At 36.7% G+C, this 123,638-nt stretch overlaps 7 protein-coding genes across 16 annotated transcripts; 4 read left to right on the forward strand and 3 right to left on the reverse strand.

The window, feature by feature from the left end:
- Positions 1-488: 488 nt before the first annotated feature.
- Positions 489-27,172, forward strand: larp1b (La ribonucleoprotein 1B). 4 transcript variants are annotated; one of them, XM_079633714.1, is made up of 19 exons: positions 499-1,251; positions 7,414-7,475; positions 8,631-8,690; positions 10,204-10,426; positions 13,362-13,484; positions 13,752-13,914; positions 17,852-17,996; positions 18,087-18,261; positions 18,408-18,646; positions 20,441-20,575; positions 20,671-21,033; positions 23,057-23,174; positions 23,485-23,645; positions 23,772-23,878; positions 23,978-24,141; positions 24,230-24,374; positions 24,558-24,667; positions 25,020-25,147; positions 25,328-27,172. In XM_079633714.1, exons 1-19 carry the CDS (start codon positions 894-896, stop codon positions 25,703-25,705), a joined length of 3,357 nt encoding a protein of 1,118 aa, XP_079489840.1. In that variant the 5' UTR covers positions 499-893; the 3' UTR covers positions 25,706-27,172. The 4 variants fall into 4 exon arrangements, with proteins under 4 accessions (XP_079489841.1, XP_079489842.1, XP_079489840.1 ...); XM_079633713.1 differs by having other exon boundaries at positions 528-1,251; positions 10,201-10,426; positions 25,328-27,171; XM_079633715.1 differs by lacking the exon at positions 20,441-20,575 and having other exon boundaries at positions 489-1,251; positions 10,201-10,426.
- Positions 27,173-27,870: 698 nt separating this feature from the next.
- Positions 27,871-36,663, forward strand: pgrmc2 (progesterone receptor membrane component 2). The gene is made up of 3 exons (XM_079632501.1): positions 27,871-28,372; positions 31,846-32,001; positions 34,224-36,663. The coding sequence occupies exons 1-3, from the start codon at positions 28,021-28,023 to the stop codon at positions 34,319-34,321; spliced, it is 606 nt and encodes a 201-aa protein (XP_079488627.1). The 5' UTR covers positions 27,871-28,020; the 3' UTR covers positions 34,322-36,663.
- A 447-nt stretch (positions 36,664-37,110) lies between these two features.
- On the forward strand, positions 37,111-44,495 carry asmt2 (acetylserotonin O-methyltransferase 2). Its single transcript, XM_079633916.1, has 9 exons — positions 37,111-37,597; positions 38,656-38,753; positions 40,857-41,031; positions 41,214-41,343; positions 41,566-41,634; positions 42,160-42,278; positions 42,426-42,563; positions 43,514-43,636; positions 43,722-44,495. Exons 2-9 carry the CDS (start codon positions 38,673-38,675, stop codon positions 43,931-43,933), a joined length of 1,047 nt encoding a protein of 348 aa, XP_079490042.1. The 5' UTR covers positions 37,111-37,597; positions 38,656-38,672; the 3' UTR covers positions 43,934-44,495.
- Positions 44,496-44,859: 364 nt separating this feature from the next.
- jade1 (jade family PHD finger 1) lies at positions 44,860-54,615 on the forward strand. 3 transcript variants are annotated; one of them, XM_079632055.1, is made up of 11 exons: positions 44,860-45,072; positions 46,946-47,029; positions 48,062-48,126; positions 48,254-48,411; positions 48,543-48,727; positions 48,832-49,043; positions 50,106-50,273; positions 50,379-50,495; positions 51,354-51,887; positions 52,169-52,286; positions 52,372-54,615. In XM_079632055.1, the coding sequence occupies exons 2-11, from the start codon at positions 46,981-46,983 to the stop codon at positions 53,271-53,273; spliced, it is 2,508 nt and encodes an 835-aa protein (XP_079488181.1). In that variant the 5' UTR covers positions 44,860-45,072; positions 46,946-46,980; the 3' UTR covers positions 53,274-54,615. The 3 variants fall into 3 exon arrangements, with proteins under 3 accessions (XP_079488181.1, XP_079488183.1, XP_079488182.1); XM_079632057.1 differs by having other exon boundaries at positions 44,957-45,076; XM_079632056.1 differs by lacking the exon at positions 44,860-45,072 and adding an exon at positions 45,138-45,624.
- On the reverse strand, positions 54,551-64,663 carry ncmap (non-compact myelin associated protein). The gene is made up of 4 exons (XM_079632058.1): positions 64,353-64,663; positions 59,775-59,881; positions 58,634-58,718; positions 54,551-55,993 (listed from the first exon to the last, which is right to left on the reverse strand). The coding sequence occupies exons 2-4, from the start codon at positions 59,866-59,868 to the stop codon at positions 55,723-55,725; spliced, it is 450 nt and encodes a 149-aa protein (XP_079488184.1). The 5' UTR covers positions 59,869-59,881; positions 64,353-64,663; the 3' UTR covers positions 54,551-55,722.
- A 6,373-nt stretch (positions 64,664-71,036) lies between these two features.
- Positions 71,037-101,113, reverse strand: rcan3 (regulator of calcineurin 3). Of its 5 annotated transcripts, none has more exons than XR_013799909.1 (6): positions 88,154-88,417; positions 79,337-79,510; positions 77,170-77,341; positions 74,694-74,732; positions 71,489-73,634; positions 71,037-71,235 (listed from the first exon to the last, which is right to left on the reverse strand). XR_013799909.1 is itself a non-coding variant. In XM_079632062.1 (6 exons), exons 3-6 carry the CDS (start codon positions 79,457-79,459, stop codon positions 73,480-73,482), a joined length of 489 nt encoding a protein of 162 aa, XP_079488188.1. In that variant the 5' UTR covers positions 79,460-79,510; positions 98,920-99,029; positions 100,965-101,113; the 3' UTR covers positions 71,037-73,479. The 5 variants fall into 5 exon arrangements, 3 of the variants coding, with proteins under 3 accessions (XP_079488188.1, XP_079488186.1, XP_079488187.1); XR_013799910.1 differs by having other exon boundaries at positions 71,037-71,239; XM_079632062.1 differs by lacking the exon at positions 88,154-88,417 and adding exons at positions 98,920-99,029; positions 100,965-101,113 and having other exon boundaries at positions 71,037-73,634.
- Positions 101,114-101,608: 495 nt separating this feature from the next.
- nipal3 (NIPA like domain containing 3) lies at positions 101,609-108,930 on the reverse strand. The gene is made up of 11 exons (XM_079632059.1): positions 108,647-108,930; positions 106,396-106,464; positions 106,009-106,180; positions 105,426-105,485; positions 105,077-105,222; positions 104,743-104,839; positions 104,430-104,565; positions 104,273-104,361; positions 104,114-104,177; positions 103,329-103,423; positions 101,609-103,149 (listed from the first exon to the last, which is right to left on the reverse strand). Exons 1-11 carry the CDS (start codon positions 108,698-108,700, stop codon positions 102,968-102,970), a joined length of 1,164 nt encoding a protein of 387 aa, XP_079488185.1. The 5' UTR covers positions 108,701-108,930; the 3' UTR covers positions 101,609-102,967.
- Positions 108,931-123,638: the final 14,708 nt, after the last annotated feature.

The following is a 123,638-nucleotide window of genomic DNA, read 5'->3' on the forward strand; positions in this document are numbered from 1 at the left end:
GCATCTTGTAGCTGTTATACACAACTGACCATCAAAGGAGACATCTCGATTTCTGAAAAAATGGTTTCCACCTATGGAAAAGCGAAAAAGTGTGCACACATAATTGGGGAACAGTTGGGATTAAGTGAAAGGGAAAACAAACTACAGGGATTTATAATAATAAATAGACAAATGATAACGACATAGGCCTACAGTCTTTTATAATCTCTTATTTTTTAAGAGATTTACAGTTCGTTCAGTTTGCATAGCCTAACATTGAAAATGCAACTTTTCACAAAACAGAAAACAGTCAAACAAACAGATATTTTTTACAGCTGATCTTAATGGCCAGTCATACTTGCCGAGTCCCAATATTCTGGAAATAGCAAACAAACAAACAAACGCAGCCGGCGACTTCCTCTATCGGCAAGCAATAAAACAAGACTTGTTAAAAAAAATTGGACATGGCAACACTGTCTCTAATTAACCACGTTCTACTGCCCTGCAGTACCGTCGTGTGACCACGAGGGGCGACAGAGAGGGGACACACACTCGTCCAATGACTCGTGGCCGTTCGTAGTATTTCCTTTTATTTAGGTGAGTTGCCGATCAGCCAAATCGTGAAGTGGGTTGAAAACATTTGCAAAGTTTTTATTTCCTTCTTTTGGCTTACTATAATCAGTTAGAGTGATCGAATAACATGGCTTCTTTAAGGGATCGAGCATTTTGACATTTAAAAACACGAAAAAGTCCGATGCAGCTTTCCTCCGTGTTTCAAGCTGCTGGCTGTCAACTTGTGCTCTAACGCTAGCTGCAACAGCTTTCACCGAGTCTTTCTCTTCATTTGCGCTGGAAAACAAATATTGCGGGATAGTGACAAAATAACAACGCGTGGGTGTTTGCGCTTTTGAACCATGACCACTGAAGTTGCGAGTGACTTGGACGTGACAGTCAGTTGTTTGGGCGAAGGGAACCAAAACAAGTCGGACGCGGATCGACCCAAGAAACCTGATCGAGCGAGCCACGAGGAGGGGCAGCAGGATCCTCCTCAGGTCGACTCTAAACATCAAAAACAGGGGGACATGGAAAGCAAAGCGGATGGGTTAAGCACGGACAGCACGAACGACAAAGAGAACGAGCAGAATGCATCAAGCCACAAAGCAGAAACTGCCAAGAAGAAAGTGATCGAGGCTCCTCCGCCGACAGTGAACCCATGGATGAAGAGGAACGCATGCCCTCCTAATAATCCCACCAACAGCTCGCTACAAACAGGTAGAGAGTTTATGCCCGCAACAGACATTTATGCCTCCAACAGCATTTATTCTCATGCACACATGTGCTCTGTTAGCTCGCATGTGCTACTGCAAACAGGAGCGGCCATTAAACTCCTTTCAGTTAACTTTTATAACCTTTTTTGCATTATCGTGCACCTGTGCTTTGAAACATATGATAACGTCGGCTATTCTTTCATTTAATTACAATTCATAAACTTTGTGCCCATATCCGTAAAGTGTGTTTTTCATACATGGTCAGAGAAACGAGCCAATCAGAGACGGGGGTGTGGCCTGTTAGCATTAGCACCAGTGATGGGACGTCCGAGTCTATTCAGCGATTCGGCTCTTTCGAACAATTAAGACTGATTCAGCCAGGCTTGTAAATTATGACGTCATTCCATGCAATTATCCCCTAAAATTTTTTTTAATTAAGACTTACGTGTGCACTTATTGCTGTCTAATGTACTTTTAATAATAACGGAGTTTATTGTACATTTCTTTATTATTATTTAACGCATTTGGAACTCAAAATGAGCATTTTCATTAATCAGTTTAATAATTCAGCTCTTGCTTATTATAATCTAATAAAACACTGTTTATTAAGACCAACTATTCTTCGTATGCTTGTTCATAAAACTGTCATGACTTCAGGTAAAGTTGTAAACACATTTCCAGTACGTTTTATTAACATTAACATTCCGAGTCGTAAACAAATCTTTCAGAGATCGCGTTGTTCTCTTCAACCGATGCATAGAAAAGATCCGACTCTATAGACCAATTCATTCACGAATCTGACTGACATCACTATTTAGCATTGCGCTAAACCAACAGCTCGTTTAATCCCATAAAGCGGTGTGAAGCAATGGAGATCAAAATGCTCTGCTTTATCCACACATTTAAAATGATCTTCACGTGGATGTGACGGTCACTAGGGTGTTTTATGCTTTTAGGTTTGGTTGGAACGTTTGTGGTATGGCTAACATGTGTCCTGGCTCGCCTGATTAAAAACACTGCTGTTGTTTAAGTTAGAGAATACATAAAACACACACCCTGACCATATTACTTTACTCATGTTTATTTATAAAGGTTATCCTAATAGATTTCGCTTCAGTTCAAATTGTTTTAGTTTGTTAAACGCACTGCGTGTTGCTGTCAGGAAGCCCGGAGCTTTTTTTTGCCATTTGTGATGTGACCAAATATGGTGGTAGTGGGAATAAACGCCCATCAAAATGCCCGTTCCCACATCATTCTGCCGTCAGACTCCTGTGTGCCTCTATCATTTGGGTGTATTTGGACAGACTTGCTGATGTGGGCAGATTCAACCCCCCTCGCCACCCCACCCCATCTCATCTGATCGAGTTGCACGGGAGCACGTGTAGTGCTGAGCAGTGCAACTCCAGCAGGAGCTCATGAGAGGCCTTTACACCCTCACTGCTGTACAATGGTTTCAACCCCACTCATACAGCTGCTAAACGCATTGTGTTTTGGTTCTTGGATCTTTATAGTGTTTGTGGTAGTGTGCAGCTCACCTGTTGAGTAGACATGACTATGAAAGTATAGTGTAGTTTTAAAGTAATATGTAATATTAGACCACTCCCTAAAACTGTATTCATTTTCAAGTAGATTTTGGCGACTACCTTTTTGAAAAAATAAATTCGAGTGCAGAAAAAGAATGCACTTTTCTTTTAAATAACATAGTTTAAATAACTAAAAGTCACTTACAAGAAAATCGCAAACCAGAAGAGCAGTTCACAAGCTTGTTGTTGAGGATCTCATTTCAGGGTCTGATCAAAACAACTTTCAGATTGTGCATCTCAGAAACAAGATTCTTTAGGTCATCAGTTTACAGCCAACGTTTACTTACCAAAAATAGCATAAATATACTGAGTTTTGAAGTCACTTTTGCAAAAAAGGTCATTTATCTGTTGTGAGTATAGTGTAGCGACGTATAAAGCACAGATCATGCTGAAGTGACTTTTTTCTCACCATCTCTCTGTTGGTCAGCCCTTCAAATTCACATGACCATCTTGAAAACTAGTGAAATCTGTGTAGGGAACTTTTTTACCTTCACACAAAACTCATGGTTTCGATTGAAATGACAAAATGTAGCCGAGTAACATTAGATGTGACCCCATTGTTCGCTGCCAGCTGGACTAGTATTAGTTTGGTTGGATGGGTTCCCATCTGATACCTAAAGTACCATGAAGTAGTAATGCATTTTTTATTTTATTTTTATTCAAAGAAACCAAAATTAAAATAAAGTTTCTGTAATTTAAGTAGGGTAAATGGATAACTGAACTTGCTATGCTATTTGGGGTGATGTGTTCTGAGGGAATAAATTAAACTAACCAGTCTAAGATGAGCCGCCTCTCGATATTTCATCCTTACAAATTCTACACATTGCTTCTTTGGCATAATTTTTGGTCACGGTGAAGTGTATCTTCACTGCTGACCCTTTTTTAGCCTTTTACATCATTAGAAAAACGCTAATTAAACGCCACTGTTTCGGTCAATGATTTTGGCCATCCAAAACTATTGGTTGAAACTGTATTGGGTGATTGGGCATCTTGTCAAATAGAGATTATGTTTTCAAGCCACTCAAGGGAAATCAATGTTGTGAATGGTGATTAAATTCCTCAATTTCAGTCTTTGAATGATGAAACCCCTCAGTTGAATACTGGGCATCTGAACTACATGATCAGTTTCCTGTTTTTCCTTATGAAAAAAACAGTTGTGTTCAGTTTGAATAGAGATGTCATAAATGAGCATTTCTCCTTTGTGGTTTGACCGAACCAGTACAGTCTGTTGTTGTGTAAGTTATGTCAATCTATATGCACTGCACAGCTGTTAGATCTCACTGACCAGGTTAAGCCAAAGGTCTCTGTGCTTTTTGCATTGTGGGATACATGTCATAATTTCAGGTATTTATGAATGGGACCGTGATATGAAATAAGCTCTCAGGTTGATTCTTAGGGATCCGTGTTGAAAATTTGGAATGAATGTGTGCATCAATGATCAGAATTCTGTCAGATGATGTATTGACAGTGTTTTAACAACCATGCCACTGCTCCTAGAGTATGTACACATGACTTCTTGGCTGACATTTGAGAATAGACTGCTCTCCTGTCAAACAACCATAGTGTTTATGTTGTGATTGCATCTTTGTTGTAGGCAGCATTGTCTACTTTGACAGCAGTGATACCTGTATTCAGTCATTTTTAAGGATAGAAATCTCTTTGGCTTAATGTGAATGTCACATTTTCAAACTCTTTCCACTTTTATGATATGCAATATTTATGTTATGTACACTACCTTTTTAAAAGTTAGGGGACATTAAGATGAAAGATGCCTCTTAACACTTTCCCCGCCATTGATAGAAAATTCCGTCATTTATGAGACAGCTCTTCCCCGTCATTGACGGAAATTTCCGTCTTTTTGTGTTTTCACTGTTATACGCTATGACACATCTTCTGAAAGAGTACAGAATCTCCTGACCAAAAGACATCTGAAGAAGAAGCAAAAAACAAGCGATAGCATATGTAAGCAGATGCATAGGCTATATAAAATAACGCGACCATCAGCATTAAACCAAAATATAAATCAAAACTGCCTAATATTACTTAATGAAATGTCGACCCAGGATGAGCTATAGGATTGTGAAGGCTTTGATGGATGCGACCTACTACATCTATGTTTTTTTAATCATCGTTCTGAATCCGATCTGCATATAATCTTTGACAAGCGCGTTTTTCTCAGCTTTTTGCTCAGTTTTTATTTTATTTTTATAAAATTTACCCTCATTGTTGATAAAAAATGCATTTAGCTAGAATAAAATGTTTTGATAAAATTTACAGTAATATTGTGAATCGTGTATATATATATATATATATATATATATATATATATATATATATATATTGTCTTGTCAAATATATATATATATATATTTGACAAGACCCCTGAGGTTTGAATGGTATGTATAGGAAACTGATTAATTTTCTTTCCAAATGTTGGATAAGTCAAGCCTTTGAGCTGTTAGGAAAACCTACATGAGCTAATGACACTATTTATTTTGTGCACTATCTATTAATTAAAAAAAAAAATCAGATACATTTTATATGACTGGTTCAGGTTGTTGAAGCACATACAAAAATACACCTTGAATGTGTTTTAAACTAGATTGAAAAGATGAAAATATGTCATTTTCTTTATCTTATTTTTATATTTTAAATGTCAATGAGCAATGACCCAAGTTACAGCTTAACCTTTGCTCAGCTTTTATTCAGTGGCAGCTTATGATTTGATTAGCAGTCTGACTGGCTTTTCTCTGTTTCTGGCGTGACATTTTAGTGATTTAAATGATCGTTTGCATCAAAATAAGTTATTCAGCCTCGGGCGGCACTAACTGAGAGAAAGGTGTCAACGGGACGGTATCAGTAAGTCAGTGTGTATGGTCACACCCCACACTGTCGGCAAGCGCCCAGTGCCTTATCATACAGGCCATCCTTTCAGTAATGATAAAGGACCCCGGACACTCCCAGAAATGGGCGTCCCTTTCTATTGCCTGTTAAATCCCAACAGCTCCAAAAAAGAAAGTAAAGAAAGAAATGTAAACCGGTTTTGTTGACAATTATAACATATAGTAGCGTTTGTTTCTCCCCAGGATAACAGCTTTGAATCTTGCTGTATTTCTAAAGGTTTTGGTTTGATGATCATTTAAGGCCAGAATGCTACTCTTAGATAGTTTATGGTTGTTCCTCCACAACTACAAAAAATTTGAAACTCCTGTGCAAATGTAAATCCCCTGATGTTGCAATGAATGGATAGACGTTCATTAAAATGCAAACAGACGGTTGTCACATACATTGTGCTAACCCACACCAAGATGAATGCTTTTAGCACTCATATTCCTTTTGTTATTTTAAAAAGCAGCAGTTTATCTGCTTGTGTGACTCTGTAGATCTGTTATTTTGGTGGGGTTGGCGGGGGCAGTTTGTCAGGAAAAGGCCAAACGCTTTGTTGGTTGTGTGAACAGAGGTACAAATACCCATATGGGGCCATGTCATTGTGTTGAGGGGATTTGAATACCACGGATGACTCCACTTTCACTGGCCCTCATAGAAATGTTGTTTGCTGCTCCGTCTCACAGAGGAAGTTAATGTTTTACGTGTGTGGATGTGTGACCTTGCTGTGCAGGTGCTGGCGTGTGGCTTTACAATCTAAGTGAAGCTGCTGCTGTTCCCAGATAATTGACCACAGCACTTAGTCCGCATTGACCTGCCACAGTGGACGCACAGAGAGAGACATTGGTAGATTTTTAGTGCAGATCTGCGATACCCAGAGGACCAAAATTCAGTGTTCTTTCATGAGTCACTTTAATAAAGAAATGCAGTATTTATGGTCATACTTTGAGCTATTAATTAACTCAAGTTATGACGCTTTTGTATCCTAGAGGTGTTTTATAGATAATCTAGACTCTGTGCTCATGTATTCAGCAGCTGTTTTGAAATAATGCAGTTTGTAAAATGCCTGGAAAGGAAAGTTATTTTACAAAGTAAGGCATTGCTGTGTCAGTGCGCAAGTCATTTTAACAGGTGTTTACTGTACAGATGCCTGCATAATATGTGTAGGAGTTGGTTTAATCTGTTAATGCTCAAAGATTCATTATAGAGGAAACTAGCTCCATATCGACCAAAAACCTAGAGTTCTTCTGCTGTAGAGATGTGTACAGTAAGGGTGATTGTCTTCAGTTATTGAATGAATGATCGATAAAGTCATTATATCAGAGTACAGTTGGAGAAAATGCTATAAATGGCTCAGGTGTTACTGCTCATTCAATGTCGGTTAAATTCAATGAAAGCGTCCTAACTGCCTTTGAAAGCTGAATTAAATATAGTCATTTGTAACAGTGTGGTTTGAGCATTTAAACATTTACGACAGACGCCATAGCCTCACTGTTGTTGACTGATGTGTTCTGCATTTATGTAGAGTTGTTATTAACTTTGCCGTTTTCTTACATGGCAATTATGGTAGTAGTAATAATAACCAAAATATTAATAACAGCAACAATTTGAAATAAAAGTTTATTTTAGTAAAAGTCCTCTAATGAACTACATCAAACAATCAATCACAATCTCCTGTTTTTGTCCTTTGTCCACAGAACCCCAGAGTCCTGCCAAAGTTGTCCGTGCCAGCAAACCTAGATCCAGGAAGACCAGTAAGGTAAGGCGCTCTCTTATGTAAGTGAATCGCCAACTGAGGCCATGTGACATGCGTTTATCAGTTTAATGAAGACAAATTAATAAACTTTAAAACCAGCTATCACATATAGATGGTACATTAATCTATTTGGATAGATCATGTCTTTTTTAGTCTGTCTATTTGTGTAAATCTGGATTTTTTTCCCCCTCCAGTCTATTTGTGTAAGAGTTTTGCTTCTGTATGTCCTGGATCAGGGGTCAGCAGCAGCCAGTCATAGAGCAGATCGGCTTGTGTTTGTATTGTGGATATTTGTTCGCTCTGTTCTGTGTTTTTTGTGGGCGATAGTCAATAGTTTTGAGCACATGAGTTTTTGACTTTTACCTCAGTGGGGCATTCCAGGGAGAGCACATACAGGGCTCAAATTCAGTCCTAACAGGGGCAGTAGAGTTGTCCCCATGGCTGACTCCAAGGCATGTTAGTTTGTCTCCACTTACAAACACATACAACACTTGACAGGTTCCCTTGCACGTTCATGACCCCTAGCATGTTATTTGGTGTTCCGTCATGCATTACAGTTTTTTGAGTGGAATGTGACACGTTTTGTTTATGCCTTGTTAGTTCACGTTGGTTACACCATTTAACTCCAAGGCACTCCCTCGCAAATTTAGTTTGTACCGTCTAGCTTTAGCATCTGGGACACCCAGGACCCATTTCAGGACGATAGTGGAATCCGATACGCCGCTTGGAATTCTGGGTTGCTTCGCGGCTTGAGGAATGATTGACGTTCCTCCGGTAATAGAAAGTGAAATGATCTCTGAAAAGAAACAGCCACACTTCCCCCACAGCGTCTGAATAATATCTTGTATGTTAAATGGTGAAAAAGTTGATGTGTAAGTTGGAAACTCAACTTAAAGAGTATTTGAGACATAGATTTCAGTGGAGTGGGGCAGCTGCTGTTCATAAATCATTCAAACTGGACGTTGACATAGCATGCATCTGCACTTCGCCTTTCTAATGAGAATCATTAGGGAATAATGTTGTTTTTATATTTGTTTAAATCAAGTTGTTTTTGTTTTGTGCATTTTGCGCTTATGTCATTCCACAGGAAGTGGATGGGATGTAACTTCAGATGTAACACTTTTTTTTTTAACCTCTTTCCTTCGTTCCTATTTGCAGTCAAGTGACTTCAGTGACATCACAAACTGGCCTACCCCAGGAGAACTCGCCAATAAGGAGGTGAGGAAGAATCACAACCTTTTGTATAGGTTTAGCTTGATAGATATTGAATTTTAGGACTGTATTTTTTAATTTACTTTTGAAAACAGTGACTCATTCTTTTGTTTCTTTGTGATATTTTTATGTGGTTTTAAAGGGGACATCATGATGTATGTTTTCTAGTCATAAAATTGTCTCTTATTATTGAAATTATGTCTGGAGGGTGTGTTGCATGTTAAAGTCGTGGTTCTCAATCAGAGGGCCGGGACCCACTAGGGGTCCTCATCACACTTCTAAGGGGATGTCAAAATAGCTTAAAATTATTTAAAATAAGACAAATCAAGCTTTTAAAAAAAATGGAAACATCTAAAAATCAAGACAGGAAAAAATTAAAAACCTTATCCCGTAATCACAAAAGACTGGAAACATCATGCAAAAACGTTGGTCACAAGTGTGAACCCTGAAATATATTGTTTTTAAAATGTCTGGAATTATGGAAATGTATTGATTTTTATTTTAGTTATAAATGTAATTAATGTAATTATTTTATTAGATTAAAAACTAAAATTTGCCACTCTTTGTTTCTGTAAATAAAAAAAGTTTTAAAACAAGCAGCTTTGTCATTACAGCAGAAATATCCTAAATCGAGTGCCATCATATTTGGTCTTGGACAGTGGAAGCCTTGGAGTCAAACAGGTTGAGAACAACTGTGTGTGTAAAAGAAATAGCTTCTAAAACAAATAAAAAATAGATTTATATACTTTATAAAATAAAATAAATCATGGCAACATTCAAACTAATGTTGTCCCATATCCTCTCTGTGTGTATCTGTGTGCTTTTTCTCTCTTCTGTGGAATGCAAAAGGTGATATTTAGCATAACATCTAAGCTGCTGTTTTCCATACAGCTTAAAAGTGGATGTCAAGCTCCAAGTTGTCAAGTTGACTTTTATGACTCGTGTACTATATTTCCAGTTACTTAGACATCATATGATGGTGTTTAAGGCATTGAAATTTAAGGCATAATTCAAGTCTTTCCTTCTGGCTATTCAAATCATGTATTTGCTTGTTTCTTATATTGCATTTCTTCAGAAGACTTAAAATGTAGCACACAAATAATATGGACGACTTTTTATAATCATATTTTTGACCCATCACATTTTTTGGTCATGACAGTATAGATCCTCATTCTCTTATATTTGTATGAAAAACAGCAGCCTGTTCATTCAGCTAAAAATCATTTGTGTTGTTCCACGGAAATATAAATAAAGCATACATCTTTGAAACATCATGTGGAAGAGTAAATGTAATATGCCTGTAAGAACTGCCTTATTCCTGTGTTTTTGCTTCTCTATATGTCAGTCTGTCAATGTTCAGATTTAGAATTATAATCCCATGAAATTAAGAAACTTTTATGCACTGTCATGATGAACCGTGTTCACTCCATATCATGTATGTGTCTTGGGTTTCACTGACTGGACTGCTGAGTTCAGATTTATTTAACTGAGATATTGATTTTGTTGCACTCCTCAGCAGCAGCAGAATGTGATAAACACACATGGGAGGAAAGGGACGTCCGGACGGAGGGAGAGGAAGAAGGATCATGGGGGAGAGAAGGGAGAGAAGGAGAGTGGAAGTGATGGGAGTGACAGTAAGGAGAACAGGGAAGCAGAGTCGGATCCGATAACTGGGCTTTCGAACGAGAAGGAGGCCGAGGATGGAGAGGAAACACACAGCAGTGCCCCCCGCAGGAGAGGAGGTGAGACAGACCGAAAGCACTAACTCGCGCTCAACTACATATCCATATTTGATTTCCATGGCTGTGTTCGTAATAGAATATAAGCTTACTACTTACTGCAAGATGTGCAGTGTGTTGCTAACAGATTTTTTTTATGTATTTTTTATTTTTTATAACATTTCAGAGAGTAGTGATGCATCTTAAACATATGACATCTTCATTTGTCATATGACCATCACATTGCATGGTTCACTTTCCAGTTATCTTTTTGGAAATAGACTAATATGCTGATTTGGTGCTCAAGAAACATTTCTTATTATTATCAATGCTGAAATCAGTTGTGCTGCTTAATATTTAAGTACAAACTGTGATGCATTTTTGCAAAATGTCCTATTCATAGTAGTATTTATTACTTGTACCATGATTAATTTATTCTGCAATAAACACATCTGATAAAAGGGGGGTTCAGCATTCGGGGACATGGCAGCAATGAGGGGTACCAGTACCACCCTTATGTGGAATAAAAAAGCTGAGACGGATATAATTATATTATTTGTCTCATATTAGTGATCATTACACACCCACTGTAGTGATCTCTTTTTCATCCCTTATCTGCATTAATTAATAGTTTTAAAAAAGGGAAGGGGAGGGGGGGTCATTAAACGAGATCATATTAATTCCCAAATTTGTTTGCAATGTTTTTTTGTTTTTTTTTAACTAAACACAATGGCATGTAAAGCAGACAGTCATATAGAATGATGGGTAAAGGTCAAAGGTAATTACCCATGGTCACTGGTTTGAGTGTAACATAAAACCATGAGTGGTTAAAAATGGCTTTTAAACATCTGTCTGCTATATTGAATGTCATGTTTCAAAGGATTATACAAACTTGTCAAAAGTACTACTCGTTTCATTAGATGGGAAGTGGGAAAAAATGACTTGGCACACATTAAAAACACTCAAACAAACTTTAAGAAGAAATGTGTTTACTTGAACATGATCACATGTACTTGCAGAAACCTCCAGCTAAAAAAGAGTGAGAAAAGACACACACTGAAAGGATTGAGAGCTTAGAAATTCTCATGATGCCTGGGCGGGTTTCAGACATGTAAATGCTTTAAATCGCACACGCATGTCTTAACACATGCACACGGCCACACACACATTCAGAAACTCAACATCCTTGAAGTATTACACTCGACAGATTACTTACCGTAATTAAATGGGTCCTTAATTACTTCATAAATCTCACATTATGTCTTTTTAGATTTAAGTGTGGGATCATTTGTTATGAATTATTATGAATTATTGTCTAAATGTTGTGGCAGGACATGTGCAGGAGGATAATACATTACTAAAAGACATCATACTGGTTTTGGAAAGTTTCTTACATAATCTGTGTGTTAAACCATATGCACTACCGGGTTTTCAGAACTGCCTTAATTCTTAATTCTGGCATAAATTCAACAAGGTGTCGGAAACATTTTCCTCAGAGATTTTGGTCAGTATTGACATGAAAGCATCACGCAGTTGCTGCAGATTTGTCGGCTGCACATCCATGATGTGAATCTCCCATTCCGCCACATCCTAAAGGTACTCGATTGGATTGAGATCTGGTTACTGTGGAGCGCATTTGAGTATAGTGAACTCATTGTCATGTTCAATAAACCAGTTTGAGAGGATTTGAGCTTCGTGACATGGTGCGTTATCCTTTTGAGAATAGCCATCAGAAGATGGGTAGACTGGCATTTAAACAATTCTCAATTGATCTCCAAATGTGTGCCAAGAAAAATCCTCCACACCATTACACCTCCAGCACCAGCATGAACCATTGATACAAGGCAGGATGGATCCATGTTTTTGAGTTACTGTTACCTTTTTATCAGCTCGAACCATTCTGCCACTCACTGGATATTTTCCTTTTTTTCCTGACCATTCACTGTAAACTCAAGAAACATCAGATGTTTGTGTATACAAATCACAAATACTCAGATCAGCCTGCCTGGCACCAACAACCAGTCACCTTTCTTCCCCATTCAGATGCTCAGTTTGAACTTCAGCAGATCATCTTGACCATGTCTACATGCCTAAATGCATTGAGTTGCTGCCATGTGATTGGCTGAATAAATATTTGCGTTAAAGGGCAGTTGAACAGGTGTACCTAACCGGTGCACTCACTGACCACTCTATATATATATATATATATATATATATATATAATTATTATAATTTTTTTTTTAAAGACAGCTTAAATACATTTTTAAAATTTATGTTTTTTTCTCTCTCTCTTTCTAGGTCACTAATCAAAAAAGTAAATGTCAATCATTTGTTCAGATGTTCTTGCTTTCTTTGAAACTCAAGTTTGTCAAATCATGCTGGAAAACATGATCATCAGGTTTTACACCAACTTGCTGTGTTCATGCAGCTCCAGGGTTGCTGCCATTAAAGCAATAGAGGGACCAAACCAAATACTGAGGCCTTGTCCTTGTTTGAAAACGCATCTTTTTCATTGTGTTTTGGCCTTCCGTCCACACCGAGACCGCATTTTTGAAAACACTCTTGAAAGTGGATAAATTTGAAAACGCCATTTTCACGTAGTAGTGTGGTCTATGAAAACAGAGGTACTCAAAAATGCATGTTTAGTCATGTGACGCACACTGCACCCATTGATATCTATGGTCATACCGGCATTGTTGTGCCTGCTATTTACTTAGTGTTGCTAAAGAGAAATGTTCCTTCTCCATATTACAATCATTAAAACGTTAGTGTGGACGGGGAGCGTTTTGAAACGAATACTCAGTTTTTTATTATTATTCCGGAATCTGAATTAATGTAAGTTTAATGCCTGAAACATAAGTGTTAATTTTTTAATTCAAGACCACTGGAAATATTTGACCTTGAATTGCACTGTTAATTTGAGTGCTTATCTTGTCCTTTTCTTTCATGTGTCCCTCAGGCTGGAGAAGAGAGAGAGATTTCTTTGATGACACAGCAAGCGTTCGCAGTGAGGGCAGCAATGTCCGTGGAGGCCTGAGGGGCCGGGGCAAAGGTCGCGGTCGGGGCAGAGGTCGTGGACGAGGTAACACAGTCAGACTGTCTATTAAATCAGTTGTATAGTTACAAATTATTGATGTCATGTAAAATTTAAGTGAAATTGGAATGGAATGTACATTTTAAGCAAATTGCGCGGGAATGCACACTCTAATCTAGTCGACTTAAAATCGTCTTTTCTGCCGTCTGTGCACAAAAATCTACACCTGACGCTGTTTCCCACAATCATGAGGCTTTTTGTCACATTTGCAGCATATATCATGTAATATTTTATATCTTACCTCTTTCTTTCCAGGTCGCTATGATTACTCCCACAGTTACCGGGACTCTTACCAGGATAAGTCCACGGTTCCAGCCGAGTTCGGCACTAACATGATCTATTACTACGATGACGGTAATCGCGTGCAGATGTATACGATTGAGGAGAATTTGCTTAAAGAATATATCAAACGCCAAATGTAAGTTCCATATCTCCTCTCTTTGCATTTAATCTAAATACAGCACACTATTTGCTTGTTCAGCTCTCCGGCTTTCAATGTGCCAGATAGTTTCTTTTTTTTTATTGGTCATATTTGGACACATTAGAGAATTTGTACATTTCAAGGTTTATCTTTAGTTTAGTAACATAAGCCAAACAGTGTGAGCATGGTTGTATTATAATATGGTGGTCACTGTTTAAAAAAGTGTTTAATGCATTACCACCAGCAGAGGGAGCAACTGCAGCATCGGGCGGCCTGGCACTGCCTTGTCTGTACGTGTCCTTAATTTAGCTCCTCTGCTTTATGGATGATGTGGAAGGGGTCAGATGATCTGGGTCAGAAAGATTAGGGCAGAGGACACTGGGTGCATTGTGTGTGTGGGTGCGTTTCTTAGTCAGAAATGACAAAAAAAGAAAAAAATTACTTTTGCATTTCATGTGGTAATGAAAATGTATATTGTATGCACACAGTTAAAGTCTGTGTTCATGTTTCCCCTCTACTACCCAGCATGTGCTTATTGTTTGTGTGTGTGCGTTCATGCCCATGTGATCTTATTCTCAGAATTCAGCCAAGCTTACTTCACTCAACACTGTGAGCGTAATGAGCTGAAAGTCCACAGGGAGCACACACACACACACACACACACAAACATATGTGGTTGATGACTGACTGTTTAACACTGATCTGAAACCTGTCTTTCAAAAACAGTGGTGTGTGTGTGTGTGTGTGTGTGTGTGTGTGTGTGTGTGTGTGTGTGTGTGTGTGTGTGTGTGTGTGTGTGTGTGTGTGTGTGTGTGTGTGTGTGTGTGTGTGTGTGTGTGTGTGTGTGTGTGTGTGTGTGTGTGTGTGTGTGTGTGTGTGTGTGTGTGTGTGTGTGTGTGTGTGTGTGTGTGAGAATCACATATGTTGGGCACGTGCTGTGAATGCAATGCCTCATCAGAGGTGCTAGTCAGAATCCTCTTAAAGGATTAGTTCACTTTCAAAAAATGTTGCTGATAATTTACTCACCCTGATGTCATCCAAGATATCTTTCTTTCTTCAGTCGAAAAGAAATTAAGGTTTTTGAGGAAAACATTCCAAGATTTTTCTACACAGAATGGACTTCAATGGCAACCATCTATCCCAATATCCAAAGAAGGTTCAAATGTCCGTCTTTACACAATCCCAGTAATATCCAAAGAAGGTTCAAATGTCCGTCTCTACACGATCCCAGTCGAGAAATAAGGGTCTTATCTAGCGAAACGATCTGTAATTTTTTTTTTTTTTTACATATATATACTTTTCAGCCACAGATACCTGTCTTGTACCATCTCTGAGATGCGCCATGTATTACGTCATCACGTTGGAAAGTTTTGTTTTTTTACATTTTAAACAAAGATGTCGGGCGATTTTGAAGTTGGAGGAGAAAATGAGATGGAGTTTTTGTACACAGACTAATAACTTGGATAGATGACGGATGCATTGAGACGGACATTTTAACCTTCTTTGAACTTTGGAATATTTGGTTGCCATTGAAGTCCATTAAATGGAGAAAAATCCTGCAATGTTTTCCTCAAAAACCTTAATTCCTTTTCGACTGAAGGGTTAAGGTTAGAAAGAAAGAAAGACATGGATATCTTGGATGACATGGGGGTGAGTAAATTATCAGGAACACTTTTTTTTAAAGTGAACTAATCCTTTAATATTTTTATATTACATTTAAAAATATTTTTTATATTTAATATTTTGAATATTTTCATTATAACCAACAAAGTGTAAACGCATGTAAATAAGAGATTCATTGTACAATTGAGACAGCTTTTTTTTTATTGTAAGGGTAGTTTTCTGGGAGTGCAGAATTCCGTGAGCTTACAGACTTGGTGATTATAAAGGGAGACTCTTCTCTTGCTTTGTTTATTACCCATTCACATCTAAATACAAGTTTAGCTTTCCATGGTGCTAAGTACACTGCAAAGTTTCTGGATTGACAACCGTATTTAAATGCGCAATTGAATCAGAAACTGCTCTGATTGACACGATAACTCAAAATCATCGCCACGGTGAAATATATATTTCCGCACACTCTAAACCCCAAACAAACAAGTTTTTATGGATATGGGTCACTTTTAAAAGGAGATGTAAGCTGGTCATAAAAAAAAATTGGATATAGTTAACAAATCTGACTTGGGCATCAATACCTGCAGTGTAAATGCAGCCTTAAAATGGCGTATGTATCCACCCAATTCTGTATCCATTTGTTTATAATATTGTGTAATTTGTCACATTTCTAAGTTCCTTTTACTGGATGTTGCCCCAGGACAGTTTTTCCTCACTAAACACACTAGCGAGTGAAACTTGCATAACACCTCGGCTGAAACTCCCCAGATTCATTTGCAGTATGGCTTATGGGGCGACCTCGGCTGACTCAAGCTGCAGGAATGTAAGGTGTGTTCTGGGTGAAGGCCACACCGTTCCTCCCAGAACACTTCTGCTTTTTAGGAACTTGCATGTGTTAGTAGAAATGTAATCAACTTTTCTCCAAACCGCTTGTCCACAGAGGCTCTAAATTATTAGTGTACGATATTTAAATGCGAAATTCAGCAGTGACAGTGGAGATCTTGCTGCACATGGTCTCACTGGAATCCAGCTAGAGCCTCTGCCATCTGCAGTGGGACTGCACACGTTCCTCTCCTGAAACAATACACAAAACCCTGAGGACTGAGATTGACAGAGAAAGAGTGTTGATCTGTGAATGCATTTGTTGCTGGAAAAGAGATGGATGATAGCTAAAGGGATGTGATATTTCTGTCTTATTCCCATGATGTCCATTTCATTTCTCTCTTTGAGTTTGCACATTTAACCATTAGTGTAAGTGCAACCGCCTGCAGCAGTTACCGAACAAGACTGTAATACCCAACAGAACATTTGAACAAAGCTGTTCTTGGATATGTGTACTACATATACAAATCAGAATCAGACCGAAAGAGCTTATATTATCGCTATATATTTTTATGTTGTTGTAAAATAATAACAAAACAACAAATAAATCAAATGATATGCAATATACAAGACAATATTTTGAGTATTTTAATTTGTACTTCTCTGAGATCGGAGTTCTATTCTTGAAAATACTTCTATGAGACTGCCATGAAAATAGCCTTTATATTGCATTTAAGTATTAAATAATTAAAAATGTTATTCTTTGCAAGCTTTTGTCGTACATATACAGTCTTGTTTGAGGTTGTTTGGAAAATCTGGGATTTTCTTTAAATTAGGCTTTTAGGGTTTAGAAAATGAAAAATGATATGGCAAAAAATTCATTCAAAACATTATATTCATGCAGCTCACGTGCTGATGTCATTGAAGTAAGAGAGATGCCTCAAATACTAAGACCTTCTGAAATGTTAATGTTTCAATTAAACATTTCAGTTGATTTGTTATAGTGATAGTAACATTTTAATAAAAAATATTAAACTAGTAAAATGCAAAAGTTGCTATAGTGATCTCAGACATTTGTTTTATTTGTATATCTGGTTTCCTTTCTTATGTTTTTTATATATTTTTTGTTTTATACACATTAAAGGATAATTTCAGAAAAAATAAACATTTCACTGCCATTATACCAGATTAACAAAACTATTAAAGGAACCTCATATATATATTTGTATGCTTTTCATAGGTAATATATATTTTCTTTTAGTTTTTGTTTTCATTTATTTGTTTATTTGTAATAAATACACGGCTTTAAATATGTGATGTGTAACAATGATATCCAAGTTGTATGTAATTATATCTTATTTGCACACAGATGTGACATGCACTAGCTATTTTTGTGGTTAGTATTTAATTACACAGTAATTAGAGGCAGAAAATGTGAAACTGCACTGTTTAATTATTATTTTGGAGTTTACATATGGCTGTTTTTGTTTATTTTTAGTGAATACTACTTCAGTCTCCCAAACCTGGAGCGTGACTTCTTCCTGCGGAGAAAGATGGATACAAAAGGCTTTCTGCCCATCTCTCTGATCGCCAGTTTCCACAGAGTCCAGGCCCTCACCACTGATATCAACCTCATAAAAGAGGTGACATTGACCTACCTCTCTTTCAGGACACACACATCAGAGATTATTAGCGTTAGTCTGCGTTATATCTGTTTTTATGTGTGTGAGCAGGCGGTGAAGAACAGTGATGTCGTGGAGCTGGTTGATGAGCAGATCCGTAGGAAAGTAGAGCCGGAGCATTGGCCCATCCCGGGTCCCTCTCTAGACTCCCCGCGCACAGATTTCTCCCAGCTCATTCACTGCCCCGAGTTCGTCCCAGGACAGACATTCACCTCCCTCAGCACAGGTTCTGATGTGTTCTAGCATTTTTAGCGTTTTTCTTGTACTTATTATTGTTTTGCGATTATGAATTATTCTGTTACGGTTTCCCTGACTTTAGCATTCACACTCACTCACTTACACTCTCTCTCTCTCTCTCTACATGTGTCACAGTATCGTCCTCCCCAGTCAGTCAGCACATGGATGAACCCACTCTAGTGAATGGCCAAACTAGTGATGACACCGACACAGACAAACCTCAGTCCAAAGAATCCTTTCCTTCCGACTCAAAAAGCAGCTCTAGTGAAGATGGGAATACCCCAAAAGAGCGGTCCAGCAATCTCTCTGATCCAGAAGTCCAGCCGTGGATACAGGTGGAAAAACGACACAGAAACTCCTCTGGAAAAAATAAGGTACTTCCGGATCCGTTCAGACTCTAGTGATAATTGTCAGTGTTTGGTAGGGATACACTGAAATCTGACCAATACCATTAAGCCAACGTTAGTTTTTATGTAAAGGCTGATTTTAAATTAAAATGCAATACTATTTTGGTTTAAATTAAGTAAAAATTCAACAAAGAAACTAGAATCAGTTGTTTTAAATCCTACAAGTTAATTTAGGCATCCCAACATTATAACATAAAGAAAACATAAGTTTTAGATGACAAAAGAGGTAATCTAAATAAAAAGAAACAGTGGGAAATGAGCATTCCCAATTAAATATACATTACTGATCAAAAGTTTAGGGTCGGTAAGATTTTTTTAAAAATGTTTTTGAAAGTGTCTCATTCTCACCAAGGCTGCATTAATTTAATCAAAAATACAGTAAAAACAGTCATTTGGAAACATTATTGCAATTTAAAATAATTGGTTTCTACTTTAAAACATTTTAAAATATAATTTATTCCTGTGATGTCAAGCTGAATTTTAAGCGTCATTACTCCAGTTTTTAGTGTCACATGATCCTTCAGAAATCATTCTAATATGTTGTTTTGGTGCTCAAGAAACATTTCTTTTTATTATTAATGTTAAAAACATGGTTCTTTGTTGAATAGAAAACAGTGTTTAGTTGAAATACAAATCTTTTCTAACATTGTAAATTACTTTAACTGGCACTTTTGATTAATTTAATGCATTCTTGCTCATATTGCCACTCCTGGGTAAAAAATGGGCCAAAAATAGCTAAATATTTAGTTTACTTTTAATTGTCGTCTTCTCCATTTTATTCACATAACTGGTCAAGAAATTAGCAAGAATTGCACAATTGAACAGTTCATGGGTACCGGTAGTTGGAAAAAGTCTCCCAGTTCGTTTGAGTCTAATGTGAGACCAAATATTCACTATATGCTTCAAATCTGGACCCTGACCAGTCCAAAACATGAGCCTGATGGACTTGTTTGCAAGCCACTTCTTGGTTGTCTTTGTGAGTTGGGCAGGAGCATGTCTTGTTGAAAAAGTTGTTTAGATAATAACTTTTCATTTGTGGGAAGCAAGCCATCCTGCAATATTCTCCGGTAATCCAAAGCATTAAATGACTTTTCACAGTGAAGTAGTTCACCAAAACCAGCATCTAAAAAGGCTCCCCACACAGACACCTCTTCCTCTATGCTTCACTGTGGTAGAGATGCATTTATTATTCTATTTCTCAGCAGAATTTCAAAGACATTTCAACAGTCACACCATGCAACTCATGTCCACACAACTCTGCTGAACCACTCAAACTTCCCATATTCTGCTTCATTTGGGTTTTTTGGAGACAGCAATGGCTTTTTAAGTAGTGCGTTTGCTTACATTTTGCCCATTTCCTGACAACACATAATTTCCCCCCAATAATTTGTGGTTAAGACAATTAAAAGCTTAGTGTTTAGCCATTTTGGGCTTGGCCCATTTTTTGTGCTCAGGAGTGTTGAATCTCAATATTGACCAATAACCAAAGTGTTGTGCATCCCTATTTGTTTGCTTCATTCATTGCAAAGTCATTTTAAACCATATCACAACTGTAGAATATTTTAAAACATCAAAAAAAGCTTTTCTTGCTTTTTGGGCATTTCTCGTTTTATAAAACTTTGTTTCTTATAATTTAGGCTTCTGCTAGAGGATTTCTAGCATGGTTTGATCACACACCTCTTTCCTTTTTCCTCCTCCATATTTCTTCATCCATGTCCTCTTTCCATCCATTGTTCCATCTCCTGTCCTGTGGGTGTGCAGATCTCAGTACCTCCTCTTCCTCCTAGCTCTCCTTCTTCTTCTTCTCCTCCTCCTCTTCCTTCTCCTCCTCTTCGTTCTTCTCCTTCACCACCTCCTCCTCCTCCTCCTCCTATTCTTGAGTCGTTCCCATGTGCAGTTGAGTATTTGTCCTGCTTACTGTTTTCTCTTTGCATCATTTCTTTTTCCATATTAATTATAAGGAAATAAGACATGTTTTGTGTTTGCTTCAGGAGAACACAGAATTGGTTCAGTCCAGCCCTAAGCAGCCACCTGAAGCAGTCCAGGAGGAACTGGACTTCCTGTTTGATGAAGAAATGGAACGGATCGCAGCGCCTCGCAAGAACACCTTCACTGATTGGTCAGACGACGATTCTGATGATGAACTTGATGACCGAGACGTTAACAAGATCCTGATCGTTACTCAGACGCCCCCTCACCTGCGGAAACACCCTGGGGGCGATCGGACAGGCAACCATGTGTCACGTGCCAAAATTACAACTGACCTCGCCAAAGCCATTAACGATGGACTGTTCTACTATGAACAGGATCTTTGGACAACGGAAGACGGGCTGCCAGAGTGTGCCAATGCCAAGGTGAGAGTGATCTTGCTTTGTGAATTATTAATTTAATGTAACAAATAATTTAAAGTTTGTCAAATAAAAGAGTTGTTTAATAAAATGTCCAAGATGCTCTTTTCAATATAGTGAAAGGTGACCACGGCTGTCACTGGTCAGCACCCACTTTCATTGTATGGAAGAGAGCAGCTTGACAGAATTTTCATTTTGGGATGAATTCTCCCTTTAACTACATAATTGATAAACATTCACCCATATTTTAAATGTTGAACATAACTTATGCACTTAACAATGGCACTGTGGAGTTGCCATTATATGAGCGACGTGAGTTTAACATCTTGTCATCATATTTCCCATATTTCAAAATACACTTTCATTCAAAAGTTTAATATTTGTAAGATAAAAAAAAAAAAAAGATGTCTATTATGCTGACTAAGCTGTAAAAGTAAAAACATTGCTTTTGTGAAATATTATTACAATTCAAAATAACTGTATTTTTAATATCTTTTAAAATGTCATTTATTTCTCTGATGTCAAGCTGAATTTTCGACATCATTACTCCAGTGTTCAGCGTCACATGATCCTTCAGAAATAATTATAATATGCTGATTTGATGCTCAAGAAACACGGCAAAGGATTTCTTGATGGATAGAAAGTTCAAAAGAACAGCATTTCTTTGAATTAGAATTTTTTTTTTTGTAATTATGTTAACGTCTTTAATGTGACTTTTGACCAATTTAGCACGTCTTTGCTAAATAAAAGTTATTTCTTACATTTTTTCTGATTGAACAGTAGTGTAAACAAACAAAAAAAAAGTTTCCTTTGAAGAGAAAATGAGTGCGTAATAGTAACTCTATTAGAGTTATAGTTTGTGCTGAGTGTGTTGTTTGTTCAGCAGCTGTTGGCTTCAGATAAATGTACATACTCAGCAGTAACATGGGAATTTTCCCACTGCAAATGTTTGAATTGCTTAGAGGTTACCAAAAATATACTGAAATATTTGCTTAAGATCACACATCGTGTCTTCGCTTTTTTTCTCAAACAATATGTGCACTCTAGGATTTAACTTGTGATCACAAACATCTTTAGGGTTTGATATGTGCTAATATCTATATTATCTTGTTATGATTAAGTTTTTTAGTACATTGCAATTTTATCACAATAAGTGTTATCATTTGTCTTTAACAGTACAGTGACATACCTGTATGTACTCTTTACAGTCAGCCAATCAGACAAGAGCTCTCTGAATATGTGTAGAGTTCTGGTCTCAATTGGCTCCTCCTGGATTAAAAAAGTATGACGTATTTAAATGTGGCTGTTTAATTTGAATCGACTGAGTGTGTTTAAACTGCACAGTGGTATCGGGGTTACCCACCTGTTCCTGCTCATGGGAGTCGTAACACCTGTGTTAACTAGACCAAGGTCTCTGTGGGATGGAGTTCATAGGACAGACACATGATAAACAGCTGCACAAAATGACAGAAATGAGCACATGTGGTTTTCTTCAAATGAGTTAAGAATTTGTGATGTCACTCTGAGATCAAATTAAATGAAATGATTTCTCATTGTTAAGAGTTGTGATGTTAGTGTGGGATTTTACACATTAAGGTTTAAGAACATAATATCAGTCACCTGTACCCAAAAAAATCCAGACATTCATATCTCTGTTAATGCAAATTATGTTCTTGGAAAACTTCTGATTGACTACACTGTCGGATACTCAGATTTAATGCTGCTGATGGGCCTAAATGCTCCACTTTCAATGGCCAAATAGAGTGAAGTCTTTATGATGGACAATAAAGTTGTCATTTCTAAACAGCTGCAAGTAATAACTGCTGATAAACCTGGTCAAGTCCACTGCCTGCAGTCAGATACAGAGCAGTTATGATATATTGCTCATACAGGCAGAAACAGGAAGCCCATTAGGGCAGTTTGTCTATGTTTTTCAGTTTGATGCTCCGCTTGTAGTTTTTATGCTTGCAGGCTTCTTGAAGTAATGTTCTTGCTCTGTGTATAATGTCAATATGGTTCACATTCATAGGATATGGAGAACTTTAAAAAACTCAACGTGATAAGCCAAGACGAGTTTGAAACTCTGACCCCTAAACTTCCCATCGACACCAGCCAGGAGATCCCACCCCCTCCACCATGTCAAACAGGTGATTGCACACTTCATGTCTATGAGATAACTATGGAATCTGTCTATCTCTCTGTCAATCTTTGTTTTATTAATTAAACAAATATTTAAACTATTAATTAAATATTTATTTATTTTAATTTATTTACATTTTCTTCATTCAATGTAATTTATTTACCGGTAATTTTTATGTGAAATGTCGCAGATTTTAACAGATGAAAGCTAGATTTTATATATAAGAAATTACTTGGTTGATTTTAAATGCCAAAGTTTTAAATTTCCATTTATTAAAAAATATATATATTACTATTAATTTTGTTATCTTTCTGTAGATGATTCTAGCATGGCTCATTCTCTCCCCACGGATGTCCCAGAATCCCCCAGTGTGCCCCGTACCCCACGCACACCACGTACCCCTGGAAGACAGGACCCCACCAAAACCCCACGCTTCTACCCTGTCATCAAAGAAGATAGTGGCAACCTTGATGAAAAAGTAAGTTTATACCAGGCAAACAGATTTTGTGACCTAAGGATGACTTAATTTATATATATATATATATATATAAATAACCAGGTGCAAATTTCTTCATAATTGTATTTTTTTCTCTCACCCTTTTAGACTCCCAGAAAGAGGAAAACCCGTCACAGTTCTAACCCTCCACTAGAGTGCCATGTAGGTTGGGTAATGGACTCACGAGAACACAGACCCCGCACTTCCTCTATCAGGTTTGTAACTTTTTTTTTTTATTTCTTGCCCTCAGCACTGAGGTGAAAGTTGGCTTAACTGTTTCTCTTTCTCCTTTTTCCTCCTCGTTCTCTGTACAGCAGCTCTAATGCTTCTCCGTCAGAAGGAGCCCCCGCTCTGTCAGGCAGTTACGGCTGCACCCCACAGTCCCTGCCCAAGTTCTGGCATCCATCCCATGAGCTTTTAAAAGAAAGTGGCTTCACCCAGCAAGTTTACCACAAATACCGCCGTCGATGCCTCAATGGTACATTGATCATTTTGGTTTTACACCACAGAATATATAACTGCTTTACATGAATTTCTCATGTTTGTGTATTTTCTTCCCCCCTCAGAGAGGAAACGATTAGGTGTGGGTTTGTCTCAGGAGATGAACACCCTCTTCAGATTCTGGTCCTTCTTCCTCAGAGACAACTTCAACAGAAAGATGTACGAAGAGTTCAAGCAGTTTGCCTTGGAGGACGCCAAGGATAACTACAGGTGAGAGTCATGGTCCTGAATTCTGTTTTATCTGTAGATCTTGAGAATTCAAATGCTTAACCAGGCAGTAAGTCAACCAGGTTAATTTGACCCCTTCTCAAGAGCCTCGCCGTTTTGCAAGAGATAAATGACATAACCAAAATAAAAAAGATTTTCTAATGTGCGTTCAAATGTTTGTCACAGGTACGGACTGGAGTGTCTGTTCCGGTTCTACAGCTATGGACTAGAGCGGAGATTCAGACAGGACATCTTCAAGGACTTCCAAGAGGAGACCATGCAAGACTATGAGAAAGGTCAGTCACTCATAATTTTTGACAAAACCAATATTTAAAAAAACATGCAAAGAAAGAAATGTTTATTGTTCTGTTTTAACTTTGCATATCAATCACCATCAGTGTTTGTTTTCTTTCTTTTTTTGGGTGAAATTCACTAACTCAGGACATTGGTGTAAATTTATTAGTCAACCGCCACCTCTGCATGACTGCCATGTCTGCATTTCTGTTTTATAAATGTTTACATCAAATGTCAATCACTAAAACTAATTCTGAATGCATTTCTTGATAATTTAGTCATGTGATTTTTTTTTTTTTTTTTTTTTTTTTTTTTTTCACTCTACATGCTGATGTTTTTTGGTGGTTTGTGTAGGTCAGCTATATGGACTGGAGAAATTCTGGGCTTTCCTGAAATACGCAAAGGTGAAGAATCAGCCCATTGACCCCAAACTCCAGGAATACCTCAGCAAATTCAAGAGCATTGATGATTTCAGAGTAGATGTAAGTATAGGCATCAGTTTTGATGTGAATGTGATCCCTTCCAAACTATGCAAAGGGAAATAAGTTTTGGAGTCCAGAATAATATATTAATATTAATCTAAATGCATTTAATTGCTTTCTAACTGTATATAATGTTAGTCTATTTGCAATCTAAATCAAGTGTAAATCTCCTGCCCTTAGCCACCAATGGCAGAGGAAGGAGTTAGGAGGAAAGCACACTCGTCATCCACAGGAGATGAGGTGAAACGTAGACGACACAACTCGACATCATCATCGAAACAGACCCCCGTCTCCAAGACCACTTCAGACAATCAGCTGACCACTGGAGGAATGACAAAAACAGCCACGACTGATCAGGCCGCTGCCCCGACGACAACGAAAACCACCAATAAACCATACGCCAAGGCAACCTCAGCCAATCAGAAGAGCGGCATGGCTAATGACCCGTCTACAAAAGCCCCACCCAAAGAGAATGTGAAGAAGAATACCTCATCGGATGCTCGCAAAGGAGAGGCGGCGACCAGCAAAAACAAAGAAGCCCAACAGCCAAAGAAATGAGGCCATTACTACACTATACAGTATTTGAGTGTGATTCTTAGAGCTGCGAAAATATTTTCAGTGCTGATGCAGGCTTACGTTTTACACCGTAACCTCAGAAGTGAGCCAGTCAAACCGTTAGAGCAAAGACCAACTGTCAGAACGCTGCATTCACAAACTGAAGAGTAAACCAGAGACATCTTTGTGTTGTACAAGATACTTTTTCTGGACAGGTTAACTTTTAGGAGATCTTATTGCTTTCTTTTTCTTTTCTTTGTTTTTTCCCCCCTACAGTTAGTAGTTTCAGAATCAAGTACGCATGGTGAACTTGTTTTGCTGTAAAGTTTACAGAAGATGCATTCCTACATCGAATGCAGTTTTATCTCTTTTAAAATTGTATTTTACCTTTGCAAATGCCTTACATTTCAAAAGCAACAAAAAATATAATTATTTTACAGCTCTGTCAGCATAAATAATGAATAATCTTTTGGTGTTTAAAAGTATTTTTAATTTGTGTCTGTGCATTTTCTGCACAGCACACATATTTTAGCTCATTTATTTTAAAAACTCAAAAAAAAAAAGCTCATCAAACAAACAAAAATCTCTAACTTGAACTGAGGTTGACACAAGATAACACACTATATAGCTTTTTGCATTTTTTTGCTCTTTTAGCTTGTGTAGGAAATATGACAGTGATGAAATACTAAGTTCTTTATGTTTTTATGATTAGCTGAGTGTCTGAGCTGAATATCGGAGAAGTACATTGATATCAGGCCAAAGCAGCGAGGGATTGTAAAAAGTGTTAACATCTTCAGGAACTACATGATGTTCCTGCTCTTAAACCAATATTGTGCCGTTCACGTCATGGAAGTAGTGATTTCAAAGACGCCACATCTTTAGGTGCAGAGTAGGGGAAGAGAAAACATCTTTGACCTTTTTATTAATTTTGACTTAAATTGGAAAACGTCTGTGTACTTGAAGTTTCTAAGAAATGTTATCTTTTTGAGAGGAATTATCCTTCCTTTTAAATTTTGAATCCTATTGGAGTAGAGTTTTAGATAATTTATTGTATTACTCTCTTTTAAAAACTTAATTGATTAGAATCTTTTTTATTGATATTACAGAGAGAGTGTAAATGACTGCAAACATAGTGGCCCAGAGAATACTTTTATTTGCATTTTTATTTTGCAGGTTGGATCTTTGCTGATGACATTAAATCAGTGTTTTTTTCCCCCTCACTTATGATTATTAATCAGACACTGAATTGATGTCCCGATTGTATCATATTTGCTTATGAAAACTGTACATAAAAAATATTAGAAGCAGCTCTCTAATTTCAATCAATTCATTTTTATTGATTCATTTTATTGTGAAGTTTTTGTTTGTGCGCTTGTGTTGGTATGCATGTTGGTTTAATTTTTTCTTTCCTCATAATTGTAAAATGTAAAAAAAATATAAAATATATTAAAATCTGTTTATAAAACCCCAAAATAATATATATATTGTATTTCTTGTCAAGTGTACTGTGTAATGTCGTTATACTGGGTTTTACATGGTTCCCACACCTTTTAAACAATGATTTTTCATGACATTTTTCATCTGTAGGCTACGATGAACAACAATAATAATTTGCACTCACAAAGTCCGATATTTACCCTATATTTTAGAGCTGAGCATAACACGAAGCATGTGTTTTTGATCTAGAAATTTGTTTAAAGATTTGGACTTTGATATAAAGTGGACTTGGATATAAATTGTGTAAGCTTGGAAATTCTAGATTGGGAAGATAAAGGTCTGATAGGGGATACTGTTATCCTTGTTAAATTATATATATATATATAGCCTATATACATATATATAGATAGACAGATAGATAGATAGATAGATAGATAGATAGATAGGTGTGTGTGTGTGTGTGTGTGTGTGTGTGTGTGTGTGTGTGTAAAGTGATATTATAGCCTGCCATTTAATATTTCAAGCAGTTAAATCAGTTTTGTATTCAAATACACTTTTTTTTTTTTTAATACGTGATAGATTTTTTAATATGAAACATACTTGAGTTTCAGGTTAATTAATAAGCATATTTCTGAATACTGTTGTATTTCCTCGCGGTTAGCTAATGATACATATAATCATGACATTTAGCGCGTTTTAATTATTTGAAACCTTTGTCTGGTATCATGCGCTCGGTGGTCTTGTAGGCACCATGCTGACAGAAAACTACAAATTCCAGGAGCCAAAGCTGTGTTTCCGGTGACAGGCAGCCAATCAGACGCGCTTCTGTGTGCCAGCTGGGCGGGCGGTCGCGTGCGGTGGGAAGGCGCTATCGTTGCAGTATGGCGGACGATGGGGACGGTAGGAGTGCAGCGGCGGACACCAGCGGCGAGCAGGGGACGACGGAGGACTTGGATGCGGGGGCTGGTCTCGGTATAAGCGGCATGATGCTCAATCTCAGCGTTCTAGTGCTCGTGCTGGCCGCGTGTTACGTGCTTTACGCGCGGTGGTGGAGGAGGGCGGGCGAGGACGCGGGCCGGGGCAGCGAGGCCTCGCCGCTACCCAAGATGAGGAGACGCGACTTCACCCTGCAGCAGCTGCGCGAGTACGACGGGGTGCAGAACCCGCGCATCCTCATGGCAGTCAATACCAAGGTCTTCGATGTGACCAGTGGCAAAAAGTTTTACGGACGCGGTAAGGAGCTCATGCTCATGCTCACACCCACATTCAGCGGGGTTTTTCAACTTAAGCAGTAGAGAAGATACTATTATCTAGTAAACAAAAGTCTAGTAAACCTGGAATTCATTCTAGTAACTATTGGAATGGTTAATACTAAACACGTTTTCGTACAGGTCTATTAATGTATTGGATAACATTTCATTTTAAAATGTCCCTGTTACATGTAACGTTACGTGCTATGGTATTAGCAGTACATTTTGCATAATTATAAGCAACTAACCACAAACTCTAATTCTATAGAAAGTAGATGTGGTTATTAATTAATATTACCCTGCACTTATTTGTACTCGACACTACACTGTAACATGGACACCTTGAAATAAATTGTAACTTTTTTATTACTAAAACTGGATTAGGTTCCACTTCCAGCAACAGTTGGAACACATACCAGTCTGAAGTAAATATTTCATATCAGTACCACAGATTTAGATTTATTACTAATAAGAATAGTTATATGTCACATCTGGGTAAGTTGGTAGTATCTAATAAATAAGTACTAGAGAATTATTGGATAATGGATACTAGTACGTACTTCAATATTGATATTTAGTTAGTCACTAATACTTATTCAATAGATATTAGTCACTGGATTAAATACTAACATAATGAGCAGTAGTTACTAGTAAAATAGTGAAAGATACAATTACATTACAATAACACTTTATTTGAGGGTCCTTTTTACACGTTACATATACTTACTATATTAATAACAGTAAAATATGCATGATTACAAACAACTAACCCATCTATAGTAAGTAGGACTATGTGTTGTTAATTAATGTTACTTAGTACTTCTGTGTGTAAATACACTAACAATGTCACTTTAAAATAGTGTAACTGGATTACTTGATAGAAAAATAGTACTTGTAACAAAAATAGATTCTGGTCCGTTGTAAGCAATATATTGAATAGATAGACCTACTTGTCAATATTGCAGGAAATACTAATAAATGGTTACTAGTGTGAAATAGTTAAATATACAATTAGGCTACTGAAAATACTAATTTACCAGAAAATAGTACTAATAGTAATATAGAAGTAAATACTAGTTTTAAGAAACAATTGTTTGCCGTAGGAGAAGAGCTTGTGTGTTAACCTTCTTATACTTGCCAATACTCTGGTCAGAGGAAAGCTAATGACCAGCTCATTCTGGTAAATACTGCTCAGGCTAAAGTCACACAAAGCCTTTCTCCCAGAGACCTCTGTTGATGCACAGTTTGGTCTGATGTCTTATCGGAGTTTGCCAACCTCTTGGCCTGTCTTACTCATAACTGCGGTCAACATTCTCCTGCTCTGTTTTGCCTTGGTGAACTCTTTCCCAGGCATCAACCTGTCATGTCAGTGCATTTTTGAACGAGAGCCATATGTGATGTGGACAAATGGGGTGAGAGCCATGTGCTGGCACACCCAACAGGTAGGCTATGTACTGGATCAGTAGATCATTAATTTGTGTGATAATCAATTTACTTAATTTAAATTTGTAAAGTTAACAGCTCGATTTGTTATGACGGATGTAAGATCAGCTAAGTTTAGCAGTAGCCTTGGTTAAGAAATCGAGCACTGAGCCTCATTCCTTTCTCTGCAGGAGAACATTCTTGTTTCTTTTCCCAGTACTTTAAGCGTGGTTTACAGAGTACAGACTTGCAGCTGTTTTGCAAAACAGCTGTTTGCTGCAGATAAGAATTGAAATATTTTGCCCTCAAAGCCAGAACAGCAGTCTTTTGTCTGCCTGGAGTCTATTTGGAGACACAGCTCAGAAGTGAAACCGAGAGTGCACATAAAATCTGGATTACCATGGCCTTTGTTTGCATTTACCAAGTTTTGATTCACAGAGCTAGCTAGGGTCTGTGATTTGGCCTCGCATCTCCCTCAGCTATATTTGTATATGAGATATGTTATCTGACCATCTGTGGTGTTCATGGAGGAGCGTTCAAGGTGTGGTGTCAGCAGTAGTCCAGACTCTGACCAGTGCGTCATTTCTTAGACACCTGTAATCCAGTGTGTCTGTCATCTTGCAGCATTTCACACAGAGAGAATATTAGATCAGTTTTATTTAAATGTTGCTGCATTCATTTATAACCTGATGAGACTATGGCAAAGGTTTGAACTTTGTAGGCAGATGTGGTGTGTTATCACTGGACCATAGGGCAACTAGGATCTTTTTGGTCAATGTTTGGCTGGACCTCTTGTATCTTTAAAGACTATTATTGCTCAACTGCTGAAAGAGAGCGAGCTAACATGAACTATTAGAGAATTGTGTGTGTGTGTGAGAGCTAACATGCCTTTTCACATGAAGATCAGATGATGAGTATAGAAAGAGGCCTTTTTCCTCTTCTTTTGCCTTCTGTGCTGAATAAAACATCGACTAAAGCTTTATATCACTGACAAGAAAGCAAACATAATAAATTGCACATGCCAGAGCAGCCTAGTCATCGTCAGGCATGATCTGGCTTTGGCAGCTGTATTATTTATAAATCATGGATTCTAGTTCCTGTTCAGGAGCCGAAGTAAAACCCAAGTGTCCGAGACGTTCATGTCCTCTTGTTGTCGTCTTTTATTGCATCATCTTCTCATTTGTTTGTTTGTCTCGATTAGGTGACTGAAGTTCATCAGTCTGTTGTGCTCAGCTTTGTCACGTCTCTGGTTTGGGAAGAAAGGTTCAGGCTGTGGCCTAAATAGTATGTGCACAGCTGAAGTTGATTCCTGTTGGTGTTGCGTTTTGTCATGACATCTCATCTCACAATAATTTCCTTATTCAGCGCCGTGTGTTTTTTACAACAGCTGTTCTGAAGAACCTGTGTGTTTACATGCATTCCTCTGGTTTGTGCGAGCGGCTCCATTCATCCCAGCTGTATGTTGTTTTTGAGACAACACTGCTTTGGTTTCAGCTTGTCTGGGATTGTCTGACCCACTGACTCTAAAACTGTTTTCTTTTAGTTGATTCATAGTAGTTTTATTTATTGCAATTCGGCTGGTTTCCTTAACTTTTTATCAGACTTATTGTATAATAGTAATAATGTTTATTGAATACTACTAGTGCAACTACTACTACTTATTAGTAGTATTACTAATCATTACTAAATGTTATTGCTTATTTATTATGAATAATACTTTTAAGAATTGTTTTTTTTAACCACTTTACATCCTTTATGATGCTACATTGCAAAGGCAAATAATTATTCAAAGTAAGTTAATTTTACTTTATTATTTTTATAGATATATTTTATTGTGGGTGGGACATTTAGCTTTGCTTTAACTTTGCACTTTTTTTCAGATGTTTTCCCCCCCCCCACAAATTAATTTAAAATCAGACAACTGGTGGAGCCCTGGCACTATTGCACTTTCAGTTCTGGTCCCTGCACCTATATGTAGAAGATATTACATTTGTCTTGCTGACCATTATACTCACAGTATGTCTGTCATTCCAGAGGGCCCCTACGGGATCTTTGCGGGACGTGATGCTTCTCGGGGTTTGGCAACATTTTGCCTAGAGAAGGATGCATTACGGGACGAGTATGATGACCTTTCAGACCTGAACGCTGTACAGATGGAAAGTGTTCGAGAATGGGAAATGCAGTTCATGGGTAAGCAGAAGAATTTCTCTGTGAATTCAGAAAGGATTCATGTAGTTACTAAAAAAAATCTAAAAATGTCTGTAAGATTTTATCTGCATCTAGGATACTTGGAGGTGGGATAGTTATGCAGTTATGTAGGTAGTTTTCAGTCACTCCTCCTCGTCCACAAGCTTTGCATGTTGTACCTGTTATGCTGGTTAGGGCTGATCTGTGCATGTAATGTAATCAGATAGCTGATGCATTTACAGTATAAAGCTGATGGTTTACAGTATAAATTCTCTAAAAGATGAGTGACAGTAACCTTTAATTGTCCTGTTCACTCTTTAGTGAAAAAGTTAGTTAAATCTCAGTTTTACTTGTAGATACGAGAAATTGAGAGCTATAAAAATATATATTGCGATATATATCAAGTTTTTCCTGCGCCATTATCTAGCAGTGGAATGTCAGACAGTCTGAATTGAATGATGATGAGATAAAAAAGCTTTTAAGTGAGTGCCACAAAAAGAAGACTATTTTTATTCGCATTTTCCTCGCTAACTCATGATTCACACAAATTAGTCTTGGTTCTCATCAATTAGTCTTGGTTCTCATGTGCCCGGTTTCACAGACATGGCTTAATTCTAGTCCCAGACTAAAATGGAACTCCTTTCCTCAGCGTTTTTTTGTGGACATGTAAATGATCAATGTAGTAATTTATGTCTGTATTATATAACATGCTTTTCCTTAATCAAAAATGATAATTTACTGGAACATTGACAGACAATAAATATATTATTTGCCTGCTTTAGAAACATTCCAGTAATCACTGGTAATAGGGATTAGAAGTGAAAAATGGAGACTATTCCATTTTAATTGTGCGAATGAAACAAATCACAAGCTGCTGAATTGAAATTGAATTGAATTGTGAAATTTGTGTCAATGCCCAGCCAGCCCTAGTTTACACTCAACTGAGCTAGATTGATTTGGTGTAGCACAGTCTCTTGTGTCGCTATATGAGATGAGGGAATGTGTGATAAGCTGCTCCTCAACTCTTCTGTCACTGCCTGTGGGGAAAATCAGGGCTGTAATATGATAGATTAATGCTGTTTGACAAATAAGGTACTCCGATGATAAAGCACACAACTTTTTCACACTGCTTGTTTGCCTTGTTGATGCCAGAGATGAATTCAATAAAATGTACAAATTGTATGTTTTTATTTTAGCTTTATTTCAAATAACATAAAGTCTCAGTTTTAGTTTTGGTTTGTTAATAACACCATGGATGGAGAAAGATGGTCTGCAGCTAGAGGATGTTTTTATTAGGGATGCACCGAAATGAAAATTCTTGGCTGAAACCGAATGAAACGCTTGGCCGAAGGCTGAATAACGAACATGGGTTTCTTCATTTTTTCCCCGTTTATTTTGACAATTTTCCACCATTGCATAAATTAAATGGTCAAAATGTGCTTTTTACAATTTTGTCTTGCTTTTCAAAGAAAAAGTCAATTACAAAACTACAATTTTAAAATATTTATTTAACATTGAACATTTTGTTTACATTCTAGCAGACATTATACCAACAAAGCCCAATATAACTATAAATAAATTGTTAAACTACCATCTTTGAGCTTATATTAGGCCAATAAGTAACTGCTGAAAGAATGTAACGTTTGTATGCCTACAACAAAAAAGTGCATCTTATGTTGTTTGATTAACATTAATATGACACAGACAGGTATTTAAGGCTGCTGTCATTTTAAGACCAAATGCTTGGATCTACCATATACTGAGACATATCCGGTTTTCACCAGTATTTCACCATTCAGGCGCGAAGAGAAGTGAATTGGGGATCGTGCGCTGTCTGAGAGAGCTCTTCTGGTGCGCGTCATTTAGCCGATACAACATTACCGGTAGTTATTTTTTCACAACTTACTGCGCATCATTTATAACTTGATACTCTTTTTGAAGATTCTAGTTCAACTCACACTCTGACTTGATCTCCGCGCTGACTTGAATTACATAAAATAGTGCTGTAGCCTAAGTTTTTGCAGATGCACCCCTCGACAATTCCCTAGTTTTTACAGTCAACAGGCTAACAGGTCCTTCCAAATGTGATAAAATGTGTGCACAAGATTAAAAATGCACACTGCATGAACAAGAAATAAATGCCATCTTACATTAAAAATAGCATCATTAATTATTGTTCCTTTCATTCTCTCTCTCTCTCTCTCCCTTCCCTCTGTCTCTCTCAGAGAAATATGACTACGTTGGCCGTTTGTTGAAGCCGGGAGACGAACCTTCTGAGTACACAGATGAGGAGGACATGAAGGATCATCAAAAACACGAATGATCTGCTGAATCATTACAGCAGCTGAAGCCCAGGACTGAGAAGGCCACAATCCAGAATTGTTAAACCCCAGCAAGAAAGACCCCTCAGAATCTGCCCTTTACCTCAATCGTACCGTGTCCCCACTACTGCTCCATCACAGCTGAGATAAACGCGTCTGTCTAAAAGCTCCTGCTGTTCTGACTGTTCTTTTACCAAAACGGACCAATAGCCTGTCAGAGTTTCCTGTACTCTTCTTGTCTGCTCTTGAGACTTCTCCTTTGTCCTTGCCCCTCCGTCTTCCGGTCACACCTAAACTCTCAATTTATAGCATAAATACCATCAAACACTACTTTATACCATAAATCACAAGTTCTACACCCTAAATCATCAGTCAAACCCTCCATCTACCCTACAGTCCAATGGAGAGTGAAACGGCCTGAGGCTTTAATAGCATACTGCACATTCGCGTGTTCAGGTTTGGACTGACAATGTGAAGAGAAGGAAGGAGAAAACACATACATTTTATTCACTTAATTTTCTTTGGGGACTTAACCATTCATGACCTCAAAAGTCACGTACATAGAGCGGGGCAGATGCCTGGAGTTCAGTGCACAACAGGTTAAAAACCACACGTGGGGTCTCTTTTAATTATTTTTGTTTCCATTTAAGTATTTTTGTTGTTGTTGTGCGTGTAATTATTGGACCACAACACGTGTCACAAACACTTCTGGAGCATTTAAATCTCATGCTTTTTCGCAGACTGTGAAAACGTTGTCGTTTTAAATCAAAGTAAATGTCGAATGGAAATAGTAACCAATCCAAAAGCCAGATTGTCTGCCATCAGCCAATCAATCCAAAGGTTGGGTGGGTTTGGGGTGGGCGGGTGCTCAGCAAAGTTTGTATTGTGTGCACCACTAGTGTGTAGCAATTCTTGTCACAATGTGATTGTAAAACATGAGGGATGGGAAATGTTTGTGGGGGTTGGGTATCGTTAGCATTCTTGCCATAAAACTTGTTTTATTTGAATTGTATAAATCTGAACGGCTGGTTGGGATGAAAAGGGAAGATCAGTAGGGTAGTTCAATTGGATCAGCTCGTCTGCTCATCGATCAACAGAACTCTCCCCGTTAATGAAACGGTCAGCGTAGTTATTGTGCCTTATTTCCGTTTAATTCTACTACAGAATAGTCAAGAGATGTAGAAAGATACAGGTATGAAAACCAGAGGGAGAAACCGCAAAGATAAAACATGTTCTGCTCTGCCCTTTCCACATTATCTGCTTTTTGGGGGGTTTCAGAAGCCACGGCATCTTTCCCCTCCATTTCCTCAGTTCGTACGACGAGGCGTGCTCACGTCTGTGAGCGAATCAGACACGGGAGGCTCAACCGCCGTTATCCTGACTTTGTACATAGACTTTATGAGCTATTTCAGTGTTACTGCCATATCTGCGCTGTTATTAAACTCCACGCACTGCTGTGTTGTACTGGCCAAAAGATCCATTGCTCTTTCTCTGTTTCCATCTCTTTTTCCCCTCTTTTTTTTTCTCTGCTGAATTTATTTTTAATTGTGGGTAATTTTCAAATCCACCCTCAAGTGTTATATTTTGTTTTTCTTCTGGAGAGGGGAACTATGAGTTTGGAAGAATATTTTGTCTTTGCTGGGGAGGGGATGAGGCGAAATTCAAAAATTGTGGATTATGTAAATATGTGTATCATTTTATTAAAGCATGTGCAGCAAACAGTGAGGTAATGCTGGCTCTCACGTCATGTATTTAAATGGAGTTTGCAAGGGTGTGTGTGTGTGCGTGTGTGTGTGTGCGCTCATGGGGAGAACAAGAACATGTTTGAAGAAATAAATACATTTGGTTAATAACTACTGTTATCCTCTACTGTTATATTACTGTTATCTGCCCCTTTGATATGTTGGTCTTGAGTGCAAACAATCGTTTTGTCTCTCACAAAGAGCAATATTTCAAATTACGGAGCTATTCAAATGGCAGCGAAGATTAACTGCAAAAGTCAAATGTTAAGAAACCAGTAGGTTTTTTTGTTTACTAAATGTGCCTTAATGGCTCAAATGTCGTACCACCGTTATATTTTTTGAGAGAGTGAACCAGTTTGAAGATTTTTGCATTTCCATAGTAAGGCATTTTGCTTGCATAAATATGAAGCGAAAAGGAGGAAATGTGTGTTTGGTTGAGGTATGTCAGGCTCCAGTTATAATTTCTGATATTGCATATGCAAAAAATGTAGCAATAATAGAAGTAGATTGTTTTGAAAATAATTGTATTCTCTTGTTTCTTGCATATTTTGACATTTTCAAACATAGCAGTGTGAAATGTCACAATCTTGTTAGAACTGAACAACACAGAGACATCAGTACTGTGGATCTTACACTCCATTTACACAATTAGCAATGCAACTAAACTCAATCACTGAATGTCTATACTGCAAGCTTATTTACTGGACAGTTTGGGCCTCTAATTAAGCCCAGTTTACTACTTTAAACGATGCTCAATCCTTTTCTGAAAAAACTTTTCGAACTGTTTCTTAAGCTAGTTTGTGTTATTTAATTTATTTTTATTTAAAGGCGCACTAGACTTTGCAGTGGGCAAGCTAAGACTTTAGATAGCTTGATTTTAACACTGGCAAGAAAATGAACAAGGATACCTGTTAATACGGTTAATACTGATGTTTTCTGGTGGTGTTTTCCCACCATAAATAATGGCACTTCCTAGCTGATATCATTATTATTATTTTCATTAAACTAAAATGACAAAACACGAAATTGTGGGATATTAACCGCCAGGTGTCACTAAAACCCCAATGGTTCATTTGACAGGCAGACCAGTTATGATATGCTCGACTGTTTTCAACAGTTCGTTCGGAACCGGTTGAGAATTTCAGCGATTATTTTGCGTTATGACGTCGTCCGTGATTGGCGTGCCATATTAAATGCTCTAAAAACGTTACATTAAAGCGATAAGTAGCACGATTGTTTATTATGGTTCTCGGTTTACTGAGTCAGTAGAAGCCGCTCGTTCTTCAGTCCAGTTCGTGAATGAATCGATCAAACTCCGGTTTTATGAACTGGTTCAACAGATTCACTGAAATGATCCGACTCAAATGAACGCTAGGTTAACAAATCGGACGTCAGCAGAACAGAAGTGTAAATTTAACGTATTTAATTTCTCGAACGTTACTTTCTTTTGCACGGGATGACTGTCCAGGAAGAGTCAAATTTGGATTAGAATTATTTACAACAGAACTGCATATCAAACCGGCTGTCTTTTGTTTGGTAAGTCTCGTTTTCTTGAACTGTAAACAATAGTGCTTAAGCGTCAAGTGGTCTTTAACTCTGCATATGTCGATATCTTGCAGCTTTATACACAATATATACTATCGACTCGTATTATTCTCACAAAACTGATCAGTGCATCATGTAGGCTGCATGCCCTCGGAGCTCGCCTGATGATTTTGTGGTTACACAATAGGTAGGCTACATTGTTTCACCGGCTGTATGAAAATGTGTTCTCAAATCTCAGTTGAGAGGGAAATGCATACAGACTGAAATGTCTAATTGCATACATTTCGCGTGAGTTAGTTTAGACTCTAGAGACTGATATATATTTAGATATGCCACGGACCAATCTAAAGTAGCTAAATTTTCATCTAAAGAGTCACAATTTATAGCCTACTGTGGGAAAAAAAATCAACATTTTAAATGTGTAAAATAAATCTGAAAATGTTTCATTTCTATTGTTAAATTATTAGCCTACATGTTTTCTGTTTGTTTATGTATTAATCAAATGTAGATTTTTACTTAAATCAATTGTCTAATTTATTTTAATCAACTTTATTTTTTTTATTTTTTTTACACATTCTAAACTTTTCCATGGACCGTTTGAAAACAGCCTTTGTTATAGACAAGTAGCCAATGATGCTTTGTGCTTTTGTGTCTTCTCAGTCTTACATATTTTGTTTTGAAGCAGTAAAATATATTTTTTTTTACAAAGAATGGAGTACAGAAAATAAGTTATATAGCATGTATATGTCTGTAAGATCCAATACAATACAAACTAAATAAATTATGGGCCTGCAAGATTGGTACATGATGTCGTCATATTTTAGTTTTCGGTATTTTCTGTGAAAAGTTAATGCACAGGGTATGTGGTTAAAGTGATTAAATCAGGAATTTATCCTCCAAAAAAAAAACGTCTAACGTTACTGGTAATTTAAAGAAATATTTCACATTCACTTGTCAAGAATTTGGAGGATCTGACAGTTGAGTTGCATTGTAAGTTGGAGCCTGTCCATGATTGTGACGCTGATGATGGTGTGTTTCACCTTTTGCAGGAGGGACGTTTCTCATCATGGCTGAGCATTTATCCCAGAGTGAACTGGACTACCCTTTCAAGCTCTTGGAATATTTGAATGGATTCCGGATCTCAAAGGTCTGTGGTTCATGCTGTATCTCTCTAATACACTTTTTTTTATGAGTGCTTCTGTGCTCCTTTCTACTCTGCAGGTACAGGAATCACCCCAAACATCATCAGCAGACCATTTTAATAATGTGTTTACCACACGTAGCATTTATTGTTGGATTATGAGTAAATGTTTAATATGAGAGCATCTATTATTTGTAGCAGTCCCCTGTCGTGTCTCATTTTCCACTGTGGTCGTCAGGGCTTATTTCGCCTCCAGCAGGACCGGCCTATGACTTTTTAAAAGCCACTGTGTGGAACCCTGAGATGACTCAGGCCTTTGTTGTACCATGAGATTCTGTAAGATTGTTAAATCCTAGAAAGCTTGATGCTTAAGATGGAGAGATGTTATTTATTTTACAATTATTATGTACAGAGTTTTGCACAGACTTGTACAATAAACCAGAGGCAAAAAGTGATTATTGTGATTAAAAATAGAAGAAACTGAAATACACAATTGAGTTTAGAGTTATGTTTCTTCCATTTCATTATGTAAAAACAATTATGTTAATGAAGGCCAAAATTATAAAAAATGGACAGTATGAGCCCTTTACCATGTTAAAAGGAAAAAGTTATATAAAGACATGGTATAGCTTTAAGTGTGACTGGGTATGTTTAGGCATAAAGTCATAATTAAAAAAATATCAAACAATATGGATCATAAATTCCATATTTCTGTTACTTACTTTGTGGAGAAGAGAATATGAGTATCCTTATCTGAACAGAGCTGCTCACACTTACAAGTTCTGTTAAACTAAAAAGAAAAAAATACAAGATTGTTAGGAAATGATTGTTACAATTTTTAAAGTTATAATTTATAGACATTTTAAGAAAGAAATTATTTTACTTTCCTGTTGAGAGTATGTTGACCGTCTGTGTAGTAACTGCTGTTGTATAGCTGAGCTCCAGAAAATCAGTAATGAGGAGGCTTTGACAGTTACAGATTTGAAAAACAAAAAGGCGGGAATAAAGAACCCTAAACTACTCTAACACAAAGAACCATTTCAGCATAAAGGATTTTTCAGGACGATACGGTACTAAATAGAACTGTTACTACGTGTAAAGAACCATCTTTTTTTAGAGTAGTTTGTTTAACTTTTTTCTCTGTTTTTCACCACTAGTTTGTCACCATGGTTATTCATTAATTACATCACACCTGTTTGTATTTTGTTCATTATCTTGTGTATTTAAGCTCTTCAGTTCCTTCAGTTCGTATTCTACTGTTGTTTGTGTTAGCACTGTTTCATTGATTTTGTACCTCTGTGGCTTACCTGCGTTTCTTAATTTAATAAACAAAACAATTATTTTGATCTTCTTTGCATCCTTCATCTTCAGACCCATAATTTGACATATACATAGATTTGAACTTAAAATCTGATGTTCATGGGCTGATCATATTTATACTAGCCTACCCTTTACTTTGGGTATGTAGTTTTAGTCTAAAAAAAGAAAATCATCAAAAAGATGTATTTAATTGATGAAAAGTGACAGTAAAGGCGTTTGTAATGTTACAAAAGATTTTTATTTTAAATAAATATTGTTCTTTTGAACCTTTCTATTCATCAACGGATCCTGAAAGCAAATGTAAAACGACTTCCACAAAATTATTAAGCAGTACTATTATTGTCAAAATTGATAATTATAATCATTATTACAATTAATATGTTTCTTAATCAGATTCTGTAATGGCTGCTGAAAATGACATTTAACAATATAGAAAATATAGAAATCATAAGTCAATACGTCATTTTAAATAGTAATAACATTTCACAATATTACTGTAAGTTTAATCCAAAGAAATCACATTGCAAAAGCCACATTCCATCATAGTAAATCAATAATCAAAATATTGGCTTGTTTTTAGTAAAAAATATTGAAACATTCCTAAAACGTGAAACAAATTTGTGTGTGTGTGTGTGTGTGTGTGTGTGTGTGTGTGTGTGTGTGTGTGTGTGTGTTAAAATGCATTTTGCATGTATGCTTGTGTTTCCTGTATATTTTTAAAGACATGGCAAACACAGAAATAACATGAGAAGTTCACACTGACTTTTTTATTTAATCATTCTCCTCCAGGCGATATTCTCAGCTTGTGAGTTAGGGTTGTTCGACCTTCTCCTTCAGTCCCAAAAGCCCCTAAATGCAGCTGAAGTGGCACAGAAGCTTGGCACCAGTGAAGATGGTATAGAGCGGTTACTGGATGTGCTGGTCGCCATTGAGATTGTGGATGTGGAAGTGGTACACGGAACAGGTGAGCTGTGAGAAGTATTTTATATTCCTCCATAAGTAGCTGGAAATAACCTGATTCCTCTATGATGTAAAGATGATAAATGTCAGAACAGGATTTGTTCGTTCAAACAGAATCATACATCCGTTCTGTCTAGATTATTATTTGCCCAGTCTCTAAACCTTTACTCTTGTCTTCTCTTATAGCTCATTACAGCAGTACAGATGTTGCTAATCTATACCTGGCCAAGACCAGCCCCAAATCTCTACATGATTTGATTATTTATAACTCTCAGACCATCTACCCACTCTGGAACAATCTGGTAGATGCTGTTAGGTAGGCATCTGCGTTTTCTTCACCCATCACTGTTTTGAAAAACACTTGTTCCCGGGCCACTTTAAAATCCTTCTTTCGTGATAAATGTGATGTTTGGACACATCAGGATTTGTGATCAATGAAAAATAAAAGCCTGCCTACTTAAAACTAAACAGTTATTTGGAAGTCATCTGCATTTCTAAAACAACAGTTGAATAATCAGAATATCTGAAAACCTCTCAGGGATGGAAAGAACCAGAATGAGAAAACCTTTGGCCTCCCGTCTGAAGAGATCTTCTCTGCCATATACAGGTCTGTGTGAATTTGTAAAATGTTTTTATAATATTAGCAGAACCATATGGGGGAATGTTTTTTTGTGGTCCTTAGACGTCACTAGATTAAAAGTCATTTCTTTGACTGCAGCGAGGCAGTCTTAAGCGATTAGCCGCTGGTGCTGTGTAATTCTAGGTCATGGACTTTAAACCTATTCAATTTTGAGGCTTTATGAAAGGCTGTTCCCACATCTGGAGGGGTGGTGTGTTTAGTTTGTGCTTCGGCTCTGCAGCTCTAATGTTGACAACTGAGACCTTATTGTAAAGTGTTACGCAAATCTTTGCTTAAAAATGATTACAAGGTGTAATTTTTGCTTTTCATTTATTTGACCTAGAATTGGATTAAATGCATACCCTTTTTTATGATGCTTCTGTTTGAAGTCAGTGCACATGTTCTCTAACAGATGGTAGAAGTGTCAATTTTAAGGTTTGTTTGTCCTACTTTTCATGTGAATCCATCTGGAAAAGATCCATCTGTTGACAGCGGTGTGCTGTTTTGTTTCAGGTCAAAAGAGGAGATGCTGAAGTTCATGGGACTGATGAACTCTACGTGGGCCATTGACGGCCATGACATAGTGACAGCGTTCGATCTATCTAGATTCAAATCCATCATAGATCTGGGAGGTGAGTGTGAATGTAGTTTTACGTAGCTTCAGCTCTTTCCCTATGATAATGATTTAAGCTCAAATTGAACCGCTCACAATTGCAGTTTTCATCAAATATGCAAGAGGCAGTGGCATTGCAAGTTGTTATTTTTGAGATGCTTTGCAGGCTGCTCTGGCGCATTAGCGCGGGAGCTGGCGAAAGAGTATCCTTCCTCCACTGTCACGGTTCTGGATCTCCCAGCTGTGGTTCAGACTGCTCAGCAGCATTTTGCTCAGCAAGATGACACCATCGCTTTTCAAGAGGGTGCGTAACGATGCATTGTAACATTGGTGATGGTTGCCTTGTAAACCTTGTAAAAACAAAACAAAAAAAACACTAGTGGCTGTACTGACAATAGGACCTTTTTAAAGTTTGTAGTGTTATTACAGACAATGAAAATTGAAATGTGTAAAAAATAAAATAATTGGGAAAAACTGAAACTAAAATACAATTGCATGACAACTAACTCAAACAAAAACGGTCTCAAATTATTGTGTTTTAGTTTTTAAATACATAGTGTATTATAAAACTGTCTGAATTAAATACGAAAATGCCACTTGATAGCAGTAACTGTGCGAATAAAGGCATTTTTGAATTATACCAGTTATTATCACATTAACTAAGAAAACAAAGTAAACTGAAACTAGAAAACAATATTTTTTGGCATCAGTAAGAAATTAATACTTATATTTAGCAAGGATGCATTAAATAGATCAAAAGTGACAGTAAAGACTTTACATAATAAGAAAATATTTTATTTAACTTTCTATTCATTAAATAATCCTGAAAAAAAATATCACATTTCCCACAGATATTATTACAAGAAATGTTTTTTATCGGCCTAATCTACATATGATTTTGAAGGATCATGTGACATTGAAGATGAAAATTCAGCTTTGCCATCACAAGAATAAATTATATTTTAAAACAATTATTTTTAATTATAATAATATTTCACATTATTACAGTTTTACTGTATTTTTGATCAAATAAATTCAGCCTTGATGACCATGAGACTTTTAAAAAAAACATTAAAAATCTAACTGGCCACAAACTTTTAAATGGTCGTGTAAAACTAGCAATGATGTGCATGATGATGTGAAAACTAAACTAATGAAGATATTATAAAAATAAACATTTGAAAGTATTATAACTTTAGCATGGTGTTTCTAATCTATGAAAAAAACTAGGTATTTGTTTCTGTGTTCTTGTAGGGGACTTTTTTGAAGGAGAAATCCCTCCTGCAGATTTGTACATTCTGGCCCGAATCATTCATGACTGGAAAGAGGAAAAAAATCTCAAACTACTGAGGAAGATTCATACAGCATGTCATCCAGGTGAGAAAACATGACATTAATAGCTCAATAATGAGTGGCCCTAAAATGAGACATTTCAAAGCATCTGACTTGATTTTTTATGTAGGTGGAGGCGTTCTGATCGCAGAGGCACTGTTGTTTGAGAACCGCCGGGGTCCAACTACGGTTCAGATGTTTTCTCTGAACATGCTGGTCCAGACAGAAGGGAAGGAGCATCCACCCTCTCATTACACACGTCTGCTCACTGATGCAGGATTCAGGGACGTGCAGGTCTGTCGCACTGGAAAATCATATGATGCTATTCTGGCACTCAAATGAACATGCACCAAAGCAGAGTCCGTAATCAGGACCCCTTCTGCCTCATCTGCAGACTTGTTGTGATCAGACACGTCAGAAATCATGTTCATGCATGCACATGTCAGACGTCTGTTGTTCCACCTTGGCCTCGTTGTGGGTCTCCTGGCTAGTTATAAAGCAGTACTTTCTCTAACACAGAGTTAGCCCACTCCTGATCCTTACATTTCCTCCAAAAGACTGTTTTAGTAGTGATTTGATTTAGCTATTTGTGAAGCTTTCTCCTGAGGCCTACAGAAGTGGTTTGAGAGGGGGTGGGATGAGGAGCTGTTTTCGATTGGCCACTGATGTGTCAAAAATAAGCTCCTCCCTCCATCCTGTCTAGTGTATCTATGCACTGCCAGCTTGACACATGGTTAAGTGTGACCCCCTAGTGGTTATTTGTTGCATAACCAAAAAAAAAAATCCATAAATAATATCACTCACTCCATTTCATCAATATGATGGGTTTTGTGTCATGTATTCCTAACACAATTCATTTATCTATCCTTCAACAGGATCTAAAATCTAATAAAGGAAATTTATGAAAAAAAGCTTTTTGTTGTGAAGTGATCCTGTGTGATTTCCAGCTTTTTATTTTATTTTGTTCAATTTATTTTATTCATGACGCATCTCACCTACTTAAAAAGCAAGTAAACAACCCCAATGCATTCATACTTTTGTATGAGTGATTAATTAAATTTGATTGATAATTCAAATGTATTACATTATTAAACCAACTTTTAGTATTAAGTCTTTCTTTATTTACACAGGTTTCCTGTGGATTCATAATAAATGACAAATAATTCGTTTTATCCTGAGCTTTACAAAAATCCCTGCCATCATCTCCAAACAAACCAGATTTGGTTATTATGAAACAGCTGAAATGGAAGTCATGATAATAATCTTGTGTGTGTGTGTGTGTGTGTGAGTGTGTGTGTGTGTGTGTGTGTGTGTGTGCGCGCGCGCGCGCACCAGCTCCCCCTGCGGGTGCATGAGGAAAACAGCAGTAGAGGCGCGCATACGTAACCTGCATGTGTTTGTGTGTGGGGTGGAGGAGGCGACTACTCAAACTCTGAGCAAGCGCCATATAGAAACGCCACCGCAGGAACAAGACCTTTTTTGTAGGTACATTAAAAATATTTGCTGTGATGTAGTATATGTGTTTTACAGGCAGGGACGTGCAAATGTTTTCCAGAATTTCCGCGAGCTCTTCATGCAGATGGTCCGGTGCAAATGTAGCACGTCATTTAAAATGGCGCCAAAAGATTAAGTTGAGATGCTGCAGACGATTCCCTAAATTAATGTTTACATGCAGTTGGCTTCCTTATTAATTCCTATAAGTTAACGGTGCGGTTTGCTTTGATATTTGGTAGTTACTTTGAATCGCGTAGCTGCTGGCCGTGCGCGCGCATGTGTGCGTGTGCGTGTATGTGTGTCCAAGCGTCATCTCGTAAGTTAGGCGCGCGCGTCCTGGCCTGACTGCGGCTTATGTTATTTAGCCTAAAAGTTTTGGTATTGAACCAGCAAATGATACCAACTGCATGTCGATTACTTGCGATTTTAGTTTTTAAATGAATTGAGATTAGGTTTCAGAGGGATGTTTGATATTTTTCTGCATGCAACGGTCTGGGTTGGTCCGATTTCATCTCTGCTGTGATGTTGGGAAAATAACGGTAGAAAATATTCAACTTTTCTTTAGGATTTGCTTTAGAAGTTAAATTTGACATATGTATGTGTTTTTTGCAATGGAACTTAAGTTTTCTGATCGAACGAATGTAGCGACATATTTGTTTGTTGTTGATACTATAGGTCGGTGTTTAAATATACCAACGTGGAGCATATGTTGTGTATTAAACACTAAAGTTACTGTTATATTATTTTTAAATACTATTATTAAAATAATGTTTTTTAATTTCTAACTGGCATTAAAATGAACAGCTATGTGACGTCAAGAGGCGTGGTCTGCACGTTTGCACTGCGTGAACTGCGTTCTGCTGAATGCAGGCAGAATTAAAGGGTTTATATTTTTAGTTTTTTTTTTTGCAGTTGAAATTAGCTGATAGTTGTGAGATGTTGAAGTATTTTTAACCTTATGATTTTGGTTGAATTCATATAAACGCGCAAGTTGAGCAGACAAACTATTTTCAATGTTTTTATAAATGAGTTTGCTTTGCTTAGTCGCATGAATATATTAATAAAAAACACAATTTCCTTTGTTTATGTTGTTTTATGCTCTTTAATTAAAAGTAACTGTTAGTTCTGCTTTAACTTTAAGTGGCTAAAAGTTTGGTCTGTGTCTAAAGCTGGAAAGTACATACAAAATACAAGGATTCGTTGTTTTTTTTCTCAGTCATGTCCCAGGCATGTGTGCATTGCACAAAAGTGTGACAATTTGTTATTTTGCAACACATAGTTTAAAAATATAGAATTGATTAGCTTTTAGATACAGAAGCTGATGGTATAGGAGTAGGTCAGAGTTGTTGTTATGTAATTTGACTGCTCGGTATGACATATGAAAAATTACATTTGTTTGTTTTAAAGTTTTAAACTGATATATTTATCAGAGCAGAATAATCAAAATTTTAAGGTGAAGTGTGTAAAATATCATGCACACGCCCCCGTTTGCCAATGGTCGGTTCAACAGATAGTCCCGCCCTATTGGTATTGGTTGAACCGACGTTGTTATGTCAAGATGCTCAACCAAACAGCAACGGTTGTATAGCGCCACATTGTTTACACTTTGAAGGAGTCAGCTGCCTACGACTCTGTATTACTTAGAAGTTGAATCTGCATATTAGGCTGAGATGCAATTATATAAAGTCCAGTATTACGAATTTTAACAGTGTTTAATTTGAATTAGGTATAAGTCAAGTCTCATTTAACTCTAAATCTGCCAGTCTCGATTCAGTCTGTCAAGTTGTGACTGGCTTAGGGAAGCACTTTGCAGGATCAGTTTTCAGGAATGTTCTGCTAATGTTTGATCAACCTCTGCAGATTTCTGCATCACTTAAAGGTCACGGCAGCTGAGGATGAAGCGAAGCCGTGTCCCAAGCACCAGTGAGGACTCGGACAATGGAAGTAAGTAAACAGACACTATTTTCTAGTACCAACTTGCCTAGAGAAACCTAGGTTGGTTCTCATTTCTTATTTGTTCATTCTTATTTCGTCTCAGACCCAGGATGTGAGGGAAGGATGCAAGGAAATAAATAAATAAGGATGGAAGAATCAAAGGAAATCATATTTGTGTATTCTTGATCGCTCAATTGTATTTTCAAAGTGTCATCAGCTGCACTCAAGGGATCTGACCTTATGTTTTTGAACTGGTTATTTAAGAAATTGCTAATAAATATTAATTGTGCCCTGTTGAAATATATGAGATTGCAAGGGATAAATCAATTAAAATGATTGTAAAAGATGTGAAGGGAGAGGAGAATTTAAACAAGTGTCAGGTTTTTCATTAAGAAACACTTCTGTATTGGATACACCTGTGCATCCTCGCTCATAGCTCCTCTAGGCGCTTCCTCAGTCCTCGTTCCTTTCCTCTTCACGGTGCAATTAGAAAATTGAGATGCTATTGAAAATTGCAATTCTTTTCTTCACGATGGCTTGTTTTTTTTTACAGAATATTGCAGTGTTTATTATAAATAATTTATCCGCGCTCGTCATTATTTTTCTTTAAAATGTATGTGCCCTTGTAATTTTTCCAAAACTTAACCTCTCAAGTTTCAAGTTAACCTCTCAACAACATCTTTTCTCTGATGACGTGTGCACCAGACAAGAGCTCTGGACAATAGCAAACTGTCACTCACATGAGATTGCAGCAATTAGGAAACGACGATATTCCAATAAATTGCCTATGGACAAAATCAAGTCACTTGTAGATGAGAGAAGAATAGAATGAGGCATTTATATAGATAAAGATGTTTTAGCGCTCAGCCCTTTAGTTATAGCCACACAATCCCTCTCCTTATATAAACTAATACTGCCATTTGCTGAAATGAAAATGACCATTATTGCCGCTAATAACATGAGTAGTCTCTCTCGCAGTCATACAATTTATGTCCTCAGTGTTATTGAGCATAGACTAGCATGTTTTTCTGTCTCTTTCAGGTATCTCCACGTCCTGGTCTCAGCACTCCAAGCACAGGAAACAGAATGGAAAGAGACCCTCAGAGGTACGTGGTACTGTCTTGCACTCCCCAATACGACCCTAACAGATAAAGATGATAATGTCGTAGATATTTGTTGCTCTTTCACAAACGCAAATCTTTTCATGCAACCCCTCTTCTTTCTCTCTTCCAGGTGTTCAGGACAGACCTGATCACCGCTATGAAGCTGCATGATTCTTACCAGCTGAATCCAGAGGATTATTATGAGCTGGCCGATCCCTGGCGACAGGAGTGGGAGAAAGGGGTTCAAGTACCTGTCAGTCCCGACTCCATACCGCAGTGTTCATTGCGGTACAAACATTTTTTTCTTCTTCTTTTACCTGTCAAACTAATCTTATTTAGTGGTGGTTGCCATTAAATCTAAATCTATTAATTAAAAATAAAATCTATTTCTGTGTTTTTCTATCTTTTTTTCACTACAGCACTGTAGCTGCCAAAAGCCCTGCTCCTCTATTCATCAGGCCTAAGAAACTGATTCGCTCATCTGAGTCATCGATGCTGGGGTACGTGGGTATTCAGACGCTAGCTGATGGCATGTGTCGTTATGACTTGAATGAGGAGGATGTAGCTTGGCTGCAGATCACTAATGAGGAGTTCAGTAAGATGGGTGAGCATATCCAGTCTGGAGTTTTCATTTTACCCATTATGCACTCAAATTTCTTGCACTCTGTGGAAACAAATGTCACGTCAGGCTAACTGATTTGCCTGTAGGCATGCAACTCCTGGATGAGCTGACAATGGAGCGGGTCATGGAAGAGTTTGAGCGCCGTTGCTATGACAACATGAGCCATGCCATGGAAACGGAGGAGGGGCTTGGCATAGAGTACGATGAGGACGTGGTGTGTGACGTCTGTCAGTCCCCTGACGGCGAGGACGGCAACGAAATGGTGTTTTGTGACAAGTGCAACATCTGTGTGCATCAGGTACGTGTGTTTGACCACCAAACAATGTGTGTTTGAAAGCATGTGAGAACTTTGAGGCTGCCCCTCTTAATATTAAACTAGAAGAGGCTTAGTCGACCAAAATTGTATTAGTCGGTTAGTCGGAGAAAAAAAACCTGCTACTGTGGCGTAGTCACGTAGTCCGTGAGGGATTGTTAACGGCAGTTATTTGTGGTAATTACAGTATGTGGGGCAGGAAATCCAAACTTTCTCCGATCATCCATCAACCTCAAATATGGCTTATCATTTGAAACATGGAAGTAGTAGCAACTTTACTTAGCCTCTCACTCTGTTAACCTAGATAAATGTGCGCTATTATTAGGCGCATATCCAAGTGTTTGTGCGTAGTGTTAAAGCTAAAGTATAGTGCTCTTACGGCATTACATGGAGGCGGCGGTGCACTTGCATTTTTTCCTGATAACAGCTGAAGCAACTTAAAATACGTTGTGCTTTTGTAAAATAAAGTAAACAAACAGGATGTGCTTTCTGCTGTCTCATCACAAAAATGAAATGAAACTCAGCATATAGGCTACTTGCCTCACAGACGTGAGAAATAGGTATATCTATAGAAAGCTTAAAAATGCCTACTTTTGAATAATCCTGTTAAAATAAAAACCTACCCTCAGTAATCCGTTGGAAAGGTGCATTTCTCTCTAAAGGTCCATCAACTGCGGAGTTGGTGAGTCGGCATCGTCACCTTCATTGATGCTGACTCTGACTCCGAAAACTCTAGTTTATTAATAAGTAATTAAAATGTCTCCTTGCTATTTTTTTCTGATACATTCATAGTCGTTACTTTTGCTGGTGCTTTGCAACAAGCTTTATGCGTGTAATAGGCAATATATTACGCCTATATATATTAAAGGCTTATTAAGGTTTAGTACCCCCACCCCCCATGTATATTTAAGTAATTACATTATTATAAACATGCGATTAGTCGACTAATGGCTTAAATAAATGACTACTAGTTGAGCAGTAAAAACTTTAGTCGGTGGCAGCCCTAGCAAGCACATATGAATTACATAACAATGTACCTCCCCACAGGCATGTTACGGTATACTGAAAGTTCCCGAGGGCAGCTGGCTTTGCCGTACCTGCGCGCTGGGCATCTTTCCCAAATGCCATCTCTGTCCTAAAAAAGGCGGAGCAATGAAACCCACCCGCAGTGGCACCAAGTGGGTCCATGTCAGCTGTGCCCTCTGGATACCAGAGGTAAGGATGCACGCACAAATTAAGACTTTTAAAGAGATTGTGTTAATGACTGAGAAAAGTACAATGTGAGCTCAGACTGGACTGTTGTGTGCTCTTTATCTGTAGGTAAGCATTGGTAACCCTGAGAAGATGGAGCCTATCACTAATGTGTCTCAAATACCCAGCAACAGATGGGCTCTAATATGCTGTCTGTGTAAAGAGAAAACAGGAGCTTGTATTCAGGTACAGAGTGCTGATGTTTATCTCTTTATGCTGTTCATGCAGATATTCAGAACCTTCCAGAGGGCATAGTGCAATTTAATCTTTAATCTTTCAATTTGAGTGCTTGAAAATGTAAATATCAATTGATAACATAAAAAATGTAAAGTTAAAGCACTTAGTCATTTTTATCTTAATAAAAACATTTGAATTAAATAGTACTGTATAGTAAAAAAAAAAAAAAAAAATCTGTATGTTCACATGAGCTCAAATGACCAGATTAATATCACCACAGAAAATAAATGAATAATGGCTACCTGCCAAAAGCAGTGTTATTTTAGAATTATTTATGTACCATTATAGTATTTGTTAATTTTTTTAATTTTGGTAATATTTTGTATTCTATTGAGCTTTAATTTATTTATTTTTCAGTTTTAGCTTTTGTTATTTTAGTACTTATTTAGAACTTATTTCAGCTTTTCTAAAAAAAATAATTAAGTTTATCATCTAACATTTATATTTTATTAAAGCTATATTTCAGTTAACAAAAAAAATAACAAAACTGGTCAATATCACTTTTTTTTTTTTACAAGATGGAAAATCACTGGCAGTGTGAATGAACCATAATCAAACGATCCCGGGTCAAATCCCGGGATATCCATGTATTTTCCAGAATCTCTGTGTGAAAGAGGCTTAGATGTCATTTTCAATTTATGTCGGCCAGAACGACATGCACAAAAAGTACTGAATGTAGCATTAAATGTTGTTTAAATGTATAATTTTGTTAATTTATCAGAAATCAAAAAAATTATAATTCTGCTTCACATTTTCTCCATCTTCTGCGGTTTAATCCTGAGATCCTCTCTTTCCAAATCCCCCTAGTGTTCTGCCAAAAGTTGCCGTGTGGCGTTCCATGTGACCTGCGGTCTGCATTGTGGTTTGAAGATGAACACGATCCTCACAGATGCAGATGAAGTCAAGTTCAAATCTTTTTGTCCTAAGCACTCAGGCATGGACTGGAATGAGGAAGAGGGGGATGATGACAGGCCAGTGAAGGTCCCGACCAGTGAAGACAGAAGGAGAAATAGAGGAGCAGACATCTCGTCCTATTCCCAGCCCAGACTTGCACAAAACACAGAAGAGACCAGACTCAGTGAGCGTAAGCTTCGAGTCCAGCAGCTCGAGGATGAATTCTATCGCTTTGTCGCCGCTGATGAAGTTGCCGAGCACCTGCAGTTGCCCCTAGAGATGGTGGACTTCTTGTTACAATACTGGAAGTTAAAAAGGAAAGTGAACTTTAACCAGCCGCTCATCATGCCGAAGAAAGAGGAAGAAGATAGCCTTGCCCGGCGAGAACAGGAAGTGCTTTTGCGGCGACTCCGCCTCTTCACGCATTTACGACAGGATCTAGAGAGGGTACGTTTTTCAGAGCCACATTCATATAGGGTTTTGTTAATACTGTATATAAACATTGATCAAAGCACATACATAGAGCATATCAAATATGGAAGCCCATCTGTGCCTGTTTGACACGAGTGAACAAACCTTTTGCATGTCAAGAAGAATGAGAGAAAATCAGAAATGTCTTTTATTTGTGTTTTGAAGATGAATGAAAATATTTGGGTTGACTGACGCTTTAAAAAGTTTAGTTTCTTTTTAGTAGTTTTCATATATCTTGCGTATATGTATGTTTTCAGGTGCGTAATTTGACATACATGGTCAGCCGCCGGGAGAGGATTAAACGGACCGTGTGCCGAGTGCAGGAACAGATCTTTCATCACCACGTCAGGCTGCTCGAGCAAGGACGCGTTGCCGGTTAGTATGATGCTTACTACACTCAATGAAATATTTTTTCCCCTCCTTTTTAACTGTTACCTCTTCCCTTTTCTCTCCTGGTCAGGTATATCCTCTACTAGACGTTTGGAGGAGGCCATGTTTTACTTTCGAACAGCGCCACCCGTGCCTGCGTCCCCCCAACCTCTAAAGGGTCACTGTGGGCAGAACAGCGCCCTGGGCTCCACTGAGAAGGGGAGCAACCCATATAGAGTCTCAAGGCATATCGAAGCAGACAAGCCTGCAAAGATTCCCAGACTGGACAGCATGGTCATGGACAACGTTCCCAGTCCTGGGGTCATTGATTCAGGCTCTGGAGCTTGTAGAATTCTGAAAAACGAGACCGCGGCGTCAGCTACAGTGAAACGTTACGAGGGCAGGCTTAGAGGTGGTGAATCTCATAGAAGAGATGAGGAGAGCGAGTGCCCCCTGGAGGACAGGAGGAGGAGCAAGCTGTGGGAACAGGTGTCCATCAAAGACAAACTCAGACAGTCAAAGTCTATTGAGGATAAGACCGAGCTCGACAACATGGATGAAAGATTGTTGCTGTCTCACAGCAGAACCTCCTCTAGTTCTCCGACCATGTATAACGGATCGCCGAGGAAGACAAACGCGAGCCAACATCAGGGAAAATTAGTGCCAAATGGAACAACTAGGCGGCATCTGAAAAACTGGGGCAGTTTCAGAATCCCCAAACGGAGTGAGAGAACATCAGCAGGGAAAGATGTGCAGGACAGAAACGACGTGGTGGACCAAACTTCCTTAAAAACTTTTAATACAAGTCCCGCTGCCACCCCCCCTCAAATTAGGACCCGGCTTCGGACAGGAAGTGAGAACCGAAGCCATGTGGAAGAGTCTGATCTTGGCCAATCAGAGCAGGGCAAGAGATGTCACGCCCAAAGACTTCGAAGCCCAATGACTAGACGTTACGGTTCAGAAGTGATCCAACATGGAGTACTTGCATCATAAAATGTGTCCAAATTTTTTATTTTTGTCCTCTTCATTTGCTTTTCAATGAAAGGTGAACAGGTGGATTGATATTTATTTTTCTATTCTGTAATTTTCTGCTGTTGCTGAAACTGTTTTTTGGTGTGTTCGTTAAAAAACAATGCGGAGAGGTTTCAAAGACCAAACAATTGGCTGATGAGGAAGAAAAATATCTTCTTAATAAAGTATGAAACTTCAAATCAGGTGAAATAACTGGCACAATTCATAGATAAGTTATGAGCACTTGTGAGGATGTTACCAGCGTGAAACAAAGCCAGTACGGCCCAACTGTCTTAAGTCCCATAGAATTACTGCACTTAACTGAGCACTTAACTGTTTAAAAAATACTGACCACAACAGTCTAACCAGTGTCCAAAATTTAGGAAAGACTTTTTAATTTATTTCTCAGTATTTAGCTAACTTAAAAGGCCTTCATGTTGTGTATGTGTCATACCCTTTGGCACCTTTTCCTTCTCAGGTAAAATCTGCTTACATTTGTACTTAATTTATAGTGTTATGTCTTTCTTTTTTCAAACAAACTGAGTGTGTGTAACAGGTCAATGCCTTATATGTACTCTCTTTGGTCTTGAAGTAATTCCTTTCCAGAAAAATACAAATAAAAAGCAACTCTTTCAGTTAACCATATTCTTCAGCAATAGATGGACACGGTAGATCCAGACAGATCCACAATCATTGTGATGAAATGGACACATAATGTATGTCAGAAAGGCTTTTAACAATCATTTACTTCCAGTATCCATTACTTTGAATTTACTTTTGCACTTGATATTAAACAATAACTCAAGACACTATCATAGTTGTAAAGACACTTTTGTGTTGAAAGGACTGATCTTCTTGACATGGTTGCCTTGGAGCAGTACTCAAAATATGTGTTCTTGCATCTTTTCTTTATAGCTGTAAATGTCTCTTCTCATGCAAAATGTGAGTTGATCTCCTTGAGAAAAAGATTATCTTGTGCCTGAGTGTTTTTGTTAAGATGTTGCACTAGAACATTAGCCAGAGAGCTTGGTATAACCGTGCTCACAGAGAAAAAAAAAGTTTCTACGTGTTTATATAATCAAGCACTGCTGTATTTTTCTTCTTTGTTTTTCTTTTATTCTTATGCAATACTTTAGTTTTGTTGCAGATTGTGAATAAATATTCTTGAGGTTACTTCTGGTAATGTCTGGTCCTGAAGTTTTCTGCATTCATAATACAGGGCTCCAGTCTGAAGAAAAGTGCAATCATAGACGTGACTCGTGTAAGTAAATCAGATGTTTTTTTAGTTGACAAATTACAGAATCCATAAAAAATGGTTTATTTCTCTTTTGATGCTGTCATTGATTATGATTCTATATGTGCCATGTAAAATGGCAACGTCAATCTTTTTCAGTTACAATTTATTACATTCTGGCCTTACTCTGTGAACTTTGACCTGTAATATTTTGAGACATTTTTCAATATCTTTTAGAATATTTTTTATTAGGACACAACTGTAAATATATGTAGCTTTAAAAACAAACAGTAGTTGCCGATTCATTTCAATTATCTGTTATAATAAATGATTCATTATTCAGTGATGTAATCAGCTGTAAACTTAGTAATGAATAAATGATTCACAGAGTCTGATTCAAACAGCTTACTCACAAACATGTTTGAATCTTTTCAACTGGTTCCTAGAAAAGAACAAGGATAAGCCAACAAATTGTTGACAAATCAAGCATCGCAGTTGTTTGATGCAGGAAACACTGGCATGTCTAAAGATGTAGCTTAATTACCACCAACATACAAGATAACATCTGAAGATCAGTGTTTTCCCATCTCACCAATGGTGTTCTTGAGCCCTAAAATGCCACTAGCACTGTCAAGGTCAAGGTCATGGGTTCGAGTTTCAGGAATTGCATGAACACAAAATATATACCTTGAATGCAATCTAAGCTGCTTTGGATCAGTCTTTGCAATATGCATAAATGTAAAGTTTAAATATTCAGCATATTTTAGACAGTATAATATTTGAACAGCTCATTAAAGCCTTTTCATTTAGAGTGCAAATGTCCTGGTAATACACAAATTACATTGATGTAGCATCCTTAACATCTCTAACTGAGGCTTCCACCAATTTAATAATAAAAAATAAAAAAAAGTTTTCAACTCAAGGCAGAAACTTACATTGTTTTGAGTAACCTACATTTCATCACCAAATCGAGTCCTAAAAATAAAACTACGATCCCATCAAATGCTAAGACACTTGTCTGTACACTCTTAAAGTGAACCTTTCAATCTTTAAAGTCCTCAAAGTTCTATAATATCCTAAACGGGCAGTGAATGTACAGTTAATGGTGTGTGCTCAGATATGACTGGGCCTCTTCCATTGGTCCTTTGTTCATGTTGGTATGTTGTATCTTGCACATGTAAGTCCAGAGAATGTCTGCTATGTGTTATCAACTGATGGCATGTCGTGTATTGTCACAATAGTTGAGCCACTGTTGGTGCTGAAATGCTCCCCATTACTCCGCTCCACGTTTCCCAGTTCGACCCGTGGAATGCGAAACCCGTTGTCTAAGGACGCGTTAGACTGCGCAAAGCTTCCAGAGACTGAGTTCGCGCCCACGTTGCTCATGACCATATTTGTAGTAGTTGAGGACACTTTCTTCCGTGGTTTGCTGGAGCCTCCTGCCATCATCCTTTTCGCATGCGTCCTCCTGTCAGATAAATTATATAAAAAAATGGATTGATAAATAGATGTTATTCAAAAAGAATACAATTAAAGAGTAAAATGTAAGGATGGGTACCATTATCGTCCGATATTGAATTAATTTTATATTAATATCGATATTACAAAATGCTAATAATTTAAAGGATTTGTTTACCAAAAAATGAAAATTTGGTCACAGTGTAACTGTAACAGCGCAGCTACGTCAGAACATAGGCTCACCATTGGCCGATGCTGGTCATGTGTGTGATGCATGTGATGGGTGTGATGCTGGCCAATGAGCCTACGTTCTGACGTACAACCCAAGAAGCGCTGTGCTCGCTGTGTTTACATTAGGTGAATTCACTCAGAGGCCCACACAGAAGAAAATGAATGGTTGAATAAAGTCGTTATTTTTGTTTGTTTTTTTTGCGCACAAAAAGTATTCTCGTCGCTTGATAAACTTAAGGTTGAGCCACTGTATACTATTTTAACTATGTTTTTACCGTTCTAACTTTTCTGGACCGGCAGGTTTCAATTACAATAGAAGCCTATGGGGGAGTGAGACAGCTCTCAGATTTATTCAAAAATATCTTAATTTGTGTTCCGAAGATGAACGAAAGTCTTAAGGTGTCGGAACAACGTGAGGGTGAGTAATTACTGACATAATTTTAATTTTTGGGTGAACTAACCCTTTAGAGAGCCTAAGTCCCTCCCCTTCCGGTTGACCACCATGGGACCTTATTTCGGAAAAATATAGTATGGTAGTCTAGTCTATGGAGAGACAACAAATATTTTGATCTCGTTTGAATTGTGCCCTGAATTACACATATTATGTTTGTCAATTTACATTTTAAAGTCAAGAAAGTCGCAGTTTGTTAAAGTCGGCATGAAATCAAAATTGACCCTATTTACTCTGTTAGCGGATATTACTAGTCTTGTGGTGAACAATTAATGCGTGCAAGTTAATACACATAATTTTTTTTTTTGCCGTGGTTATCTTTAATCAAAGTCTGAAAAGTTACTTCCGGTCTGGAATGGTTATTTTTCTGATGACGTAGGCTTGACGGCTTGGGTTGCTTAAACGCTTAACCTCTCCCCTCAAACCGTTACTCTGCTATGGGCGAGAGATGGAGAGGAGGAGCGCTAAAGTAAAACCCTGCCCTCTGTTCAATATTCCGTTTCACTCGGAAATGCGTCACAACACTTGAGAAAAGTCGTTTGCAACTTCCGGTTCACGCGGACTTTAAGGTATAAGACTGTTAAAATACGTAATTACAAAGACTACAAAATGAAAAGGTGCACATGTGACGTACCTTTTCACTCAATGAATGAAGCTAACTTTACTGAAGCTAACGTCTGTCATTTTTTCTATACTCTAACGTTATAATCGTAACGTTACGCCGCGATGCCTGAGTGTTTTGTACCAGACTGCACACATATGAGCAACGGTGACGTATAGTGCGAGACAAGAGATGCAGTTCATTGAGCGATTTTCACATAAAACTAAATGTTATTCTTCTGTTTTATGACAAACTGCGACTTTCTTGACTTTCATAATTATCTTTTAAATTGACAAACATCATATGTGTAATTCAGGGCACAGTTCGGACAGAATAAAAAGATAAGTTGTCTCTCGCCATTGAATACCATACATATTTTTTCCGAAATAAGGTCCCATGAGCCGGAAGCGGAGGGGCGGGACTTAGTCTCTCTTTAACTCTCATCATTAAATGCATCACGGTTGTTTCAACCAATGAGCATTACGTTTTTTGACAACGTCAGCATGACATCAGAGCCAGGCGGACCACACTCGGACACTTTTCTAACCGGCATGCATCTCGCGCTGATCACCGGTGATCGGTTCTGCGCAGATTTTGCTCATCTCAAACAAGCCTAATGGCTTCGTCCGAAATCGCATCCTCTCTTGAGTATGTTCTATGAGTGTGTGGTATGTAGACCTACTTCATTTGCCATGTTGTCATTCTCATGTGATCTACCAGCATCAGTTACATTGCTTCACTGCCATTCATAAACCTCTCATGTAGCCTCATGAGATAGTGAAGAAGTGTGCAAAAATAGTATGCACACTAAAGATTCTTTGCAGGATCTTTTATGAGTAGCCTACTGTGAATTCGGACATACTTTTTTTTGACACATACTGTTTTTCACCTACTATATAGGGATAGGAAAGTATGCGATTTATGTAGCCTACATGGTAGTCTTTTTGAGGTGGAAAAAACTCACTTTTTTCAGCTTTTTGTTTAAAATGTTGCTTTTTGAAACGTACCCACATTCAAGAGTTGATTAAAAAATGCTTGAAGCTTTTCATACTGTAGGGTACATTATAATGTGATGCTTAAATTAACTTATATTATATTGATGACTTTATGATCACTAAAATAATAAACCATATAAATCAATTTAGTTCTTTTAATTAAACAGATCTGAATCTTCCATAACCTGTTCCATTCAGGCCTGAGAACACTTTAAGAGTGTCTTTGTCCTCAAAATGATTTTGAGAATGTCATGACTATTTTTAGGCCTCATTAAAAGGTCTGTCTAAAATTGTCCTGCTATTGTGTGGAGATATGTTCTCCTTTTGGTATGTAACTCATTCATTATGGTTTACATAAAAATGTTGCCATACCTGTTGTACGTCTTGAGGACTATAAGCAAAAACGTGAGAATGATGATTATACCAATGACGATTATAGCTATCATGGCTCCTGAGCCTGTGAACACAACAAACAGGGAATGTTTTATTAGACATATTGTAAACATTAAGCCTAGGGTTGTGAAGATCACATGTTCCCTTCCAATCATTCAATGAAAAAAAAAAAATTGTAGTTAAAAAGAGAAGTGGATTTAGAGAAGTGGATTCATTTCATTACAAAATGAGTAAAACAATAGTAGAATTCGCAATACAAAATTGAATGTGAATCTTTTAAAACATGCTGTAGAACAAGTTCCAGGAGAATGTTCATGCTCTAGATTCCTCACTCTAGCACAGCGTGAACAGCAAACCTTCAGGCTGTCTACACTGGACGTATCAAAGTGAATGTTCCAAATCTATTTTTCCTTCAGAAGTAGCACAAGCGTGTGTAGTATGTCAGAAATAGAATAGGGCATCCAGTCAGACTTTATCATTGGCCCTGTTTACACCTGGTATTAAGATGCGCTTTGGTCAATCGGATCACAAGTTGACGACACTAAATAAGTTGACGACAGGTGTAAGCGGGGTCTAAAACGTTTTGAGCTTGCCCACTTTCGACCACCTCCAGAGGTAGTCGAAAACACATTTGACCAGATTGCTTTCATAGTGCAGATGCTCATCTGGTCGAATGTGTTCGAACAGCCACAAAAGACCGCCTGCTCTCCTCCTGACATAATGCGTAAACGTTATGGGAAGCGCGCTAGCCAGACAGGATTTAAACTTTGTCGGCAGAAGACCCAAGTTTGGTTTTGAAGACGAAAATCGTACCAAGCACAATGTTCTCTCACTATTCCTGATTTCTAACACGCACTCACAGCGTTCAGCGTGGTCTTGCAGATATCAGAGCGGAAACGAAAGCTGTCCATTAGATCAAAAGATCTGAAAAAAACCATACATGCACCCGCCCATAGACCCTCAAAGAAATCAGGACAGAAGTGATTGAAAGTGGACAAAAGAGACAGATTAAATCAGCAGGTGTAAACGGCTATGCGTTTCCCTCGTCTACTTGTGATCCGATCCTTATAATAGCAGGTGTAAACAGGGCCATAGAGTAGCCTACAGATCTGAAACTTACTCTGCGTGAGGATTTGTTCTCTAGACTTGGTGACGGCTGTGGTGTTCTGTGTTGTTGTGAATTGGGTCACGGATGCTGTGGCCGCCCTTTGCATCTTTAGATTTGTCCTGAAAAAAGATACAAAAAAACAAGAAGGGAAAAAAAAAAAAGGTTTTAAACATACAATACCACTTTGGTTTATAGATTTTAATTTACGATTCATAAACAAGGAAGGAATGAACAAGGAAGGAATGAACAAGGAAGGAATGATTTAATGTTATAGTTTTACTTTACCAACAACAACATTTCACAATGTTTACTTCGCGTGGAGCATTTCACAATGTTTACTTCGCGTGCTGTGCTCCTTTGGCTCTACGGATTTAAAAAAAGCTCTTTGCATTGCATAAAACAAAGTGTTAATTAGTCCAAATTGCTGTTTTGGGGACTTTAACCACACTGAATACATGATTCATTATGTTCAGTAAACTACTCATTTGTTTAGAAACCCTATTTGTGCATTATACTGTCATTGTATTTGATGGATTTTAGATGTTCTGCTAAGTCTACATCTACAAGGCCTGTCTGCCACCAATATTTCATTCAATTAGATTTCATGTCAGCTCCCTGTTTATGTGGTTTAGACACTTGACAGAGTTATTATGTTTAAATGGTTTAAGTCAATCTGTTGAAGAATGCCTGAAAGGTGTATAGCCTATCATTCTCCCATATATCTGTCAGCAGTAAACATCTCACACACATCAACTTCCGTTTTTGTTAATCGCTTAATGCAGCACAGTGTGTCCAGCTCCATTAGTCTGTCCAGCAGAGTCATGGTCCATATTGGAACAAATTTGTTTGTACTCGGTGAACTCTTAGTTCTGGTGCATCGCTGACGTACTGAACTGCAGTGGCTCGCCGCAACCTCAAAATTATACAGCTGCTGTTGGTTTTAGATTTAACTGACTGTGGAGTATCCTCGACGATACTATCAGAGCGGCTTCAAAAGAAAATGGCTTTGGCTATAAAAAGCTGAATAACCCAGAACACACATAATCTTCTCCATCCATTTCCCCCAAATCACTCAACCAAGTGCATTCATACAGTGTAAATCCTTGCAGACTCTCTCACTCCTACGTGATCACACACTTTCCAGCACAGTTTTAAGTCTATTCTTCTCCTGCTGATTATATTCAAATAAACTGGCAACTATACAAAACATGCAAAACCTTGAGTTTCATAACAGCTATTACACATTCTGACAGCGTGGGCTTCACAGCTGCGTTCAGGGTCTTCTCGGTCTAAATGAGCAAATCAGTGAAAAATATGTTTACCAACTGTCTAATTTTTGGACACTTTTAATTGTCATGGACTTTGGAGTGAATTAGAACCGAACCCCCACTTTATTTTGAGTTCATTTGGCTGGTCTGATAAAGATTTTTAGTAAGATATAGTATTAGACTTTTTTTAAATCAGTATCCGATTATATTGGAAATGTTATTGTTCATGCTCATTTCCTCTATATTTACATTTAGATTATCACTTTTAAAGAGAACTCTGATGGCAAAGAAAATCTTTGAAAACATTAATTTAATAACACTGTAATTTTTGGAAATATCAAAATGAGTATTTTAATATGGTAATGCCATGATGCTTGAATTCACTTGAACACACAAAATATTTAATATTTAGGCAAAACAGTATGGAGTTAATATTATATGGACATAATCATCAATAAATTACTTTTAATATTGGTAATCGGCCATTTTTGTGCCTTCCAATTTATATGCAGCTTCATGTGCATATTATTTATGATGTTATTTATTAACAGATGTCCATCTATTATTTGTCACCTCAAGGAAGTAGAAGTAAACCGAATAATCTAGATCTGACATTTTTTTTTTGAGAATAGACATTTTTAGAGGCACCTATAACCTATATTTATTTACACCGTTGCCAAGCTCATCCTCCTATTTTCAGTGCCTCGCTTCATAAAACAGCCTCTTCTGTTCCAGACAGGCCATAACGTCCGATGCTGGCTCTTATGAGTATTCCTGACAGAAGCAATCAGCGCTGATGGAAAGAAAAATACAGCGCCTGTACCACCAAAGAACAGCAAATAGTTGTAAATTCTGTTGCCTGAGCTACAAGGTGAATCACAGGACATCTGTATGGAGCTCGGTTTCACACCACCATAAAACAGACCATAATACACTCTCAGGTTTGAAGTGTCAGGCTGTGCCACTTGATTTAATTTATAGCCACTTTACAATCTCACAGATGAACAGAGCAGCTGGAACAGAACAAGACAAACCTTGAATCATGCCAGAGCCTCAACAATTTAAATATTGGCTGAAAAAAAAAATTATGTTTCCGTTTCTGGATCAAAAACTAATAATAAAAATAAAAATTAAACAAGCTTATTCTAAAATCAGAAAAAAAATAAAATAAAGGACAGTATCATAAATAATGTTTTATAAAATGTAGATATTTAAATAAAAGAGCAAAAGTAAAATTGTTATATTAATCAAAAAAGTGTGTTTGGCTTTAACTAATCTCATTGTCCACAGCAGTGTTGGGTAAATTACTATAAAAAAACTAATTGGTTACTAGCTACTAATTACATCATTAATAGTGCAATTAGATTACTCTCTCTTTAGAAATCCGATATCAACCGTGACACGTTGAACATTACAAGGATAGGCACGAAACTGCACCTTTAATTCTTTAAAATAAACAATATACAGTTGCATAAAGTATTCTTGAACTGACCAAAGTGTGTAAAGGAAGAAGGTAATTAAATTACAATTAAATTACAGTAATTCGATTATTTAGTAAGTAATTACACCCAACACTGCTCCACCGAAATACAAATCACCATATTATTCATACACATAATTGCATTAATCACATATTTATCAATACTTCCAGTTTCAAACAAGTATTTTGGAGTGTAAATCTGAACACTTTTTCGTCTCAGGTTTAGAGTGGAAAAAAAAACTGTGGAGAAAACTGCAACTCTAGAAAGCACTCTTTCTCAATCTGTCTATCTTCCATTAAAGTGCTTTTTTTCAATTGTTGCCAGCAAAAGGTGTGGTCATAACTCATTCCAAAAGATTTATTAAGTCTCTGCTTGATCGATTTCTAACAATTGGCTTATAATTGTATATTTACGGAATCATTCATTTTAAATAAGCTGTTATGATTGCTTCTGACTAAGATGTAACTGCTTGTCATTGACTCATTGGTGTAATGTAATCCACCAATCACCAAGTTAAACCGTAGCCTAAGTCAAATTCATAAACTGAATGTGTGTCACTCTCAGTCGATTTGGCGCAACAATCAATTTGATCAATTTGAGTTAAGATCAGGAGTCAATATTTAACCAGTAAAAAAACGATTAGATCACAGGTGCGCTCACGCATGTCTGACCTTCAGTGCACGTCACAGCCCTGACTACAGCCTTTCTATACACACAAGATCAGTCCTCAGCTCCCCTAACTTGAACAATGGTCCATTCATCACTTCTGTTACAGGTATGTGTCCGTCTGAAGCCGGATTCTTAAACGTGTCCCCAACTTCTCACTCACTAAAAAAATACATAGCAGAAAATGTCAGTCTAAATGGACCCAGCCAGACTGTTTAACCCTCAGTATTGTTCCAGAACACCAGGACACAATAAGCAGTGACTGGCCTGCCAGAGCTTCGTCTGCGATGTCAGTCTAAGGATGCAATCAAAGTCAAAAAGAAAGTTAAAAAAGGTATGTTGACCTTTAAAAAAGTGATTGTGTCCTCTTGGTGCTCTCGGAAAAGGAAAAAACAACAATGTGATAGTTCCTATAGGAACCTAGTTAGTTCAATATCATAATTTTATGATCAGACTTTAATCATAAACACAAAGGGAGAGGAAGAAAACTAACATCAGGCCTTCAAATATTATACATTATAACAATACTGTTATTAGTTTCTCATATTATTAGGACTAATACCTCAGATTATTCATGTGGTAACTTGTAATTATTTGATGTAATACACTGAAAACAACAGTGAAGAAATTGCCAGGTAGTTTCACAAATTATTGCAAAGAATTGGCAAGCATTAATTTAATGTGAAATTTTAAAGTAGAAAGACTGAAAAAGTATTATTTTAAAACATACTGATATAATCTTTATAAACAGTCTAATAAAATCTAATAAAAAATAGTTTATGACTAAATTGACCTGAATATATTTTATAATGCCAACAAAAATCATATTTAAGGGTCAGATCAGGTTAAAATTTCACTTTAAGCTAAGAACAGCACAAGTTTCAGTTTTAGTGTCTGCCATGAAACATGATCCGACCTACTGAGATCTGAGAGTTTGTTTACTTTAGTTAACAGGTTTGCTACTATTTTAGCTGTATTCAACAGATACAAAGTGAGTTGAATAATAGCCACTTATTCAACTCGCTTTGAATATACACAATCTGTCCCATCTCAATAACTTTCCTACACACACCTGAGGCACGCAGCCAGAGACTCTGAGGTCCCAAGATGACAGGAGACAAATCACACACGAAATTGAATGTACAAAGTGAAAATAGGTAAACAGTTTGGCTTACCTGTACGATCAGTTCCCTGTCGTGGGGCTTCTCTCTCTCCACAGAATCAATCCCTCCACTCCCCCTCCTTTAATCGACTGAAGTGAGCATAGTCCACGCGCACTTTCCCTCGCACACACCGCTGCTAACAGAGCTGGGACACAAAATCAAAACGGAAACCCTGTCTGAAAGGAGTTTGAACAGGTAGAATGAGTGAATGTTCACTTCAGGTGTGACTGAAGTGAAGGGGTTGAAAGCATTGGATGGTTTCAGCACTTGGCAGAGAGGTAGAGACGACGTGCCATATCAGAGCTCGCTGGACTGAAAGCGGTAGCTGGTTTTTCAGGTCTGGCCTGGCCCCCAAGGCGTGCCACATTCACAACACACGCTCCGCTCTCAGTCATTACTCATCTTTAATTAAACACACACACACACACAGAGAGAGAGGATTTCTGATTACATTTCTCTGTGACTGAGAAAATCATTACAGGATTGTATTAGCACTCCTGCTGTATATGCAAATCAAGGGCCACAGAGAGAGCTGATGTGGTTTACAGATGATGTCTTATCAGCCCCATTGAAATATTCAATCAGATTCCCTTCTAGTACATCCTTAACAAACACTCAATTGCAGTCAGATGATTTGAGCTGCTACCAGAACATCAGAGTTGTTTTGATTCTCATGTTTTTTTTAATTGAACATTAAAAACAGAAAAACTAATATCCTGTTTTTCTGCATCACTTAAGATAATTAACATATTCTAAGGATCAGAAATTGTAAATATGCTTTTTTTTTAAAGTAAAGTTAAAAGATAAAGTTGTGTGTTTATGAACTGTGTAATTAATTAATTACTGAGAATTTACATTTGCTAATATTGATATTACTAGAGCAGCATAATTAGGTCTCTATGTTAAGATGAGTCATACTTTGGTGTGTTCTGTAACTCTTTCTTTTTGAAAGCAACTCCCAGAAAAGGGTATATTTCATCATTCTGTCACGAAACACACACACACACACACACACACACACACACACACACCCACCTGTCTTGTAACAGAAAAGCGTCAATAAAAGAAAGGGGACGTTTGTTCTTTTTGAGGGATTCCTTCCTCTAAGCAGGGATCCCATGACACTCATGGGTTTTCCAGCCGGCCAGCCCGGGCCAAAAGCCAGAGTGGGAATCAAGTTACCTGTAAAGAGAAAAAGTATTTTCTCTTTCTTTCTTTCTTTCTTTCACTTTCTGTCATTCCTCTTTTAGATACAGTGTTTGATATGAAAACCGGTATTAACATACATTCGCCCATTCTATAAAGTTCTTACTCTTTTGTTTCCGTCTTTCTTCCTCGTCTCGTTTTTGTGAAGTGTAACTAAGCTTCATGGTCCCCGATTCAGTTTGTCCCAGTGGGAAAATGTGGTTCTTGTGTTTGGCGGTTTGCACTCTTTTTCTTTTCTCTGTGGGAAACTTTTGTCAGATGGCATCATTATATAACACGAACACTTTTAAAGGTCCTGCTCAACTTTCACAAACAACTGGAGGAGAGTGGAGACTCAGAAGGGACTCCATTGTCTTTGGCCTCAATCTTGTTCAAAGGAAAACTGATGGCCACTGCTGCGAGTTCTTACATCATCTCATTTGATTGATTAATTGCTATTTTACAAAGGTTTAGTCATGGGATGGGCTGTTCCTCATGCAAAATAAACAATGACTCTGACGGGACTGCCTATTTTATTAATAGGCTATGCTGGCTTTCTCTCGAGTTCGTCTTGCGAAACAAAACATACGCGATAGATTACCTTGTGTATGATATGAAGATATGATATGATGATATCACATTATCTTGTGTATGATATGAAGAATATTCCAAGAACCTTTTTCTTTGACGCCATGCATGGTTTTTTTTCCAATAATCCCATCACCATCATTCTTACCCTGTGGTTCCTTCAAAAGACTGCATGCTTAGCCTATAAACAATAATTCAAATTAACTTCACTTGTTCTTTAAAGTTACGTGCATACACCATCTTCCCCTTAAATAACGAAAATATATGGGAACATACTGCAAAATATAATGTGATATAGACTATTACATAATACATTTCCATATGGGAAACAACTAGTGCTAATATTTGTCAATATACTGCAATATATGCATTGAGAATGTATGGCTAAATATTGATTCATAAAATATTTAGAAGACAAAAATAGCATTACATGTAATATTCATAAAGTTTTATCATTTATGGTGCACATATATTGCACATGTCCCCATATAAATGTGAATGTAGGCCTATGTGCGCATATATATATATACACACAGATTAATGGAATGAGTTGCACCAGATTTCCAGTTCACAGCATGCTTTGCTTCTGTTAAAGGAGAGTAAATGTTCAAATCAAATATTTTTTTACTCAATATTAATATAAGGGGAGATCTGTTAGTATTTAATGTTCTATTTAAAAGGGTTTTAGGTATGTCTTGAGTTTTTTTTTTTTAAGTTACTTTTATTTAAGGAAATGACTGCGTATTCTTAAGCCAATTGTTGGTCTCCTTGCAAAAAAAAATAAAAAATAGCAAGCAGGTTTATAGCTTATAAATAGTATAAGCAGGTGCGCTTGTACTATTGTTAACTAGCTATGTATGAAAGTATCAAACATAATATAAATGTTGCAAACTATGAAAAATGTATAGCCTGACAATATATTTCTATGTGAGTGTGTGTATACTGCAGAGTAAATATATGTTCAATATATGTATACACGTGCCATATCTATCACATGTACAACTATGTTATGAAGTGTATCACTGAATATGAAATTACATTATAATTTAAATTAGTTAAATATATATTTTCCCATGAAAGTGTCAATTCCTTATTATTCAATATATTGTAATATATTTACACAATATGTTATGATGTATATGTTCTAATACACTGTTATATAATTTAATAGGCTATATTGTGTATATATTAGGAAATATACTTTCTTAGCATAAGGGTCTTTACATGTAGGCTACACAAGATAAGAGCTAAAGTCAGGCTGTTTCCATTGGTCATCAGCAAACACATGACGACTGCAGGTACACACACTGCACTGCAATCTGTCATTACATATCCGGCCTGAAGATTAGACTGTTTACATTGTTTAAGCTGCCTTCGTTTGTCACATTGTGGCTACCTTTTTCTTCTCTAATAGACTGACTCTCATGCTAAACCTTCCCACATGTATGTTTGGAGACTTCAGCCACACTTAAATGATTTACACTGTATAGATAATAAATAAATATAGGCTTTTAATTTAATTTATCAATATCAGACGAAATTGGATTTGCACTAATACATTTACCATCTGATGCTCACTTGAAAAAAAAAATCATCATAATTTAAATATATTTACACATCTATTGGTCATTTATCAGTTATCTCTGGAGCCCCGCACATGACATGACTTGCAGGAAAATAAGTAGGCCTCGTGCGCGCATTACAAGCACGCATTACTATTTCATTCCTCGATTTATAAATAGCACGATTTACTATTTCGTACCCATGATTTGCTATATCGTCCGCACAAATTAGTAAATCGAGGGAACTAATTAAATCGTGCATGTCATGTGCAGGGCTCCATAGTTATCCTATATTAACTCAGCAAAAAAAGAAACGTACCTTCACTTTCAACTGTGTTTTTTGCAGCAGATTTCTTAACGTGTAAATATTTGTATGAATATAAAAATATTAAAAGAACTTGGGATGGTATAAACCATCATTTGTTAGTTCCAGATAAATGAGAATGAATAACGATACATACAGAAGTAAGAGTAGAATTTATTACTGGGTATATAACACGCCTGTGGGCCTCAAATTCCATAAACCGGAGGAGAGCAAATACAGCTCTCAGCACAGCACATGTGAAGGAGCGTGGTGACACAGAAAACGCAATTCAGACTAAGCATGTGATATACAGGCAATAGAGAGGATGGGCACTTGTTTCCAGTGACAATCCTGCTTACATACCCATACCCATTCAGGCAATTGTTGCTATGGTTACTGCGAGGTTAACTGAACACACCTCCTGCCATCGGGATATCGCAACAAAGGGGTCACAAAACAACCGAACCTTCTGTTAAACGATCATCCCTTAGCAAGGCAGCCAAAAAAGGGGTTGCATCATCTCATCGAAACCACTCCTTCAGTAAGCTGCCGCTCACCTCAAAAAGAAAGTGAGGGTGTCGTAAGGCTCTACCACAACTAACCCATTAAGAAACGATTGTTTCACCAGCTGAGCTGGAAGAAGCATGGCTAAATGGTAAAGGACTCATGGCATCATCTCACCGCGACCACTCCATCGATAAGCTTCAGTTACTGGAGTGGGCAACCAAAAAGAAGGGGTTGCATCATCTCACTGCCTCACCGTGACCTCTCCTTCAAAAGGCAACGGTCTCAGCAGTTCATTGCCAACAGTTCTGATAATACTAGAGGGAGAGCATCAGAGGGGTCAGACTTTGGATTTAGTGTTTTCATTTGTTTTTTCTTGTGTCACTAATCTTGAAATATATGATGGTGCTATGTCTGATCATTATCCAGTTGTTTTTGACTCTGCGTTGTCATGTACTCTGTCCTATAACTCACAACATATTCACAATGTTTTAATTCCTCTGCTAGGCTTTTCAATGATGTGTATTTATTGACCGAAATCCCGAATGTTGTGAAAGTCCTATCCCCTTGTGTCAATCCAGATGAATTGATCTATCTTTTAACAATGCACTTCTACCTTGGACCCAGTTTGTCCCACTACACATTTTGTCCCTGAGGTTACAGAAATCCAAGGTAAGGGATACATTTCAGTCCTGGCTAAATGGGCATACCCACGCACCCAGGACAAGAGTGTAGACACACTGAGCTCATGGAAGAAAGATGAACTTCAGATATGACATTTTCAGGGAGTGTCTTAAATGGAATCAGAGTGCTGTTAAAGAAGCGCAATTGAAATACATGTCAGATTTAATTGCACAAAATGCACAAAGACATTTCTAAATCCAACTCACAGTGCCCTATTAGACTTCTACTGACCTGTGATTCGTTTTTAAATCTTTTAATTCATAAAGTTGGGTGATTTAGGTCTAACATACCATCTCAAAGTTATTTTACCTTCTCATCAGAGCTCCCACCCTCTTTTTCAACCTGTGTCTCCTTCACAACTCTATGATATTGTTTTTAATATGGAGCCCTCATTTTGTCCTTTTGATGTGCTCTCAGATTTAATCTGACACATTTCAGTCTGGTTCGTTTTAGAGAACTACACAGTACTGAATCTGCTTTGTTGAAGGTCTCCAATGATATTTTACCCACTCTTGACTCTGGTTCTTGCTGTATTTTAATCCTGCTTGATTTAAGTGCAGAATTTGACACAGTAGATCATGACATTATTTTACACATACTTGATCAGGTAACTGGGTTTCAGGGACCTGTGCTGAAGTGGTTTGCCTCTTACCTTAAAGAGAGAATGTTTTCTGTTAATGTAGGGAAATGTTTCTCATCTTGTATTCAAATCTTTTAAGGTTTCACAGGGTTCCATTTTGGATGGACAATAATGTTTTACCGTTAAATAGCGATAAAACTAAAATAATCGCCCACCAAGGTACTTGCGAGTTCTGGGGACACAGTTACATGTTGGCACTGCAAGGATGATCAGCTTTATGGCTAAATATTTTGTTTAAAAACAATGTGCGTGTGCTGCATTCATTTATTTCTCAGTAAGACGATAGGATATTTGACGTTTTAGTGTGGACGAGAAACTTTTGGAAAACGCTATTGTGGACGGAGAGTGTTTTCAAATGTATAGATTAATGTAGATGTAGTGTCCAAATACTTTTGGGTCTACTTTTTTATACTTCTAGATTTATACATGGATATAAGTCTTTAATATAAATGTTCCAATCTTCAGTATGATCAGATCCTCTGTATTGCTGTACTTATCAGTGGTTATGAGCAGATTTTCAGTATACACATGACAAAAAAACATAATTTCTAGCAGATCTAGTTATAGCAGTACTTCTTGTTCAAAGCCACTGCTGTGATTCACAAGCTCCTTTTTTCCCTCAATGAATACCCTAAAGGAGGAGTGAGAACATATATAATTAGTATCTTTGTAGTATTTGTATCCCAGGAGACTGGGCTGGGATCTAATCATTGACAGGTAGAAACACAAATCAGGTGTGTCCCATTCTGTGGAACCTTCTTTTTATTGTCAGTTGATAATACTGTAAAGTAGGCTAATTCTGTAACGGTTAATCTTGAAAAAGACAATAAGGAAAACTGAGATTTTTTAAAAAGCCTGAAACAATCTGAATTTTAAATTTTTACATCAAGTAAAAATAGAGAAAGATTTCACACGGACAACGTCTATTTAGAATTAAACTCAAAGCTTTTGCCCATACTTGACCGCTCCTTTAAACACAGATGGAATGAGGAAGACGTAAATATATCTTGGTGGGGACTTCCTATTCACTATTAATGTATATGATGTCTATAAACATTATCCACACACTTAAACGGTATTGCATAATAGACTTAAGATGCACACTTTTCTGCTACCTTTGGAGGTACCTGACTACTTGTGTAAAATAAACACAATACCGCACTTTTTTTAAGAATCAGTTCTTTATATATATATATATCTTTATTTATATATTTATATGCCAATGAGAAACAAATAATCATATTTACACAAACATAAGCAGCTAAGAATCAGAGAACACCTCTGCAAAAAAACAAAAAAAAAAACATATTGAGAACATTGAGATATAACGTAAATTATTGCTTTGTTCACAGGTTATGAACTACAGTTACAGTACTAGACAATATATAAATCCAAACAGCAACAGTGATAGAACTGACCATCTGTAGCCTTCCTTAAAAAAAAGAAGAAAGAACAAGATCATTTTACTGAAACGAAGCAACAACAGCCTTAAAGACAGTAAAAAATCAATACATTATGCTGCCAATGACAGGCTGTAACAAGTCAGTACAAATTTGCTTCATGTGTTCATATACTTCGCTTATCTTCTTCTTTTTGTTTTAAATGTGAACACACCCACAACTCAAAGAGTCCAAAACATTTATATATGCTGGTTATCGATAATTCAAAGAGCTTTGCTCACCCATGTTTCTCGCCCCTGTAGTGACCGAACACCTGAAAAAAAAGAAACAGGTAGAAACAGGCAGGAGAAAAGGGCTGCATTCAGAGGCAAATACAAACGGGAAAGACTGCATCTATGGAAAAGTCACAGCATGCAGAGTTACAAAAAAAAAAGTTAAATTCCATTAGATGTTTATCTTTATTATTTCTTATTTCTTTGTTATTTGCTAAAGGAGTCATTCGTCGTTGAAGGATTGGTTATTGAAGAGAACACTTTTGTCTTACATGTAAGCAAGGGAGCAAATGCAATTTAGAAAGTCACATAATATCACAGTTATTTGTTTGCATGATTTTTTTTTTTTTATGTGATTTACATCGCCATGATCAATTTTTTTTAAATGATTGAATTTCATTCAACATTTAACTGGATTTTCTTCATTTTTTGACTGAAATATGACTTTTAATAAGGCTAATTTGACACCATCATTACATGCCTCTCTGCAATCCTCAATCTGATTGGTCAATCGCTGGATTCTGCTTCACTGACTGTACATTATTACTACAACACATATCTTAAAAGTACATCATTCATTAATTTGTAGCAGTTTTGGTATGAATTAACACAGTGCAGATTTATAAACTGGAAAAAATGAGGATTTGCGAGACATAAAAGACCTTAGATAGTTCACCCAAAAATAGAAATGAATCATGATGTTCCAAAGTTGTACTACTTCATGTCTTCAACATAATATAATATATTTTGAGAAATGTGTTTTTGTTCAAACAATGGAAGTCAATGGGCACCAGAAATGTTTGGTTATAAACATTCTTCAAAATTAAAATTTCACAGCATGAATGATGACAGAATTTTCATTTTTGGGTGAACTATCCCTTTAAGATTGAATCTGTCAATGCAAAATACACAACAGTTAACATTGATATGACAGTAGTAAAGCATTCATACAGTGGTTCTGGGCCAAGTCAGTGGTCACATTGATTTTCACCTTGAATCTTGAGCACATGTCAGTGTAGATTCAGTAAACATATGCAGAGACAGCGCTAAACAATGCAAATGGTACTAAAAAAGCTTAAGCATAAATGCGCCGAACAAAGATGGGGTGAAACTAAGACCCACAATAACATGTGCTTTTTCTGGCCTGTGAGTGAACGTTGCGCTATACAAGTACAAAATGTCGAACTTTACACCTGACAACTGTTTCTTCACTTTCCAAGGCCATCCCACTGAAAGACAGCAGTCAGATATGTTCCAAGTTGTTTTAACAGAGTATAAAATACACCAGTTAGCATGCAAAAATGTGCGGTATCAAATACACAGTAAGAATAATAAACATCTAACTTAGTGAAAGAACATGTTTAACACCCTCTCGTCGTCACCGACATGACTGAAACATTCGACTCCTTCGCTCATATCGTTTCCATCGAACAACTTGTCATCCCATTCTAGCATGGTATGAACAGGCATAATTCTGCACACAGGTCACAATCCCAGCGAGCCGCGGCACCGCGGTAGGTGTGCCAACCTGACCGATATGGAGATAAACGCGACAGCCGTCAAGAGAGAAACGGAGAAAGCAGAATGGGTCCGCTTTACTTTTTTTGAAGCATTGTTTTTTTCTTTGATGATCAATCATAGTGACAAACAGTAACAAAGCTTACATGTAACCTACGTCTACGACTGTTAATAACAATTACTGAGCTTGAATGGTACAGGACAAAGACTCTAAATGAGGGAATGAAAGTGTTATGATTGTGAGAGGGGGTTCGCAAGCTCATCGCCCCCTGTCTGTCCCGTGAGGCAGCGGTGAGACAGTGTGTTCAGTCCACGAGTCCAGTTCAGAACACCACAAGTCACCTGTGCACTGAGCACCCCTCCCAATCCATCCATGTCTTAGTTTAGCTTTTTTTTGTTATTGAAATAAAGCGTGCCTTTCCCTGGATGAGAGAAAGAGACACAGAGAGAGAGAAAAAAACGTGTGCTGTGTGCTGAAGGTTTTAGTTGTAGACTTTTGGGGGAGCGTCGGGACGTCTGGTCTGGACTATCTTGGCTTTTGGCCGGGCTTCTTCCTCTTCCTCAGCGTCACTCTCACACACGTGGACCACCACGCTAGGAGTGGACTCTGTACCCGCATGCAGCTCGTACTTCTCACCTAGAGAGATAGATAAAAGACAATAAGATACAATTTTCCTTGACCTTTTAAAATAAAGTTGGTTTGTACTAAAATATACAGGTAAAACTCGAAAAATTTGAATATTGTGCAACCTTTACACAATATTCTAATTTTGAATTAGCTGTAAGCCATAATCATCAAAATGATAACAAATAAAGGCTTGAAATATCTCACTTTGCATGTAACGAGTCTATATAATATATTAGTTTAACCCTTTAAGTTGAATTACTGAAATTAACTTTTGCACGATATTCTAATTTTTCGAGTTTCACCAGTAAATGCTGGAAGGTTTCAGAAGTCTAGACTCCCTTACCAGCCCACCCCCATGAAATACCTTCTGAGGGTTGGACAATATAAACTGTCATGAAAACTAGACAACAAATACATTCCCGGACGTACATCCATCATGTTTGCATTGTCTTTTGATCCTAAAGTTGCCGTCTGGTGTTGTTAAACAAGAACAACTTAACCAATGTCGAAATACTTTCTTAGCATGGCTTGAACAGACTGTACAGCTAATGTAAATTAGCTAAATATACCCAAAAGCCATAGGTACTTCTTAATCAATAAAATGTCCTTTGATTAATAATAATAACAATAATATACACTGAACAAAATTATAAACGCAACACTTTTGTTTTTGCCCCCATTTTTCATGAGCTAAACTCAAAGATCTAAAACTTTTTCTATGTACACAAAAGGCCTATTTCTCTCAAATATTGTCCACAAATCTGTCTAAATCTGTGTTAGTGAGCACTTCTCCTTTGCCGAGATAATTCATCCACCTCACAGGTGTGGCATATCAAGATGCTGATTAGACAGCATGATTATTGCACAGGTTATTGCATTATCATGCTGCAACATGATCATGTTTTAATACGTTGCTATCACAAATTAGCATGTTGTTACCATGTTTAAGCAATGTGCTGAAATGTTTGCTCCTGTTCATTTGCTTTGCACTTTTTGCACTGAAAATAAAAAAAAAATGTTTTGATAGATTTCTGTTGTCTGTTATGAATTCAGTGTAAGGCCAGCCACCTTCTTGCTCGGTTTCCATATCTCTTTGGCTCCAAGCACCTGAAGAAAAAGGATTTTTGTCAATTTTAGAGCGCAACAATTTCTTATAGTACCATGTTTTAACACCTTGTTAGCATGAATTAACATTTTGCTAGCATGATTTAACACATTAATATGAATTAGCATGTTTACTAACATGAATTAGTATGTTGCTAGCATGTTTAGCACGTTGCTAGCTTGAATTAACATGTTGTTAACATGTAAGCATGAATTAGCGTGCTGCTTGCATGATTTTGCATGCTGCTAGGATGTTTTAGCATGAATTAACCTGTTGCTTGAATGATTTAATGTCACTAACATGTTGTTATCATTAGAATGTTGCTAGCATGATTTAACATTTTGCTAGCATGTTTTAACATGAATTAGCATGTTGCTAGCATGATTTAACGTGTTGCTGCATGTTGTTGCGTGTTGCTGGCATGTTAAAACATTTAACATCAATCTATAATAAATATAATATACTAAACTGCACTACATTTATTTATAATTAATAAGTAATTAATTAATTTATACTAAATTACTATTTTTGTCTCTAGTTCAACATGGTGCTTTTCTAAGATTATATTATTATTATTATTCATAGGAATAATACTACATTTTTGCCTCCTATTCAACATTTTTCTAAAATTCTATATTATTATTACCAGTATTAACTATTATTATTCATAAAGCTCTTCTAAGAAGGGACACTGGGAGTGGGACAGACTTTCACCTTCTACATGATTGAATCCTGTTATTACGCTAAATAAACATATGCTATGGAGCATGTTTGATCTCACAGACTTGTTACTATAACGACAACTCTTATATGAGATTTGTCATATGATATATCATCTACAATTAAATCCAGATAACTCAGTAATCCAGGCGTGTTATGTTAGATAGGTTTGCCTTATTTTCTGCATCAGCCAGATGTTTTGAGGAGCACAAGCCAGAGAAATGGTCTCTCAATAACAAAAGATGTTAGATTTGAAAGCCATTAAAAGATTAGAACCCTTAGTAAACAGATATATTTTACATCCCCAAGATTAAAGAATAGAAGCACCTCCATTGAGGACACACTACACGCACAAACACTGAGAAACAGAATAAGGGTTGCTATAGTAACGAGCCAGACCGATAAGTGGCGATAAGAGGTTTGCTATAGCAGGGAGTCAGTGTTGTTGTGATATTCACCAGCAGAGGGCGCACACACAGCACACATGATGCTGATCATGACAAGGGGAACATCGTCCATTTCTATTCACTGCTGCCACATTTGACCTCTTACAGTTCCGTTTTTCTTTAAACACATTAGCCGTTCACCAACCATTAACACATTAGTGATAACCAAAATTATCTTTTACAATACAGCATGCTTTTAATGTATTTTTAGCCTTCTAGCGTTAAATTTTTTTCCCCTTCAACTACTTCAAACTTTTTGGTCAGGCTTTTTCAAGCCAACATCAGAGTTTGCCTTGACAAACGTTATCTAGCTGCTATTGCATTTGATCAGGGGTCGTTGTCAAACTTTTCCAACTCAAGAAAACCCTAACAAAAAAGTGCTTTATTTTCTAAGTAACACTGCATAATAACTTTCTGCCACACTTTATATTAGGGTCCAATTCTCACTATTAACTACGACTTTTGGCTCAATAAACTCCTTATTACTGCTTATTAATAGTTAGTAAGTTGTTAAGCAGGATTTAGGGCTGCAGAATAAGTCATTAATATGCGCTTCATAAGTACTAATAAACAGCCAATATCCAGTAATATGCATGCTAATAAGCTAAACTAGTTAATAGAGAGAATTGGACCCTAAACCAAAGTGTTACCTAACTTTCATGAACTAATTTATAAACATTACATTGTGTTTACCTAAAATATCGCTCAAAGGTGTTTAATACTTAAACTCGACAATGGCCCATTAAATTGGTCAAAAGTCACAGTAAAGGCTTTTACACTGTTACATTATTTTATTTCAAATAAATAAATGTACTATAATATTACATTTAAATGTATTAAGATAGAAAATAGCTGTGAATTGTAGTAATACTTGTAGTAATAAGTCACTATTTTACTGTTTAAGCATAAGAGACTTCTTTCAAAAACATTATTAAATTCTTATCGACCCCAAACTTCACAAAACAAGCACAAGAGCACTATTATTCGGGCACACAAAGAAGTGTGAACATATTCAATTACAGATATAATGTTCATACATTTGATTTATAACAAATATGTTTAGCTCCAAGTGCTTTTTGGAGTCAATTTATCTATCTGGAGAAGTTTGTAAGTGTGTTTATCCACTGTTGGAGTGAAAATGAGTGCTTAAATGAATGAGGACACAGACATTTGGTCCAGATGGTTGTACACACTTAAACTAGACACAGCTTGTTTGCATGCGAGTATGTGGCATATGCTTGTATGATGATTGTACTTGTGTGTATTTTTGTACCTGGTCCCAGTTTGGCCACAGCACACAGCAGGTCGTAGTTGATCACAGGTGTGGCATCATCACCCTGGCTCCATCCCACAGGTGGAGACGCAGGTGGAGAGATGAGGAACTGCTTGACAGGTTGAGGCGGGGCAAGGTACGCCTTGTCCACATCCTCCCCTGAATTCTGCACCTGTGGCCAGACAGAGAAAGACAGGGTGGTAACCCAGCTAACAGGGAACTTTCTCAGAACTTTGGCTAACGTTCTGACAAGGTTCTTTCAAGTTATAAAAAAAAATGTCTTTTGTTGTGTAAAATGTATCGTTCCAGTAACGTTAATAGAATGTGCGTTCAAAGTTATCTTGTCTTTCATATGTTCTTAGCACAAAAACGTTATGTATACATTGTTCAAGGATTTTTTTTTTCCTGAAACGTTTTAGTTTGTCTAATGTTTTTTTAATTTTTATATTATACTTGTTTCACAACATTCAAAAGTAACGTTCCCATAATGTTTTCAGATTGATGAAATGGAATGTTCCCCTAACGTTCATACAGATGAAACTCGAAAAATTTGAATATCGTGCAAAAGTTGATTTATTTCAGTAATTCAACTTAAAAGGTGAAACTAATATATTATATAGACTCATTACATGCAAAGTGAGATATCTCAAGCCTTTATTTCTTATCATTTGGATGATTATGGCTTACAGCTTATGAAAACCTTTTCACAATATTCTAATTTTGAATTTGGGGTTTTCATAAGCTGTAAGCCATAATCATCAAAATTATAACAAATAAAGGCTTGAAATATCTCACTTCGCGTGTAATGAGTCTATATAATATATTAGTTTCACCTTTTAAGTTGAATTACTAAAATAATTAAACTTTTGCACGATATTAACATTTTTCGAGTTTCACCTTTATAACCAAAATATAACATCATATAACATTTTTAAAACATAAAAAAAAAAAAACTGGACGCTTTGAACGGTCAGAGAACATTCAGAAATAACTTTTTCATAATTTAATGGGAACGTTCTCAAAACGTCTTGTTTTGTGCTTTCCCAGCTCACCAAAATAAACAATAAGAATAAACTACTTGTGCACTCCTTTTAAATTAAATATATCCTCTAAGCTTAATATAGCAGAGTTCAGGCCTAGATTGTATTGATTTGAAGGAATACTCTCACCATAGTTAAATCTCTCTAAAGGAAACAGGCTATTATATTACTGTTCAAAGACACACAATGTCCTGGATCATCTCCGCACTCCCACACAGCAGCACACAAATTCACAGCACCATTGTGAGGAGTGTGTCCATTCTTTATGTGTTCAGAGTAAAACACGTGGAGCACATTTACTACATAATGATTCTAGGAATATAATTGTGTCTGTCTGATTTCAGATAATTAATGGCAATAATGATTAGTATCACACGGATGTCACCTGTGTGTGTGTGGGTGTGTGTGTTACTGTGCTGAGAACTGTGTGTTCTTTTTAACTATCCCCTGCTGACAGACCTCTAAGAGAGGAGAAAAGAAAATCTAAACTCCTGTTCTCTCCTCTGGCTAATATTACACTGATAGTCCAGAGATCTCTAGCTCATGTTGCCTCCTATTAGTCTTCTATAATTGTCAAAGATAACGTGTTAAATGAATCGAACACCTTATGCAAATCGTTTGATTCATAATGTGTGGTTTCTTTCAACTTGTGTGGTTACAACTAAATCTGGAGTAGTAATGAACTAAACCTAGGCGAAGGAACATGGTATGTTTATCTGCGTGTCTTTTTTCTTTTTCTTTTTCTTTTAATTTGTTTTTATCTTCTCTTTGTTTTAACAGCTGTTTTCGTTTGTTCATTTGTGTTTTTGGATGTAACATTTAAAGATGCTAGAATAAAAACATAATATACCAAAAAGTTTATATGGGTTATTACAACATACAGCTCCAACAAGGACAAAAACACAATAAACGCATGATATAGGTATAGCCCAGAAGAAACATTTACTTCTGCCTAATTTCTTTAAAAAATCTTACTGACTCAAACTTTTTCATATTTTGGACAGTTTGAAAATGTAGCATACAGGTTTGGAACGACATGGTGGTGAATAATGGTAAAATAATTTTCATTTCTGGATGAACAATCCCTTTACTGCAGAATGAAACATAATAAAGATTAACACGCTGACCTGTGCGAAGTACAGTTGTAGTTTAATGCCGTTGAAATCTGATTCGTGGAGCTCGATGCGTGCGCGTGCAGCCGCCTCTGGAGTGCTGAAGCTGATCCGAACTCTTCTGAAACTCTTGAACATCTGGAAGGACGTCTGATCATCATAGATCCTGAACAGAGCCTCAAACCGCTCCTGAGGAAAATTAAGAAAAAAACACACAATTCATAACTGCTTGAGTTTTGCATTAAATAACTGTCTATTGTAAACGTATTGCAGAGTGTAATATCCTAATTCTGCTGATATTTTAAGCAATTGTGTCAATAAAACTAGTGTCATGCTCTCCTGGTGGCCTAAAAGCACGGGACAGGACCCAGCACTGCTGATTGGAACAGTTTCAAATAGAAGGGGACGTGTAAAATATGAAGTGTGACCTTCACTGTGCTGACGGAGCAAGTAAAGCAAAAAAAAAATGTTATATGATATGAATTTGATGTAAAAAACCAACATTAAAATTGATTCCACAAAACATTCATAATAAACAACTAAATAAACAGCAGCAAACCGTTTTAAGTTGTATGTCTATATTTTAAATCTCTTCCGTTTACTTTCTATGAATAAAACGTATTAAATTTGTTCAAAGTAATCCGAAACTCACATAATAATAATGTTCGTTTCCCGCATGCAAAATGTTTGTGTTTGCATTGCACATCAGTGTTTCTGTTCCCACACATAGCAAGAGTTTGTTTTGAACTCAGACACTCTGTAGCAAGAAGAGATGTCAATCACTAATTCATGCGCAGCGTCGAGCATTTCCTGCAAGCGGTGTAGACTTACACACTACCTGGGGGAAAGGAGTGGACATCCGCCTTCATGACACGGCAGCTCTTTGTGTGTGTAAGGGAGAGCGTGTGTGGCATGTAAAATAAACTGCATGTTTACCCTGCTGAAAACACCACGAATTTACAAGTTGGTTAGTGCTGGTATTGCCATGCCCTTGTCAACTGAAAGATATCAGCGTTTGGAACGACATGAGTGTGAATAAAAGATGACAGAATTTGAATTTCTTTTCTTTAATGAAGAATGAGACATTAACGTACTGACCTGTGCAAAGTAACGTTTTAGTTTAGTGCCGTTGAAATCAGATTTGTGGAGGTGGGGACACATACAATGACAACCTTAAATGAACTGTAAAACGTGAATGCATAAATAATGAAATAAAATGAAATATTTATACTGATAAAAGGATTTGACGTATTGATGCTAGGGGTGGACAAAATTAAACTTCTGGCTAATAAGAAGATAGTTATTTCAATGCTATGGATGATATTAAAATGATATACTACTTCAGTGTTAATTCAATTCAATTCATTGTTTATATATATACATATAAAGAAATTACATCAGTTATGCACAACATATCAGTGCCATACCAAAGAAATAACTTTTTTTTAAACAATTAATTACTTAAAATGTAATTAACACTGAAGTATATATATATATATATATATATATATATATATATATATATATATATATATATATATATATATGATTGTATCTATGACTGTTGATGGACAGACAAAGATCGCATCCAGTAAACGAAAGCTTGTTATTTACCCTGATACCAACATTTCACAGGCAGGAAAAGGAGCATCACAGATAAGTGTTCAGGACACTAGTGTGATGTAAGGCCCATGTAACACTGTTACGCAACAGTGTGTGTGTGTGTGTGTGTGTTTGGCTCACTTCACACCTGTGACAATCACATGTATTTGCACACCTTGTACCTGCCTGGAAAGCATAAACAGGTGGCGACACATGAGATCACTGAGGTCAGTCTTGACGGAGGGCAAAGAGAAACATTTACCACTATACTGATGAAAACTGTAGTCAGAAAAAAATCTAGCAGAAACTCACACCCAGACAGTGTGATCCGAAAAAGTGAGAGTTGCATACTAAAAAGGTATGTTAACTCACGATTGTTTTTTGCCAATTAATTTAAAGATCCATCTCAAAAGAGACATTTATTTGTATGGCTTTTTTTTTTTATGCAGCCAGTGAAAACATAACAAAAATTCCCATTAATTCACAGTAACCTGTAGTCATTTTTTATGGATTCTATGGAATGTTTTAGAGATTTCTGTTCCTGTGTGGAAAAAATGTCTGCTAGTGAGGTCAAGCATTAAAATCCTTCAGTCAAGCATTAGTCCTGAATAGCCCATGTATGAAGTCTGTAAAAAGCACTGCATTGCATAGAGATGGAATGTTTGTCATTGAGATTTAAACAAAGAAAGTCCCCCCCACAAACAAAAAATCAGACAAAGAGTCATAGAAAGATAAAGATTCACAGAGAGAGATTTAGAGAGGTGACACTCTAAATAAAAAATAAATAAAAATACTTTAAAAGCCTCTTATAAGTGCCAGACAACCTCACAGAGAATTAGAGTCAGTAAGAAACAGATTGAGGAGACAGAATCATGGCAAATGTTCAATTTGTTGTATGTATCCGACTCAAATCCATTTAGTTGTTTGTAGATTGAATGGAAAAACACATGAAATCTGATTAGAAGTCCCACAATGTAACTAATGTCAAATGCAAAATGTAGTGCAAAGTACCATGCCATTAGTTTGTTGTTTGATGCTCGAATGAGTTCAGTATTAAGACAGTAACACATCTGTTCTTCTCTTAAATATCAGTAAAGTTTTAGCACTGAATAAATATTGAGGTAAATGTTATGTGTATATATACATAATTTATGCGATTTAAAATATTATATATTATCCATTCGACAACATTAAATATATATATCTCATTCCTCATTTATTTGCTCTGTGATTTTCACATCAGAAGAAGCATTATTTCAACCAAACAACCACTGAAGCAAGGCGGTGGATTCAAAACGTAATGAAAGAAAAACACAAAAAAAGGTTGATTTCCCCCATGTGAACAGGAATGAAATGTAAAAAAATGTTTTTATACGTTTGCCTATGCACCAATATAACAGTACATAATGATGAACAGCTATATTTAACATCTTTAAATAAACTTTTCAATACATTATATGGAAAATATCACACAAGTTAATAGACTATACATCCGCAATGCAGAATTATTGAATATATCATGAATATTCGATCACTATAGCCCTACACTGCAGTCTGCACTGCTCAATACTTATCTTGTCCTCACACTATTCTATTCAGAAAGTGACTTAAGGACAAGCTCCACACATGGACTCGTTACCCGAAAAGCCATTAGAAAATGAATATGTCCCAGAATCTGGGGCATATGGTGCACTGGGACACTGGCATGATTTTGGGTTGAGAATAGAAGCATAAATAATTAAGAAGATTAATCCGTTAAACGAGTGGGAGATGTTTTTAATTACCCTGCTGATGTTACACAACCCTGACAAGCTGCCAATCAAAGAGCCCCTGGGTGATATATGCTAGAGCAGGATAAAAAAAACACTGTATTACACTATATTTAAATATAGACAAAAACATAAATAACTAAACTTGACAAACAGACACATTTTATTACATGCCCCCATAAAGACCTTATCACATCTGGTTTCCCATAAGTCATTTTCTCATTGTTTGCCTGTCAGTGAATAATGAGTGAACTTTTGCTGCCTTAAATCAAGACTTTGTTCAAAGCAGAGCCTGGAAACAGGAGGACCAACCCCGAAAACAAAATCTAAATGTTATCATAATGTCACACAGGAGTCATTTAGCCAGCCAAGTTCTGTCCGCAAGGTGCCAGCTTGCGAGGCACGAAACACTTTTGCACAAAAGAAGCTGATCCCTGACCTTCTGAGAAAGGAAATCTCTGTAAGAGGCAGAAGCGATTCATCACATGTGCCGTAAATACAGAGGGCACTGTGTTTTCCTTCACTCTTATCAGAACAGAGTTAAACAACAACAAATGCTGTCACCCTGATTGGCTCTGGAGGAATTGGTGCCATCACTCAGGTCTGTTGTGGTTTTTATACAAAATCAATGGTAGGGAGCAAATCCAATTGACAAGCCTGGTGAAAAAGCCCCAGGGGATTTTCCAGAGCTCGGAGATGGGCGGTGATATTCATCCCAGAATTCCATGAAGTTATGGGAATTTCTGAGATCTGGAAGAGACTGAACAGAGAGATAAACCTACTTGTTTTTAATAGGCCTATTGAAAAAAAAAAAAAAAAAACATTTATTAATTTTTACGCTTATTTATTTGATTACTACAAAACCTTACATTATTTTTCAACAAAATTATGGTTATGACAATCTTCTAATCAAAGAAAATAATCGGTATTAGGATTATATTGTAATATATAAATATATATGAATATATCATATATAAATATTTTTGTTGTATATATAATATATAAGTGTTGTTTAGATCAGGACTACGGTACACGCGCGTGCACACAAACATATATATATGTGTGTGTGTGCATATTTTTGATCAATTATAAATATGCATATTTATTTATTTGATTTAAAATACAGTAGCTGTAATAAGACAAACTGATATCACTGGCTTTTCAACAGATAAAACCACACAAACAGTAATATTGTGAAATATTATTACAATTTAAAGTAACTGTTTTCTATTAGAATTTATAAAAAATTGTAATTTATTCTGGTGACGCAAAGCTATATTTATGACCCAAGTTTCAGCTATGTGCCACCCTACTGAATGAAGCTTTAATTCTCTGACAACAGTTATATAATTTACCGCAGTTGTCACATCAGTGGATGTTTATTCCCACGAAGGGACCAAGAATCTAGGAAGGTTGTTTGAAGTGCTAGGACTAGAATGTGCAGGCTGTGTCAGCTGGTAACCCGACCCACAGGAAAAAGGACACAAGTGGGTGGCCAGCAGCCTTTTGTCTAACGTCATCATACCTACGAATGCCTTTAACCTTTCAGAGTGACATCTGAGCTCTACCTATGCTCTTGGGTTACAGATGTATCTAACCTCCCTCCTCCATCCATCCTGCTGTTTCATCCATCTATTAGTCCATCTAAGATGAGTGAAGAGAGAGAGAAAGAGTGAGAGAGACAAGCACAAGCACAAGCACACACACACACACACACACACACACACACACACACACACACACACACACACACACACACACACACACACACACACTTCTGGCCTGGCTGTTGCAGGGCTATCTCAGGCTGCAGGCTTCAGCCTCCCCACCTGCCAAAAGCTCAGATCCTGTTACCCACCTGAGAAGAACCTGATCCAGGAATGCTTCAGTTTTACCTGTCACTCACTTAGCTATCGTGCTGTTTGTTGTAACATCTACTCTAGACTGAGATACTTGACGGGTCAATTAATCAGCATTTTAAAACTAATTTGAGAATAACAGCATATGATTTTAGTTTGTACATGTTTTAAAGTGAATTTTGAGTAAATATTGTGAATAAATGGGTCTCCTTTTATCCTACCCCTTGAATAAATACATTTGAGTGTATGCACTGTGATTCATAACGGTCAAAACGGCACTGTATGTATGAATGAATATGTAGTTTAATATTTTTTTTAAAATAAATTAATAGATGGGCTAAATAAAATGAGCTTCACGTGTGACACACATTTATTAGACCTCAGCCTGCTCTCTAGATATCAGATATCTCTCTAGATATTTACTCTCATCTGTTGCTTGCGATTGGACCAATTTGACCCTTCGCAGGGAGCTTGATTGACAGGTGATCTGACCAATCATACTTCGCCATCCGCTATTTTGTCCGACAAAGCAGTCAGGAGAGTTAGTGGATTAACGTTGGAGGATTTGAACTTGAAAAACGGAGTGTACTGACGCTTTTCCGCGGTTAAAACAACATTCCGTCTTATGGTCACTCATGTTTATTTGATGCTATAAATTAACTATAAGGAAGAGATGATCGGTTCACGAGCAGCTTTAACTGAGGCTCTACATCGATCTGTCAGACACATTAAAGAGCCACAAAACGTTATTTATTGTTTCAATTTCTTTTAAAAAATTACCAAATTTGAAAGGTGAGACTTTGTTTAATATGTTTAATATCAAAAGTAACCGAAAAATGACCTGGTCTGTCCTGTCTGTCAGCGTCCTCTCTGCTCCGCAATGTAATTTTCACTGCGTGAGAACATGGTGTGGCGTTAGAGCGGCGTAGCTTGTCGGACATAGCAACAGTAACTAAGGGGGGCGGGTCTTTGCGAACGGTCAACGCTAAAATTACTTTTACATTCAAAGGTGAAAAGGCTCATCTGCTGAAAGACTGACCTCTGTTAGCTGTTACTTGGGGATTTACAGCATGCTAATTGCAAGAAAAGTCTCTCATGGGGCCCCTGGGGTTAAACACTTTGCTCAAGGGGACAGAACTGTCATATCAGAACTCTTCATTTCCATTGTCACTTCACTTCTGCTTGGGACCATATACCCAAATCACTGAGCATCATACAAAACCATCCAATCACATTCAGATCAGCTAAAATTTTGTTAAAAAAAGAAGGGCTTTGAATGGTGGATAGATCTGACAGTTGCTTTGCACACTGACCCTAATAATCATGTCTGATGGACATTCACTACTGTTTATGGAAATCAGTGTGAAGTAAAATACAAACACACATGCGTTTATCATCTCAGCAAACATGCCATCAATGTGTTAACTATTTAGGGGTATGTATGTGTGTGCTTATGCGTGAATGTCGAGACTCCTGCCCATAACCTTCAGAATGAATGTGCTGATGTCTGCATATTTTCCATAGCACATCATTTTCCATTGAACACGCACGGACACTGTACGCCACACCTGTTCCAGTGAGCAAGCTCAGATCCCAGTTGCTCCACTGACTAGTCTGACAAATGTTGATGATAGTTAATATGTGTGAAGCATATCATTATAAGTATCCTAATCCAGAATCAAACACTACATGTATCCAATTTTTCATTACTTGACCAGCTAAAACTTGACTGTTTATGAGCTGCCTTGTGTGCGTGTGTGTGTGTGTGTACCAACTTAACTATATTTTGGGCTCAAACTTGTACCCAGAAGTGACCAAAACTCAACAAGACAAAAACTCCAAAAACCTCCATTTAGGGACGTCCTCATTTGTAAATCTGGTATAAAAATAAAGTAATTAAAGTTATTCTTTAAAGTGTAAAAATGCAAAAAGTTTTGTGTGATGGGTATAGGTTTAACGGTAGGGTAAGGGGACAGAATATACAATTTGCACTGTATAAAAACCATTACATCTATGGAATGTCCCCATTTAGATAACCAAGTAAACTGTGTGTGTGTGTGTATTTACTATTTTGTGTACCTATTTGTGTGTGTGTGACTGGACTAATGGCTTTTTTTAAATCCTGCCATCCAATGAGAAAATCAGAGCAGAGAGTAAATGAATAAACCTTAAGCGGAGGATAAAAAAAACAAAAGGTTTAAAAAAAAAAAGCTGTTGTGCAGAGATCAGTGTAATCAGTGACTGTAGAGAACGTGCAGTATCTTATCATCTACTGTGTCCTCAACCTGGGCCAATAACCCAGATTAGAACCAATATGCACACATACTGACACTCACACATTTTCAGACACTCATTTCATAAATCTTAAGTTGTCTTTCTTTCTTTCCCTCCTGTCGTTCCTCGCTCAGGGCAGGACACTGCAGGCAAAGCAGAGCAACTGCAGTTTGCAGTAGCACAGAAACACCTGTCTGTCTGACTCCCTGCCCCTATATCTGCAGTTTATGGCACTGAAACACTGTCCAAACATGGAAAACACATAAACTACATTGACACTTTGACACCACATTCTTACTGGGACTTTTATAGTGTCAGACATGTTTTCTTTGCCACCCATCTGAACGATTGTCACAAACACAATACATGTAATTCCATGCAAAATCATGTATTTGTTTGCGTGTGAAGCAACTGTTTAAAGGTGTATAAAAACATATTTCCCCCATTTTTTCTCTTTCTATTTGGCATTTACAAGAAAATCCTAAATGTGCAATCTAAGATTCCATTGCACACTGCAGAAAACGGCACTGGCTCATGCTGGAATGCACGAAAGTGTGTCTGGGTGCCCTACTTCTGGATAAATTCCAAATGAGGAATTCTAACAAGTACTCAATACCATCCTTATTTCATTTCAAATAAAGTGCCGTTATCGATTACAAGGTAAACTAAGCTTTATCGATTATCGCAGTCTGATGGGTAGATGTGTGCACTGTGCAGTCCTATACCTGACATACCTGCAGCATTCTCAAAGGCATAGGCTGAATGAATAGGCTTGTGTATGCATCTACAGCAGAACTCGTGTGTACTGAGTACATTAACTATATGAATCAATTTAGTTTTCCTAAAATTTTGTTCACACAAAAATGAATATGTCTTTTTGGGCATGCAATGAAAGTTAATGGTGACTTGTTCTGCTCCACAGAAGAAACAAATAGTCATACAGGATTCGAAACAACATTAAGGGGAGTAAATGATTACATAATTGTCATTTATGGGTGAACTATTCCTTTAACCATGTAACTTAAGTGTGCACACCGGCTGCTTCATCCTATACAAACGGGTGGCGCAGCCCGTCTGGAGCTGCTCTGCATCGAGGTCGTTCAGAGCATTGACGCCATCGGTGCGCATGCAGCAGAATGTTAATGTGAACTGCGGATTCATTGAGAAAATTCCAGCGATGAGAAACAATGAACTGGCGGCGTGCAACGTCACACAGACCGCGCGCATGCAGTGAAAGCGCTCCTCGCGCACAGACACAGACTGATCATAAACACAGCGTGCATTTATTTTCTTCTTTTTTAATTGCTTTATAGATAAACTTGCAGTACCTGCATTTTGTCGGATGTAAACACCTCCGTATCTACATCGCAGGCGATGAGCGTCAACATCTCCAATTTCATGTTTATCGATGGCATTCCTTGTTTTGCTGCTTGTAAACAGATAAATAAAAAAATTGGTATTTTATTCCCTTTTCTCTCTCGCTCGCTTTTCCTGTTGTATATGTGCGGCTCTCTGAGGCTTAAAGTCTTTTGTGTGTTGGTGAGGTACTGACTCAAACTCTTCGGCTGTCTGACTGAGATGCTGCTCTGCGAGCGCATGAAGGCTGCTCAGGTTCATCCACACTGACCAATCAGAGCGCTCGGCCGCTACATTGACGTCATCGCCTTCTTCGTTTGATTCTCTGTTCTGATGTGCACGCGCTCCTCAAAGAAGCGAACGCAGAACACAAAGCCGCATAACGGTTCGGTTTTGCCAACAAACGACGCCGTCATTTTTGTCTTGCTACTTTGATTTAACTACAGTACGGGAAATTGTTCCAGCTGACAACTTTTAGTTGTAGTAGACAGGACAAGACACCTAATAGGCTACATTCCTTCTAATCACCTCAGACACTGATATAGGACCACAAAGACCTAGATAAATCAATAGCAGGATGTAGGTAGGCAAGAAGTGACACACCTATTTATGGCTGGATATACCCTAGAGAAAGTCCAAAACAAAAGGTTGTGGAGTCTTGAAAATTTTGTTTTAATTCTTGTGAAATATCATTAGTGAGCCTACTCAGCATCAATGTATATAGGCTACACCCCCTTCGACCATAATTTTCCATTTCTTCACTTACAAATGTATGCATAGCATATACTTGATTAGCCAATAGCCAATTTTGCCTAAACGAAGGGTTGCAAAAATTAGTACACATTTGATTTAATTCAACAAACATATAGCCTATGTCCTCCATAACTGCTTTGACCCTGTGTTGTAATGATTGAGTGTACAAATTCAAAAAAATTTTTTACGTCTATTGTTTTACTCATGGATGATGAGTGCCCTGATGTTTGATCAACTTTAACAAAAGTGCCCAAGAACACAGGGAATAAGAAGAAGGGAGCATCCTCTGTTTCAAAATTTTGTAGGGGAGAGCGGGGTAAGTTGTCACACGGGTAAGTTGTCACACTGTTCATAACTCCAACACTAGAGGCTCAATCTTAAAAATAAAATAGCCATTTTATGTGACTTCTTCTTCTATAGTCAACTTCCTGTTCACATGTGGTCAAGATCCCTCTAATCTGAGGTTAGCACAATTTTCGTATTTTTCTGCTTAAAAAGTTAAAAAATTGCACTTTACATTTTATGCAATACAACTTTGTTAGGTATGAATGTTTAAAATTATTATTTTGCACAAAATAGAGGAGACCGTAACGTGTCTTTTGATACTTTAGCTAAAGTGATATGTTGAGCTAAACTTGAGATTTAGCCAACATTAGCACACATGTCAGTATGGGGCAAATTGTCTCAATGAATTTGGGGCAAGTCGTCACGTATGACAACTTGCCCCTGTACAAATAAACACATAGAACATGCTCAAAAAACATGATAAATTGTGATATGTAATTTATTTATAATTGCAATAAGGTGTTTGAAGGAAGGAAGGAAAGGCAGGAATTAAGGAAGGAAAGACAGGAAGATGGTTCGAAATTATCAATGAAAGACAGAGCATGGCAGTACGCCACCTGACATAATGTTAAAGGCAGTCAGGCAGGTAAAGTTGCAGAACAAATCCATCAGAAGTACTGCAAAGGATTTTGACATAAATTACTGTACTCTGACTCGGTATTGTCAAAAGATTACCAGAGCAGAAATTGAAAGTCTTGCCACAATGTGCTTTGATTGAAATGTGCATTGTTTGGATTGAAATAAATGTTTTTCCAGATTCTCCAGACACGAATGTTTATATTTCCAGTTCTGGTTTGAGTTTAAAAATTAAAATCAATATTCACAATTAAGTAGTTGTGTTTTTATTTTTAGATAATCTAGTGTGACAATTTACCCGCCCTAGTGTGACAATTTACCCGCCGATGGGGCAAATTGTCACAAATGCACTCTCACTATTCAAAAGTCTACAACTCCGTAATGAAATAAGATATGAAGATATTATGAATACAACATATGTGCCCAAGACTTCCTTCTTTCATTTGGTATGAGATGTATACCATTTTGATGTATGCTGCTCAGTAAATGTTAGACAGTTTGAAAAGTGTGACAACATACCCCGCTCTCCCCTATTACATACATCACTCAGTGGTGTGTGAATTGACTTCTTTTGCTATAAGAACGTTCCTGCAACCGATTATCAACAATCTATTTTGTTAATAGGCCTTGGAAAAGACTGAACAAGTTTTTTTTTTAAAGTGCTTTCTTTGGCTTCAAGGTGTTCCTGTGCAACAACAATGTATTTCACTTTTGCACGTTGCGTCTTACTGTGAGATGAAACAGTCACTCTTCACACAGCTTTTTTCAGATCTAAGACAGTTGCATGGCTTTTCTACTGCTCGTTTCTTAGCAAAAAAAACAAAACAAAAGCTTAACTTTGCAACACAACATTTTATCACTTTGACAAGAAAATCATGCTTCTTTGGAAAATTGATCTAGCAGACCTGCCTGAACATAATGGGCCCTTTTATACACCCGGCGTAATGTGGTGCAAGGCGCGACGCAAGTGTTTTATGCAAGTTTCAGCCCAACGCAGTTATCTTTTTCACGTCCTGTGCGTTGTTTAAATAGCAAATGCATTTAAGCCCACATGGGCGTGCTGGTCTGAAAACGAGGTGTGTTCGGGGCAGGCGCATTGTTGGCGTGTTGCTATTTTGAGGCAACTGAAACTGACTGTGCCATTGACCAACAAAAACCTGGTTTAAAGTCAATGGCATATTTTTTTTTGTTAGCCTATTTAAAGGGCACATTAGTAATATGCGCCTATAGGCGGGTGCACAACACATGTACACTCTGCTTATTACACACACATAAGGGACGTGCAGCAGCACACAAACATGCCAAACATTAAAAATAAAAGGATTACAATGTAAAAGATTATTATTGTGTACATAAAGATATGGTGGAATCCGGCTTGACCCGTAGATGGTCTGCGAGCTTTAACCTCGCGCACGAGCAGATCCGTTTCTGTGTTCAGTCTTTCCGCCATGTAAATAGCAATCCGCCATGGCGCGAGCCCAACTGGCTTTTAAAGGGAATGGGAGATAAGACTCTGATTGGTTTATTGCACGTTAAGCACAAAACACACCCATTACTCATTAAGAGAATAGGGACAACCCTTTTAGACCATGGGTGCCGACCATTTTTCAAGTGGATTCGGAAACGCCCTAAGTCAAGTGCACTTGCGCCGTGCGCTTTAGACCATGCACTTAGATTGTTAATATAGGCCCTATGTTTTCAAGGAACCCTATGTCTTCTACATAAAGAGTAATTTATCTTATTCAGAGCAGTGCCATGACAGTAAGGCTGTGAGGGGGATAGACTTAGCATGTTTTCAATGGCATCCATTGAAAAAAGCTTTATAAAGCTCAGATCACATAATTTCCCACAGCTCATATTGTCTGGGGTTTTTTGTCCACTGAAATTTCTCTGAAATATATTTTTAACCCAGTGAAGAGATGTATGTCCCTCACAGCCTCTCTTTCATTCCCGTTAAAAATCAAAGATGGTGCGGCTGTGAATAAGGTCTATTGCTGAATCTGTTAACTTTCAGAGGGGGTGTACCACTGATCTATATAAATGACTGGGTTGCGCATGACATCATAAAAAATGAAGTCACCGTGCCGACATATTGATATTCTAATATTCCCTCATTATTTTGAATTAATAGGAAATCATCTGGTTATATGCTTATTAAAAGTTTCGTTCATCTGTATTACAGTGAATCCGATCACAGACGAGACACTTTTACAAGTGTCAAAATAATTCTTCTGAAATCTGAATACAGGTTATGCTTTGTAAGGCATATGCATATAACTTAATTCACCATGTACAGTTATTCACTGTGGTTATGTAATTGTTATGTTATATAATAGTTTTTATCTGTACAGTAACTGTATATGATTCAACAGTGTTTTCATTGTTGAATCAAGCAAATTCCTTACAAAATAGTGCCCAATGTACAGGTAAAATAAAGGACTTTTTTCCCCGCACGTTTACATATTTTGAATTACACATGGTATTGTGTTGTGTTTTAGGACCTGAATGGGTCAGAAAAATATCATAAAAATAATATTTATTATATTATAAAAAAATATCTTAATTTGTGTTCCGAAGATCGGGTTCTAAGTAATTAATGACAGAAATGTCATTTTTGGGTGAACTAACCCTTTAACAAACAAAGTGTATGCATGATGTAAAGAGGTTTATTGTGCATTGTTGGCAGCTTCATTGATTATAATTGTGAGTTTGTGATGAACTGACAAAGCGACAGCATTTTAGTGATTGTGAAGGGAGAGGTCTTGGTTCGCTTTTGAGGCTACAGCCTAAATAATTCATTAAATAAAACTATTGTTTTCATGATGCTAAGAGGACCGACAGCCAATTGCATGCTGCAAAGTGACATCTATGTAAATGATTCACTCTGTCTACACGGGACAGAAATATGAATTGTCAAAATAGTAACGCGTTAAGGCAGAGGCTTTTTTTATTATTCTATTCCAATTATTGTACAAAAATGGCTTGTAAATAATCGTAAACGTATCTTCTTTGGTGTTCAGCAGAAGAAAGTCAGTCATACATATTTGGAATAACATTAGGGTGAGTAAATGACAGATTTTTTTTTTTTTTTTTAAAGAAATTATATTAGATTATAATAACTTTAACGGATAATGTCCTGGCAGAAAACTCTCTAATCCCAGCGAAGGAAGATTCTAGATGACAATCTGTGAAAGAGACTGTGCTTAGCAGGGTCAGCCTCTCAACACACACACAGACACACACATGCACACAGCATTGCAGTGACACTGCACCATCATGACTTACAAATGTGTATGTGTAAAGACTGCCAGTCTACCTCGCTCATGTGTTGCAGTACCAGCCCCTGGCACCACTGCAGCTATCACAAACTAGGGCAAGCTATTTATATCACAGAGAGGAGAATGAGAGAGAGAGATATTTAGAGTGAGAGGAGAGAGAGAGAGTTCAGGTGCAGGAGAGTGCAGGCACTAGGAGGAGTAGAAGGTGATGCAGCAGATATGGGATGCAGGAGAGTCAGAGATAAAAACAAACAAAAAAACAACAACAGCAAGTCAGATAGTTAATATGACAGACATGCTGAGATAGAAGATCATTTAAAAAACGGCAAGTGGAAAGTAAAAAAAGGTATAAAAAAACAACAACAACAACAAATCAGATCAGTTTGTTCAATATTTCCAGTGCACTGTAGTGTAGAGGAATAGTATTGTGTTTGTATCAATCAGGTTAGATCTATTGCAGTTTCAATGTTTTTTTTCCCACCAAAATGTCACCTATGTAAATGACCTGAATAACAACAGCACAATATTCTCAAATCTTTTTCATCAACGGGTCAGCAGCAGGACCACGGACTGCTCACTACAGCACTAAAGTGAGCAATGCAGTATATCTATTTATGAACCTTATTATACAATAAAGAATGTGCGGATGTGTCATTTAAGGAAGTGGCTTTGCTTCAGGAACCAGATTTTACATCGGACATCAAGTGGTGACCCAACACAGTAGCAAGACGGTTCACTGTAAATGATCATAAAATGTTGTTTGAATCCGATGTGAAGTGCAAAGGCCCAACAATATTTAAAACTATTAACATGATATAAGAAGAACAAGAAAAACAGAAAACATGCATAACAAAAGCAGACACGTAATTGCTAACACAACACACAATGGACAAAATACGATTAGCAATACTCAAGAAAAATTGAGAAGTTTATTTATTTTTCAATCCTAAATATGCCTGTAATTTGCATTAAGTGATGTTTTTGTCTCTGCCAATTTATCAACAAAAGACTTTTCATATCATTTCATCATCAGGTGGCCAGAAGTGATGTCCGGAAGGGAATATTTGTTTTTAAATTAAACTTAATCTGACAAAAAAAGCAAACAACTGCTACAGGTTTTATTTTACCAAGCAAAATAAAACAAAAAGCTCACAGGAAAAAGCATACATTGACTACAACATAATGTTATTCATATTTTACTGGTTCTCTCTTGTTTTTGCATGCGTATTTTTTGTATGACAGCCTGGCCAAAAATTATGTTCACACAATTTGGCATGTTTCATTGTGTTATCACAAATAAACCAATAGACTCCAAACACAACTACCGGTACGCAATATGGTTACAAAGTCTTTAACAATTTTTTAATAAATAAGATGTAAATTTTCCAATGCCAAACATCACTTTTGGCCACTACTGTATCATATCATATCATATCATATCTGCTTTTGCCTGTGCTTACACTTTAACATGGTTGCTAAACCCCAAATAGGTATCATGGATATTTCATGTCAGGAAAAAGTTCAGAACAAATTGTGTATTCAACTCAGTTTCAATAAACGGTTATGTTGGACTGAAGAGGAAGTTTTGAGTTTGGAAAATATTTTCCAAACTCAAATTTGGAATTTGAGTTTGGATTTTAGACTTTAATTTTCAGGCCAAATTTTCAATTCAATACAAACAAACACAAATAAAACATACACAATCATTCATAAGTTTGAGGTCAGTATGATTTTTTTTTTTTTTTATACTTTTATTCAGCAAGGATACATTAAATTGATCAAAAGTGACTGTAAAGGTTTCTTGAGCAGCATATCAGAATGTTTTCTGAAGGATCATGTGACACTAAAGACTATAATGGCTGGTGAAAATTCAGTTTTTCCATTACAGGAATTAATACACATTTAAATTAAATATTTAAATTATAATAATATTTCCCAATATTACTGATTTTCTTGTATTTTTGATCAAATAAATGCAGCCTTAGTTAGCAATGAGCATACACGCTTTCAAAAATATTAAAAAATCTTGCAATCCCCAAACGTTTGAAAAGTAATTTATATAATTTTTCTATTATTTATATTTATATATTTAGCATTGGTGAGTAGCAGGATAATAAAATGTATAATCACTAACCCCAGCCAGGATGATGTTGTATAACTGCTGAATGTATATTATCCTTTACATATCACACATTTTCTATCAAACCCATCATTCCCAACAGCCTGATCTCTTGGGTGAGTTTAAGGGACTATTTATAGACACCAATTTAAGTATACATGGCTCAGATCCACTGTTTTGACTCCCATCTGAAGAGTCTCTGTGCTGGGGCAGGCAGAGAGGACTTTGACCCTGATACAGCCCAGTGAACAGAGAGGGGAGGAGGGGAGGAGGGTCGCGAGTCCAGTCGAGACACGTGCCACCAAAGCAGGTCAACAGTCTTAATGAAACAACAAGACCAGGCTGCCAGACACAACCAAATGAAAGACTTATGAAGTGTGTGTGTGTGTGTGTGTGTGTGTGTGTGTGTGTGTGTGTGTGTGTGTGTGTGTGTGTGTGTGTGTGTGTGTGTGTGTGTGTGTGTGTGTGTGTGTGTGTGTGTGTGTGAAGGGGGACGGGGTGTCAGCGAGAGCTCTAGTTTCTAAAACAAAAATAAAGGCCAGCTGTTTGCCCATAAAGATGCACCCATCTCTACTGAATGACACAGATCACACTCAAGTCAAGAGCAGAAAATAAAGAGCATTTCTGTGTTTTTTTCAGGCAGAGTGAGAAAGCAGACTGAGTCCTCAGGGGTGTGTACAATAAATTGTCCTGTTTTGACAGGAGAAAATTGTGATTTAGAATAGACGTCTCATGATTAATGTTACAACGTGATCGTCAAAATAGCATCTCGCTGTCACTCGCAGTCACAGCAGTACATTCACGGCTGCTCTGAATAACAGCGTTCATTAGTACAAGATCACACAATCACACAATCTACAGGGCAGTACACAGGGTCACAGAGTGAAATGCATTATGGGTAAGTTAGGGTAACATCTAGTAACATCTTTTTTACCCCCAGGAAAATGACCCAAATATAGTATTCAAACACACAAAACGCACCAATGTTCACAGTCACATAGCACATACACACAATAATGTCAGCCATGCTCTTACTGGTATTGATAGCAAACACCTGGCAATGTTGTCCAAGCCTCAGCTGTACTCATTAACTGGTCATGAATCTAAAGTGATACTGTAGCAAGCCAGCTGAACTTACAAAGCGATCATGTCATAAGAAATTTAATTTGAAATCAAAACACATTCAGCAGCAGTTGTCGATTTAGTCTAGTGGGGGAAAAAAGCATTTATTGAATGTTAGCATATTATGATTCCTGTTTGGCTACATTTTGACAACCAATTCCTAAGAGGGTGGGGAGTTGATTACCAGACAAAATTGGTTTTGGCCTGCTTTTGTTCAAACTGTTTTTTGATATAGCTTGAAGTATATTGGGGCCTTTACCTAAATATAGCCTAATATATTAGATTTTATTTACACCACCATTCCAACGTTTGGGGTCAGAAAGATATGTTTAAAGAAATTAAGAAAAATAAATAGTAAGACTTTTACATTGTTATAAAATACTATATATTAAATAAATGCTATTTTCAAAGCCTTAGTGTTAACATGGGCTAGACATGAAATAATAGAAAATAATACCTTTATTAAACAAAAATGTATTAAATTGATCAAAAGTGACATTTATTTCAAAATACTGTTTTATTAAACTTTCTATTCATCCAAAAAAAAAAAAAAGTTTCCACAAAAATATTAAACAGCACAATAATTTTTTGTTGTTGTTGTTTTATTAATAATAATAATAATAATAAACATTTCCAGAATGTTCTGGGAACCAAACAATGTTAGCTGGGTATGATGCAAAACAAATTTCTAAATTCTTGGATTTCTGATGTCAGAAACCTGAAATAATGAACAAAATGCAGGCTGGCCAAGTAAACTAGCCTACTGGTCCTGGAGCAGGAAAAAAATCCGTATTGTTTGACCCTGAGGTGTAAGGTGGAAAAATATTATTATTATTGAACCCTAGAAGAACTAAGGATAAGAGTAAAATGTGGAAAGGTCAACCAAATCTTCTTCTATGTCAGAAAAAAGGTACCCAAACATTTCAGTCTAAACTTCACACCTTGTACATGCACTAGTCTATGAACATGTCACAATGTAATGAAGAAGCTTTGCAAAAAGGAAGTTATTGAAGGATGGGGCTAACCAACAATACCGGGGGAAAAAAACATTGACTAACATTATAAACTGTAAAAATTATTAGAAAATGTATAATATGATGCTTAGATCAAAGACAAAGAACAAGAAGATACCTAGTTGAAAATAAGAAAAACGGTTTTAGTTCTACTGATTGTATTCACAAAAACAAGATGTCCATTTGTGTTCCCAACGCAGATTTTAAGATATTATAAACATTATCATGATTTTCTGTAAAGCTGCTTTGAAACAATGTGTATTGCGAAAAGCATAATAACACTCTACGGGTGTTTCATTAAAATTGTTCTCACGCTTTATGCAAACATTCCAAAACATGTATTATTATTATTATTCTAAGAACTTTTTCTCTCAATGTTATGAGAATGTTCAAGTAAAAATAACATTGTAAGGACATTTCATGAACATTGTTCTCACAACTTTTTCTCTCTACATCACGAGAACATTCATTAAGTACAAATTACATCGTAAGGATGTTCCATGAACGTTGTACTCAGAACGTTTTATGATAACAAATAGTAACAACAGTATCCCCCGGTTTCTAGTCAAAGACTAAAATGCCTGTTTGAGCTGTTTCAACTGTTCATACATGCACATGAAATATCTTAAAATATATCAGAACCATTGTTTTGTCTCAGGCACGTTTATAAAAGCTAAATGTCCTAATTGAACAAAGGCCTAGTTCTGGTTTAATCTGTGATATCTGGTTCACTCAACATTACAAGAATGTAATCAATGTAGGCTATATTAACTATTAATTCCTTAAACATTATTTTAAGAATGCTTTGTCCTCCTAACATTTACATGGGGCCACCACAGGAGAAGTAAAAGCTCTTCTCAGTCCCTGCCACTCCTCAGGTAAGAGGTTACAGCTTCAACGAGCAGCAAAAATATCCCATGAATGCTGAGGCAACGCAGTGTCAACGGCAGATGTTGTCCTTGGGGCCTTAAAGTGCTGGCTTCTGAATGTAGGTTAAAATGTACTGCTCACAAGACCTCCATTAGTTTCGAACATGCCTGATTTGGAAAACTAGAGTTTGTTGGAAAAGATAGAGACCGTGCAAGCATGCACTCAACGCCTGAGGACCTGAGTGTGTTGTATGGAACAGAAAGCCTTTTATCCCATCCCAAACTCACATACCATAGACCCTTAAAGGAATAGTTCACACAAAAATGAGCGTCGTTACAAACCTGTATATTCCTTTCTTCTGTGTAGCACAAAAGAAGATATTTTGAAGAACGTTTCAACAGTTTTTGACCAAAACAACACAGACTTTTAACCCTCATCTTTCCCTCGCGGGTCAAAATGACCTAAAGCCCTAAAATGATACTCAATTTTTTCTTTGTCCAGAAATCTTATTTTATTTCATTTTGATCATATTTTTTCAATTTTTTTAATGCAATTTTTGGGGAGATTTTTTTTTTTACTTTGGGATAGTTTATCTATGAGTTGAATTGTCAACTATTAAAATGGGGAGAGAAAGAGATTTTTTTTATTTAATTTGTTCTCACCCTCTGCCTGTCCTCAAACACGCCATCTCTTCTTCGTCCTCTTCGGGATCGCTGCTGAGACCAGATCTGAGCTGTTGCTCCACAATTCCCCACCCTCACGCATCATTCCCCTGCCCCACCAAGAGAGGGAGATAACAAAAATGCCACAATCCAGGTGACATATTGTTGAGGCAATCAAGGATATACGAAAACAAACTAGTTTGCATTTTGCTATAGGTAAAACAGTTAGGAAAGAGAAAAAGTCTTTTTGCACTCTATTTTATGATTAGAAATGGTGCGTTCAAGTCATCTGGTATAGATCGTATTTACGAGTTGAACGCACTTGAACGCCACCACAATGTCGAAATAGTGGAGATATATCCAGCTGCAGACCCGCAGCACCACCAGTTTCAGAACCCCAGCACCAGAACCCCAGCGCCAGAACCGGAAGTGAGGGAGTTATTGACAATGAGACAAGCAATACAAGTCTACAATAACTACAAATTAATTTAATATATATTCCTTCTGGAGATGTCCGAATGTTTTGTTCAAATATTTGACTTGCTGTATCCACATTATATAATAGATATAGGATCTACAGATGTACAATACTCTGCATTGTGAAAAGCCAGTGTCAAGGTCCAGCACACTTCTGAATGATTGGTGCCAGTTTTCATAATTAATTTAACAATGGTGTCACTTTACAATAGTTTGTGGCATTTTCTCTCATGCTAGTTTACAATTATTTGAAATACTTGATTGGTAAGTGTCCATTTGTGGTGCACAAACAACATACTCCTGCTTGTAGTACCACTTTAATAAGAACATTTTACTAAAATAGCGAAATAGTTTCTATATTCTTGTATAGTTACAAATGACAGCTTAACTGTCCTATATACAAATAGAAATAAATGTGTTATCATAACAACTGTATTTACAATATGTAGGTAAATACATTGTCAAAATTATTACAAAAAAAAGAACCAGCCTAGTAAATATAAATGCATACAACGGACCACGATATTAAAAATATGAAGCCCAATGTTTCTGTATCTTAATGTATCATTATAACATACGTATAAAGTATGACGTTTCGTGTGTAATAAAAGCATACCATTTTGTGTCTAAGCAAATTACGCTCTAAAACGTTAGGTGGCGTTACCATAGACAGTATATAAGAGGGCGTTACCTCTTATATACTGTCTATGGGCGTTACTCGGTTTAGAACGTAAGCTCCGCCCCTCACTTCCGGTTCTGGCGCTGGTGTTAGAACGTAAGCTCCGCCCCTTTCTTCCGGTTCTGGCGCTGGGGTTCTGAAACTGGTGGTGCTGCGGGTCTGCAGCTGGATACTATAGGGAGAAGTGGGAAGCTCGGGAGCCAGTTTCTGCATCAATACACTTACAAACGATCTGATGACTAATAATCTGACATGGTGACTATTAATAACAACAATATATGCCAAACAACAGTTTGTGGTAATAATCGAATAATAATAAATTAATAAATAATCTAAATAAAAATAGTACAGTAGGCTATTGTTTTTTTTGTTGACCGCGGAAAAGGCTGTTCTGTATGTCTTGACAACTGAACGTGCTTGAACTTTCTTACTCTCAACGTTAGCTCTCTCGCCGTGCTATAGTGCCATCTTGTGCCCGTTACACGACTAGCCTAGCTGCTACACTATACATATTATGAGTGTAATATTATACATTTGTCTCTATAATATAAAGTAGCCTATGTGTTCGCTGACCTGGAAAGGATGCATACATGCTTGTTGCTGTTTGTATATTTATGTCGACAAAAAGGAGTAACATTAACTTTTTTGGAGAAAAATATCGCTGCTGCATAACGTTACATAAAAAAAAAAAAAAACGATTAGCATTAAACTATCAAGATAGCACTGACAACATAAATGTCATAAAGAGTTCAACGTCGGTGATATTCTATTACGTTAATTCTGCCACTTTCATCTGATGTATAACGTTAATTATAAAAAAAATCGCAGAGTGCAGAGAAAAATCTAATGGCAATGGCATGATAATGTAAGTGTTTTATAGATCACTTACCGGTTATCTTTGCAACTGATTCAATATCGATCTGAGCGAGAGCCATCCACTTTAAGATCCGAAGGACATAAACGGGACTGGTAGGCTACAACTTGTACAAGGGGATATTGCTAAATCTAAATTAGACGTCTTTTCATATAAACAGTAAATTAATTGTATGCTATCAAAACGACAAGTGACAGTGAGGAATGACCAATGACATTCAGGTTTATCTCATAATCAGCCAATAGGATTCGAGTTCAATTGATGACGTGTTATAGACGACGCCGTTTGTATGACATCACTATGCATTATGAATGATCTTTGACACTTTTTTTTTTAACTCAACTGACAGCAGATTAATTAACTTAAGAATTTACGTATTTTAAATGTATATAATTAAAAACAACTTTCATGTGTAGTGGTGCACTGCACTGACCTACATGTAACAGCAGTATATAAATAATAGATCATTTATCAAAATCGCCATTACAATACGTGTTCAATATGAGGAAGTGTTTTCCTAATTTTGTAATTACTAATAATTAATTTTTCAGCCTGTTGTAATCTTGACTTGCACAATCAAATTCAGTCTGTAGGCCTACTGAGCCACATCAGGCATCCATAATGTAGTAGCCTATTTAAATGTCATGTAATACACATATGGTTCCTTAAAATAGATATGGTCCTGGATACATGGCCAACAATTAAATAATACTTATTACACAAAGGCAGTTGTACAAATTCAAGTCAGTCCTTGAGATACTAACCCTAACCTTCAAGTTAAATTCCCCATTATACAACAGTCCACAGCAATATGACTGAGATTCAAGGTTTTAATACATTATAGCTGTTTTACATAACCAAACCATACTCCAGTGGTAAATACAGATCAAAGAACAAGCAGTCACAAAAAGCTGTGTTTTATTGGTTCAACAGGATTTTTCCCACAGTGCTAACTACACAGAATGCTGACTGAAGCTTGGTCTTTTTTCATTATTTTGGTTAAAGACATTATGATTGTCATTGTGGAATGGTTGTAATAATATAAACAACATAGCCTAAGGTTAAAAAAAAAAAAATTAACTCCGTTAAATTTACATGATTTTAACAGTAGTAATTGCACTTAAACAAAACTCAGTGTATTGATGTGGCTTAGACAGTCAGGTTTCCCATTATCGTTCAATAAAAACTCCAAGGCAATGGTTTAATAAATACAGTATTAATGATTACTTGCGTTAAACTTAAATAAAGAGAGAGAAAAATAGCCACACACCAAAACAATAAAATATTTGACCACATTAATCTAAGCAATGGTATTTATGTCAAAATATCCACCAGCTTCTCTTAGTTTTACAGAAGGCATCTGTAAATTTCAACCACCAGCAGTGTTCTGATATTCAATCTATCACTCATAAAGATGCAGATTTGTACAGAAAGTCTATTTGGTATGCTTAAAACAGGCACAGGGAATAAATAATAGGCACAGTACACATTTAGGCCTGAAAATGGAAAATGAGCTTGTGCATACAGTAAATAAAGCCAGTACTAAATAAGTATTTGTATAGAACTAGCTGAGAATTTTGAAATCTACATTAGTCTTTGGCTAATAAAGCTGGACCGGCAGCAGTATCTCTGGTACAAAGCAGTAGCAGAATCCAAAACAATATCTGAGGTATACTTAGGCTTTTAGGTTAGTGACATGAGCTTTGTAACTTTGATAAGAGACCGGGAGTGATCATGTCAGTCAGCACAAGCATGATTACAGATATGAGTATACGATAACATGCCAATCTTTCTTAGGATAAAACCAACGCCACCAATGAAAGTCCTTATTTGCATGTGCTATAGCTTGCTTTCCTGGCTCAGGGTGAGACTAAAGAAATACAGAAGTTCTAGAATGGTCCAATATTCCAGAACTGTGTTCTATAAGTGCTGTCAATAATCAACCCAGTAATGCTTGAACACAGAGTAGCATTTCTCATCTTAAATCAGTCTTAATTTCATTTCAGGCACATTTGCGCTCAGTCTTTCTTCAGCTCTGATGATTGGTGCGGGCTAACAGGCCTGGGAGAGACGGGCAGCTCTTGGTCCACTGGGAGTGTCACAGGGGCCACACTGTCGTTGTTCTCCAGTGCTCCGTAGGAAAACGAGCCGTTATAATCAGGCTGCACAGCCCAGCCTTTGTTGTGAATGGTTGGAATCCCTGTGATGACACATGATTGGTTGTTTGGCTTGACGATAACAATAATAAATCAGCCATCTCTAAATAAGATATGACATCAGCTGGCCTTTTTATCTTGAGCCAGATTCCAAGCAAAGCACAAGACTGTCTTCCCACCAGCTTCCTTTCCAAATCTTAATGAAAAAAATATATATACATACCTTTCACCATGTCCATAGTAACATATGGCTCAAAGGATTTGACTTTCCTCTTGCTTTTAGTAATCAGGAACACTCCAAGAAAGCATATAGCACATCTGCGGAAAATGACAAAGAACAAAGACACGCTTGAACAAATCCCAGTGAGTCTGTTAGTCACCGCTACTGCTGAGAAAACAAACGTGTGTGGAATTTCAGTTTTCTTCCTGACACAGATGTGTTACCGTGTATCACATAGTACTACAGTGAGTATTTTCCACCTTTATGAATGACATACTGAATGTAAAATTTAGGGCTGTCAATGGATATAAATATTTAATATAAATATTACATTTTTAATCATTAATGCATTAAGACATTCAATTCCTCTTAAAGGAAGTACAAGTAATTAGTCAACTTTTTCTGTGATTATTAAATTCAGCAACTTTGTGAATGGCATACACTACAGTTCACAAGACTGGGATCAGTAAAAAAAAATTATACATTTATTCAGCAAGGACGCATTAAACTTATCAAAACTGACTGTAGACATTTATAATTGTTACGAAAAAAACGTTTGAACTTTCTATTCATCATGAGAATCCTTAAAAAAGATATATTTTCAGTCTCTACAAAAATATTAAGCAGCACAATGGTTTTCAACATTGATGAGAAATTATATTTTAATGCATATTGAAATAAAAAAAGTCCTTTCACAATATTACTGTATTTTTGAGCCTTTCTTTCAACAACTCAAAAAAATGTTTGAACAGTGTATGTACGTACTTAGAATGCATCATAAAACCTACCCCAACAGAAACATGCATATGTGCAGAACGTCTTCATGGCTAAACTCCTGATAAAATATGGCTCCTGTTTCAAAACAAATGGGATGGGAATGAGAATGAGAATGAGACCACTAACACAGTGCTGGAAGTAAGATAGAGAAAGAAATGTGCAAGTCCTACCTGCCACAATTGCAAATGTTGTGGAGAAAATGTAATTCACACAGGCGATAAGACAGGAATCATACAGATGAGATGCCTGTGCTAAAAATCTAATAAAGAAAGTCAAGTCATATAAAAGAACAACAGAACATCAACACAAACAAACACCAGAACTTACGATGCTTGAAAGACGACAGTAGCCACCATGCACACGAACATGACGTAGAATATGGGATATGACAGCTGTAGAGGACCCAAGATGCTAAGCACAATCATCCCTGAAACCGCCTTCACCGTGATTACGGTCACTGAACCTAAGGGGCAAAGCTCCATTATTTTGGTCATTGGTATATTTATGACTTCTTTATCTGTGCATTCCTTCAACTTTTTTTGCGCCTTTGCAAAACATGTACTGCTTGAGGATCACTTTGAGTAATGTTTCATGGACACAATGGGCTCTACAGACAACATATGTTGTGTAATTGTCCTACCAAGTAGTGCCACCAGTAGCAAAATCAGAACAAGGTAGTTTGCATTCCGCTGTTTGTAGAAATACAGCACCAGACAGAATGTGATGATCCCCAGAAGCTGGAAAAACACAAACCGCGTTCAATGCTAATCATCAACACTTGAAAAAGACAAGCTGGTGTTTTCACTCATCAAGAAAAATAGGTTTAATATTTGATATTTGCAATACAAAATAAATAAATAATTTGGACTGTAATGATTTCAGGCATGACATCATTCTCAGGCAAAAAACACTTGCATATTATACTATTTAAATAATCAGACAATGACTTTCTAAAAGATGAAGGTGTGTATTACCAAGTATAAGAGGACGGGCCAGGCAATAACATGTTTTACTATGTTCTCAGCATTCAGCTTTTCATGAGAGTTCGGCCCAAACGTCACAAAAAGGTAAGTGCCGCCCGCCGTCAAGGCACAGCCCAGGAAAGTCAAGATGTAGCGCTCTACAAACACAAGAAAATGTGTGAAATCATTTCTGGAATGTCTGAACAATTACACTGCATAGGGACTGCATTAATTTTTTTGCATTAATATTACAAATATAAGTAGCATGGCATACTTATATGCAGCATTATGTAACTGAAAGCAATCAACACTATTTATATATATGAGCATATATATACTGAGAAAGATGAGCAGAACTCACTTAAGAATTCCTGTGCCTTCCACTTTTCCCGCAAAAACAGGAAACCTAAGATGGAGCTAGCTGTGAAGAACAAAACAGAAAACACTGGTCATCTTCAGAGCATGGTTATTATAGTTAACTAAAACTAAAACCATAAAAAAAAACATGTTTGTTACTTGAAATAAAATAAACGTTAACTGAAATCAAATAAAATGAAAATTTTCAGCTAGTTGCAAAGTAAACATTTGACATTTTCATATAGCTTGATGTAGCCTACTAAAATAACTAAAACGGAAATAAAAATGTATAAAAACTATATATATGAGACATAAAAAAAAACCTACAAAAGACAAACAACAAAATTGCTAAACTAAAATATTAAAATAAAAACGAATTCAAAATATTAATAAAAACTATAATAGTATCTCAATGAGACTTGCATAACACTGCTTAAGAGCTACTGTATATTACACATCAAAATAAATGTTTATGGAAAATAACATCAGTCAAGAAGCACTGTAATATAAACATTTTAATAACATCAAATATAAGAAAACAGTATAAAATATGGAAGTGAATGCAACATAACAGTAATAATACCTACTTATGACAGACACGGCATTAAGCGGAGCTATGAGAGAGAGCGGAGCAAAAGCGTAAGACACAAACAGTGCGCCCTCCCCCAGAACCATCAGCATCAGGCCAGACCACCAGGTCTTAGTGTAGTAGTATTGCCTCGGGTCTTTATTTCCTGCCAACGTCACATGACCTTGTTTCTGCGAGAGAAAACATCAGTCATTATGCATGTTTGTCTATTACACCTTTGTAAACCCACTCTCCTAGATACTATAGCAAACAGCAGCAGGGTTATAAAACAAAATGTTGGGAAAAAGCAAATAAAAGCAGATGACTTTCACAGGGTGTAACCAGAACACACCCTGACCCTGAATTACAATGCAATTATAAATGTAGGCTGCAAATACACACTTACCTGAATGCTGACTGAGATGCTGACCAACAGGTTTCCAAAGATAGCTAACAATGTGCCAATGAGGTTTTCCTGTGTATAAAACACAAAGATAAGACATGTTAAAGTAGTGTTAAAATGTAACAAGATATATTAGTCATGTGAAAAAAGAAAGTACACCCTTTTGAATTATATGGTTTTACATATCAGGACATAACAACAACAACAACACATGACATATTACACCGTGTCATGGTTTATTTAACAAAAACTAGGCCATGTGTGAAAAACTATGTACACCCTTACTGCTTCCATATGAACTGAGAGGGCAAGTAGCAGTCAGGCACTACTAATCAAGTGTCTTTGATTAACTGATCATCAGCAAGCGTGACCAACTCTATAAAAGCAGAAGTTTGGGCAGTTTGCTGGTCTGGAGCATTCAGGTGTGTGATAACACAACGCCAAGGAGGAAAGACATCAGCAGTGATCTTAGAGAAGCAATTGTTGCTGCCCTTCAATCTAGGAAAGGTTATAAGTCCATTTCCAAACAAATTAAAGTCCATCATTCTACAGTGAGGAAGATTATTTATAAGTGGAAAACATTTAAGACAGTTGTCAATCTTCCCAGAAGTGGACGTCCCAGCAAATTCACAGACCGTGACACCCAAAAACTACCCTCTACAGGCCTCAGTTAACATGTAAATGAAAATAAATTTGAAAACATAAAAATAAAAAATATAATTACTGATACTATATCGGTATCCGTGAAAACTATAATAGTATCTCAATGGGGCAGTCGTGACCTATGGTTAGAGAGTCTGACTTGTAACCCGAAGGTCATGGGTGGGGGAGTGAATGAACTGAGGTACAAGGCACCAAACCCCCAATCGCTCCCTGGGTGCCACAGCAAAAATGGCTGTTCACTACTCCTAATGTGTGTGCAATAACTTGGATGGGTTAAATGCAGAGGACATATTCCAAGTATGAGTTACTATACTTGGCCTTCACATCATCACTACTTCAGGGCTGTTAAAGTTCATGACAGTACAATTAGACAAGTATGGCATGTTTGGAAGAGTTGCCAGCAGAAAGCCTCTCTAAAAAGAACATGGCAGCACGACTTAAGGTTGCATCTGAACAAACCTCAAGACTTCTGGAAACTTTTAAAAGACAAGACCAAAGTGGAGATGTTTGGACATTATGCACAGTGCCACGTTTGGCAAAAAACAAACACAGGATACCAACTGTCTATCACGGTAGTGGAGAGCTGATGATTTGGGCTTTGTTTTGTGGCCACAGGACCTGGACACCTTGCAGTGATTGAATCAACCATGAACTCCTCCAACATATCCTAGAGTCAAATGTGAAGCCATCTAGCCTGGGCAAACCCTGACGAACTTCCGGCAAATTTGAGATTTGCTCTGCAAGTCTGCAAGTCCAAGAGCCCACGACGTCTGTTGGTGACGCCCCTTTGGAAATTGGCTGTGAATGAACCATCCTCAGACCCACTCTCAGTTACAACTGAGAAGGGTCTGGTGTCAACCAGGCTAGAGGCCATCTGTCCAACAGCTAAAGCTTGGCCGATATTGGGTCATGCATCAGGACAATGATCCCAGGCACAACAGCATAACTACAACAGAATGTCCGAAAAAGAAAAGAATCAAGATGTTGCACTGGCCCCGTCAAAGTCCAGACCTCAACCCGAATTAAATGATGCGGCCGCGGCAAAACCTTAGGAGATCTGTGCATAAACAAATGCCCACAAACCTCAATAAACTGAAGCAATGTTGTAAAGAAGAGTGTGCCAAAATTCCTCCAGAAAGATGTGAGAGACTGATAAAGTCATATAGAAAATTATTTCTTCAAGTTATTGCTGCTAAAGTTGGTTCTACTAATCATTAGTAGAACCAACTTTAGCAGCAATAACTTGAAGAAATAATTTTCTATTTCTTGCTAAATCATAGTGTGTACTTAGTTTGTCACACGGCTTCTCAATTTTGGCTTTATTTTTTGTTAAATAAATAATGACACGGTGTAATATGTCATGTGTTGTTGTTGTTCATCTGATGTTGTATTTATCTAATTACAAGACCTACTAAAAAAGGTGTCTTTACACCATGACTGTATGTATATGCTTGAGCTATATATCAGTATTAGGCAAACAGTCAGTTTAGTATAACATAATCGCTATTAAAGATCAGCTTTTGTAAACGCTTATTTTCCTTTTTGCATTTCTAGTTTGATTGTTATTGCAAACATTGTAGCATAGACTCACGGTGTAAGAGTCTTCCGTCACATTGTCGTCTCGTGCCATCCTCACGCCGTCCATCCTTACTTCAGATGAGTTCCTTCCCCTACACACGCATCACCGAGCCCGTCTCGCAGCTCAGTCCAGTCGGAACTCGGATGAAAGACAGTTCTTGGTTCTACTTTCCTCTGTTTGGGCTGCAGTTTACGTGGATCGCCATTTTCGAAACGTCGTTTCTTCCGGGTACACCTGTCAAATGACTTGTGACGTTGTACGCAGGTTCAGTGTGACTTCGATTTCTGGGATGTGACGAGGCACGCATTATACGCAAAAAAAAAAAAAAACAAAAAAAAAAAACACACACATCATAATAATAATAATATTATTTCATTTTAATGGACGGTTTTTGTCGATTAACTGCTTGAACCACTTTTAGTTTGACGTTGACAGTCCGGAGGCTGTAAAATTGCTTTTAAACACTTTTAAAAATACATTTCAAATTTTGAAAATTTGCTAATATTCAGAAACCGTATGGCCCTGATGGCTACTTTGTAGAAAAGAGTTACGCTGGCCTAATTAAAAATATAAACCAAAAAAAAGACAATTGTTTAATTAAAAAAAAAAAACACCATGCTGTCTTTATAAAATCATGTTTACTATTTTCAGCAGACAGTGTATAAAGTAAGTGGTCTGTATAGATGAAGATATGAAGGCTCCCTTTATAATTTAGGAAGGGGCACCTGCAAGGGGATCATCATGGACGCCTGATGTCCTTGGCGTTAACGAGTTTGATACTGAACACAAATGAAGATCTTTTTGATGAAATCTGGGAGCTTTCTGTCTCTCCATAGACAGTACTACGCAACTACCACTTTGATGCTTCAAAAAGTTAGGCTATTGTAAAACTAATCCATGTGAATTGAGCGGTTTAGTCCGAAATTTTCTGAAGAAACACGATCGCTTTAATTTAGGCTTTTATTCACATAGCAGCCTAGCTTATAAACATTCATCAACTCACACATTAGTTGTGGTAAATTAATGGTCAAGCATGTTCGCTTGTGTTTATGTAAATATAAGCCTAAATTCAATCTGTTCGTCAAATAAAGCGATCGAGTCTCTTCAGTTTTACGATCTCTTTATCAACTTTATGAAGCCTCAGGTCTATAGGCTTACTGTCCGAAGATAAACGAAAGTTTTACAGGTTTGGAACAACATGAGGGTGAGTAATATTAATGACAGACCTTTCATTTTTTGGGTGAACTATCCCTTTAATTGTCTGCCATCTGTAGTGTCTTAAGGACAGTTCCACATGTGCAATAATTGTTTATGGTTAGTTCATTGAACAAGCATGAAAAGCATTATTTAAACTCTTTCTAATAAGGATATATACTGTAAAAGGGACATCTTTCTTTCTTTCTTTCTTTCTTTCTTTCTTTCTTGATGAGTTTATATAATTTGCTTAAAACACTTAAACATTGACACTTGGTATCTGTTTTGGACAGTAGATGGCACCAGTGGACCTTCTTAAACTAAGTAGGCTACACATAAATGTCAATATCAGCCTGGTAATGGATTGACTCTGCTGTTGTACCACACAATTAAATTAAAAAATATATATATTTTCGGGTACTCTGCTCTATGTGAGAGTAGTTTTCTCCAGAAAGTAGGCTACAGTTGGAATTAAGATTAGACTTTCCCAAGACCTACACCCAGACCAAAATAATACCACATCCGGGCCATAACACCATCGGCAATATTATCAATATCTCAACTTTCAATAAAGTTTCACATTTGGTTCCCCCTAATTCTTCAATATTTGGTTACATCTTTATACCAGATCCCTGAAATCCAATTTCCAATATCATATCCCAGAGCTATGCGGCTCTAACAGGCTGGTAACAATTATTATGACATTCATCAATGGCACAACTGAAATGACGCACATATTAATGTTGGTTTAGGGTTCGCTCATTACTTTAGGCAAAATATGTGTATTCTAACTTTTTTCCCCCACCTGCTAGTGACAGATAAAACACTGCAGACATTGAATAAATGTAAATGGGCTGTGGTGTGGCTGACATGAAACAAATCTGTGACCTTTCACCATTTTGCGAAGGATAAAAGAATCTATAGCTAATTCATTTTTTGTAGAGAAGAGGTACACCCATGTCGTAATAGTTACTGATGTAATGAGAAATGTGTCATCACTGCACGCATGTTCAGTTGTCATTGGGTGTGGAAGGCCTGTGGAAAGCAAACCTTTAGATTATCAAGTGTATGTACCAGGATTGTTATTATTATCTCCTGATCAGTAGCACACCTATGGAGAATGTTCAACATCATTTTAATCACTGACACATTTAATTGATTGTGGCTTGGAAATGAACAGGAATAAATTTTTACTCACAATAATTTGAATACAATTTAAAAATATAAAAACTAAACCTGTAGGTTAAAAAAAAAAAATTTGCTGCAAAAATGACTGAATATAAAAAAATATGAAACGTCTCTGGCAAGCAGCAAGGTATCATATTTCTTCTTACAGTTCCATGGAATGCATAGAATTTATATTTGACTAGAGGCAAGATCTGAAATCACGTTTTTAGTTAGCAACTTTTACAAAACACTGGAGAAATGCCACAGTATAGAAGCATCAGATGGTTCACAGCATCAGGCTTCCCTTCTGTGATGATTTCAACACTAATTATGAATGATTAATAATGAAAAAAGAACATTCTTTCCCTTAAGGTCTGTCCTCAGGAGGGAAACGTCACCCCTGATGGAATGGTGTAACGTACTGTAAAGTTTCAGATTAAAATCAAAGATTGTTTAATAATTTTTTTTTAGAGAAAAATGCCACTGAAGCGTTTGCTTGCGGTCTTGAGGGTTAACAGTTGTAGTATGACTTTTGTGATAGTTTTTTGTTGTGTTTTTTAGAAAATTTTGAAACCATTGCAGTTGAGTTGTCAACGATTTGTCTCATGTTTTTTTCTCTTTCTTTTTTTCCATTCTTAAAAGCTTATGTAGCCTAGTAGTATACCAGAAAATTGCTTATGCCCATCATGTCAAGTCAGAAATCAGCTAAAAAGGAGAAAGCTAGGACAATTGTTTGAGGTTTAATCCCTTTTTTACTTTTTGACGTATTTGGGAAATACCAGAAACTTATCTGTCTTTTTACTTCCTGAAACCCTGTTATTCTGTAGGCATGTTACTACTGTAAATTATGGCTTAAGCCTTTTATAATTATTGTTGACTCATGAATAATTGATTAAACACACTGTGAGACGCACTGCCTGATTAGTGCATTAACTCTTCCGTTATCTTCACCTTAATTTGAAAAGTATTCATTTGTTTATTAATCATTCAATTTATTCATACTTCAGTTTATTGCATTTACATTTAGCCATTTAGCAGATGCTTTTATCCAAAGTGATTTGAGGAGCATCACAACAGTATTTGTTGTACACATTGGCAAAATAAAAAACTAAACTAAAAATGTAGTCATAGTCATTCAAAAAAAAAGTTGTTCTATAATTTATGAAGATTACAAATGTATAAATAAACCAGTCAAAAAGCAAAGCTACCTCTTCTGTTGTGGTTTTGCCTAATGTTGCAAGTGTAGATTCTAAGAAAAATAAGTTATTTGAAACATTTCTAAAACTGCAGCTTTTTTCTGTTGTTTAATTTTTTCTTTTATGAAGCACATTCAGATCACATCTCACAAATGAAAACATACTATGAATATGAATAAGACTAAAGCTTTCTAAGTAATACAAAGTTAATTTGTGACAGCAGCCACCTGTTTTAAAATGTCTTAGAATACTGTAGAACCTGTAAAATAACTCAAAAAATAATTCTGTGGCTTCGTATATCACAATAATAAAATCTATGAATGCACTTAAGTGTTGCTTGTGTTGGACATTCCAAAAAAAAAGCCTAAAAATCCAACAGTTTAAGTTTTGTCTAAAATGTAGGCCTACATCTATTAACGTTTTTCTTTCACTAAAGGAAATTAGTATTTGACTAACTAATTATATTTTTGACCCAACATTTCAATCAAACATTTTGAGAATGGAGACATTATACTGATCAGTTTTCAAAACAACAATGACTTATTTCAAATCAATATTATTTAACTTTAACAATAACTTAATTTGAACACAATTAACAATCATGTGCAAAAAGTGTGAAATCATGTGAAATTGATTTTCCCAGCATGGTTTGATATGGACTGTATAAGGAGAGCAAGTGTTGAAATTAAGTGTAATTTTGTTTGCTTTTGCACAAAATTAATACAGGAGAAGACCTTTTAGTGTTTAATGTTTTGTTATTTTGACATCTAAGGTGCTTCTGGCATTTTGGTATGATGGCATTTTGTGACAGTTACGATTGTGAAGAGTGTGTTTAGATTGATTACGGGCCAAGAGACAAAAGACGATGGCAAGTTTTGCTTTATAAAATCAAGAAATGAGGTGTGTGTGTGTGCCAATGCAGTGATAATTTCTTAGTTATTCATATACTTAGGTTTTGTCGTTGTCGTTGTTGTTTACTTATTTCATAAAATATATTTAATTGATTCCACAACTTCAAAATGTACTTAATTTTTTTATATTCATGTAAAAAACGTTTCACCAAAAATGTTGTACATCATAGTTTAATAATCATTGAAATATTGTAATATCTGTATCTCTTTTGCATCATAATTTTAAAATAACAGGTTTATTTGACAAGATATAACTCAAAACAAGATAGAATCTATGAGTGCGCAGGTTGTTACTTTCCATGCATTTGCTGTAAAAAGATGGTGCTGCTTTAAAGCTTAAAAAAATATGCAAAAGCGCTTCATTAAAGTGTCATTAAAGTGGTCTATATGACTTATAATTCCAAGTCTTCTGAAGTCATATGATAGTAATGGCTTAAATGTCTTTAAAAACTAAAACCAAAACTAAACAGTGCCATTCTTTATAAGTTCTCTTGTGTGTTTCACAGACGAAAGAATGTCATGGGTTTGGAACATAATAAAGGCGAGTATATAACATTCAGTGCAGTTTTAATCTGATAAGAAAGAAAAAAAAATCGCTCTCTCTTCTCACCCAACATTTCCACGTCTATTTTTCTTGTTTATAATGATTATACTTTTATTTTATTTGTCTGTTTTTTTTTTCTCCCTAAAAAAATCGGAGAAATTAAGCATAGCGTCAGTTCTAGCAGGTCACAGTAGTCAAGTCGCATCAGCTGACTCTCAGCTGATCCACGTCTACCTATAGGAATGCGATGCCTATCACTGTATACATATATAAGCTCCTTCAGTATTGTCAGCAGCTGTCGCGTTTCTCAGGAGATAATACCCTCCTCCATCCCCAGCTCCTCCTCTCGTGCAGGCAGTATTTGGCATTCTGAGTGTCCTTTGAATCAGAATAAATTCTCAAATTATGTTGTACTTTAAAATCTTGATTTAATGATATCTGCAATACATTCATGTTGGTACTGTTCTGTTTACACTAAGGGGGGTTATTGCTGCTCTTGTCCATGCTAGGCTGGATGGATGCGCAGGGAGTTCTTGCCCAGAACTGAACCCTACCGCCAATCCTAATTGTCAATCGTATTTGACAATAGTGGTCCTGACAGAAACATCTGTGTTATCAGTCACTTCTTTCTTTATCAAATTGTAGCTTGCCACTTGCAATTGCTAATCTTAACAAATATATGGTGTTTTTACCCAATTTAACAATATAACGATTATATTTCATTTTGCAGACATGTTTTCTTCCTGATTGTTGCTATTGAATTTCTCAGAGACTCAAAAGAGAAGTTCCACAGCAAAGATTCAGCATCAAGCAGGAACTGATGCAAAAACATTGAGCTTGAATTTCACTATACGAGACAGTTATTTGAGGGCACAGATTATGATTCTTTTTATGAATTCATGACCTTTTGATCCTTCCTATGCTTTCATGATTCTCTCTCTCTCTCTCTCTCTCTCTCTCTCTCTCTCTCTCTCTCTCTCTCTCTCTCTCTCTCTCTCTCTCTCTCTCTCTCTCTCTCTCTCTCTCTGTGTGTGTGTGCTCGGGGGGGTTATTCAGACTAGCTGACAGACCAGTTGTCTGCATTTCCTCCCTCTAAGTCAGGCGTTTCTACAACTCTATCTTTATTCATGCTACCTGCAGGCTCATACTTTGATGCCACTAGTCTTCCTTTACAGCCTTTCACATTTGAAAGGTTCTTCATGTTGCGCTTGCTGATTTGACTCCAATTTCTCCCTCAAGTTTACAAATGAAAAGCTAAAAGGACCTTAAAGTGAAGAAAATTCATGCAATAATGAAATTTTTTTTTTTTGGGGGGGGGGGGGGTCATTTTAACCGTTTTTCCTTGAGTAGGAGCTACATTGCGAGCCATGTGGGCTTCTCTGTTAAAATAATTGAATAATAAATTTTTTACTGTTATATAATTCTGGAAAATTTGTAATCTGTATAACACACCTTGATCAGACACCCACACTAAACACAACTTTATTAGAAAGAATTCTACTTCATATACATTATGGGGCCATGCAAATGAGTTTATCACAGTTGAATGGCTCCACACACACTCACTTCACAACTCTCACCTCCAGACTTAAAATGTATCTTCTCTTTTAATGTCACTTCTTTGTCTTGTCATATGTGGGTGGCTGTCTTTAAACCCCCTCCAGCACGAAAGCGTTAGCAAATAACTCTGTCCTGTTTCATTAAGAAAGAATGCATGAACGTTAGCGATTGCAGCAGCAATGACAAAAAAAAAAAAAAAAAAGGAAAAAGAGTACCTATGTAACTACTCCATTTCGCTCTATTTTTGGCCTTTCCATTTTTCTCCGGAAGTAGGTTTTTCTGGCGATACCTGATTTTTCCCCCTTTTTTTGCTTTTGCGATGGAATGAAGGTTCGTTAGAGGGTTGTGGTAAGGCAGGATTTTCCTAAAACTTCCACAGGTTCAGACATGCCTTGGTACGCACTCAGAGGTATTTAAACATTGATCCAAAAGACAACAATGACAATGACACCTCAGTCCAAATGTGAGCGCAGCCATGAGGGAGAAATGAAGCATAACGCGGCTGTGACTCGTTTAATCAGAATGACAGCCATTAGAGGATAACAGGGTGTAACCATGCCTTCATCGTGTGTCATAACATTTGCCTTAGAAAGACTTAATTAAAATGTTCTCATTGCAAGAATGTAAAAAATAAAGCCTCATGTCTACTACAAATAATTGATACACAAATGCAATCCTGGAGTATTTGAAACTGAGAGCTGCCTGACTGGGATCCATTCGTTCATGGGCAGCACAATGCAGCACTCTACAATCAGTTTACAGATTATTTTGGTAGATGTATATGCTGGATGCCAGAGCAAATATCAAATGTAGCTTAATAGCATCTGCTAAAAACAAACATATGGGTCTAAAATGGGTGACATTGCGACTAGCCTAATGCATGTTGTTCTACTGAAAACTGAGATATAATGGATTTTCTTGTATTTTAAAATAGTTAAGGATGCTTTTCAATTTTCGGAATACTCATAAATGATACTGTGATACTCATGCATGTTTAATTAAAGTATTTATGACCTGCAGTATTTTGGGCCACAGACTTTTAAAATGAAATAATTTGCGATGGCTAAATTTGTAACAGTTAAATTTAAACAAATAATACAATCTTCTGTAGGCCCTATCATTAATTTGTGCATATAAAATAATATTTATGTGTACAGATTAATATTGTATTTGTATTATACATTCATTTATTGTATTTGTATCGTTTTTATTTTATTATTTCTATTTATTTTATATAAGAAAAATAGATATGTCATAGATCTCTAGATAGATCTCTGATAAAAATAAAATAAAAAATGTAAGAGACTATTCTGCATTTAATTCTTTCAGCACCTCAAAGGACTGAATAAACCAGTTTGAACTTCATGCATGGATTTAATCTTTAAGTCCATGATTACGTCATATACTGTATGTACATGTGCAAGTGTGTTTGTGTGCATGATTTCTAGTAGATTAGACGATTAGACGCATGATTTCACAAATGAATGCTTAAACCAATTAAATGCATTATTTAAAAATAAAGTATAACATGAGATAAACTATTATGTATTATATAAATGAATAAATTAAATATAATAACTTTTCAAACTTTATATAACTTTTATATATAAATAAAATGCAATATGTAACTTATAATTTATATATAGAATATAACTTTTTTTTTAAGTTTTCTTTTTGGGTTAGAATTTAGGTTAGAATAGTCTAATGGACAATGGGATGTCCTAATTGTGAATAGCTAAAAGCAAACGTGTCTTTGACGACTTGTGAACTGTCACTTGTCTAGGTCAGTGTTAATGCAATAATGGTTTGTTTGTGCAGACTTGTGCTAACCGTCTTCTCTGTGTGGTGAAGAGATGGACATATAGACAGACACACAGGCGCAGGGGAATAGGAGCTCTCCACGATGAGCCCTGACTTTTCAAAAGCCGTCACGTCGGAACAAAAGGCCCCGTTTCATTTTCTTTCTGTTTGTTTGTCTCTTCCTTCATTTTTTCAGCACCTTGTAATCATAGCCTTTGTTAGCATTCGGTTCAGGTTGAACCTGTTGTGTTACTGAGGGCACTTTTTGCTTCTCTACCTCCTCCGCTTTATGCACATTTGCCCCTTTCTCTCCTTTGCCCCGTCCTTTCATTTGCAGGCGTGTTTTACGGTTTACTAGAGGCATAATGACATGTAGCATGTAGCAGGTGTCTGCTGTTAAAGCTGAGCAGGTGCTTTCTGCATTCTTTCACTCATGACTCAACTTCACTGGTTAATCCACAGATCTTCTCTAGATTATAATCTTCTTCCTAACACATTATTCCTTGGGATTAAATACAATAATATACACAGGAAGTCATTAATTATGATGCATTAAAAGAAACAGTTAAAAAAAATGCCTAAAGCTTTAGGCGGTCCTAATCTAATTTATAAATTAGAATGCATATAAAGTTTGTGGATTTTGAGAAATAAGAAATATTTAAGATTTTGCACTATGTATAGTATACACACTGATCAAATAAGTAAATCTGTGACCTTGATCATGTGAAGTCAAAGCAAAAAGAAGAAATACCAAATACTAATAAACCTGGAATTCAGGTAAAACAAAATTCACATTATTTCACTCAAATGGTTAGGTCTGAAATAAATTACATATTATAATGATTTTGATTTGATTGTATTTATAAATAAATAAAATGACTCTACTGTGTATAAAAACTATATTTACAGGAAAAGGATAGGGCTTATATATAAAGGATTTTATATTGAAAAATATTGAACATATAACATCTGTCCTCATAGCATGGTTTGTAATCATTGTCAGCATGTTAAATTACATTACATGTGTCATGCAAATCAGCAAATTCTCTTGTTTGATTTATTTTAAAAGTAAAAAAAAAAACCTATCCTTGTTGACTCGAAATTGCACAAAATGGGACCGACATATGACAGAATTGTAAAAATGTTAACATGCAAACACAAACTATATGTTTTGAAAACCAGCATTTGTTATTTGTTCAGAATAACTTGACATTTTAAAATAACATTTCTCCATATATATATATATATATTATTCATTTAATTTTTTAATTAAAATGCTTCAAATGAAATAATGTGAAGTTGGGGAAATTGTTTATTTTAAATTGTATTAACAAAATGAATGCATGTACAAAATGTGAACTCACTCTTTGTAGTGTTAGTTTAGTATCAATGAGATGTTCCTTTTAATAAAAATATATATTTTAAGTTTTAGTACTTTTGTTGTGTTTTTGTCATTTGTATTAGTGTATTGTGTTTTCATTTTTTAAAATCTATGTCTCGTTTTTATGAACTATTTTAGTTATCAAGTTAAAGAGAAAATTAGAAATGTTGCTTGGGCAACTAGCTGAAAATTTTTTTTTTTATGTTTATTTGAATTTTATTAACAAAAAGAAGATTAATTGTTGATATTATTTTATTAATGATTATTTTTTTTCATTAACATTTATTTTAGTGACAGACATTTTTTGAAGTTTTAGTTTATTTTAATAATAACCCTGCTTTTATTTGTCTTTTATACTTGCCATTGTACATTGGTTTAATTTGTAGTAGATAATAGTGGTAAAATTATATCATATTTTATTTTACTTGATTTTTTATTTGTCATCTTTACAAGGACATTTAATGTAGCATCTAATGTAAGTTCTGTAGTAATCTGAGCTAACAACTTAATTCTGTTTTAATGAGCACATGAATGCAAATAGAGTTGAGACTCTCTTCATCTCACTTTCTCTCTCTCCTGTGTGTGTCTCTCGTTCTCTTCAACAAGACAGGACTTGTAGAGTGAAACTGGGAGAGAGATTTTGAGTTGCACACGTGAGAGGTGTGTGTGCTCTCTAAAGTTAGAACAAAAGTACTTGCAAATTTGATCTGAGCGGTAGGAAGTGGTGAGGGGATTATTTTTCAGTGTGGGTAGACACAAGTGTGTGTGTGTGTGTGTTTGGAAGAGGGGCACATGTGCGTGTTACAGTGGTGTCGAAGGGTAACAGGGTGATGGTTTGAACTTGTTTCCAAGGTTATTTACAATAAGCATGTGTCCTAGCGTTTGCATGCGGGGTCTTGACATGTTTCGTTTCTATTGCTGTTCACAATGTAGCCTGGAAAGCTCAGAAACCTCACAATCCCACGGGAACATCTTAACTCATCCAGGGAAAAGTAAAAGAGAGAGAGGCAGATGCCTATCACACAGGGGAACAGTGAACTGCTCTCTACCTCTCTCTTTTATTGGTGTAATGATGGATTGTTTCGCATTCAGTTTTGCTGCCAGTTCCCAGTGAGAATCCCACAGACCATCACAAGAGCTTAGTGACTGTCAGGATTTCTATTACTCCTCACCAGATCTGCTGACAGAAATCAAACACTGACGTAGCACAAACTTTACACGAGGCAAGAATCTGACAGAAGAACAGCTTTCGTGTGTGTCTGTGGTCCTGATATTTCCTAAGTTATGGGGACAAAATGCCCCCACAAAGATGGCAATATCCAAACCCATTGTCCATTTCTTGTCCTCTAAGAAAAACATCTTACTGTACAAAAATCTGTATGTCTATGGAATGTCTCCATAAAACACGAAAACACAACGTGTGTGTGTGTGTGTGTGTGTGTGTGTGTGTGTTGCTGTAAAACACACTGTGACTCTTTAAATCTTTATTTAGTTTCAAAAAATGACAAGATGATGAGGACCGAGTCAAGTTTGGACTGATTTATTTAATCTTCATCTTCATCAGTAAAACAATCACATTTCCCGGTATAAAGGTTTGTTCATGGCCTTGGCTAATCTAAAAGTGAATTTTGTTATAATGTATGATAGCGTTTGTTTTGACATATTTTTAGCATGTCAATTAACATTGAATTTAGAAAATGTTTTCTGTAGCAGTTTGGTGTAATAAATGCGCTGTCAGTATGTAAAAAACAACAACTAATTTGAAAACTGTTTTGTGAATTGTTCTGTAAAATGCTTGGCATGACAGCAATAAATGAATTAGAGGGAATGTTTGGGTAGCCCAAAATATATAGAGAAACTCTAGCAGAGTTTAGCATTTCAACATTTAAAAACTAGAAAATAATACACGCTAAAGAGTTTAAGGCTATGATAATATGTTCTCTAAGAATCATTTCCTTTAAAAAAAAGCAAAGCCCCTTATTTTTGTCTTTATTTAAAATCATCCCAAACATTCCCCTTATTGAATAATCACATTATTACAGATTTATTAATAATTTTCACAATCTTAACCAAACTGATAAACTTATTAGTTTACATTCCGCTTTTCTGATGTGTATTTCTCATCTTTGTCGGTTCAAGAAACTGCTTGACACTATGTGTCACATTTCTGTTCTTCTGTTACAATCCCTGAGAGGAAATATGAGACAATTGTATCTGTGCAGGTATGTTTTAATACTCAGCATCGATCAGTTACAACAGTCACAGTGTAGCCTGAGGAGAAACGCGAAGATACGACTGTAGTGTGACTGTATGAAACTTCCGGTTGTGTGATTGTGCGCACGTGTGTGTGTGTGTGGTCCTGGTAAACCCTATATGAGAACAAAATGTCCCCACAAAGATGGCAATATCCGTAATCCTTGTCCTTGTGGGGGCATTTTAGGTTATTTTTGAACGTAAAAATAGAGAACGTTTTCTGTGATGGGTTTAGGGTTCAGGGATAGAATATACAGTTTGTACAGAATAAAAATCATTATGTCTATGGAATAAAACCCCATGAAAACCCAACGTGTGTGTGTGTGTGTGTGTGTGTGTGTGTGTGTGTGTGAAACTATAGGATTAGATCTGACTGATAGATATTACAGGCCACACCTCTTTTTTTTACCATTACAATATGTGTGAGTGTGTGTGCGTGTGTGTCCTGATCCCTCATAAATGATGCAGAGTGATCTGAGGTTTTGATCCTAAGGCATACATTTACAGCACATCTTGGGCAACATCTGGCAGTTTCATTGGGTCATATTTGATTTTGGACTAAGAGGAAGTTTAAATGTGCAATCACAATTGAGCTGAATCTTTCAGATCATTAATCATTTCTCCTCTCAAACAAATCTCAACTGGCATTCCGTTGTGGTTTTGTTGTACATTTTAGATGAAATAGAAGAACCTTTTCACCAAACAAGGAACTTAAGAGCATTTTAGACAAAATCAGATCAAAGCTTTCAGATCACATTTACATTATATGCATATTTAATGAGAATTAAATTACAAATGAGAATAGTGCTACAGTACCAAATTTCCATAGAGTAAATGCGTTTATAAATATAAACATTAAAAGTGTGTTTTTTTTTTTTTTGTAGATTGTGGTGGATTCTGCTGTTTGGACTACATTTATATATTGTTATTCTTCTCATTTAATAGGTAAAACAAGCCATATTAGTTTAAAAACAGTAGTGCAGATCAGCATGTGATGATAGAGATGTGATGCATGAACAGATAATCCTGTTTTCAGATTTAAACTGCACCCTGTGAATACACTGCAACACCGTTTGCAAACCACAAACACTGCATCTGATTTTGATTATACATTTAGCTCAGGTGATGAACAGATCATGTGAAAAATGAAGATGAAATATCATACAATCATACATTGGAGTGCAAACATCTCATTTAAAATCTAATTTGCACAAGTAAATTTGTGATATTGATCATGTGACTCTTTGTACAGTCAGTCAGGTGTTTTTTTGGATCATCTCAAGTCATGCTGGAGGACATGGTCATCATATAATTTGTATTGGAGAATGTGTAAATAATTACATCATGCAAAGTAGAAGCATTTTTACTGGTCTCAAACTTTTGACATTTCAGATCCAGATAAATCAGAATACTCAGAACTGTTATATTATGTAAATAGTGATGGTTCATGTTCATTCATTCATTGATTTTAAAATGGATTTAAAGCTGTTTCACTTTATGATTGAGGAAAAATGGAGCGATTGCTATTTTTGTCACACCTTGAGAGAATCACAATAGAAACCATGAAAAAACAAGAGAGTGTGTTGACCCTCTCGTGGACCCGGTTTACACCTGGTATTAAGATGCGTTTTGGTGGATCGGATCACAAGTAGGTGAGGGAAACATACCCGTTTACACCTGGTGTTTTAATCTGTCTCTTTTGTCCACTTTGACCACTTCTGTCCTGATTTCTTCAAAGGTCTATGGGCGGGTACATGTTTTTTTCAGATCTTTCCATTTAATGGACAAAATAAGCTTGTGCAATTTACACGAACAGAGATGACAGAAAAGACTACTAAGACTTAATTTCTCAAAAGGCTCAAAAACGTTTTAGACCCCGTTTATACCCGTGTTTAGTGTCGTCCACTTGTGATCCGATTGACCAAAAGACATCTCAATACCAGGTGAAAACCGGGCCTTAGAGCCGAGGATACTTGTATTAATTGTCCTTCTTTTTCTTTCTCTATCTCCTGCTTTCTCTTACAAATGCCTCACTGATGGAGCATTTACTCAGGTTTCTGTTTTTTGTGTGTGTGTTTTTTTGCATGGTTTAGGTGTGAAATGATCCCTTTAGAAAAGCTTCTCAATCTAGGGCTCTTTCCCTTTACATTGACACTATCCAGCAGAACACAACGGATCTCAACGTGGCTGTTCACACCTGCAGCATGAGTCTTGCTATTAGTGAGAAACCGTCAATTGACATACATAAAAGATGCAATATTTTAATCTGGTATATACAGTATGTGATATGCACTGTATTTGCATAGTTGGTTTTCAAATGCAAATGGAAAGTTACAACACCATATAATTACACCTTTTTAAATTATATGAAAATTGCATGTGTCCAGGAACTCACTGTCATTTACTGTAAATTACTAAAGAGTTCAGCATTCCTGACTTTCTTCCTTACATCTTATAATCTATTTCTTCTGTAAAAATTTTTTGGTTCAACTCCGAGATGCCTGAGGGGTCTGATGTGTGTGCGTGTGTGAAACTGTGTGGGTGTGTGTGAAAGGCAGGCCGCAGAGCACGCACCCTGTGTGACACAATGCCAGATACCTTCAGGTCTTAACAAAACTATAGACAAACATAAATGGAAACATGGCTGCAGTTTATTTATGCATAAAGATAATAAAAGACTGAAAATATTGTGCACATAATTATCCTGCTCATTAACCTTAAATACATAAAAAATTAGTCTAGTATATAAAATATACCAAAACTCTCATGATTCAAATTAAGACAAATTCAAAATGTTTCATATAAACCAAAGGCAAAATAAAAATGTTAGCGATTTTAAAAGGTGCATATGCAGTCGTTTATCTGTTGTTCCCGTCTGAGATGCAGATGCACATTCTGACGTGCCAGAAAGAACTTGTAGTAAATGTTTTGAAAGAAAAAAAAAATTTCATTTGCAACTTGCATTAGAAATAAATTATCAAGAATTAAGCATGATGAT

The sequence above is a fragment of the Phoxinus phoxinus genome, assembly GCF_949152265.1.
Source record: "Phoxinus phoxinus genome assembly, chromosome: 13".
Taxonomy (NCBI): Eukaryota; Metazoa; Chordata; class Actinopteri; order Cypriniformes; family Leuciscidae; genus Phoxinus; species Phoxinus phoxinus.

Bases quoted from the DNA above. Each gene is read 5' to 3' on its own strand.
- larp1b (XM_079633713.1), top strand. From the start codon at position 894: ATGACCACTGAAGTTGCGAGTGACTTGGACGTGACAGTCAGTTGTTTG. The intron at 1,252-7,413 runs GTAGAGAGTTTA...CTTTGTCCACAG, and splicing joins CAACAGCTCGCTACAAACAG to AACCCCAGAGTCCTGCCAAA. The intron at 21,034-23,056 runs GTGAGAGTGATC...TCACATTCATAG, and splicing joins CAGAGTGTGCCAATGCCAAG to GATATGGAGAACTTTAAAAA.
- pgrmc2 (XM_079632501.1), top strand. From the start codon at position 28,021: ATGGCGGACGATGGGGACGGTAGGAGTGCAGCGGCGGACACCAGCGGC. The intron at 28,373-31,845 runs GTAAGGAGCTCA...CTGTCATTCCAG, and splicing joins CAAAAAGTTTTACGGACGCG to AGGGCCCCTACGGGATCTTT. The intron at 32,002-34,223 runs GTAAGCAGAAGA...TGTCTCTCTCAG, and splicing joins ATGGGAAATGCAGTTCATGG to AGAAATATGACTACGTTGGC.
- asmt2 (XM_079633916.1), top strand. From the start codon at position 38,673: ATGGCTGAGCATTTATCCCAGAGTGAACTGGACTACCCTTTCAAGCTC. The intron at 38,754-40,856 runs GTCTGTGGTTCA...ATTCTCCTCCAG, and splicing joins ATGGATTCCGGATCTCAAAG to GCGATATTCTCAGCTTGTGA. The intron at 41,344-41,565 runs GTAGGCATCTGC...AAAACCTCTCAG, and splicing joins AATCTGGTAGATGCTGTTAG to GGATGGAAAGAACCAGAATG.
- jade1 (XM_079632055.1), top strand. From the start codon at position 46,981: ATGAAGCGAAGCCGTGTCCCAAGCACCAGTGAGGACTCGGACAATGGA. The intron at 51,888-52,168 runs GTACGTTTTTCA...GTATGTTTTCAG, and splicing joins TACGACAGGATCTAGAGAGG to GTGCGTAATTTGACATACAT. The intron at 52,287-52,371 runs GTTAGTATGATG...TCTCCTGGTCAG, and splicing joins CGAGCAAGGACGCGTTGCCG to GTATATCCTCTACTAGACGT.
- ncmap (XM_079632058.1), bottom strand. From the start codon at position 59,868: ATGCAAAGGGCGGCCACAGCATCCGTGACCCAATTCACAACAACACAG. The intron at 58,719-59,774 runs GTAAGTTTCAGA...TTGTGTTCACAG, and splicing joins AGAACAAATCCTCACGCAGA to GCTCAGGAGCCATGATAGCT. The intron at 55,994-58,633 runs GTATGGCAACAT...TTTATCTGACAG, and splicing joins GTCCTCAAGACGTACAACAG to GAGGACGCATGCGAAAAGGA.
- rcan3 (XM_079632060.1), bottom strand. From the start codon at position 88,240: ATGCCATCGATAAACATGAAATTGGAGATGTTGACGCTCATCGCCTGC. The intron at 79,511-88,153 runs GTACTGCAAGTT...AATTTTCCTCAG, and splicing joins TTACATCCGACAAAATGCAG to GAGCGGTTTGAGGCTCTGTT. The intron at 73,635-74,693 runs GTGGCTGGCCTT...CTATCTCTCTAG, and splicing joins TATGGAAACCGAGCAAGAAG to GTGAGAAGTACGAGCTGCAT.
- nipal3 (XM_079632059.1), bottom strand. From the start codon at position 108,700: ATGGACGGCGTGAGGATGGCACGAGACGACAATGTGACGGAAGACTCT. The intron at 106,465-108,646 runs GTGAGTCTATGC...TTTTATACACAG, and splicing joins TGACGGAAGACTCTTACACC to GAAAACCTCATTGGCACATT. The intron at 103,424-104,113 runs GTAGGTTTTATG...CATTTTCCGCAG, and splicing joins ATATGCATGTTTCTGTTGGG to ATGTGCTATATGCTTTCTTG.